The following is a 123,648-nucleotide window of genomic DNA, read 5'->3' on the forward strand; positions in this document are numbered from 1 at the left end:
TTTTTAATGGCATCTAGAATGTGGAATCCTTTCCCAAACGTTTCCAATTGACTTGCCCAGATCCATCTGAGGAATCACTATCAATGGCAACTATGGCCTTACGAAATGTATTTCCTCAATAAGAAGACTTGAAAGTCAAAACTACTCCTTGATCCATTGGCTGCAGAACAGATGCTGCATTAGCAGGAATAAAAACAGGACTAATTTTAATGTGGCACCTGTGTGACCCAGTTGGTTACACATGGGACTATTGATTTCAGATCAGGTCATGATCTCAGGGTCGTGAGATCAAGCCCCATGTAGACTCTATGCTGAGTGTGCTTCTCTCCTTCTCCCTCTTCCCCTCCCCCTGTTCAGGCATGTGTGGTCTCTCTCCCTCTCTAAAATAAATAAATAAATAAATCTTAAAAAAATACTCTCATTGTACATCTCTATCAGAGCTCTTGGGTGACTAGAGGCACTGTCAATGAACAGTAATATTTTGAAAGAAAATATTTTTTCTGAGCAATAGTGAACATAGCATATGATTTAATTATATGAACTTGGGAAAAAAATTAGATAAAGGGAATAGGAAGTACCCAGAGGGAAGAGGTTCCTATTTTAAAATGGGAAAACCATACTAATAAGATGACATTGTCCAGAGATCTGGAGAGATGAGTATGGAGTGAGCCATGTGGTTACCTGAGGGAAAAACAAAATCAAAGGTCTTGAGACAGAAATGTCATGGGCATGTTCAAGAACAGCAGGGAAGTGAGTGTAACATCCTTAAATTAAAAGAGATTACAAACCTAAAACAGTTAAAGTGGTGGGGTTTAGGACAAGGATATAATAATGAAATAAGACAAAGAGGCCAGAAAAGACGCTAATATGCAAAAAAGGAAACAGCAAGAATAACAAAATTATATCATGCAAAGGGGGGGAGGGAGGGAAGAACTCCAAAATGTTAATAATGGTTATTACTAAATAGTAGAATTATAGACAATTTTAGTTTTCTTCCTTATTAACTTTTCTGTATTTTCTAGTTGTTCTAAAATTGGCACATATTACTTTTTAAAATATTTTAAGAGGAATGGATTAATCAATAAATGTGGTAGGGAAGGTGATAAGCTATTTGAGAAAAAAATATTTTTAAAATATGACAAATTAACGAAAGTTAATGTAAAAAGTAAATCTAAACATCATAAAACAAAGAAAAAGGACTTTCCAAGCTTTCAAGCAAGAAAATATATTTTCCTACACAAAAAATCAAAATCATATATGTATAAAAGCCAAAATGAAAACAACTAGTATGGAAAGTATAACCCTCTGCATAACTTACCCAAATAGATTATAAAAGTATAACTTTTACCTACTGAAATTATCCAAATATATAAGAAGCCTGTTAAAATCATTAAGCATAAATAGATTTTTTTAAAAATAAGGAAATACAAATGGTTAATATACAGGAAAATATTCAATTCAACCACACTAATAACCAAATAAATAAATATTAGAATAAACTGTCTTTACCTATGAGATTAGCAAAGAGTTATCTTTAAAAATGCTAAAAACTGGCAAAAGTGGGATAATATATATTCAATCCATTCTAGGAGTACAAATTAATATAATCTAATTGTGAAGAAAAATCACAGTATTTACCAGAACCTTAGAAAATGTTTCTACACTTTGACAAGGTAATTCTACTTCTAGGAAACTATCCTAAAGAAATAATAAAAATTTACACTTATATAGCACATACTCTGTGCCAGGCACTACTCTATCTCATATATTAACATGTAATGACATTAGGAAGTTTGAGTAGTTTATATCTCATTTAATTCTTACAATTCTGGGGTAAGTATCTCTAGTTTAGGGGTGCAGCACCTGCTGCACAGGGAGGTTCAGTCATTGCCTAAGGTTTTATAACTAGTAAGTGAAGGAACCAAGATCCAAAACCAGGCAGTCTGATTTCAAATCCTATGTGCTTAACCACTCTGCTGTCTTGCCTCTCTATAGAAGAAGCATACATGCAAAGATATTTACCTCAGCAAAAATGGATTTTCTGCAAGCCAAATTTTACACAATAAAATTTGTACAATAAAAGGATTTTCTGCAAGCCAAATTTTATACAATAGGAGAAATGAGTAACCAAAAGTTAGCAAAGATAACATAGTATGCTTGTTTTTTAAAGATATGGTTTTTCTATTATAGGCTTTTCATTAATTTAGGTTATTATAGGTTCTAAGAAACTTTAGTCTACTAAGAAAATGAAAAAGATGTAAATACCATGGCATACTTTTAAAAACATTTATACTGTAATTCATGTAGTCTAAAACACTATTAATTGTAAGAGTAAGACACACCATTATTTTATGTATTATCAAGAGAGAAAAATAATCCCTATTTCAGAGGGAATTAAATGGGTCTTAGATTAGATGAAACATAGTATATTTGGTTCAGATGAGGAGGTAGTATTTCTTTTTGAAGATAATTATAGATCTGAGTTCCCAAATACAAAGTGATAGGATATGGCTTCTTCTCCTTTTCAGCCTGAATTTTCTCTTTTTTAAGATTTTATTTATTTCACAGAGATAGATCACAAGTAGGCAGAGAGGTAGGCAGAGAGAGAGAGAGGAAGAAGCAGGCTCCTTGCCAAGCAGAAAGTCCAATGTGGGACTCAATCCCAGAAGCCTGTAATCATGACCTGAGCCGAAGGCAGAGGCTTAACCCACTGAGCCACCCAGACGCCCTCAGCCCTTAGATGAATTTTCATTCATCTTCCTGTGGCAAACATACTGATGTGTCAGTCAGAAGATGAGTATACAGATCCTATGCATGCTTACCAAGGGGCTCTTGCTATTTATTTTTCATAGAAGAAGAGAAATTATTGCTAATAATTACACATGCCAGGCCAGCAGCCCATCATCACCCCTCATGTAAGGGAGCTATCTCCTAGAGGAACTTGGAAATGCTTAGAAGCCATAAAATGTTAATAAAAGAAACAGGTTTAACAGGCAACTTGAACATGGTTGAGTGAATATTACGCAGTAAGGAAAGCCACTTGGAATGTGACCGAATGTTTGGGGAGGGTAATAAAGAGAACGGAGAAACACAGAGAAATAGAAGGAGCATTGTGAAGGCAGAATGGGCAGACAGCCAAGGCCAGGAAGGAGATGTGGAGGGGAGGCCCAAGGAAGCTCACAATGGTAAGATCGTTATATGTATCATATAGCTGGCTATACCGGTATAGGAGCAAGAGAGCCCATTTTCCTAGCAAGCTGTAGAATCCTAATGATTTCGCTTTGGGCACAGACTAGAGGATCAGAGACCAAAACAGAGGAATGCTGGCATCAATGTCATCATGCTTGCATCTGGGCTCCCACAAGAATATTCTCCCCCAAGGAGCCCTTTTTTTTTTTTTTTTTTTTTAACAAGGGAAAATAAAGTTAGCTATGCTTACCATTTTATAACCATTCGTAAAATGATTGCAATGCTATAATTCATAAATAAATCACCAGTATGACCAGGAAACCGCCCTTGGCCTATTTAAAAATGAAATGTATCCTTTTATTATATGGCTTAAAGATGGGCATTTACACAGGTTCGCAACCCTTTCTCCTGAACTAGGACCAGATGTGTGCATACAGCGTACATTATGCAGTACCTCCAGGGCAATGAGTCAGATAAAGACAGACTATACATAACCTCACCATAGGTCAGGCTAGGTATTGTGGCCAGATACCTCAGGATAGGTCAGGATTGTGAATTGTGTTGAAGGCATTGTGGACCTTACGTTAAAGGCACTGTTTTAAGGCGGTGGCTTTTAACTCTAACCCATCTGTCTTATTACTTCATCTACAATTCCAAATTCCTGCATACATACCATTCAGAACCAACATTCTTAATACCATCCTTCAACCAATACTTAATGAAACCCCCATTACGTATTAGAAGTTATTCTATGTAGCGGGTGGCTAGCAGTAGACAAAGTCTCCACATTCAGGGAGCTGGAATTCATCAATGAGCTATAGGTGATTAAAGAATTCAGTTTGAGGGGCATCTGGGTGGCTCAGTGGGTTAAGCCTCTGCCTTGGGCTCAGGTCATGATCTCAGGGTCCTGGGATTGAGTTCTGCATCACCTTCCTGCTCAGCAGGGAGTCCGCTTCTCCCTCTCCTTCTGCCGCCCTTCCCCGCACCCCCACTCATGCTCTTTCTCTCAAATAAATAAAATGTTAAAAAAATATTAAATTTGATTCCTAAAGTCAAGGATTCCGAAAGGGGCCAGAGACCATATCCTATGTGGTCACATCTATTTATATTTTGTGATATTAATGTCAAATATAAGAAGTTCCTAACTAGGCTTGCTGTATGGCCCTTTTATGGTACACTTTTAGCAAATATTTGGACTATATAGCACATTTTTAGTCACACTCCTGTTCCTCTTTCTAAAACTGCTTACTTGTGCCTTAACTTTTTTGTCAATTTATAGCTATTATTTTTCAGAGATTTGGTTGTTTTTAGTGATCCTCTTATTGTTGTCTTATGTCATTTCTTTATGCTCTTCGCCTTATTCCCTTTAAAATCCTTCCTTATCGGTGCCTTATCTGCATTTAATTTTAGCTTCCTCATCAATATTTCTTAGTTGGATTCATTTTCCGTGTTTTTTGTTTTTATATAAAGGCATGTAAGGCTATCAATTTATTTTTGAGAACTGTCCTATCAGCCCCTTACAAGTTTTGCCACTGACAAATTTTATTGTAGCTTAGTTCTAAAAAAAAAATTTTTTTTATTAACATATAATGTATTATTAGCCCCAGGGGTACAGGTGTGTGAATCGTCAGGCTCACACACTTCACAGCACTCACCATAGCATATACCTTCCCTGAGGTCCATAATCTAACCACCCTCTCCCTAGTTCTAAAAATTTTTATATCTCCACTGCAACTTTCCAACCACAAGTTGTTTATTAATAAATTTTGAAAGTTCCTAGCAAGTGTACTGTTTTCAGGAAAAGTGATTTATGATATTCCTTAAAATTTGATCGGAGTTTTGCAAGTTCACATAAGGTCAATTTTTAAAATATATATTACATATACTTGAAAAATGTATACCATCATAAATAGGAGCTGAGATCTATCAGATTTACTACATCAAGACTATCCAGTATAGTAGCCTCAGACGAGTAGCCTGACTGAGTACTTGAAATGTGACTAGTGATGTACTAGAAGTTGAAATACAAGCTAGATTCTTTCCTTGAAAAAAAATAAATATAAAATGTCTCGTGAATCCTACTTATGTTGAAGTAGCATTCTGGATATACTGGGTTAAATAAAATACATTAAAAGTTTCCGTTTCTGTATTTTTTACTGTAGCTACTAGAAAATTTTAACTTACATACAAGGCTGACACTGTATTTCTATTTAACAGACTGGTCTGTATTTGTTGTCTGAGCCAAGTTTCTGCTCTAAGTAGATTAAAATCCTTCCACTACAGTTTTAGAGTTCTACATTTTTGTTCCTAATTCTGTTTTTGGTTTGTATATTCTGAAGTTATTATATATTACATGATTTTCTACATACTATTACTTAGGCTCCTACTTTATTCCTATTAATGCTTTTGCTTTAAATTCTACTTTGGTAGGGACGCCTGGGTGGCTCAGTTGGTTAAGCAGCTGCCTTCGGCTCAGGTCATGATCCCAGGGTCCTGGGATCGAGTCCCACTTCGGGCTCCTTGCTCGGCAGGGAGCCTGCTTCTCCCTCTGCCTCTGCCTGCCGCTTTGTCTGTGCTCGCTCGCTCTCTCTCCCTCTGTCTCTGACAAATAAATAAATAAATTTTTTAAAAAAAAATTCTACTTTGGTATATTAATTATATTAATTAATTACCTGTATCAGTGTTCCACCTTTTTGTTATGTTTTGGTAATATCCCTTAATAAGAGTAATAGTTGGGTTTCTCCCTAACTTAATGTCCTTTAATAATAAGTTTAATTTGTATTTACAGTTACTGCTGATATATTTAAATATAATCTTACCATATTCTTTTGTGAGTTTCTGGCCACATTTTCTCTTTTTATTCCTTTATTCCTTCCCAACAATGGATTAGTACATTTTCTCTATTTCTCCTCCTCCTACTTTCCCTCTCTCTTTTCTAGCTCCTAAATTTCTGAATTGCATTTTCTCTTTAAAATGCTGATGCTTTTATTTTTTATACTAATACTCCTAATATTACTCTTATAATTTTACCTGGAAATTTTCCAACAAACCCTAAGGTTTTTCAGTCTATTATTCTCCAGAACATGAAAGACCCCTGAAAGGCTTTATCTATTCATTCATCATGTTTATCTTGTATCTTGCTATTGTATCAGCTATCTATTATTACAATGCTGCATAACAAAGACACACACACACACAAAATCAGTCACACACTATAGACATTTACTTAGCTTCAGAGCCTGCAGAGTCTAGCTGATCTGGGCTACATTTGTGTATGCATCTGTGGTCAGCTGTCTGGTTGGCTGGGTGGCTCTGCTAATCTTGGTTGGGGGTTGGCCAGTGTTGGCTGTGTTGACTTGGTTTTGTCTCATCTGTCTCTCACATTTCTTAGCAGGTTAGCCTGGGCAGATTTCCATGGCAAAGGCAGATACAGAGCAGAAGTAAAACTGTACCAGTGCCTTTACAAGACTCTTTGAGCCATATCAACTAATATCCCACTAGCCAAATCAAGTCACACCGCCAAACTCAGAATCAAGGGAGCAAGAAGTTTAACTCTGCCTCTTCAATGAGAGGAACTGCAAAATCCCATGGCAAAGGGGCATGAATTCAGAGAGGGGTAAAGAATTGAGGTCACGAATGCAATCAACCTATCACATTTAACTTTACCTTTTCTTTGCACCCAAAGGAGAAGTGATCTGTTCCCCATAAATAACTATATTTGACAAATTTTATGTAATCTCCATTCTTTTTTGCATCCTATATCTTCTTCTGGGTTTTCTTTTTTGCTCAAGTACAACTTGGATGATGAATTCTTTCAGTCTTTGCGAGTCTAATTTATTTTGCCATCACAACAGAATTATAGTTTAGCTGGGTGTAACATTTAATCGGACTTTTTCTGTCAGTACTTGACTCCTGTATCTTTTTATTGCAGGGAGTTCTCCTGTCTAAATGGTGCCTTTTCTCTCTCCTAATAGATTGTTTTCTTTCTGAATACTGTCCATGATGTATCTGGATGTAGATTCATTTTTCTTTGTCCTGATTGGACTTAGGGTGGATTTACAATCTGAGTATTTATAGATTCAATAGTGGAAAACTATCAGCTTCTTTTTTTTTTTCTATGTATTGCTTTTCTACCAACCCTTCCATTTCCTTCTTCTGGAGCTACCTTGTTAAAACTCTGCAATCCCTTCCCTATCTCTTCAATATGAAACAATTTCTCACACTATCATCTAATTCACAAATTTCAACTGTGTCCAGCCTATAGTTTATGCCAATTGAGCTTATTCCAATGACTGTATTTTTTGCTTAGATTTCTCAGTAGTTTTTAAACATATCTGCTTAATTTTGTCCAAGTTTTTATAATCTCATATCTGTTTGAGGATCTAGTGTGAATGGATTATATCCTCAAGCATCTTCAACATTTATATATATATATATATTTTTTTAAAGATTTTTATTTATTTGTTAGAGAGAGAGATACAGAGCGCAAGCACAGGCAGACAGAGTGGCAGGCTAGAGGCAGAGGGAGAAGCAGGCTCCCTGCCAAGCAAGGAGCCCGATGTGGGACTCGATCCCAGAATGCTGGGATCATGACCTGAGCCGAAGGCAGCCGCTTAACCAACTGAGCCACCCAGGCGTCCCAACATTTATATTTTTAAATGTCAGACTCTCCTAATAAAATTAACTTCATGTGGTGGGAATACGTGTTCTGCCAAGAGGTTTGTTGACAAATTTGGGGATTTTAGTTTCATGGGCTTGTTTAAAGTAAGAGGTTTTACTTCTCTTTTAATTTTTTCCTGTCTGCCCCACCATTCCTCCATCCTTCTGTACTTGCATTTGTACTCCTAGGTCTCTCCTTTAAGTCCAGAATCAAACCTTTGAGAAATTTTTCCCTACAAAGATTATTTTAGGAATATTTTAGAATTACCAAACTTCAGAATATCTTAGTTCAGCTCCAGATCAAGAAACTAAGTATGTATTTTTCCACATCATTATGCTCAGCTTCCTCAAAACAAGGCCCTACGTGGTGGTCAGCAGCAGCAAGCTTTTCTTTAAACCTCGTTTTAGAAGCCAGAGCAACTGGGGGAGTCACATTCTAGCCTCTGAGGTGAAGCAGTAAACCTTGCTCCAGAATCTGATCTTACAATACTTTTTATCTCTATTTCTTCATAGGAGCCAATTTCTCAAATAACACTACCAGCTTCTAGACTCAGAACCCAGAAAGCCTATGGCTTTAGTCTTAGCAATTTACATTTTTGTTCCATTTTGTCCCACATTAAATCTTAGCTTGTTTAAGGCCTGGCCATCTCTGGTTTGGTTCACTTATTTTACCTAGTAGTAATAGTAATAGTAGTAATACTAGTAGTAGTATGTTTGGAGAGGGTACGTCAAAGCATGACATAATGTCTACTTGAACATAAATTTACACTGAATGTTTAAATTGACATATAAACTCATACTTGCGCCAAACCAAAAAAACTCCAAATGTACTATTTTCTGGCCTTAAGTGACTGAAATTTCCAAAGAAATTTTTTAGGTCAAAAAATGCATTTTTAGTGATACTAATCAACAAACAATAAACAAATTATCTCCCAACAGACTACTGCAAATTAGGGTTCAATGCCATTTAATCATTGGAACGTTTAGGTGGATTTTATTTCAAAGAACCAAAGAGTTTAAGTGCCACAGATTTGCAGCTTGGAATTCAATTCCTTCTTACAAAAATCCAGTTATAACTTATTAAAACTCAAAATGCTTTTGGGGGGGTATGGAGGATGAATGACTTTCAGAATAGCCTGAGAGTCGTGAATAAAGAAAAACATTGCTGTGTTTATTTAGAGAGTATTACCCCTTGGAGCCAGCGTTTGCGCTAATGCATTTTACATTAGCGTGCCGCATCAGGAAATCCTGACTTTTTGGTGCCAAGGGGGTAATTAATATCAGTTCACGTTTTCAAAATGGTTGTGTTTATGTGGGAATGAGGACTGAGCACTAACATGTTGAGCTTGAAGTATGAAAGCTTGCTGTGAAGTGAGATCTTGGGAAAGAATGGAATACTGAAATTAATGAACAGAAAATAGGATTTATATGGATACAAAAATATTAGTACTGAAAAGAAAGCCACAGCTACACTTCCTTGCTCTTAATTTACTAAGCATTAACAGAAATAATTCCCTGGTAGAATCATATTGGTAGAAGATAAAATCCTTGGAAGCTATAAACAGTATTTTGATCTACTAATATCAGGAGTCCTCAAAGTTAAAAAATTTGATGATCTGGATGAAATAGTACATGAAATCAATAATTATTCCAAAATATCCTTCCAGAGTTAATAGTTATACCTCCTATAGATAAAAAAAATTCTTCATATTTGATCTAAGTTGAATAATGAGAGCCACAATAGGTATAAAAACCAAATGCTTTTAGTACATCATTTTTTTTTCCCAAAAGAAAAGTTGGCAGGGAAACTAGAATCAAAGTACACACTTCATATAGCCAAAGTCAGAAGAATGGGGAAATTACAAAACAAAGGATTAGAGAAAAAGTGCAAAGACCAAACTAAAGCAGAAGCCAAAATAAAAGTTAAAAACTGAAGAGATTTTGTTAAGTCCTACCTGACACAATTCTTAAAATGAGGACTTAGAAAACATGCTATTTATAAAAGTCTACTAGATACATGCCAAAATGATAAATACAAAGTATATTTTTACCAATACTTTAAAATTAAATCTATTGTTACTAAATACAGCATTAAGTTCATTCAAATGATGGAAAGCAAAGGATGATCTTAGATGAAATAAATGTAAAGAGTGTGTCTTACTTCATGAGTGAAGAACGATTAGTCACTGAACGATTATCAAGTACACTACACACAAAACATTAGCTTGTCATTCCTAAAAACTGTGACTCCAAACAGAATATGGTATAGAGTAATGTCAACTGGCCTTCTGCTACAGGATCCTACATTAGACTATAGGCTTTGCCACCAAAACAAAGAGCTTAATAAGACAGAATTTTCTCATGTCAGAGTCCACACCAAGAGGCAATAGAATGGGCTTCATGAGGACATTCAGGGGATTTTTGATTCTATCTAGTTGGCACTGCCATTCTCTAGAATATTTTTCTAATCTAGAAGGTCAAAGCTCCCCACTAATGTATCATGTTCCAGCCCTTGGGAAATGGAAAAGAGAAAAAGGAGCACATTTTTAAGGATGTGATGATCTAGAAGCTGCACTCGTCATTCCAACTCACATCCCACTGCTCGAACTTAGTCATTGACCATACTTGATTGCAAACGACACTATTAAGTGTAGTCACTAGGTAGGCTGTTATGTGTCCACCCAAAACTTGGGGATTTTTTTTTTAAGAGACAAAGAATATTAGGAAATAATATTAGTATTTCTTAACACAAACCAAAAATGATGGAAGCTCTCAGAATATTCAGGATTTTTATTCATCTGTTTTAACATTAAATAATTATTTTTAATGCACTGTCCCATAAAAAAATTCTCTCAATATGTTACCACAGTTAAATATTATAGCCTAAACAAATGCATCACTTCCATACCTAAGTTCTTAAACTACGGATCTCCATCAGGAAATAGATAAAAATTTTTATATTTATCTCCATGTATGTACAAGTATATAAACCACATGCACATATATATTTATGCCTATGTACATATAAATACATATATGTATATAATATCCTCTTTTCATTACCAAAAGTTTCCCAGATTAAGCAATAAAATTTATGATCATCTCATGTGTAATCTTTATTGAATTAATGAAAATTATATTGCATTGTCATTTCTGAGACTTGGGAGTTTTAAAAATTAAAAAAAAAATTATCTTGATTTCTTACCTTTTTAGTAACCAAACTGAAATACTTTGGGACATCTATAGAGGTAATTAATTAGTAAGGTATAAAAAAAATTAAACAACTTGAAAACTACAAACAAGCAAAAACTCCAAGAGGTTCTGGTAATTCTATACAAAATCAAATCACATTTCAGTAATTCTCTTACTGTTATGAAGCCAGTCACTGTTTATACATTTATGGTTAATTCTTATTCCATAAAAAAACACCACACCTTATCTAAAACAAAACAAACAGGGGCACCTGGGTGGCTCAGTGGTTAAGCCTCTGCCTTCGGCTCAGGTCCTAATCTCAGGGTCCTGGGATCGAGTCCTGCATTGGGCTCCCTGCTGAGCAGGGAGCCTGCTTCCCCCCCTCTTTCTCTGCCTGCCTCTCTGCCTATTTGTGATCTCTGTGAAATAAATAAATAAAATCTTTAAAATAAAGCAAACAAAAAAAATCCAAAAAAACCCCACCCAAAAATAAAACAGAGAGGACCCACAACTTTATGCCAACAAAACTGCACTTAGGTGAGTCTAACTAGTCTTTGAAATGCCATTAAATCAAACATGTCTTAATTATAATTAGTGTTTTAAATAAACAGAATATGGTGACATCTCAAAGTAGTTGGTTTATTCAATAAGTAATATTGAAACAACCAGTTATCCACATAGGAAAAAAGTTATTGCTCTAAACCTTACCAGGTACAATCAAATTTTAGAAAAATGGAAGCAAAAAAGGAAATTTTTTAAAATAAATTCCCAAGTCAGGGAGGTTGCAAGAAGCTATGAAATTGAATATGTGAAATCTTAAAACTTAAATACAGTAAAAGACATCATAATCTAAGTTAATAAATAATGAACAGACTGAGGAGATGTGCAACATACAGAAAACACAAGATTAATATTTGCATAGAGAACTATATATAATTATATATATTAGTACATATGTATTTATATTATTTCCTCTCTTACACAGTAAACATCCCAAAAGAAAAATGAACAAAGGACATTAAAGAGGCATTTTGCATCTAAAACTAGTGAAGTGTCGTTAAGCATTTGAAAAGATGTTCACAATCACAAATAAATCAAATGTAATTAAAATTTAATCCTAAAATAGCACTTTTTAAAGCCTAATACAACTGTAAAAATTAACAAGGCTAATATTCTGGTGCTGGCCAGGATTTATTTTCTTAGGAGGATATTTTTTAAAATGTACATAGCTTTACACCTAATCAAATTTTACCAAATAGAAATATCTCAACAAGCATACCAAAAACAAAAACAAAAATTAAAAACAAAAAAAAACAAACCTCTGGCAGATCGCTTATGAAAGCTTTGTTTTCCCAATATAAAAAAAATTAAGAACAACACAGAATAGGGAGCATTCAAGATATTTCTAACATTAAAAAAAAAAGAAAAGGAAGTTACAAAATAGTATGGCTAGTATATAATTCCATTTTTGTTGAAATGGCTTATGTGTTTAAAATCAAGTTGGAAGGAATGTATCAAACCTTTTAACAACCATTAACTAAGAGATGAAATTATGGAGCATGTTCACTTTTCATGTAATCTGTTTTTGCTACTGTCTTAATTATTTAACACAAATTACTTTTTTAAGTAAAAGAAAGAGCAGTGGTTTATTCATACAAATTTTGAGATGGTTTCTAATCAGGAATACTGAAATTACAAAATTTCAAGAGCAGGAAGAGTCCTGGTACCAAAGTGTTTTTAAAATAGTATAGTTAACTCCCTTGAAAAACAAAGGAGTTAGGGGCACCAACTGGCTACCACAGTCGAAAATCCACGTATAACTTTTTATTCACCAAAAACATAGCTACTAATGGCCTCCTGCTGACCAGAAGCCTTACCAATAACATAAACAGTTGATCGTATTTTGTATATGTATTATATACTGTAGTTTACAATAAAGTAAGCTAGAGAAAAGAAACTGTTAAGAAAATCATAAAGAAGAAAAAATTCAATTTATAACTCAGTACTACATTTATCAAAAAAAATCCACATGTAAGGGGACCCATGCAGTTAAAACCCATATTATTCAAGGGTCAAATGTACTTAGAGGTACTCAGTGAAATAATTCAAGGATGTAGTGTTTGCTTCCATTTGTGGGTTGGTGTATAGATAACACAAGATTAGCCATGGAAAAAAAAAAAAAAAAGATTAGCCATGGCTTCTAAGTGAACTAGTTACCCAAGTTAGGTTAATTGTCCATGGGGCCCACTGTAATATCCTCGCTACTTTGGCTTCTGTTAGAGTATTCCACTAAAAAAATTAAAAACAAAAAACATGTGCCAAAAACAATGTGCCACCGCAGTTCTACAGAATAATGCTAATATATTCCTAAACAACTACACTAGTACAGTTAAGTATTTCAAAATGTTGATCAATAATTACCAGACTCATTTTTTAGTAACCTTTTGTTTCCAGAATTTTATAGGATGGCATGATATTTCTTCATTATAATACATTTTGATAAAATAATAACTTCAGTTTTGGGAAATACAGTCTATGCAGGGATGTCAAATTTGGTAGAAAGCTCCCGGTATAGTCAGTCTTCTTACTAGGTATCAAAGGAGTAAGGTAATTTTTGTCACCACCAATTAAAAACTTTTACGAAATAGGACTGTTATAAAACAATTAAACCTTGCAAATGCACTAGTCTCTAGGAAGAAAGTCCTGGAGGAAATTCTGCTTATTAAAATTGCAATTTTAGTTTCCATTAAAAGGAGAATAAGACAACAGAAGATGGGTTGGCAAGACAAATTATTTCTTAATGTCAGTTGAGCTTATTTCAAATGAGATAACATATCTACACCAGGTTGGGTTCAGTACAATTTTGTCTCCTCAACTCATTTATCTAATTCAGTCATCTTGATTATAGCCTCATGGACTTCATTTTCAGAGAAAGAATTCTATAACAAACAGCCCACACAACATGCTGATTACTGAACAGTTAATTCTAATTAACTTGGGCATGGCAAGAGAATTTTGATAAAGTCCTAGAATACAAATATAGTCTGCTTATACCAGACTAACTTATATAAAAAACCCACAGCTAAGTCTCCAGACAAAACAAGAGAGTCAAAGAGATCTAATTTAAAGAAACAAATGAGAAAATTAAAATCACAAATAATTTATTCTTCCGTTAGAGTTGATACAGTTTTAAATAGCAACAAAGTACACAGTGGTGGAAAATTGGCACAGAACCTATAAGCATTTTCAATCACAATAAGGCTGTCCATGCTTTATCTGTTCAAACTTGATGTCCATTTTCTACTGACCAAGTTCAAAAAAACTCTATTCAGACCTTAAAACACACACACACTCTCTCATACACACACAGAAACACATTAAAATTCCTCCTTTTGATTACAGTATGTTGAGAACAGTACATTTTACGTATTCAAATTTATGGCACCCCTTCTGTTTTGTTTCCAGTTAGAAGTGGGAAAAACCAATTCAATTATAAAGAATACATCTTATTCCCTGGGCATAGGCAACTGTGATGAAAATAGCAACTTACCTTTGGGCTAGATGTTTTCAGATTATGCTTAAATAATTGTGGTTATAAACTTTTCAATGCATGATTTCCTGCCCAATGCAATATCCCTGAATTTAGCTAAAATAATCAGGCACAGGACAGTCTCAAATATGATTAAATATGCCACGCTAATGAACAAAGTGATCTAGAATGCAACCTCTATGCTTTTAATATAGACCAGAATAAACCTCATCAATAAGCATTTTCCTAAACATCTCTTTGTGTTACGTTAACCAAAATAAAAAGGGCAAAATTTAAGAGTGTCCTTTTATAAATGTTATTATTTCCAGGGAAGGAAGTTGAAATAAAGGTTTGTAAAGTCTCCTGAACTATTCTATTATATAAACCAACTGCCCTTCTAATGTTAAAAAATAAAATTACTAGATCAATGTTGACTCCTCTCTGATATTATTTTAAAAATGCTTTGATATTACTTACTAAGTTCCCTGATTACTCAAAGTAAAATTAACACTTCCATTTTCAGTTATTGCTATTTTTGGAGAGAATTACCACTTCATTTACATGAAACTGCTACCAAGATTCTTCAGATCCCACATGAAATAATTCTTATTGCCTCACATTTTAAAACTGTATTATAAATGATCTTTATAAAAAGGTTTTAATCCACAAAACTGGAAAGCTTTTAAAAAAATGTCTTTTTACTCAAAACTATCACAGTGCCCTTGATTATCTAACAGATAAAAGGGATCTGAATTTCCTCTAAAGAACATAACAGTGGACATATGGTGTGCTTTGTCTTCTCCCTCACCTTTATCTTTTATAGTACACCATTTTGAGACCAACACAATCAAGCATCCACCATGCTCCAATCCACATTTTAACAGAGGATTTCGGATTCTGTCCAATGCGTAGTGTACCGCCTTGCATATTCACCACATGAAATAAACATAATATACAAAATATTGCTGCTGTAAAAAGTGTACATTTCCCTCTTCCCCTTACAAAAGAATCTGTGGAAAAGTATTAAATTCCCTTAACCTTCATAAACATACAAAGCTGTTCACACCTTTCAGTCTGTAACAGTCCATTTGAAACACAGTTCCCAAATCATTGCAAATTGGTTATGTCATTGTATTTTCTGTCCAATGTTGCCATCTAGAGTAGAAATGTGAAATCAAGAGTATTTTTTAGCTACTAAAGCCTTTACAACTAAGCCACAAAGGCTGCTTACTGAGGAAACAGCCACTTATCCACAAGGTTTTTCCAAAAACTAGATGGAATGGAAGAATCTCTTCATACAGAGGTGTCCACAGTGCTGAGGTGACAATATGGCTGCTAATAGATACTGGCTATTGGAATGTGAGTACTTTTTCACTGCTGGTAATTTCCATACTGTCCCTAAAAGATAAATTTAAAAATATAATTAGATAATGGTTTGAGCATAGTTTGACCATAATAGCTAGGCACAGAAAATTTTCTTAAATCTTAGCACTGGCATACCACAAAAGTGACTTCACTGACAACAAACAAAACTGTTACATATTTAAGTACATAGTAACTCTGTAACTTCTTCTGATATTACATTCAATGCAAATGGATTTCAGAATCTTTGAAACTAGAATAGTATCTTTCACAAAGTAGGAATTTAAGTGTTTGGTAAATTTTATTGAATGAATTGAGCAAGAATGAGTGAGTTCTGGTTCTAAATCCTGCTGTGGTATGTACTGTGTATTAATTAAGAGATAGTGTAACAACTTTGTGACTGTTTAGCTTATTATTAATTGCTATTACAAATTAACATCAATAGTATTTGAAATCAGTAGCAAGGATGGAAAGATGCCTGGAAGATAAAGGGAAAAGAACCTTCCATCCATACTAAAGGAGCTGGGCTTTTCCCTGAGGCCAACAAAGTGTCAGCAAAGGCATTCAGACAGGCAGCTGGTACATAAAATCAAGAGAAGTTTGTTTTGTTTTTGTTGCTTTTAATAAGATAGACTTGAAGGCCTGTGGGCCGGCAGGATGGAAAAGACAAAGAGAGTACAGATAAATGAAGTAGCAGAAATTCTACAAGGGAGGTAAATAATGTCTAGTATACAGCTGTTAGGGTTAGATTTTGGAGAAGAGAAGAAATAGCTCTTCCTCTGAAAAAGAAAAAGAATGGCAGAAGAAAAGCCTACTAGAAAATACATAGTTAAGAAAGATTTCTTAGATGTGTTTAAAAAAGATGTTCCTAAAAGCACCTATTTTCAAAAAACAGTATTCACAGGAAGCACATAATCAGCTAACTGTTTCTTTTGGATAAAATTTCCCCCTCCAAGTCATATTAATCATTTTATATCAAGAAAGTATTCTAGAATTGAACTACTTCTAAGCCTTAAGAAATAACACCCTAAAACTTTACATTTCCATCCAAATAAATATATATTTTTGAAAATCTATTAAACACCACTATATATCTAATTGAATAATAAATTATAAAGAGAATTAAGGCATTTAAAAAATATTAATGTACTTTCCATAGGTAAATTCAACAAAATTTAAAGTCAGTGCTCATCTTGAAATATTTATGGGTAGAGTATCAAATCTAGAATTTGCTTTAAAATTCTCTTAAAAAAGGTAGCTTGGGGTATATAAAACAGCATTAGCAAACTGTTGATAATTGTTGAAGTTGGTTGATAAGATACACGACGATCCATGATACTCCTCTTTTTTTTTTGTGTACAGACTGCTATAAAACAAAGTTTAAAATAAGAAATATAAGTCAATGCTTAGCATCAGGAACTTCTTACTCAATTGCTAAAACTCAGCTTCAGTATTTAGGTAATCTAAGTCCCAACTCAACTGTTATCTTTCCAACTGAGTCTAAAAAAGATCCTTGAGACTCATTTTTTTCACACTTAAAAGGTGTGACTCTGATGTCTCCATCTCTAGATCTCAATTTTCTTTCCATTCACGGCTACATTAATTCCTACCTCATCTGTTTGTTAGGACACTTAAATAAGAGAGGACATCAGGAAGGACTTTTAAAAATTTTTAAATATTATAAATAAGTAAGCCTCAATGCTGGAGGGAAATGCTCCCCTAGTAAATGTGTATAATGTGATATTAATGATGAAAGTGACTTGCACATATTATGAATGATGTGAAAACAGAAGAGAAGTTAAGAACTGCTGTGCTATATAAATATAAGCTATAATTTATCTACTATATTATGAATTACTTGAGGGTAGGGAAGGTAGGCACTAGGGCTTATCCATCCTGAGGCCCCAAGTACTGAAGAGTGCCCAGCACTCACACATAAGACTTCTTAGATAATGTCTGCCAAATACTATATTCAAGCAATTATAACCATTTACGGAGCAAATACATGCTCATCACTATAATAAATTTGAAAAACAGGGAAGGTCAAACTTAGAAATAAATAAAGTACAATTACAGCAGTTCTACAAGAGTTCAGAAATGAAAAGATAAACACAACTAAAATAATTAGAAAAATATTTGAGAGAGGGTGGAAACCTTAAGAAAACAGTAAAACTCTGAATAGCAGAAAAAAGAAAATGAGGCGCTTCAAATAAAGGAATAGCTAAAGTAAAGGCATGTTGGAAAAACAGGTATAGGACACTTAAGTGGACAATAAAAAGGAATATACAATAATATAGTATAGCAGATGCTATTACTTGGTAACACAGAGCCTGACGTAACAGAAAGAAAGTGTGGCTAATAATAATAGCAATCTCAATACATAGCAATATAGCAATCTCTGTATCTCAATAACTAAGACCTTACCATGTGTCAGACACTAATAAATGTTTTGTGCCCATCTACAACCTATATAGTAAATACCATCTCCATTTTATACAAGATGAGATTGAGATGAGAATTAAAAAAAGTTGACCCAGACTTGATCACAGTACTGCAACCCAATCAAATCTCAAGCCCAAAAAAGTGTACTGTATATCTGTAACCATTAGCAAATTCCAGAATTAAAAGTATGGGTTTGGGAGCCAGAAACCAACTTCTAGCATTAACTCTACCACTTAACAGCTTCTTATCCTTGAGAAAGTTACTTATCCTTCCTTTCTTGATTTTCTCATCTAACAAATAAGAGTAATTATAATCTCCGCCTCAAAAAGAAGAACACCTGAAAATGCTCTATAATACTCAAGTACTCACTGATATTACTGGAGGCAGCTTGAGAAAGTATGTTCTAGTCAGTCACTACAGGCTCTAGTTGCTCAGAATTTGCCAGCCAACTCCACTTCTTGGCTCTATCATCTTGGGCAAATCACTCCGACTCTCTAAAACCTCAGCTTCTCTATGTCTGTTGCTTCAATTTTTTTGTTTTTTTAAATTACAAAATTCCTCTGACTAGGGTGTAAAGAATGAATGAGAAAGGAAGCAAGACAGCGTAGAAGGATAGAAGGATCCTGCTGTGATGAACCTAGAAGATGTTGATGGTCTCAATAAAGGTAAGACAGTGATTTCAGAGAACTGGATGGATTTAAAAACATGTTAGGAAAAAGGGTTAACAGATTCTGTCGTGTGTTAAATGGAGGGAGAAAACCTAGAAATCTAAAGCGGCATTTGGCATTCTACTTGATGATAATACTTCTCTTGGACAGAGAAAACAGAAAGGAGGAGGAAGTTTGGGTAGAAAAATTGTGAATTTGTTTTGGTTATGCTGAACCAAGACATCTAACTGGAGATGTCCAGTAGGTATCTAATTTTGAGAAGCGAGAGTCAGACTTCATATAGAGATCTGGGAGTCAACATCACCATAAACTGAGACCATGTGAGTAAATGAGATTGTCGAAGGAGAGTGTACAGAATAAAGAGTCATCCCTAGCCTAGGAACCTGAGCAATACCAATCATCTTTCAATTTCTTTCTTTCATTTATCCAATCATACAAAAGTCTTAAAATTATTCTGTCACAATACTTTTTAGGGATTTCTTTCAGTATTCTTATGAGCACCATTCAAATTTTAGGAAGTAAAGGCCTTTATTTATTCACTTATTTATACTTTATTTTTTGATCAATATTTACTGCTAATTGCTATGTTCTACTAGGTGATGGAAACTCAACAGTGGTAAGAAAACAGAAGTGGTGATGTCTTTAAAGGACTGACATTCTAGGGGAAGAGAGTATGACAATAAATAATACATAATCTATTACATGGAGATAAATGCTACACTGAAATATTTAAGCATTTAACATAACTAATGAAACTTTTCCTCTAAAATGAGTAACAGGCAAGGATGTCCCCTTCTTACCACCCCTTTACAAACACTGTACTAGAATTCCTAGCTTATGCAGTAAGAAAAAGAAACATGCAGATGATAGGACTATCTAGGTAGAAAACCCCAAAGATTCAACAACAACAAAAAAATCTTTGAAACTGATAAGCAAAGTTACAGGATACAAGTTAACATACAAAAGTCAATCACCTACCTGTATGCCCGCAATGAACAACTGGAATTTGAAATTAAAAACACTACCATTTATACTAACACAAAAATGAAAATTGGGTATAAATCTAACAAAATATGTATAAAATGTACATGAGACAAACTAAAAAACTGATAAAAAATTTTTATAAACTAAATAAATGGAGAAATGTTACATGTTCATGGATAAGAAAATCAATATTGTTAAAATGTCAATTTTTCCTTATGTAATTTAAAGATTCAACACAATCCCAATCAAAATCTCAACAAGTTATTTGTGGTCACTGACAGATTGATTCTAACATTTACAGCAAGAGGTAGAAGACCCAGGATAGCCACACAATATTGAAGAAGAACAAAGCCAGAGGACTGATAGTTCTGACTTTAAGACTTACTATAAAGCTACAGCAATCAAGACAGCGTGGTTGGTACTGGTGAAAGAACAGAAAAACAGATCAATAGAACATTAAAGAGAGCCCAGAAATAAAGCCACATAACTGTAATAAACTGATCTTTGACAAAGAAGCAAAGGTAATGCAATGGAGCAAAGAGTCTTTTCAACAAATGGTGCTAGAACAACTGGATATCCACAGGCAAAAAAGTGAAAACAAGACAGAGATCCTCAACCCTTCACAGAATTAACTCAAACTGGACCACAGACCTAAATGGAAAATACACAAGAATAAAACTCGTAGACGATAACACAGAAGAAAACTAGGTAATTTGAATTTGGTAATGACTTTTTAGATACAATTCCCAAGGCATAATCCATGAAAGAAATAACTGATAAGATGGACTTCATTAAAAGTAAACTTTTGTACTCTGCAGAAGACGATGTCAAAGGAATGAGAAAACAAGCCATGAAGACAATACAATATTTACAAAAGGCACATCTGATAAGGACTGTTATACAAAATATACAAAAAACTCTAAAAATCCAACAATAAGAAAACAAACAACCCAATTAAAATATGGGCCAAGATCTGAACTGACATCTCACTAAAGATATAAAGATGTCAAGTAAGTGTATGAAAAGATGTCCACATCATGTTATTAGGGAAATGCAAATTAAAACAATTAGATACCACTACCAAGATTAGAATCGCCAAGATTCTGAACACTAACCACACCAAATGCTGGCAAGGATGTAGAATGAGATTGTTGCTGAGAATGCAAAATACGACAGCCAATATGGAAGACAGTTTGGCAGATTCTCACAAAACTAAATAGACTCTTACCATATAATCCAGCAAGCGTGCTCCTTGGTTTTTATCCAAATGAGTTGAAAATTTATGCCCACACAAAAACCTGCACATGGAAGTTTATAGCAGTTTTATTCATAATTGCCAAAATTTGGAAGCAACCAAGATATCTTTCAAAAAACGAATGGAAAAACAGACTTCAGTACATCCAGACAATGGAGTATTACTCAGCACTAAAAAGAAATATGCTATCAAGCCATGAGAAGGACTTAAATGCATATTACTAAGTGAAATGCCAGTGAAATGAAAAGGCTACGTACTACATGATTCCAAGTATACGACATTTCAGAAAAGGCAAAAATATGAAGACAGTAAAAAGATCATTGTTTGCCAGGGGTTAGGGGGGAGAGAGAGATAAATAGAGGAGCACAGAGGATTTTTAGGGCAATGAAACAATTCTATATGATACTATAATGGTCAATACATGTCATTATACATTTGTCAAAATGTACAACACCAAGAGTGAACCCTAATGGACGCTATAGACTTGGGGTGATAATGATCTCTTCAGTCTGAGTTCACTGATTATGACAAACGGACCACTCTGGGATGCTGATAGCAGGAGAGGCTATAAATATTTATGGGTAGGATTTATATGAAAACTCTCTGTACTTAGTGCTCTATTTTGTTCTGAACCTAAAACTGCTCAAAACAATAAAGCCTATTTAAAAAAAATTAAAACATGCTTTCCAGTCAAGATGGATTTGCCCCAAAACCACTCAAAACATATGAAATGTTCGCATTCAGGACACAAGGTAATGAAGAACAGCAATTTGAGAAATGAAACAAATGAAGTGAGCCCTCTGGTTATACATTTTACTGTACCAAGAAGTCTCTACACTGCAGTGTGTGGAGTGGAACTAAGCCTGCATCTGAATTAAAGACAAAAAGCTTAAAGTCTGGAGAGAAAACAGGGGCTAGAGTTCACAGGACAGAGTACTAGAAAGGAGAGAAATGCATAGAAAGAGAACTGTACAGCTCTGCAAAGGAACTCTCTTGAATACTCAGTGTAGTACTGATATGCAAATGCAAGTAGAAACAACCAAAAGAATTAGAAGAAGCAATACTTGGCACTCTTAAAGAAACAGAAATAGTGCACATTCCTACCAGTCAGAGTGAAAAATCTCACAATTCAAGGGCATTGGGTTGAGTACTCGAAGTTACTTAGCAGGAATACTTAGCAGAGGACTAAACACTGCTTTGGTCCTGCCTAAAAACCTTAAAAGCAATCCCCAGAAGATCAAGATATGTCTACATTACTTAACTGCATTCCAAAACAAAGCTCAAGAATATTTCTAAGAATACATATGTATCCACCACCCAACAAAGTAAAAGTGGCATTCATAATATCTGGCATATAATCAAACATCATGCATACAAAGAATGAGAAAAATGGCCCATAATGAAAAGAAAAAAAAATCAATCAAAACTGATCCAGATGTTAAGAATTATCAGAAAAGGATATTAAAATAGTTATCATACCTGCATTACACATATTCAAAAATTTAGGCAGAGACATGGAAGACCCAAATTGAAATTCTAGGAAAAAACCCCAAAATGAAATTCTAGAAATGAAAAATACCTGGGAATGGATCAAAAGCAGATAAAACAATGAACAAGAAAACATTAGTGAACTTTAAGACACAGCAGAAGAAACTACTCAAAATAAAACAACAACAAAAAAGGAAAATAAAAAACAAAGTATCAGTGAACTATGATGCAAGTTTAAGGAGTCAAATATAAATGTAATTAGAGTTAACTAATCATGTAACTGGAAAGAAAGGGATATAGGGATAAGAAAAGGAAAAATACTTTGTCAGAATTTTTCCAAATTTGATGAAAACCATAAAGCCAGAAATCCAAAAAGATATGTGAACCCTATGCAGAAAAAACAGCCAAACAATTTCACAAAGGGAAAAAATCTCAAAAAAAAACAGCCAAAAAAAGAAATACCAACTACCAGAAAAGAAAGAGAAGAGTAACAGCAGATGTCTCCTTGGAAACAATATAAGCAAGAAGACAGTGGAGCCACATTTTTTAAAGTGTTGAAAGTAAAAATGCAAAACAAAACAAAAACAAAACAAATAAACAAAAAGAGAATTCTATACCAAGAATAAATATTTTTTAATAATGGAAGAGAAATAAACACTATCTCAAACATACATGAACTGAAGGCCTGTGTTACAATAAATATTAGAAACAATTTCCTTTCCTTCACACAAAGGAAAATGATACCAGATGGAACTATGAATCTACCATAGGCATCAAGAGTACCAGAAATAGTAAATATATAAGATTTTTTCTTATTATTTAAGTATCTTTAAAGGATAACTGCTTTTTTAAAAAACAAAATAAATTCCATATGCAATAGTTTATAACATGTACAAACAAAATTACAATAATAGCACAAAAGTTGAGACAAAATGGAAGTAAACTATTGAAAGGCTTTACACATAGGTGGTATATTATTACCTAAAATATGCTACAAAATGGGTGAACCTTGAAAACATCACACTGAGTGAAAGAAGCCAATCACAAAATACCACCTATGGCACAACTCCATGTATCTCAAATATCCAGAGTAAGAAAATCTATACAGACTGAAAGTAAACTACTTGTTTCCTAGGGCTGGATGTTTAGAGAAAAATGAACAAACTTAAAAAAAAAAAAAATCCCAATGAATGGTATACTCTAAAATGGCTGAGTTAATTGAATGGCATGTGAATTTTATCAGTAAATGTAGTTTTTTTTAAGGAGGAGAAAAGTTCAAAATAAGACAGAAAAAGAAAATAACGTACAAAAAAGGGGTAAAAATCAAGATGATAGATTCAGTCAAATCCACAATCACATAAAAAAACACAATGTTCAAAGCCCCTCCATTAAAAGGCAGATTGTCATACTGGATAAAAAAGCAAGACTTCACAAATGCTGCCTTCATGAAATACAATTTAAACATAAGAAAACACCAATATGTTAAAAATAAAGGGATAAGGGGTACCTGCCTGGCTCAGTTGGTAATCAAGTTGAAACTCTTGATTTTGGGGTTGTACATATGAGCCCCACGTTGGATGCAGATTACTTAAAACTAAAATCTTAAAAAAACTAGTAATAAAAGGGTAAAAAAAGATATGTAGTTCTATCAATAATCCAAAGAAAGTTGGTGTGGCTATATTAACACCAAAAGGATCGCAGAGCAAAGAATATTATCATGGAAAAGGAAGTTATTTCATAATAGTAAAGGAATAAATTAAGACATAAAATTCCTAAAAATGTAAAAACCTTAAAAAGGTAGCACTAAGATTCACGAAGCAAAAATGGACAGAACTGCAAGGAAAAATAGACAAACACACAATTATAGCCAGAGATCTAATGTGTTTTTTTAAATAACTAATAGAGCAGAAAGAAAATCAGCTAAGATATAGGAGACTTGAACACTATCAACCAACTTGATCTAACGTTTACAGAACATCCTCACAGACCATATTGTGGGCCATAAAGTAATAAGTCTCAATAAACGTATGTTGATAGAATTATGATGATGGAATTAAATGAGAAATCAGTGAGAGCAAAATATCTGGAAAATCTCCTAATATTTAAAAACTAAATCATATACTTCTAAATAACACTTGGATCAAAGAAGAAATCAAAAGCAAAATCAGAAAATATTTTCAACTGACTGTTAATAAAAATACAACATAAAAAAATCTGTGCACTAAACAGTTAAAAGAAGTACATAGAGGGGAACTTACAGCAATCAACACCTAAATTACGAAGGAGGGTGGTTCTTTTATGAATGGGAATTCAGCTATTACCCTTAGGAAATCGGAAAAGAAGAACAAATGAAACCCAAAGCAAGCAGGAGAAAAGAAATAATAATGAAGAGGGCAGAAATCAAGGAAAAAAAGAAAAACAAACAGAGGTGGGGCAGGGGGAGGGGGGAAATCTATAAAAAAAAAAAAAAAGCTGGCTCTCTGAGAAGACCAATGGAAGTACATAAAACAGGCAGCCAAATTACTTGGGAGGAAAAAAAAAAGAGAGAGTGGATACACATTACCAATATCAGAAATGGAAGAGAGATCACTATTGATACTAGAGATACTAAAAAGGATAAAAAGGGAATCATTCAACACAACAAATGAAATGGATAAATCCCTTAATAAATACAAATATCTCAGGCACCTCAGTGGCTCAGTTGGTTAAGCAACTGCCTTCAGCTCAGGTCATGATCCCAGAGTCCCTGAATCAAGTACCACATTGGGCTCCCTGCTCAGCAGGGAGTCTGCTTCTTCCTCTGACCTTCTACCTCTCATGCTCTTTCTATTTCTCTCTTTCTCTCAAATAAATAAATAAATAAAATCTTAAAAAAAAAAAAAAATACAGGGGCACCTGGTGGCTCAGTCGATTAAGCAGCTGCCTTCAGCTCAGGTCATGATCCCAGGGTCCTGGGATTGAGCCCCACATCAGCCTCCCTGCTCATTGGGGAGCCTGCTTCTCCCTCTCCCTGCCACTCTGCCTTTTGTGCTCTCTCTCATTCAAAGAAATAAATAAATAAATAAATAAATCTTTAAAAAAAATACAAATATCTCCTCAAGAAAAAACAGATAACCTGAATATGCCTATGTCTAATAAAGAAAATAAATTTGTAATTAAAAATCTTCCTACAGATTCACAGACCTGTACCCCTGGGGATAAAAATATATGTTTATAAAAAATAAAAAATATAATATTTTATAAAAAATTATTTATTTTATAAAAAATAAAAAATATATTATATGTTTATAAAAAATAAAAATAAAAAAATAAAAATTAAAAAAAAAAAAAAACAAGACCTTCCTGCAAAGAAAATCCAGGCTCAAATAGCTTCACTGATAAATAGTACCAAACATTTTAAAAGGAATAATAACAACTTTACACAAATCCTTCAAGAAAACTGAAGAAGGCTCCTTCAAAAAGGATGCCTAGGTGGCTCAGTGAGTTAAGTGTCTGCCTTAGGCTCCGGTCATGATCCCAGGGTCCTGGGATCGAGTCCCAGATCAGGTTCCCTGCTCAGCAGGAGGTCTGCTTCTCCCTCTGAACTTCCCCCTCTCATGCTCACTCTCTCTCATTCTCTCTCAAATAAATAAAATCTTTTAAAAAATAAAAATAAGTACACTTTTATATATAGCAATTAACAACTATAAATTGAAATTAATTTACAGTAGTGGGGCACCTGGGTGGCCCAGTGGGTTAAAGCCTCTGCCTTTGGCTAAGGTCATAATCCCAGGATCCTGGGATCAAGCCCCGCATCGGGGTCTCTGCTCAGCAGGGAACCTGCTCCTCCTCTCTCTCTCTCTGCCTACCCCTCTGCCTACTTGTGTTCTCTGTTCAAATAACAACAAAAAAAATCTTAAAAAAAAAATATGCCTAAACAACTCTGAAAAAGAACAAAGTTGGAAAACTAACAACACCTAATTTCACAACTTACTATAAAACTATAGTAATAAAGAGGTATTGACATAAAGACTAATAAATAGATCAATCCAGAAACGGACATATTTATGATTTTCAGCAAAGGTTCAAAGGCAATTCAGTAGAGAAAGGACAGTCTTTTCAACAAATGGTGCTCAGAAAATCAGCTATCCATTTGAAAACAAAAATACAAACTCCAATTTATGCTTCCTACAAAAATTAACTTAAAATGATTATAGATTTAAATGTAAAGTTAAAAATATAATGCTTCTAAAATAAAGAATGAGGAGAAAATCTTTGTGACTCTGAATTAGGTAAAGATTTCCTACATATAATATCAAAAGCATGATCTACAAAAGAAAAAGTTGATAAATAGGACTTCATAAAAATTTTAAAGTTCCTCTCTTCAAAAGAAAATGCTGAAAGAATGAAAAGAGAAGCTATATATTGGATAAAAATATTTGCACACTATATACCTGATAAAGGACCTGTATGTACAATACAGAAAGACCTCTCAATACTCAACAGCAAGAAAATAAGGAACTGAATTTTAAAATAAGCAAAAGATTTGATCAGACATTTCAGAAAAGATATACAGATGGAAAAGAAGTACATGATAAGTCACTATCACCTGTCCTTTGGGATGTAAAAATGAAAAGCATAATGACCTATCATTATACATCGTTGTTAGAAATAGGTAAAACTGAAAAGACTGACCCATCAAAAAATATCAAATAGTACACTTTTAATATGTGCATTTTCTGGCACATCAATAACACTTCAATAAAGTTGTCTAAATACAGAAGGGTGGCAAAATACAATAGTCCCCTCCTTATCCATGGTTTTGCTTTTGCTTTCTGTAGTTTCATTTACCAGTGGTCAGCTGTGGTCCAATAGTAGAAGATCTTCCTGACACATCTTCAGAAGGTCAAGAGCAGCCGAACACTACAACATAATGTCTATGTCACTCCCCTCACTTCACCTTAGCACATAGGCATTTTATCAGCCCACATCATCATAAGAAAGGTGAATACAATACAGTAAAAAATATTTTGAGAAAGACCACATTTGTATAACTTTTATTATAGTATATTGTTATAATTGTTTTTATTATTCTTTATTGCTGCTAATTTCTTACTATACCTAATTCATAAATCAAATTTTATCATAAATATATATACATAAGAAAAACATGGTATATACAGAGTAGTTTTGGGTATTTACTGAGGGAACTGTAGTTTTGGGTATTTACTGAGGGAACTAGAATGTATCCTTTGTGGGTAAGGGGGGGCCTACTGCAAAGCAAGGCAATGGAGGATGTTACTATTTTTAAATATTTATTTATTTATTTTAGAGAGAGGGCACCAGCTAGGTGCTCGACGTGGGGCTTGATCTCACAACCCTGAGATCATAACCTGAGCTGAAATCAAGAATCGGACGTTCAACCGACTGAGCCACCAAGGGGTCCAAGGATGTTACTATTTTAAATAGGTAGACTGTGAAGGACTTCTTGATATGACATGGTGAGACATCAGAGCAGAAACTGGAAGTAAGTGAGGAACCCACACATTGCAAGTTATTGGGGAAGAGTTTGGGCAATAAAGGGTGCAGTGAACAGGGAGAAATATAATTGATCTGTATGGGAACAGCAAACAAGCCACGGTGACTGAAGCAAACTAAATGAGGGCAGCTATAAACAGAGATGAGGTGGTGGGACAGGTGAGGGGGGCACAAGGCATGTAGGGCTCTGTAGGTCATTATAAGATCTAGCTTTCACGGGACGCCTGGGTGGCTCAGTTGGTTGGACGACTGCCTTCGGCTCTGGTCATGATCCCGGAGTCCCGGGATGGAGTCCCGCATCGGGCTCCCAGCTCCATGGGGAGTCTGCTTCTCCCTCTGACCTTCTCCTCGCTCATGCTCTCTCTCTCACTGTCTCTCTCCTCTCAAATAAATAAATAAAATCTTAAAAAAAAAAAAAAAAAAGATCTAGCTTTCACTATAAGACTGAAGTCACCACAGGGCTTTGAGCTGTGGCTTTAAAAGGGGCACCTGGGTGGCTCAGTGGGTTAAAGCCTCTGCCTTCGGCTCAGTCATGATTCCCAGGGTCCTGGGATCGAGCCCCGCATCAGGCTCTCTGCTCCACAGGGAGCCTGCTTCCCCCCCTCTCTCTCTGCCTGCCTCTCTGCCTACTTGTGATCTCTGTCAAATAAATAAGTAAAATCTTTAAAAAAAAAAAAAAAAAAAGCAACTAATGTTTTTGGGATGCCTGGGTGGCTCAATTAGTTAAGCAATTGCCTTCAACTCAGGTCATGATCCCAGGCTCCTGGGATTGAGTCCTACATTGGGCTCCCTGTTCCGGGGGGGTGGGGGAAGCCTGCTTCTCCCTCTACTGCTGCCACTCTCCCTGCTTATGGCCCTTTGCTCTCTCTCTCCATCAAATAAATAAATTTTTTTAAAAGCATCTTTTTTTAAAAAAGATCATTTTTAAAATTTTAAATATTTTAAAATGTTTTTAAAAGATCATTCTGGGTCCTATGTGGAGCATATTCTATAGCGGAGCTACAATGAAAGCAGGAAGAACAAGAAGGAAGATAATTGCAATAGTCCAAGTGAGTGACAGTTATAACTTTGACTTGGGTAAGAGCAAGAGGTTGTAAAAAACAGCTAGATACTGGATAAATTCTGAAGGAAAAGGTGATGAGAATTGCTGGTTGACAAGATACTTGATTTACAAAAAAGAGGGGAGCCAGGATGACTCGAGCTTTTTAGACTATGGAACTGAAAGAATCAAGCAGCTATTTCTGAGATAGAAAAAAATAATAGAGAAGCAACAGCCTCTAGCAATGATTTCTCTCTCAATTTTTCCCCTCTTTTAGTTCATCATGCACACTGCTCTAAGAATCATCTGCCTAAACCACCACGATAATTATATTACTATTGGATTTAAGAATCTGTATCAGTTTTCTAATCCTTCACTATCTTGAAGATACTATCTAATATCTAATGCTTCTATCTATCTAATAAGTCTATCTGTCTAATACTAACACTATCTAATACCTCCCCTAAAATGAAGAGACCAACAAGTGTTTGGGTTGGGGGATATAGATAAGGTAAAAACCCTTGATAAATGTGGACAGACTAACACTAGAGTAGCTAAGTTGGTCCCTCCTCATAGACTTTTTTTTTTTTAAGATTTTATTCATTTATTTGACAGAGAGATCACAAGTAGGCAGAGAGGCAGACAGGGAGAGAGAGGAGGGGAAGCAGGCTCCCTGCTGAGCAGAAAGCCTGATGCAGGGCTTGATCCCAGGACCCTGGGATCATGCCCTGAGCTGAAGGCAGAGGCTTTAACCCACTGAGCCATCCAGGTGCCCCCTCATAGCCTTTTCTAGTGGGAAAGGAAATGTGGCTGGCATCTACCTAAACACCATGGGTCTTTATCTACAGTACCATCCCAAATTCCCAAGTAGTTCAGGGGGTGGACTAATTATAATAAAAATGGTAGTATATCATATGTCTATCATATATACTACATACCACACATAATATCATATATGTGTACCAAGTACCACACATAGCTAATATTTTATACACATCATTTAAAACCTTTTATAGGCTCCAAATGATGTCAGGATAAAGTCCAAGTCCCCTAATATGGCTTGTAAGAGTCTTTCTAATCTAATCCTTAACTTTTCTCTCCAATCTTGCCTCTCCCTCCCCATGCTTCTGTTTTATTCTACCACACATCTCAATGCTAGTCCTTTAGGAATGCACTTCATTCTGACTAGAATATCCTTCCCTCCTCTATGTCTACTTATCTAATACCTATTCATCCCTGGGCCCTCACACTAATACAATACTTCCCAAAGAACATTTTTTCTATCATCTACATTAGGAGCTCACTTCCACAAAAATCTTGCCTTTCTTCACCCAAGTACCTCTCATACTATATTATAACATTTGTTTATTTGTCTAGACTTAAGTTCACAAAGACAGAACTTATGTTTATCTTATTTCCCAATGTACCCCAATTTTAGGTATTTGGCATACAAATATTTCTCAAGAAACATTTACTTAATGACTAACAAGCTTCAGGGATTTAGAAACACATCATTTAGAGAGAATATGGCTAGTTTAGTCCATGACATGCTCAAGTTGAGGGAAATAGCAAGACATCCAAAGAGAGATGTTCCATACACAGCTGAAAAAAATGGAGCTGAAGGGTAGTCTGAGGGTACTGAAAATATAAGATGGGATGAATAGAGAGACCAAGAAAAACACCAAGCCAAGGATTGATATTTGGATAAAAGATGAGAAACAAATGAAAAAAATAAAGAAGGAATTACTGGAAGTGTTAAATTTTAAAAAGCACAGTAGTTAGAAGTTAAACAAAACCATTCAAGAATGAAAATAGGAACACACGTCAAATATATCAAAAGTAAAGTCAAGAAAGACCAAGATACTTCACTGGTACAGAAGGGTGCCTGGGTGGCTCAGTCAGTCAAGCACCTGACACCTGATTTCAGCTCAGATCATGATGTCGGACTTGTGGGCTTGAGCCCTGCATCAGACTCCACGCTCAGCAGAGTCTACTGGACAGTCTCTCTCTCTCCCCCTCTGCCCCTCCCTTCACTCCAAATAAATAAATAAATAAAATCTTTTTTAAAAAGATTGCTCCACCAGCCATAAGAACCATGTCTGTTTTACTCCTTCAGGACCTAATATAGTGTCCAGCACACAAAAAATTAATAAATATTTGCTGATTGAGGGTACAAAAGATCAGAAGCTCACTTTTTAAAAAGTTAACTTGTCTAAAAAGAGCCTAAATCTTGTCCTCAGGAATTTTGCCCTGAGTCATTAGCCACGACTTATTTCATTTTTATTTATTTATCTATTAAGATTTTATTTATTTATTTGAGAGAGAGCAAGCATGAGAAGGAGGAGGGTCAGAGGGAGAAGCAGACTCCTTGCCAAGCAGGGAGCCCGATGTAAGACTCAATCCCGGGACTCCAGGATCATGACCTGAGCCAAAGGCAGCTGCCTAACCAACTGAGCCACCCAGGCGCCCCCTTATTTCACTTTTAAAATGTAAGTAAAATTTCAATCTAATTCTTTGGCTTCATATTAGGGATTTTTTAAAAATATTACTCTTTTGTCCTTACCCTTTTAGTTTAAGTCTCTTCTATCTCTTTTACCTTTACCTCTGAAATAGGAAATGTCAGGACAAGGGGCAGTAGGCTTCAGAGAGCATGGAGAGAAGAACTGCTCACGTCTCAAGTTCTAATTAGTATGGTACTGAATTGTTCCTCAAATCAGATCGTCTACACTGGTCTTAGAAGCCTAACTTACCAAAAAAAAAAAAAAAAAAAAAAAAAAATAACCTATTTTAAAGAACTTAAGTAGTGAGCAGACAAGATTATCCTCACTAGAAAGTCATTAGACAATACTGAAATCAATCTAAAGAAACTGATAACTTCATAAACCATTTTCATTATAATTTAGAGTACCTATAACAAGATTCACTGCTGCACAGATTAAGTCTGAAAAGTTTACTGACAAAAAGAAGGAACTTAAGTAAATCCTAGGTTCAAGAGAACAGTCATCTTAGAATGAGATACATCTCTACATATATGAAAATAGAAGGAAAGAGAATAGGAGATAAAGATTATTAGTACTTGAGATAATGGACAGGTATATGAAAGGAGGCATCAGAGACAGGAGGTAAATAGGAATTGAGAGAGGAAGGACAACAGGGATGTGGATGAAGTGCAGTGGGGAAGCTGAAGTCAAGATGAGAGCTACAAAGAGCACTGACACAGATGGACTCCACATCTCCACAGGGCAGTAAACATGAGGGAGATCAGAGAAAACAGGGGCCTTAGGTTAGAGAATGGTGTTTGTAATACCTCCAGGAAGTCTGCCTGGGGAAAGACCAGAGGGAGAGAGAGACTATGAATGAGTATGAATGAATGCTGGTACCCAGAGATTAGGCATGTTTTACATGTTACTGTAAGTGACTACGATCAACTGTGCGAGCATTCTCTGAAAAAGACTTATAAGTAAATTTCTTTTTTGTTAACTCATATGCTATAAACAAGAGGAGGGAAAAAATGAGCCTTCAAGTCAAAAACACCCTAATGAAGAGTGAACAAACAATGGGGCAATCACACAGTTGGCCAAATAACTTACCTGGTCATATCCATAAGGCCTCTGCTGTGGCGGCTGTGGTGGTCCAGGCTGTGTTGGTCTATAACCCCCATATTGCTGACCTTGTCCTTGAGGGTAGTTAGGATACTGAGGACCTGGACCACCCTGTGAAGGACCTGCAAAATAATTAACACAAACAAAAACCCAGATAAAAACAGAACTCTCAAAAGGGTTTAGAACTAGATGTTATTACGTTTTTATATCTAAACAAAAAAGGATAGTTTGGTATCCTGATCTTCTCAAATACATTTTAAAATAAATTCCACAGGTTGTAAGAGTGAAAATATTATAATACTGTAATACTGCCACCACATACAAGATGTTTTGATTCGGTATAGCTAATAAGCTATGTGTTAGCCATCAAAAAAATTTTTTTTTAATGAGTAAAAGAGATTCAGGAGTTTTCAATGAGTAAAAGAGACTCAGGTTAATTCTATGACATTAAGAAAATTCATCTGTAGCTCCACTAGAAAGTAACCAGTATAAGAAACAGATAAAAGAAGAAGCAGATTCAAATTAAAATACTGAAATAATTTTTGAATAAAGTTTGAGAATCAATGATATTTATAGCAGTATGACTCTGGAGTCACACTTGCAATCACCAAAGAATCACAAAGAATAATTTTCCATGTAAATTCTAGATTAATATTTGCAATCACCAAAAGAATGCTTTATGCTCTGCATTGGTAAACTTACTATCACAATATTTTCAAACCAAAACTAAAGAAGAGTTGAAAAGCCACAGGTTGCATGTGAAAAAACCTGATTCAAAAGTTATGTTCTGTGTACCAATCACCTTTAATACCTAACCCATAAAAATGAATGATTTCCAATTCCAGAGACGGCAAGGGACTAATCTGGCTTGCCAAACAAATATGTCTGTTTCATAAATTCCACTACTGCCTATTGTAAAGGATGCTTTTTAAAGCATAAGCTGAAAAGCTTTGACACTTTCATGTTTTCTATCATTGCCATTCAAAACCTGCCATTTAAAAAAAAAAAAACCACACTGATGGTGGAAGAAAGTGTCAAAAGAGAATATATTTCCAAGCTTAAATAAATCCCATCACTCTATTATTTACTTAATTATTATACACCCAACTATTAAAACTCTAAATTTTCTATCGGAAGAAAGTACAATAGAAGCCTATGAATAAGCAAAATGGGAACTTCATTGGGATTCTCAATTTCTATCAAAACGGCATTTAACTACTTAAACTGAAAATATTCAGTTTCATTTACTCTTTCTTCCCATTTAAAATATTTGTATCAATGAATTCACTTGATGTAACCACACCATAATTTTTTTCCTATAACCACAATAAAATCAGAATACTCTACTTATTCAAAATACAGACATTCAATGGTCACGAAAGGAAAACTGCCATTTGAGAGCAGCAAGAAAGTCCCCTTGTAAAAACAAGAAATCCAAGGAATATTTCTAAAGTCATATCTCAAGGAACCAGAACTTATCAGTTGGGGGAAATGCCTGGCTCCCAACACCTGACTTAATTTCAATGCTTATGTTGAAGGCACAAGAGAATTTCAGCCTGATCCTGTTCTTAGATGTGCAATGATGGGTAGAGAGATGTGCCCATAGTAATCGCAGAGCTTAAACTAATGGATGAAAAGAGTAAGATATTACTGATATAAAAAAGAGACCACTGTTAGCAAGAGAAGATATCAGATTAATAAGCAGTTACTTCTCTAACATTAGAACCATATTTTCCTGTATATAAAGTAGTAACAGTAGCTTAAAATTTAAGAATAAGATCAGGTCTTTATCATTCCCCACTCCCTATCTAATGAAGTTACTGAAAGCGAGATACCCAGCTACTAGCTCTCACAGTGAGTATATAATAAGAAAATATGGCCACAGTTCCCCCAAACTCTGTAATATACATAACAGCAATAAATACACCTCTATGGATGAGTATATTGCTACTGAACCAAAGAATGACAAAAGCATTTTCTTCATGCATTCCAAATACATCTCATTTGTACTAGAAAAATCAATGTTATTTTTCATAGTAACAGTCATTAGTTTTAGAAATAAATTTGCTAAGCAGATTATATAGATGTGGTTAATAATCACCCAATTCATCAGTTTTCTAAGCACATACAAAGCTGCTGGGTGGTCATGAATGCCAAAGAGGTTTAAGAATTCATTTAAGAACCCATTTTAAATCGATTACATACCTTACCTTTGGTCAATGAACCATCTCTAGTTTATGTTTCTTTTTAAATGGATTACTAGTTTATCTGAGGAAAACATTTTAAAGAAATACTCCAGTAACAGACTGAGGTAAAGAATTCTAGGAAAAATAAACATTAAATATTCACTTGAATATTTCAAAACAGCAACCATCATATTTTTTGTGACAAAAATAAACTGCACCAAGCTATTACCATAGGCCTGCTGCTGCCCTGGGTAGCCTTGCTGCCCCGGGTACTGCTGCTGCTGGGGCGGGTACCCCTGTTGGGGAGGGGGTCCCTGGTAGGCATCTTGCTGTTGGCCATACTGTGAATTTCCTACAGGATAATTGGAGAAGAGAAAGAAGAAACTGAGAAGTTCGCTTAATTAACTTTTTTACTCTAAGATGCATAGCCAACAACACAAGAACAAAATGAAATGCCATATTGATTTTTGAAAGTTAACAAAACAAAGAAAAAACTCAAACCAAACAGAAGGATTTCGGCCAAACAAACTGCAGTTAAAGCCAATTTTGCAAGGTTGAACTGCAGCATTTTCAGCGTCTCTGCCATACGAGCATTACATTTACTGGAACATCACAGTCATAAGATCATGACTATGCTAAATAAAATAAAAAAGACAAAATTAAAGACAGCTACAAGAGCACACACTAGCTACACAAGATCAGCAAGCTGTTTCCTAAAGGCACTATACTTATATGTAAAATTATACATATGTAAACACACACAAGAAAAAAAAAAATTGAATCGATGGATTTATGTTCAAATAGAAAATTTCCACTGAGGAAAAAATTATTTGTAAATGTTTTAGTCTTTTTATTGTTGTTAGAAATGGCAAGTCACGGTTATACATTTTTAAATATTTGTAAGGAAATTATTTTGATTGTTCTGGGCTCCCTGTAACTTTCAAGACAGCCAGCAACTAATATTCTACAAGAGCTTTGCATGGGTAGAAGATGTCTTATGCAAGAATTTGCATTCCTGTAGAAGGGGATATATATGTGTATGTGTGTGAAGGTATATAGATACCTCCTTCGTAGTAATGTTGTGAGGAATCCTCATAAGGCCTATCGTAGCCTTGTTCAGGATACGACGGTTGCTGATAACCGTAATCATTATGACCTACATCAATTCGACAAGAGACAGGAAGAAACGTTAATGGCCACTGAGTGAAAACCCTAAATATATTTAAACTTTCAGATAAAATTGAAAAAAAGAAAAAGAAATGGAAATACATAAAAAATAATTTCAATTGCATTAGCCAAATATTTACCAATGTGATTGTTTTCATATTGAGATAACGTGCAAATTTCTTAAAAGCAAAAAACAGTAGTTTTAGAAACATTACACTTAGTCTTAACTGATAATCCTCACCAAGAGGGAAAAAACTTTATCTTCAATTTTTTTAAAAGAAGAGAGATGAAAGCATTTAGGCCTTTTACATGTAAATAACTTGAATTAAATTAGAATGAACAAAGGAAACAATTATCATATTTTGTCAAACACCTGTTCTGCTGGTCGCCAATTCCACAGCATATGCTAAAACATGCAAAATATAAAAAATGTAAAAAAGCTCCATAAGTTTTTTTCCCCTGAAAGAAACTGAAATAAATTTTTCACATTCTATTTACTTGCATAAAGTATACATATCTTATAAAGCATTTTCAGATGCAATAATATTATTGCTTAATGCTGCCATTCCTAGAAGCCTTTAGAAATTATTTCTTGAGTATCAAAAACATACACTTCAAAAACTTATACTGAGTCAAGTGCTAGGGTACACCTTTAGTTTTAAGGTTCAATAAATTTTATGACTGGACTTTAATGAAAATCAATAGTTTAGTTCTTTGAATTAAGTTGCACTGAGAACACAGGAAATAACGCTTCAGATTAGCTAAAATCTAAACTAAATTTTAAAAGAATACCTAATTAAGAAGAGGAATACAGTTATGAATAAATGTTATATTCAGTGTTCTAGGATTCTAACGTACCCAAACCACCTCATAAATATCCACATTAAGGGCTGGCAAACTATGGCCTGCAATATAAATATGGCCAGCGGCCTGTTTTTTGTAAATAAAGTTTTACTGGAACACAGGCATTCCCACTCACATTTTCTCTACCTGTTTTCATGCTATGACAAGGGTTCAGTAATTGAGACCAAGACCATATGGCCTGCAAAGACTAAAATATTTACTCTCTGGCTCTTTACTGAAAAAAGTTTGCCTACTCCTAACCTACATATTTACTGGCATAAATATCTGAATGATAAGAAAATATCCAATGCCATTTAGGAAAATTGTTGTTATAAATGGAATACTCTAGGTAAATTAATATACACCAATGCAAAAATGACACCAGTTAGATTTTTAAATCCCCTGATGTAATAAATGATTTACGTAACCTTAAAGATCTGATATACACAAAAATAACATATCTATCTGCTTGAGTAGAAAGGTCATATTTGCAACAATATACATTTCACATTTCAGGAAATACTCAGGACCAAAATAACAATGTCAAATTCATTTCAATTATATAAAATCCATTTTAAAAATAAAACAAAACAATTGTTCACTTTCAGCATTTACTTTCAAACTTCCTAATACATAAAATCTGACAAACTAGATTTCACTTCTTTAAAATATCCACAGTCTACAAACATACTGAAGTTTCTCATTAAAAAAAAAATCTTAATATAATGTCTACAATGAAAGAAAAACAACAACAAAAAACTCCAACATGTTGAATAATTCAGGGCAAGAAAACGTGAGATTTAAAAAAAGCCATCACTTTCCAACAAGAAATACCCATACGTATCACTATTACTAACGAATAATCATTATATGTGAAATTCTACAGATGAGTGAGTGCTCTGCCCATATTGGCAGGGCCTCTTCAGTAAAAAACCAAAGTCCTCATACCGATACAACTTTTATGCTTTATCCATTAACCAAAAAATGGCAAGCTAAATGATTTTTTAAATACAACAAATTGTATCTTCTTACTAGTCCACACTAGCTTTGAGTCGACAGTCCCAACACTTCAGCTTTTAATTTTTAGTTTGTCCAAGTTTCTCTGCCAAAGAGTTTACCTTAAATATACCAAGGGAGCTTACTAGATAAATGAAGATTTTGACAAATCCTTTCATAACAAGACAAATCGTATTGTAATCTGAACAGCTACCTCTAATTTATCACAATTTTATATGTTTAGATTATTTTTTCCTCAACAGTGTATCAAAAAATTTTCAAACATACAGAAAACCTGAAAGTTCTGTACAGTGGAAGCCCACTTTGGTTGCGTCATTACCAAGTGCAGTACACCTTTAGTGAACGCTTTTTCACAAACCACCTTCCCACTAAAAAAAAAAAAATCATTAAACTAAATAATTAAAATCTGTTTCCAAATGCTTTTCCTACCCTATCAACTCTATACACAGCTACATCATGGATATAATTTAGCTTCCAAAATTTTTCGGATGCAAATGCTAACGTATATAAAACACAGTTCTTTGAGAAATACTTAACATTGACTAAAATGATAAAACCTGGAAAAATACTCAAGAACCAGATGTTCTATGTATTTATACCATGAATAAAAGTAAACCAATGGGTGAATCTTATAGTATGTGAATTATCTCAATAAAGTGGTTATTAAAAAAGTAAGTAACACTTGCTTTGGTTCAAATGAACAATTCCAAACATAAAAGGATCCTTTTATAGAAGAAGGGATTCCAGTGACAGAATGTGATTCATGATGGTACTAACATGAACTATCTAAACAAAACATACTTTGAAATGGATTATAAAACTAAAGCATTGACTGGTGCTTTTGATTATTAAAGTGTTTCCTTTTAGAAGAAACGTATTGTTAGTTTCTTCACCCTCATTAAAATATTTTGAACAGCTATCTACATTAATCTTGGGCAGGGACAGAAAATGGGAAGATTAACATTAGGAGAGATTACCATCAGGGTAATATTGCTGGTTCATGCCTTCTGGAGGACCTTGTCCACCATGACTGTATTGGTCCCCATAATAGTCTTCCTGGCCTGAGTACTGCTGTGGTGGGCCTGAAAAACCACAACCAGTCAAGAGGTAAATAATTTGTTCTCTAGGTCATCAAAGGCTTTCTTTCTAATCTGATATCATAAGAGATCACTTCTCACCTGTAGATTCCCCTCCCATGCTCTGGCATTTGAGATACATTTAACTATTCTTATACACACACACAGATACACAAACACAGAGCAACACCACACATCACATTTCACAAAAATTGTTACGACCATACAAGCACTGTCTAACAAAACCATCTTAAAAAAAAAAAAAAATACTAACTTCTTAAAAAGAAGTTCAAACTAATACAAAATTAATTTTCTTTTTGATATTAGAGCAGTTTGGAATAAACTAGGGTTTGTTTCTGACCATATAAGTAACTTCTCAAAATTAAAATAGTATCTTCTGCTATATAGTATATTCTGCTATATATTAGTGAGCTTTTGATATAAAATTTAATGATATAACCTTTTCCCAGAAAAGAACAGATAAAAGAAAGCTGTGTAACAGGAAGTTCCTAACCACTTCATGACCCTTTGTACCTACTATATATACTACCTTTTAGAAAAGAATATATAATCATAAAAATCAAGAAACAAAAAGCCCTGATTTTGCCTACCTGCAAAGTTTATTAAAATAAAGACTTTCAACTACTGTTATTTATATTAAGCAGGAAATCTCCCAAATGTCATCTTACCCTGCTGAGGTGGTCTATAAGGAGGAATCTGTCTCTGACCCATCATATGATTGCCTTGGTTAACTTGACCCATCATTCCCATAGGGGGCTGCTGGCCTTGATAATGCTGCCCACCTCCCTGTGGCATATTGTATTGTTGAGAAGGAGGCTGCTGATGCATCATTGGACCTGAAAACAGACAAAACATCATGCACACAATTTTTCTGCAAATAATTTTAACACCTTAAGAGAAATGCAAAAACTTTTTGTAATATAATCCCCCAAATATATAATGTATTGTAATGAAAACTGACTTCAAGTAATAAAAACAAATCTTTCATTTGAAGTTCACATGCCAAAAACAATCTGCAAACAAGGGAAAACAACTAACCCACTGTAGTGGATTTAAAAATCTCCTGGAAGAGTATTCTAGTAATTTTCCAAAAAGTGAAGTGAATACAATATATGAACATCCTGAATGTATGTATATTTTTATTATATACTACATAATATCTAGCTACACAATCCTTCTGGGAGACATAGAATTCTTAAGCTATATAAGAAAATAAACTAAAACAAAGTAAACTTCACAAAAATCACACAGCAAATCAGTGGTCAAACCAAGGGAAAGAAATCTAATTTCTGGATACCCATTTTTCCTACCTTTTTCAATGCCCACTCATTTCATTATATAATGGTTGACAGGGAAATTACACACTTATAAATACAATTACACAGGTAGAATTTCACAAACATTAATTTTAGGACAAAACTTTAAAGGGTCTTCTTTCCCTTTTCCAACTGTAAGATTTATAAGTGAAAAAAAAAACCTTCCTGAAATCAAAGGGCTGTAGTGCTTCTTAGTAAGTTCTAACACACACATCATCAAAAATAACCAGGCAGTTGGGGCGCCTGGGTGGCTCAGTGGGTTAAGCCTCTACCTTCGGCTCAGGTCATGATCCCAGGGGCCTGGGTTCGAGTCCCGCATAGGGCTCTCTGCTCAGCAGGGAGCCTGCTTCTCCTCATCTCTCTCTCTCTCTGTCTGTCTCTCTGCCTATTTGTGATCTCTCTCTCTCTGTCAAATAAATAAATAAAATCTTTAAAAAAAATAAAATAAAAAATAACCAGGCAGAAAAAATGTAATAAGGCAGACTCGGATATCAGAACCACAGCTTCCAAAGCAAGCAATGCTGAAGTTGCCAAACTACCACAGCTATAGTATCACGATGGCAATGGTAAAATATACTGCATGAAATAATCGACAATGGCCATAAAGTTCTGTGTTGCCATCTAACAATGTAAAGAGCTCCTCGGAGGTTCACTGGGTCAAGTTATGGTATAGCAAACTCATCATTCTACCATTAAAACCATTACTGTCTCAGAAGTATGTATAAGTCATCCCCTAGTTTACTGCTTAAATAGCTACATATTCCTTTATAGACTTATGGACAATTTAAGCACAAAAGGAATGATTAGAGGACCAAGAAAACTTTTACAGGCAAAATTACACAGATGAGCCAATAGCTCATTGTTTATTTAAATAAAAGTTAAAACAAAACATGCTCACTTTTTAAAAAAAGATTTATCTATTTAGATGAGACAATGTATGTGCATGAGCAGGAGTTGAGGGGGGTGAGGGAAAGGGGTGGAGGGAGAAGGAGAGGGAGAAGCAAACTACCTGCTGAGCAGGAAGCCAGACAAGGGGCTGGATCCCAGGACCCCGAGATCATGACCTGAGCTGAAAGCAGGGGCTTAACTGACTGAGCCACCCAGGCGTCCTTCCCTTTGCTCCTCTCTTTAAACATACTAGCAGCCTACAAAAGCAGCAACATAGCAGGAAGAATTTAATTCTTCTAATTTGAAGAACTGTGTTATCTAAAGTATTTTATCAGAGCTCTTTGTCTATTTGTCTTTTCACTCTTCTACTTCATTTTTCCTTCTAATTTTACCCTAAATACAAACCTTTTAAAGGCTACTCTAGGACTTTTCTTTCAACAAGGAAAAAAACTCTTAATAGTAGGAATAAGATGGCTCAGTGGAGAATGGAAGGGAAGAGAACCTAACACTGCCAGATACACTTTCACATTTATTTCATGTAAACCTCAACTACCAGAGATATGGATCCTAATTTTCAAGTTTTTAGCTAAGGAATGCAAAGATCAAGATAATCAATTGGGAACCAGACAAAACATAGGTTTGAAACTAGTTTAACTGAAGTTTTAAAACCAGTTGAAGGGGTGTCAGAGTGGCTCAGTCATGCACTGGACCTTTTTTTTTTTTTCTTCTTCTTTTTCAGAGAAAGAGAGCACGGGAGCATAAGCAGGGGGAGCAGGAGGCAGGGGGAGAAGTAGGCTCTCCCCTGGGCATGGAGCTCCACTGGGACTTGATCCCAGGAAGCTGGGATCATGAACCGAGCCAAAGGTGGACACTTAACTGACTGAGCCACCCAGGCATCCCTAAGTGTTGGACTCCTGATCTTAGCTCAGGTCTTGATCTCAGGAATGGAAGATGGAGCACCTGGTTGCACCAGCACTGAGTGTGGAGGCTAGTTAAGACTCTCTCTCTCGGGGCGCCTGGGTGACTCAGTGGTTTAAGCCTCTGCCTTCAGCTCAGGTCATGATCTCAGGATCCTGGGATCGAGCCCCGCGTCGGGCTCTCCGCTCAGCGCTGAGCGGAGAGCCTGCTTCCCCCCGCCCCCTCTCTGTCTGCCTCTCTGCCTACTTGTGATCTCTTGTCTATCAACTAGATAAATAAAAAATCTTTAAAAAAAAAATGTTAAAAATGTTAAAAAAGACTCTCTCTCTCCCCGGCCCTACCATCCCAAATCATACACATACATGCACAAGTGCACTCTCTCCAAATAAATTAATTTAAAAAACCAGTTTAATTGAACTTACAAGTTTTAAGGTATATTTTGTATATAATAAAGTACTGAATGCATAATTTAGGTTTTGCCTTGATTCTCTTCTCCAACACTGATTAAAGACCTCCTGTTTTACACAAGGTTAACTATAAAACTAATGCATATAATATGCATTGGAACCAAAATTTAAAATAAAGGAGGAAGAAAGCAATAACGTAATAGTGGGGGAAAATCCGAAAGGATACAATAACAAAAAAATTCTAAGCTTTGCTCTAAAGAAGAAAAGCAATTCTAGCTTAAGCCCTAGATAGAAAAGACCATGCCACTTGTGCTTTATCTTCTGGGACTGTCAGCAGTTTCAATCCCAAAGAGCTCAATTACCACCCTTCTTTTATTCTCTGTCACTTCCCTCCCTCTGAGGATCCTCAACATCAGTCAGGATCAAACCTAAAACCACAGAGAATGGAGAAGGATAGCATTGCTAACACATGATGCTTTTCATCTTTTTCCTTGAAGTCTTACACCTTAAAAAAAAAAAAAAAAATTACGACTCAACTCTGATTGTTTAAGAATATTATTATTTTCCTTATGACAATGAAATATGCTATACTGGCAAATGTCTACTATCCCTTGAGACACTAACAGGAATGAGAGCCGAATCTCAAAATAAGTTCTAAATCCCAAATAAGCTAAATCCCAAACTAAATTCTAAAAGTATATACTACGGACGGATGGAAGACTACAAAATGAGTCCATTATAACCATTTTCATAAGCAAGAACATTAAGACATTACTGTACAGCTTAAAAGTTATTCTTCATCTTTTACATAAATCATTTTGATGCTAAGATGCACCACAAAGTGTGATGATATATACACTAAGATCCTAATGCCTTAATTGTCAACATTTTATGGAAGTGTTTTAAGAGGACATGTAACAAATGTTCATCACATTATTTCTTTCCGTTTTGAGTTTTATACCTAACAGATATTCTATGGAAATAATGTCTTATATCTTAAACATATGTAAAATATTCCCCAAATCACCATGTTTTTTATTATTGGAATTCTTTGCTCCAGTGAGATGGTTAATACTTAATTGTATCTTAAGTTACTGGTCACAAAAAGAGTATTTTGAGACTCAACTAAAAAGATAACATTAAGTTTAAATTAATCTGTGAAAAATTTAGGGTTATAGTCTTTTTTTAAAATTCTGTATACATAAATACACACATACATATTCACATCTTCAAATGCAAACCAATACACTAAAGCTCTATAAATCGTATCATTAATCTACAAATTATTTTAAATAAAGGTTAAAAATGACAGCTAACAGTTAATGAGAACTTAGTATAGGCCAGGTACTAACTAAGAGCTTTCTATCTACTATTTATTCTCCCAAATCCTATGAAACAGGTAATACTAAAACTTTACAGGTAAGAAAATTTAATTTAAGGTTTATAAACATCAAGAATCTTACCTAGAGTTGCACAGCTAGTAAATGATGACAACTTTACAGTCATAATCTTAACCACTATGTGTATCTCCTCTCTGAAGTCAAATCCTACCTCTCCCATGTAATATCTTCCAGGATAACAGTTCTATGTAACATTACCTACAATATACTATCAATAATATATACATATATGTGTGTGTATATATACACACACTATTATAGTGATAACAATGCTACTATACAAAAATATAGTATATAATACATACTAACATAATATAAAAATCCTAAAATGCAAGAAATTTCATCATCCCATCTTTATCTATAAGAATTAGACTACGAAACTGCCTAATACCCTCCAAGCCTAATTTCCAATTCATATTTCACCACCTAGTCTCATTTTACTACTGTTCCTTAAAATTTTAATCTCAAACTAAAGCATCAGGCTCCCTGGTTGGTGGGAAGTCTGCTTCTCCTTTCCCCACTTCCCCTGCTTGTATTCCCTCTCTTGCTGTCTCCCTCTCTGTCAAATAAATAAATAAAATCTTTTTTTAAAAATTCATTTAAGGGCGCCTGGGTGGCTCAGTGGGTTAAGCCGCTGCCTTCGGCTCAGGTCATGATCTCAGGGTCCTGGGATCGAGTCCCGCATCGGGCTCTCTGCTCAGCAGGGAGCCCGCTTCCCTCTCTCTCTCTCTGCCTGTCTCTCCATCTACTTGTGATTTCTCTCTGTCAAATAAATAAATAAAATCTTTAAAAAAAAAAAAAATTCATTTAAGTATTAAGAAGTAATAGAACATACTAATACCAATAGCTTTTGTTGTTGTTTCTTTAGTAACACAAACTATATTTATATATAGTTTCTTACACTAACCATTTCTTAAAGCTGTGATTTTCAGCCTTGCGTGATTCTGTTCCCAGGAGACATTTTAGTCAAGTCTAGAGACATTTTTGGTGGTCACAACTGGTATGAGTGGTGATGCTACTGCCACCTAGTGGGTTCCAGGCAGATACACTGTTAAATACCGCACAAGGCTCAGGCCAGGCCCCCACAATAAATTATGCAGTTCAAAATGTCAACAGTGTTGAGTCAAGAAATCCTGGAGTCTCAAGAGCATAATTTTAAATCATAGGCATCTCTACAAACTAGTCTGAGAATGAGATTATATATTTAGTTTTCTGGTGACTGAAAATTAGAAAAGGGATATACTGTTGCTTAATAAATTCTGAAAAATAAAAGATTGAGCACTTCCTTAGAGTGAGGCTTCTTACATAGTTTCAACTATAATGAGTAGTAAAATTAACTTAAAAACAAAGTCACTGCTAAATATCTATTGTAGCTGACCAAAAGGAACTCCAAAAGCCCAAGTAGAAAGCCATGGAGATGGGATACATTAGAACACATGGCTTAGTGTCACTATGCAAGAAAGCTGGAAGAGATTGTCCTGCCCATAATAATCCTGAGGGAATGGAAATTATATAAGCATGACTTAGAATATCTGTTAAAATTTAATTTCTAAAATTTTCCTGTAGAGATTCTGGTTTAGCAGGTATGGGATGGGGTACACAAACCTTTTTTAACAACTACCCCCAAATTATTCTGATCCACACAGTATCAGGACTACACACTGAAATAGAGTTCTAAGAGAAAGAAAAACCAATCATCCACTTTTATCATAAAAGAAGGTACATTATGGTTCATATAAAATGTTTACGTTGGAATAGGTCTACATCCCATAGGGTACTTAAGATGTTAGCTATAAAATAAATCCTAAGGGTTTGTGTTATAAATGTATCGAAACTCATCAAATGATATATTTAAGATCTACTCACTTCATTGTATGTAAATGTTACCTAAAGAAAAAAAATTTTTATTTTTTTAAAGATTTTATTGATTTATTTGATAGAGATCACAAGTAGGCAGAGAGGCAGGCAGAGAGAGAGGGGGAAAGCAGGCTCCCTGCTGAGCAGAAGCCCGATGTGGGGCTCCATCCCAGAACCCCAGGATCACAACCTGAGCTGAAGGCAGAGGCTTTAACCTACTGAGCCACCCAGGTGCCCCCCCCAAAATATTTTAAAAAATAAAATTTTAAAATGTTAAGCCCTAATGACAGGCAGACTAAGGTGCTAATGGGTAAAGTATACTAATATCTACAAATTACTCTGAGATGCATTTTGAAAAATATGATGCATTGATGGATTAGTAAATGGAAAGATTTTATTTTAATTTTTTAAAAGACTTTATTTACTTATTTGATAGAGAGAGCAAGCACACACAAGCAGGGAAAGTGGCAGGCAGAGGGAGAAAAGCAGGATCCCCTGAGCAAGAAGCCCAACGGGGGGCTCAATCACAGGACCCTGTTATCATGACCTGAGCTGAGGGCAAACTTTTAACGGACTGAACCACTCTGGTGTCCCCCAGACAGAAAATAGACAAATCCAGTAAAACACTAACTGTAGAACAAAGGTGGCAACCATACAGGTACAATTCTTCAAGTTTCCTGCATGTTTGAATTTTACATAATAAAGTATTGGGAGAAAATTTAAAAATTAATCCTAGAAGTATAAAGAATTCTCAAAACTCAACAGTAAAAAAACCAAACAATCCAACTAGAAAATGGAAAGACAAGAAGAGACATTTCACTGAAGAGGATATACAGATGGCAAATAAGCACACAAAAAGATGTTCAGCATCAGTAGCCATTAGGGAAATGCAAATTAAGACCACAGTGATTTATCACTATACATTTAGAACAGCTAAGATTAAACAAAGTATATTGACAATACCAAATGTTGACAAGGATCTGAAGAAAGCAGATCTCTCATACATTGCTGGTGAGAACATAAAATGGTACAGAAACTTTAGTAATCTGTTTGGCCCCTCCAAACAATAAATCTTTAAAAAAAAAAAAGCATCATAATGAAATTGAGTTTATGATCTATTGAAGAAATTCATCTGAATTTTGTCCCCTAAGCCCAAAAGGTTTTTGTAAAACTGATGATCATCTGTTTTATCTGACAGTAACTGACAGTTTTCTTTGGCTCATTCCTGGAATGACAGTTGACAGATGACAAAGCATAGAGAAGAATGCTAGTTTTCTAATTTGTTATGGCATGAGGAAATCTAGCTAATGTATCAGTCAACAAATAGGACAGATACAGTAGGGAACAAGACACAGTTCCTGACTTCATAGAACTTAGAGTCTAGGGAAAAATAATTAAATGGGTATTATAAATAATTATGTAATTACAAGTACTCAAACCTCTGCTACAAAGACCCTAAGTATTGCCTACTTACTATACTTAAGGACTGCAGTTTGTCTGCAGAGTAACTTAAAACTTACAGAGTAAGATTGGAAGTGATTTTTATTTTAGGCTTTATTCTTTTCAGTATTTTCCAGGTATTTCATATTAATTATTAGTTATTTTTATAACCAGAAAACTGGCATCATTGGGGAAGGTAAACCTTGAAAAATTCATCTAATATGGCAATGATCAAATTATAATCAAAATATCTAACCTGAACTGTAACATAATGACTGTGTAAACCTAAATCTGTAACTAAAAGAAACCTGTAATATTAGCAATATTACATAGATTTGGCAACTTTAACAGTGAAGAGAAAGGAGTATACACACAATTCTCAGATATTCAAATCCACTAGAAACCAAGCATGATATTTCCATGGAATATAATATTTGAAATAATTTCTTCATTTGTAAATTTTCTGCGCTATATTTGAAAGGCGAAAAATAGTATTATAGTGTTTTTTTCATATTGAAGTTTTACTGTATTGATTAAATTAGAACTCCTGAACCTGAGTGGGGGCTTTGGATCATGTCCAGAAGGACTACACATTAGAGACTAAGATTAGTAACTTGGACAATCAATCAGATCTCCATAATGGAGTGCCAATGTAAAGGCTGAATACTGAGGCTCAAGTGAACTTCCCTGGCTGATCATCACACGCTGGGACCAGGAGAGCATCCTGACTCCCATGAAGAGACAAACCACTTCTGGTACCTCTTCTGGACTTTTCTCTGTGCACTTCTTCCCTTAGTTGATGTATCCTTTCACTGTAATAAATCGTAACTGTGAGTATAACAGTTTTCCGTGAGTTCTGTGAGCCTTTCCAATAAATTACTGATCCTGAGGGCGCTTTTGGGAACCTTAGAACTTGCAATTGGTGTCAGAAGTGAGGCCAATCTTAGGAACCATTCCCTGCAACTTTGCAGTTGGCTGAATTCTAGGAGCTAGCATTTTTTTTCGACAGCTTGGCCAACTATCATTTTCCTTTCTAAATATGGATCAGATTCCAGCATTTTATCCTTTGTACTTTCAATGTTATGAAATGTCTCCAAGAATTTCCATATGAAGTATTTTGCTGGTCTTTCTCTGGGACATCTTCATTCTTTTCATCACAACCAGTTTTCTCATGATATGTCAGTGAGTTCACCTTCATAAGCACCTGCAGAGCACATCTAGGGTCTCTCAAACGGCAGCAGTGTCAACATCCCCCTGTCAGCAATTTCTTCTCTAACTCTATTTACGAAGGATTTGGATTTTATTTCCAGCAGTATTACTTCTCATTTCCCTGCTACACTTTTATCTTTTGTAAAGTATCACATAGGTTTATAAGTGGGAGCCAAGGAAGCAACACAATTACGTACTCTGCCCTGTGTGCATAAATGATAGATACACAGTGGCCAATCACTGACAATATCTAAAAGTGACATGAATAGTCACTGATGGCGACAATCATCTGTTATTCATGCAGTGACTCGTAAACTGAAGAGAGAGAAGCTAAGTTTGTACTTCACGTAAGGACTCACAGTTCATATACCATAACCAAATTTCATAAAATTTGTACCATGTCCTTAGGGAAACGGTGTCATTTAGATAAACTGTGGTAACTGAAATTCATGCATACCAAGACTATACAAATGAGGCCTGCCTATATTACCATGGGATGTGTCTTCTTACCCATGGAATGAAGATAATAAGAGTACTCCTACTCAAAGATGTTGTGAGGATTAAACGAAAGACAACACATACTTTATCACAGTACCTGGCACTCACTAAATATTAATTCATATTTCTGATATGCACCCTCAACAACAACAAGTATTGCTACTTGTGTTATACTTGTAATATGATTGTGTTAACCAAAATCAAGTCAGTTCCTTTACTGTAAGACTTTTTAGGTATTTTAATACACCAGTAAGCATGCTGAGTCCTCCGAAGTATTTTATCAATAATTATTATGTTAAGTCTATCTGGACCATAATTTAACAAATGTTGAATGAAAGGCCTGACATAATTAATAACGAACTATCCTCTTCCACGGAAGTAACGTTACCATTTCAGAATTCTACAAGTAGGAATGAGCTATTCTAAAAAGTTAAATTCCTATTCTCCTAAAACTTAAAAATGTTTTCACATATATGAAATAAAAGACAGCCTTAATCCAAAAGAACTCCTTCAAATTTATAATAAACAAACCACAGAAAACAGAACACAAGCAAGCAATTCACAGGAAAAAATGCAAATGACTAATGCTATGGTCTGAATATCTGTGTCTCTCAGACATTTTAAGTATTTATATATTTTACTAGCAATTTCATTTCCAAAATTTATTCTACAAGATTCTTGTGTAAGTACTCCAATATATATACAAAAATGTTTGTCCCACAGCTATATACAAAAGAATTAAACTTGATCATTCTCTTATAACACACACAAAGACAAACTCAAAATGGATCAAAGACCTCAATGTGAGACAGGAATCCATCAGAATCCTAGAAGAGAATATAGGCAATAACCTCTTCGACATCAGCCATAGCAACTTCTTTCAAGACATGTCTCCAAGGCAAGGGAAACAAAAGCAAAAACGAACTTTGGGACTTCACAAAGATAAAAAGCTTCTGCACAGCAAAGGAAACAGTCAACAAAACCAAGAGACAACCCTCAGAATGGGAGAAGATATTTGCAAATGACACCACAGATAAAGGGCTGGTATTCAAGATCGAAAAAGAACTTCTCAAACTCAATACCCCAAAAACAAATAATCAAGTCAAAAAATGGGAAGAACTTGTGAACACTTTTCAAAAGAGACATACAAATGGCTAAAAGACACATAGAAAACTGTTCACTATCATTAGCCATCAGGGAAATGCAAATCAAAACCACACTGAGATACCACCTTACACCAGTTAGAACGTCAAAAATTGACAAGGCAAGAAATAAGAAGGGTTGAAGAGGTTGTGGAGAAAGGGGAACCCTCCTACACCTTTGGGAATGGAAGTTGGTGCAGCCACTTTGGAAAACAGTGTGGAGGTTCCTCCAAAAAATTAAAAACAGAGCTACCGTATGACCCAGCAATTGCTCCTACTGGGTATTTTCCACAGATGTAGTGGAAAAAATATGTATTTCCACTACAGATGTAGTGAAAAGAAAGGGCCACATGCACTCCAATTTTCATAGCAGCAATGTCCACAATAGCCAAACTATATAAAAAGCCAAGGTGCCTTTCAACAGACGAATGAGTAAGGAAGATGTGGTCCATATACACAATGGAATACTAGTCAGCCATCTGAAATGATGAATACCCAATTTTCCCATCAACAAGGATGGGACTGGAGGAGATTATGCTGAGTGAAATAAGTCAAGCAGAAAAAGTCAATTATCATATGGGTTCACTTATTTGTGGAACATAAGGAATAACTTCGAAAACATTAGGAGAAGGAAGGGAAAAATGAAAGGGATGGTTATGGAACACTGGGTGGTATACACAAACAATGAATCATGGAGCACTACATCAAAAACTAAAGATCAGGGGAGGAGTCAAGATGGCAGAGAAGTAGCAGGCTGAAACTACTTTAGCTAGCAGGAGATCAGCTAGATAGCTTATCTAAAGATTGCAAACACTTGCATATCCATCGACAGATTGAAGAGAAGAACAGCAATTCTAGAAACAGAAAAACAGCCACTTTCTGAAAGGTAGGACTGGCGGAGAAGTGAATCCAAAGCGACGGGAATATAGACCCCAGGGGGAGGGGCCAGCTCCCGGCAAGGGGCGGAGCAACGGAGCACAAAATCAGGACTTTTAAAAGTCTGTTCCGCTGAGGGACATCACTGCAGAGCCTAAACCGGGGCGAAGCCCACGCGGGGTCAGTGTGGCCTCAGGTCCTGCAGGGTCACAGAAGGATCGGGGGTGTCTGAGTGTCGCAGAGCTTGCGGGTATTGGAACGGGAAAACCGGCTACAGAGACAGAGCCGACAGTGAGATCACAGCTCGGAGTTACTTTGAACGGGTCGCAGGCTCGGTGAGCTCGGAGCGCGGCCAGAGGTCAGGCATACAGGAGTAACTGGGCGCTGTTCTCTGAGGGCGCAATGAGGAGTGGGGCCCCGGGCTCTCGGCCGGCTGGAGACCAGGAGGCCGCCATTTGTATTCCCATCCTCCGGAACTCTACAGAAAGCGCTCAGGGAACAAAAGCTCCTGAAAGCAAACCCGAGCAGATTACTCAGCCCCTGTTAAGGGCGGTGCAATTCCGCCTGGGGCAAAGACACTTGAGAATCACTACGCCAGGCTCCTCCCCCAGAAGAACAATAAGAAATCCAGCCAAGACCAAGTTCACCTACCAAAAAGTGCGGTTTCAATACCAAGGAGAGCAGCAGAATTCCAGAGGAGGAGAAAGCAAAGCACGGAACTCATGGCTTTCTCCCTGTGATTTTTTAGTCTTGCAGTTAATTTAATTTTTTTCTTTTTCATTTTTTTTTCTATTCTTCTGCTAATTTTTTTTAACTTTTACCCTATTCTTTTTTAACGTTTTTTTAACTAGTTTATCTAATATAAATATTTTTTCATTTTTATACTTTTATTTGTTTTCTTTTTCTAATTCTTTTTTTTTTCTTTCTTTCTATTTGAACCTCTTTTTATCCCCTTTCTCCCCACTCATGATTTGGGATCTCTTCTGATTTGGTTAAAGCATATTTTCCTGGGGTTGTTGCCGCCCTTTTAGTATTTTACTTGCGCCTTCATATACTCTTATCTGGACAAAATGACAAGGTGGAAAAATTTACCACCAAAAAAAGAACAAGAGGCAGTACTGAAGGCTAGGGACCTAATCAATACAGACATTGGTAATATGTCAGATCTAGAGTTCAGAATGACAATTCTCAAGGTTCTAGCCGGGCTCGAAAAAGGCATGGAAGATATTAGAGAAACCCTCTCAGGAGATATAAAAGCCCTTTCTGGAGAAATAAAAGAACTAAAATCTAACCAAGTTGAAATCAAAAAAGCTATTAATGAGGTACAATCAAAAATGGAGGCTCTCACTGCTAGGATAAATGAGGCAAAAGAAAGAATTAGCGATATAGAAGACCAAATGACAGAGAATAAAGAAGCTGAGCAAAAAGGGGACAAACAGCTACTGGACCACGAGGGGAGAATTCGAGAGATAAGTGACACCATAAGACGAAACAACATGAGAATAATTGGGATTCCAGAAGAAGAAGAGAGAGGGGAGCAGAAGATATACTGGAGAGAATTATTGGGGAGAATTTCCCCAATATGGCAAAGGGAATGAGCATAAAAATTCAGGAGGTTCAGAGAACGCCCCTCAAAATCAATAAGAATAGGCCCTCACCCCGCCACCTAATAGTAAAATTTACAAGTCTTAGTGACAAAGAGAAAATCCTGAAAGCAGCCCGGGAAAAGAAGTCTGTAACATACAATGGTAAAAATATTAGATTGGCAGCTGACTTATCCACAGAGACCTGGCAGGCCAGAAAGAGCTGGCATGATATTTTCAGAGCACGAAATGAGAAAAACTTGCAGCCAAGAATTCTATATCCAGCTAGGCTATCATTGAAAATAGGAGAGATTAAAAGCTTCCAGGACAAACAAAAACTGAAAGAATTTGCAAACACCAAACCAGCTCTACAGGAAATATTGAAAGGGGTCCTCTAAGCAAAAAGAGAGCCTACAAGTGGTAGATCAGAAAGGAACAGAGACAATATACAGTAACTGTCACCTTACAGGCAATCAATGGCACTAAATTCATATCTCTCAATAGTTACCCTGAATGTTAATGGGCTAAATGCCCCAATCAAAAGACACAGGGTATCAGAATGGATAAAGAAACAAAACCCATCTATATGTTGCCTCCAAGAAACTCATTTTAAGCCCAAAGACACCTCCAGATTTAAAGTGAGGGGATGGAAAAGAATTTACCATGCTAATGGACATCAGAAGACAGCAGGAGTGGCAATCCTTTTATCAGATCAATTAGATTTTAAGCCAAAGACTATAATAAGAGATGAAGAAGGACACTATATCATACTCAAAGGATGTGTCAAACAAGAAGATCTAACAATTTTAAATATCTATGCCCGCAATGTGGGAGCAGCTAACTATATAAACCAATTAATAACAAAATCAAAGAAACACATCAACAATAATACAATAATAGTAGGGGACTTTAACACTACCCTCACTGAAATGGACAGATCATTCAAGCAAAAGATCAACAAGGAAATAAAGGCCTTAAATGACACACTGGACCAGATGGACATCACAGATATATTCAGAACATTTTATCCCAAAGCAACAGAATACACATTCTTCTCTAGTGCACATGGAACATTCTCCAGAATAGATCACATCCTCGGTCCTAAATCAGGACTCAACCTGTATCAAAAGACTGGGATCATTCCCTGCATATTTTCAGACCACAATGCTCTGAAGCTAGAACTCAATCACAAGAGGAAGTTTGGAAAGAACCCAAATACATCCTTCTAAAGAATGAATGGGTCAACCGGGAAATTAAAGAAGAATTGAAAAAAATCATGGAAACAAATGATAATGAAAATACAACGGTTCAAAATCCGTGGGACACAACAAAGGCAGTCCTGACAGGAAAATATATAGCGGTACAAGCCTTTCTCAAGAAACAAGAAAGGTCTCAGGTACACAACCTAACCCTACACCTAAAGGAGCTGGAGAAAGAACAAGAAAGAAACCCTAAGCCCAGCAGGAGAAGAGAAATCATAAAGATCAGAGCAGAAATCAATGAAATAGAAACCAAAAAAACAATAGAACAAATCAACGAAACTAGGAGTTGGTTCTTTGAAAGAATTAATAAAATTGATAAACCCCTGGCCAGACTTACCAAAAAGAAAAGAGAAAGGACCCAAATAAATAAAATCATGAATGAAAGAGGAGAGATCACAACTAACACCAAAGAAATACAAACTATTATAAGAACATACTATGAGCAACTCTACGCGAACAAATTTAACAATCTGGAAGAAATGGATGCATTCCTAGAAACATATAAACTACCACAACTGAACCAGGAAGAAATAGAAAGCCTGAACAGACCCATAACCGGTAAGGAGATTGAAACAGTCATTAAAAATCTCCAAACAAACAAAAGCGCAGGGCCAGACGGCTTCCCAGGGGAATTCTACCAAACATTTAAAGAAGAACTAAACCTAACCCTAACCCGAATGTTTATAGCAGCAATGTCCACAATAGCCAAACTATGGAAAGAATCTAGATGTCCATCAACAGATAAATGGATCAAGAAGATGTGGTATATATACACAATGGAATACTATGCAGCCATCAAAAGAAATGAAATCTTGCCATTTGCGACAACATGGATGGAACTAGAGCGTATCATGCTTAGTGAAATAAGTCAAGCAGAGAAAGACAACTATCATATGATCTCCCTGATATGAGGAAGTGGTGATGCAACATGGGGGCTTAAGTGGATAGGAGAAGAATCAATGAAACAAGATGGGATTGGGAGGGAGACAAACCATAAGTGACTCTTAATCTCACAAAACAAACTGAGGTTGCTGGGGGGAGGGGGGTTGGGAGAAGGGGGGTGGGGATATGGACATTGGGGAGGGTATGTGTTATGGTGAGTGCTGTGAAGTGTGTAAACCTGGTGATTCACAGACCTGTACCCCTGGGGATAAAAATATATGTTTATAAAAAATAAAAAATAAAAATAAATAAATTAATTTATTAAAAAAAAAAAAACAACTAAAGATCACTGTATGGGAAAAAACATAACATAAAAAAAAGTCTGTCCCAGAAGTAGTTGTATTAATAAAAGACTAGAAGCATTATCAAAAGGGGATATATATATAGTTTTGTTAAATAAATTATGCTAGATCCATATAATGAAGGCTATTTTTAAAATGAGGTAGATCCATTAATATTGAAAACAAAGGCACAAGGAAATACACTACTACAACATACATACACAAGTAAGTGGTAGGCTTTTCTCAAGCACATCTACTTGGTACAGCTACTACCAGACAATAATCCAATCTGCCCTTGGCTCAGGTCATGATCCCAGGGTCCTAGAATCCAGCCCCGCATTGGGCTCTCTGCTCCGCAGGGAGCCTGCTTCCCCGCCGCCCCCCCCAATACCCGCCTGCCTCTCTGCTTACTTGTGATCTCTCTCACTCTCTCTGTCAAATAAATAAATGAAATCTTAAAAAAAAAAATTCACTGTATAATAAGATGATAAATGTAAAACTCCTGGCTATGATGATATATACTTGTTGCCCTTCGTATTTTTTTGCCCTCCTTATTTACATAATAAATGTACTGAAAGAAAAAGTTCCCTTATCAAGCCTCCAGATCAGACCATTATCGTTTGCAACGTATTACCTAAATGAATCAGGACTTTCTTAATACTACTCAAATAAAACTAAAACCAGAAACAAAGTTGATGTGCTTAAAAGAGAACAAATGACAAACTATCTCAAACTTTGTTATTTAAAAAAGTGTTTTTTATTCTGACCAAATAATTTCATATGAATTATGCAAACAATTACTGAATTAGGGTTTTAAGCTGCATCGTTTCACTTAACCTTACTTAATGATTAAGTAATTTACTCAAAGGTCTCACATACAATAATCTACAGGGCCAAGATCTGGAACCAAGTCTGAAGAATTATACACATTGAACTTGTGAAATACATGTTTTAACACAAATACAGTAATTTGTGAAAACTCCTTATGTTTGAATATGTAATTAGTAAAATGTTATTAAATGAGAAAAGCTATAATCTTTAATGCCTAGGAATAAAAAATAGGCTTATTCTATCAAATGTGAATATTGGTCATTTTCAGAAAGCTTTGCTATTTTAATTTGACTTTTAATACTCTAATGAATATTCTGTTGCTTATTAAAGAAATATATTAAGTTACGAACTCTGTCTTTCCAGATTACTACATGATATTTTAGTTTAATTCCTATTCACTGAAGAAACATATTTTTGTATGCTTACCATCAGACATTGTTTTAGGCACTAGAACAAAAGTGTGAACAGTAAACTTCCTCCTTTCTTGGGGGGGGGTAATTCTAATGAATTCAAGTATTTGAATTCTAGTGAAGTTTATACTGTACATAGGAGTAAGCAGATCCAATTATGTAAGACAATGGTGATTCATTTTTAATAGCCCTGAAGTTTTACCTAAATAACAGGAAAGCGTATGTTGGATTGACCATTTACAAGATTTTGCCAGCAGTATAAGAAATAAGTTAAAAACTTCCTAAACTGGGGTGCCTGGGTGGCTCAGTGGGTTAAGCCGCTGCCTTTGGCTCAGGTCATGATCTCAGAGTCCTGGGATCGAGTCCCGCATCGGGCTCTCTGCTCAGCGGAGAGCCTGCTTCCCTCTCTCTCTCTCTGCCTGCCTCTCCATCTACTTGTGATTTCTCTCTGTCAAATAAATAAATAAAATCTTTAAAAAAAATAATAATAAAATAAATAAATAAATAAATAATATTTCTATCTTCTCAAGTCATAGATACATATAAACCAACAAATCAACTAGAAGTGGGCACCAATTACAATACCATTGTCATATATGCATTTTTTAAGCTCAAAAAAAAGTAACTGTTGAAATTTTTTTAAATGATCATGAACACAGTAATATATAATTAACAAATTTAAGGGGTCAACTTTTTGTGCAGCTTTTGAAAAGATATATTTTGTGTGGTAGGTCTGCAAGTTTTTGTTATAATAGTCTTTACACCGATTTGGTTTAATTTTTCAGTAAAACTCAAAAGCTAAAAACAACTTTTAAAGAACTATAAAGCTAAAAAGAGTCCACAATTTCATTCCTAGAAATGATACTTGTATTTTTTTTTTAAGATTTTTTATAATTTATTTATTTGACAGACAGAGATCACAAGCAGGCAGAGAGGCAGGCAGAGAGAGAGGAAGGGAAGCAGGCTCTCTGCTCAGCAGAGAGCCTGATGCGGGGGTCAGTCCCAGGACCCAGGGATCATGACCTGAGCCGAAGGCAGAGGCTTTAACCCACTGAGCCACCCAGACGCCCCCATACTTGTATTTTAATACTAGTATACAATGTGCCTTATTATATTAGAGCTAACAGCATAAATTAACAAACTATTTCTTTTTGCTCTCTGAAACAATCAAAATGATAAATTATAAATGTATATCTATCCTTTGGATTAATTTCAATCAGACTCCTAAATTACAATGACAAGATTTTTCAATTATAATTTTATAAAATTAAATTTACAAAATTACAATTTTCCATTTCAAATTACGACAAATTACTCTTTCCCCCTTAATTTCATTTGCAAAGCTGAGAGAGAAAAAAGGGAACAGGGAGAGGGTAAAAAGAAAGCCACTTTAAAACTTTCTTTCATATTGTAGAATAAGTGCAGTGTTTTGTTTAAAAAACTACTACCACATCATCAGTTAAAGCTCCGAAATACGTTATATAGTTAGTAACTATTAATATAATAATTAAATAATTGCCTTTTAATCATTCCTTTTTAAAACAAAATTAAAATTCTCTGGATTACTTTTTTTCTATTTTTCCTGTCACTTGACAGAAGTTTAGTGTAAGAAATCTCACAAATATTTCTTTTCCTTGACTAATTAACCCCTTTATTAAAAAATCGTAAGTAGCTTTAATTTAACAATTTTTCTAGTATCTCTTGATATAGAGATATGTACTTAGAAATATAGCCAAAATATTTCAATAGCCAAATATTTCAATACTTTGATTTTAACTCAAAGAATAGCTAGTAATATCTCAACAAACATTAAGAAAAACTTTCGAAAGTCAAAATGTTTCTGTTCATAGAATTTTAGTGTTTCCTAAGCATTTCTCAAGGAGGACTATTTAAAGCGTAGTCTCCTCTGGTTTACTTCCACCTATCTATCAAAACAGAAGATTCTGTTTATTTTATTTTGGGGGAGAGGGGCAGAGAGAGAGAGAGAGAGATAGAGAGAGGATCTTAAGGAGACTCCCTTCTGAGCACAGAGCCTAAGAACAGAAAACTTTTAATGTAAAACATGACCTTATTTTTAAAGCTATCTAAGAAAATATTTTTCTAAGATTTATTTTATTTATCTGAGAGCGAGAAAGCACGCATAAAGGTTTGAAGCAGAGAGAAATGCGAGCAGACTCTGTGCTGAGGGCCGAGTCCAGTAGGGGAAGAGGGGGGAATGCCTCGATCTTACAACCCTGATATCAGACCTGAGCTGAAACCAAGAGTCAGAGGCTTTTTAAAAAGCTCAACAAACTGGGCTATTCAGGTGCCCCCAAGAGAATGTTTTACATGAAGTGACTATTAAAACTTTAAATAAAACTCATATTAAAAAAATTTTTTTTTCATCCAATAGATATCATATAATTAACCTATCTTTACAAGGAACTCATAGGATTAAACAGTAAGTACTGCTACAACCTCATAAAACTTTCTTTTTTGGCAACTAATTTTCTTTGGTGTTCTTTATATATGAAATTCCGAAATTTAACTGCAAAGTTTATTTGTCCTGAAGAGATTTTTTAAATACTGAAAAGTTCCCCACTGATTTCCATCCTCTTCTTTCTTGACAATAACTTGTTTCTTTAAATCAGAACCCTATACAGAAAATAGTTTATATGGAAAATGACTATTAAAAAATTCAGATTATGTAAACAAAGCAGAAAGTGCTATATTATAGTAAAAGGAAAAATTGTACATTACAAATAAAAAATGTGATATTTTTTAAAACAGTAAGTTTAGAATAAAATATTCCTATAAACAACCTCAGTTCCTTTCTCCAAAAAATTACTATTTTCTACATACACATTACCATAGGCATAATTTTTGGTTCTTCAAATCTTATGATGTCATATGGACCCATTCTACAGCAACATGCATTCCTGTGCACACCCTACTGTCCATGATAGTTTTGAACTAGTGTACCCTCATTACTGTAGTTGCTGTGAGAATTATTACCAATTTTCTTGCTATCTCTCCTTTTAACCAAACTCTATAAAGAAATATCTGGACTCTCTTCTGACCTGGCACTGACTGGATCTTGCTGTTATTTTGAAACTTTAATTGCCCTAATTAAAAAAAAAAATCTATCATGGGTACTAAACAACTCTGAGGGAAAAAAATGGAGCAAGCACCAGTTTTGTGAATCTACATTGACAATTTTCTACTGTCTCTTTGTTTTCGGTGCATTTCATCAAAATTACAAAAAACTCTGTATTACTCTTTTTTAAGCATTAGAAAATATGATTTTATCAAAAATAATTATCAACAGATTAACCTTAACTACCTTTATCTGGGTGCACTTTAGTTGTTTTTCAAAATCAAAATCTAGAAAATTTTGTTGCATTATCCTCACATTTTGTAATGAAATAGCTTTAGGCTGGCAATATGCCAACTGTTTTAAAGGACAATTAGCAGAACAGAGCGCCACTTACTGGTTTTTAGTTATTATTCACAAGAATACTTAAAGAAGAAACATGACAATAATTTCATTCTCTGAGATTGGTAATAAACTTTAATAGACTTCACCCCATTCTAAGAATAGAAGAATACAGCAGCATCTCCACTGAACACTCTAAAAAACAAATTATGTTAAAATAACCTCTTAATGCTGAAATATAACATCAGAAAATTCATAAAAATCAAGGGAAATTCATAAAAATTAATATATCCTTTATAAGTAAAATAAACCATAGAGTAAAGGTTTTTTAAGGAGTTGAACTTGCAAAGATGAAATTATTATTTTCTCAACTTCCTTGCTCTAAACCAAATGTTTGGTTATTCATTTATTAGCTTAAAAAATTTTTCTTAAAAAACACCCAAGAATCTTAAACTGTCCAAAAGACATAAAGATAAATAAGCTTTAAGAGCTTAATTAAGCAAACTTCTAAATGTAAAAATAAAAAATTATTTTAAGCTAGTTTCAAACTCAATGTTCCTTTTTTATGGATATGATTATGGCTCGCTCAAACTTCTATTTTCATGAATCAGCTACCAACTTGGAAAAAAAAATTTTCTTTTCAAAGACTAACACAGCATTCCAGTCAAAAATGACATCAGGGGTTGGAGCACCTGGGTGGCTCAGTTGGTTCAATGTCTGCCTTTGGCTCAGGTCAGGATCTCAGGGTCCTGAGATGAGGCAGAGTCTGGCTCCTGCTGAGCTGGAAGTCTGCCTGCTCTTCCCTCCTTATCGTGCTCTCCCAAATAAATAAAATATTCTTTAAAAAAAATGAATGACATCAGGGGCACCTAAGTGGCTCAGTCATTTAAGGGTCTAACTTCAGCTGCGGTCATGATCTCAGGGTCCTGGGATCAAGCCCTGCCTGAAGCCCCACTTGGAACCCCGTGTGTGCGGCTCTCTGCCCAACAGGGAGTCTGCTTGTCCCTCTGCTCATGCTCACTCTCAATCTCTCAAATAAATAAAATCTTTAATGAAAAAAAGAAAAAAAAACCTTTAAAAAAAAGAATGACATCAAGCTTATTTACCTTGGTTTGGCTGCATATTCATATTTGGTCTGGGGCCATAGCTTCCTATTGGTTGCCCTTGACTCATCGTCATCTGATTCTGTACTGGCATGCTCTGTGATGATGGCACAGAATGGTTGTAACCTCCCATGGATCCATGGCTACTTGAAGGCATGTTCATGGAACTGTTTGTCATATTGAGTTGATTGGGTCCAGGTCCCTGAATAGGCATATGGTTAGGCCCTTTGAAGAAAAGTGGTCAAAATCAAATACGAAAGTTAATGGTCTATTAAACTTTGTTCTATTAAAAAAGTACTTTAAAAGCTTTTAATCTTTTTGCATACCATAATAATAATACTAAACAATAACTTGAGTATTTAATCAATAGCAAACGAAGTAAATGCTTTCTATGAACGATAGCAAATATAGTGAAGTAGACGCTATTCCCATTTTATAGATTTAAGGAACTGATGCTTTTAGAAGCCAGCAACATTCTGGGGGGGAAAAACAGGAATGATAAAGGAATAGCTTTATAAGAGAGCAAAATGTATAAAAGAGAAGTAATTAAAAGTATACAGTATTGTGCTCGCTTTGGCAGCACATATACTAAAATTGGAACGATACAGAGATGATTAGCATGGCCCCTGCGCAAGGATGACACGCAAATTCATGAAGCGTTCCATATTAAAAAAAAAAAAAAAGAAGTATACAGTATTAGCACATAAATGAATTAACAGATTAATGGGCCCAGAGTAGAGTCTAAAAACACACTAAAATTTCTAATTTTGTAGAAATTAAGTGGTGAAATTAAGTATTAGTAGGCAAAAGAAAGACAATTCAGTATGTAGTGTGACCACTGAGTAGCCATCTGGAAAACAGTCTACCACATTCCTTCTACCTAAAATAGTTCCAGATGAATAAAAAATTAAATACTACAAAAGAAAAAAGAAAAAGGAAAAAAAATCTTAAAGGGGAATTTCAAAAAGGAGAACTTTTTAAAATGATCTTGAAGCAGAAGGGTCTTCTTACATGCCAGAAAACCCAGAGCCCTGAAAGACTGCTAAACTAGACTACATAAAAATAAAAAATTAAATATGACCACGCCAGACCAAATGAAAACAATATAGTAATAGTAAAAAGTGGGAAAAAATTATTAACAAGACCTATCACAGACTGAACTAATTATTTAACATAAAAAATAAGTAAAAGACCACCAGCAATAAAAGAAATGGCAAGGGACATGAATAATCGGTTCATACAAAACTACCAGAGGGACATATATGAGAGGACTGCTTGCTTCACTTATAATAAAAAGGCCAATTAAAACCATGAGACCCTTTTTTCATCTTTCAGATTCCAAAAACCCAAAGTTTTGATCTATGAAGAAAAGTAATTTCAGACACTGTTGAGGTATATAAGTATACAAATAAGTACTATTTTTATGTAGAGCAATTTGGCAATAACTACCACATTTTAAAATGCATGTACCTTTAACACAACAACTGCAGTTCTATAAATATAAGGCCTTTATGTGTACACATGCATGAATGCAAAACTGTGTATGTGTGTTTATTTACTTACTAATATACTTTTATTTTACAAGCATATTCACAAAGCATAATTTTTAATATCAGAAGACTAGAAATAACCTGTATTTCCATCATAAGGAAGTGTTCAAATAAATTAGGAGCATCCATGAGAAAGAATGAAATACAGTCACCCAAAGCATGAGGGAGCTCTTCATGTATTGAGTGGTCTCTCCAAAATGGTCTCTAAGATCTATCTTTAAGAAGGAAAAAATACCATATATAATACTACATGATGTATGTTACCACTTGTGATTTTTTTTTTAAAAGAATAAGACAAAAGAAAAAAGAGTGTTATGCATATGTTCTGGATACAGAGAATATCTCTTGAAGGATAACTAGAACCGATGACTCTCTGGAATGAAGTATCTGGAGGCAGGGGCTATATACCCTTTGGTACCTTTTGACTTTGGTACCACAGGTTTATTATTGTCTAATTTTTTTTTAATCTGTTAAATGTCTTAAAAAAGGAACATGAGATTGTGGTTATTTGACCAAGATCAAGGAGCACATAAGTACCTCTATAACTTAGATTAGAAAATATTAAAACAAAACTTAAATAGGTTATTAAAAGCCTAGATACAAATTCATGTGCATACAAAAGATGGCAAAACTCTATGAAGGAGTATATTAAATAAAGGAAACAAAGTAACTGGACTTCAATTTCTCCTACAACTACGTAGAACTCTTTTATTAGAGAATTGTTTTGGAAGCTCTACAGTGTTCTAGACAACGCAGGTCATCACTAGTTGAAAATCTCTGGTTTATAAAGAATGTAACTACTCCAGATGGCTGTATACAAAAACCCAAATGTCATGTTAACAATAATTACATTGCCATTCAAGTGCTTCTTTGGCCTTAAGCTTTAATTTTACACAGAGAAGTTAAGTCAAAATTCTAATTAACAGTACCACCATAAAAAGTCACAAAACTCTTAACTTGCTAACATGCACTAGCACTACCTTTCTGGTTCAAAAAAACAACAGGTCCTGATGAGTTAAATGTGAATTCAGCAAGAAGCATCCTCCTGACTACAACCTAACAAGTAGTTACATCTTTATTCCCAGCCCCACACAGGGTGTGGGTTGGGGGGAGGGTGGCCATGGATTATGGCAAGCCTCAGAAGGAAACAAGATAGCCACCAAAACAGTGCCAACCTCCTACATGAATCACACATCAGTCTTCTATGAACGAGACTACCTGGCTTCTTTTGCTCCGAGCTCTCGTACTTTACCTCATTTCCTGTACCCATTGTCTCTGAACACCAATGTTACCATCCAACACAATCAGCTATCCTACGGATGCTAATTACTAATTTTAAAAAATGAACTGCGTTGTTATTCTAATTTATTTTCATTATTCCTATTTGTATAATACTTCCTTGGAGTTAATGAAAATAGCCTTTGTTTTTAGAAAGTACAAATATTCTCATAGTAAATGCAGAAAACATCCCACCAAAAATTATGGGTATGGGTTGTAGCTATTGTTACAAAAACAAAATAGTTTAAAGATACTTTTCAGATTAAAAATTCAAACCAGCAAAAGGTAACTAATTAAGCATCCAATGACCTAGAAGAGATTCTAAGTGACTCCAAACTTAAAATGGATAAGTAGTAAAGAGAATATCTCATTATATAAAACATCTGACATTATTTTTCTTCTTTTAAGTCTGCTTTAATATCAATTTGCATATATATTATGCTATAAGCATATGTATTCATAAAAATCTATACGCAGCTTCAATAGTATCAATGAGGAAATACTAAATATATTAGCATTTTACAGATTTTTTTTCTTTTCCCCACGTGTTTTTTTCAGCAATACTGTTTCTGGGACCAATACATTTTTAAGTAAATACAAAACCCAAGGAAATGTTATAGTATCTTTATAATCCATAAAGAAATTTTAATTCTTAAGTCATGGCACAATGTCTTTTTCCAAAAAGCTTCTAAAGCCAGCTGTATTGCATAGTTTCAGACAGACTAAATTTAGCCAGTTCTGTTCATCAGAGGAATGCTGTGTGTCAGCTACATCAAAGCCCAAGGGCAGCCTGATAAACACTGAATACAGGTCACGTAGCTCTGTAGCTAACAAACTCTAAGAGAGCTTGTACTCCGGGGCATTCAAAGCAGTTTTGTCATCAACAATCTAGTATCCCTTGAGCCCCCATGTCGTTTCAGTTGCTAAGCAACTCTGGTGTTAATGTCTTAGAGGAGAAAAACTTACCAGGCATCTGGCCGTTCATCTGGTTCTGCATGTGTGGTGCAGGAGGACCCCCACCTACCATTCCATCTGAAGGCATGTTGTGAGAGCGTGGAGGTGGGGGAGGGCCACTCTGATTCATCCCTCCAGGACCCATAGGCATATTCTGTGTGGGTGGCTGAAAGAAGACAGTTTAGTAAAACAAGAGAAACAGACTAATATATTAAAGATGCATATAACAGTTGCATATATTATTAAACTGAATAGAAACAAAAACAAAAATGCATTTCAACTTATTCTAATGCATTTTAATCATGGACTAATTATTTACATCAAATTTAGTATACCCCAAAACTTATCTTAGTATGAAGATATCATCTGACTGCCTCAAACCAAAAGAACACCACCAATTAAACTATATTTTACTTTAAAAATTCTCAATAGTAAAAATAAATTCTTTAAATTCTTATAGATAAATTCACATTTATCTATATATAAGGATTTTTAATGTGTCCACTGTAGTTAAATTATGTTTTGAAACTTAAGTCTCCTTTCATAATTAATATATTTAGATATATTTACTTTAATATTGGATTTTACCTAGAAAGATGCAATAACAAAAAACTATAAAAAGGACCAGAAGCCCCAAAACGTAATATACTTTGTAATACTGTTCGAGGGGGAAATAAAGTAATTTTGGCAAGGGAATGTTTTAAACCACGAAGACTCAGTTCAGTCCAACATTTTTGTGCCGACGACTCCTATAGATCAGAAACATTACTGATGGCCTCCAAGGGTACAGAGACAGCTGCCTCAAAAGGATGCCTTTGGCAAATTTCCTAATGAAAGTGTGAAGAAAATCACTGACTAACCTTGAGAGTTCACAAAAGGGCGAAAGGAAAAACACAGATACAGGGTGGTCTGCAACACCTGGCTCCCTTCTTAGGGGTATTTTGGTGAAGAAAGCAAATGGTTAGTTGCTTTCCAAATCCCCATTTTTAAGTCTTAGAGGAGAAGGAGCTATATTCTTTACACCTCTATTTCTGCCTTCTTTCTCTATTTCTCCATGTTCTGAAAACATAACATCTACTCCTATAACTTTAGTCATTCTCTTCCTCCCACATTTTTACATGCCTAGTTAGCTAGCATTTCTGTACCATCCAGATTTTGTGAACACAATCCTCTCTGGCACCCTTAACAGATAAACACTATCTTTTAACCATCACATGTGAATACTCAAATCCCAACCATTTAATAATCACTAACATTTATACAAATAACCAAGTTCTATTCTAATAGCAACCACTTAAAATTCATACTCTTAGAGCACCTGAGTGGCTTAGTTGGTTAAATGTCTGCCTTTGGCTCAGGTCATGAACCCAGGGTCCCAGGATTGAGCCCCATGCTGCGTTCCCTGCTCAGCAAGGAGTCTGCTTCTCCCTCTCTCTCTGCTTCTCCCCACAGCTCATGTTCACTCTCTTTAATACATAAACAATAAAATCTTAAAAATAAATAAATAAAACTCAGCGTCTTGGTTTCTTCACTACTAAATCCAGGAAATAATTGCTCTTTTATTAAATATTTCCTCTTTAATTCTCATTTTAAATTTTTTATCCACTTTGGATTCTATAAACAATTAATGACTATTCAGTTTTTTAAAATAAATTACCAAACATCAACTTCCTGTCACATATCTTACTATGAAATGATACTTTACTATCCTTGAAACACAGTGGACTGTGACCCTCTCATTTGAAAATAAAAATCCTTCTAAATTCTTGTCCAAATTTTCTGCTGAAAATTTATGTTCTCACTCTCAAAAGATATCAGTTTCTTCATTTTCTTGTGATGTACTTAATGAAACATCAGTATTCACGACTCCCATGATAATAGAGTAGCTTATATCAAACTAACCATGATAAAAGTTGTAACATCTGGACAAATGTAAAAACTATTTGAAGACACTGAAGAGCAATATAGGCAAGAGAAGCAGGAGAGGCTACAACTCTTAAGAGAAGGGAAGCACCAAAGATCAGCTCCACAATCTCCTTTGCTTCGTCCTTGACTTTGCTGTATTAGAGGAAAAGAGAGCCCAAGCAGAAGTGGCAGCACTACTGGACTGAGAAGAAGACAGAGTTCTGGGCTATCAGAAAGATAGAAACAAAAGAACAAAGTCCCAGAGTGGAAGAATCACAAAAAAGACAAAAATTCAAGAAAACTAGCATAAAACAGCAGTTAAGAGAGTAAAGCGCTGAGTGGAGTATTTCAGCTTCTGCCCAATGCTGGAGAAACAAAGACTGGATGGAGTGTAGTCTCTACCAAGCCAGAAAGGCCTTCAAAAATAACTCTAGCCCTCTGCTGAGACTTCAGAAGGACTCTCCTTAGATTAAGGTCAAAATGGAAATATCAGCCCTAACAAATCTTAGAGTCAACATTCAACACTCAAGGTAATCTAGTGCTTCACCTTCCAAAGGAAAACTTAACTCTCTTTGGAGGAAAATAACACCATGTAGAGCCTCTACAATTGTTCATTCATAAGTCCAGCACTTGATGAAAAATTATAAAGCATTCTAAAAAATAAGAATGAACAGCCAACACTCATTAGGATGGCTATAATAATTTAAGAAAGAAAAAAAACTACAAAAAAGTAACAAGGGCTGGCAAGAATGTGGGGAAAATGGAACTCTTATACATGCTGGCAAGACTGTAAGGCGTGCAGCCACTTTGGAAAACAATTTGGCAGTTCCTCAAAAAGTTAAACATAGAATTACCATATGACAGAGCAATTCCACTTCTAGTATAGACCCAAGAGAACTGAAGATAAGCATTCACACAAAACTTACACAAAAATGTTCACAGCAGTATTAACCATCATAGCCAAAAAACAGAAAAAATTCAGAATGTCCATCAACTGATGAATAAACAAAAATATCCTATAACTGAATATTATTCAGTCATCAAATGAAATGAAGTACTGATACATAATCCAACACAGATTAATCTTTTCTTTTTAAAAATTTTATTTATTTGTGGGGCGCCTGGGTAGCTCAGTGGGTTAAAGCCTCTGCCTTGGGCTCAGGTCATGATCCCAGGGTCCTGGGATGGAGCCCCGCATCGGGCTCTCTGCTCAGCAGGGAGCCTGCTTTCCTTCCTCTCTCTCTGACTTCCTCTCTGCCTACTTGTGATCTGTCTGCTAAATAAATAAATAAAATCTTTTTTTAAAAAATTTTATTTAGGGGCGCCTGGGTGGCTCAGTGGGTTAAGCCGCTGCCTTCGGCTCAGGTCATGATCTCAGGGTCCTGGGATAGAATCCCGCATCGGGCTCTCTGCTCAGCAGGGATCCTGCTTCCTCCTCTCTCTCTCTCTCTCTGCCTGCCTCTCTGCCTACTTGTAATCTCTGTCTGTCAAATAAAATAAATAAAATCTTTTAAAAAAAAAAATTTTATTTATTTGTGAGAGAGAGAGTAAACACGCACAAGCAAGGGGATGGGGCAGAGGGAGAGGGAGAAGCAGGCTCCCCACTGAGCAGGGAGCCCAACATGGGGCTTAATCCCAGGACCCTGAGATCATGACCCAAGCAAAAGGCAGATACTTAACCAACTGAGCCACCCAGGTGCCCCAACAGTTCCCAATTCTATTACGAGGTCTCCAAATTCTGATACCAAAACCTAACGAGCACATTATTAGAAAATCTACAAGCCAAACTTTCTCAAGAACATAGACACAAGGGCGCCTGGGTGGCTCAGTGGGTTAAGCCGCTGCCTTTGGCTCAGGTCATGATCTCAGGGTCCTGGGATCGAGTCCCGCATCGGGCTCTCTGCTCAGCAGGGAGCCTGCTTCCTCCCCTCTCTCTCTCTGCTTGCCTCTCTGCCTGCCTACTTGTGATCGCTCTCTGTAAAATAAATAAATAAAAATCTTAAAAAAAAAAAAAAGAACATAGACACAAAAACACAAACAAAATTTTAGCAAACTGAATCCAGACTATATTAAAAAGATGATGCATTGTATAACCATACAACCAAAGATGTTAATTCTAAGAATGAGAACTGGTATGACTTTTGGAAAGCAATCACTGTAATTCACCAAACTACCAAAATAAAATCCACATAATATCTCAATATACAAAGGAAAAGTATTTGACAAAATTTAACACCTACTCATAATACAAACGTTTAAAAATTTAGAGATAAATCCTTAATCTAATAAATCTAATTTATAAAAAAACTTACAGCTAATAACATCTTACTGATAAAATATTGGACTCTTTTTCCTTGCTTTCAGAAATAAGACAAGAATATCCATTAACACCATATCTATTTATCATAATAAATAAACCCATAGACAAATCAATAGTATTAAGAATGGAAATAAAACACAAAAGTAAAAAAAAAAAAAAGAAGATTGGAAAAGATACATAACTGTCATTATTCACGTATGACATGATTGAATGCACAGAATACCAAGAGAATCTATAAAAAATTATTTGAATAAGGTAACTGGATAGAAGATTAATATATAAAAATCAACTGTATTTCTATATATTTTCAAAAAATAACTAAAAAGTGAACTTTTAAAAATAAGAGTATATATAATCGCATAAAAAATGAATAACTAGAAATAAATCTAATAAGATGTGCAATACTTCTACATTGCAACGCCGTTGAAAGAAATGAGAATTTACTAAATGGAGGGATATACCATTTTTATTGACTGAAGATACCAGTTTCCCTAATGCTGACCTAAAAATTCCATGAAATCACAGTCAAAATCCCAGCAGGCTTTTTGAAGAAAATTCACAAGGTGATTCTAAAATTCATACAGAAATGCAGAAGAATTAGAATAGCCAGGACATTCTTGAAGAAAAAAACAAAAAACAACAACAAAAAAACCACCATTGCTCCATAATTGACATGTTGCTGGTGCAAAGATAGAGACCAACAGAACAGAAGTAAGAAACAGATCCACACATAGAGTCACCTTCCTTAAAACAACCTGTATTCAATGGGTAAAAATAGTATTTCCAACAAATGGTACTGTATCAATTGAATATTACGTGAACAAAAATGAACCTTGACTGCTAGACTCAGATCATTCACAAATTTAATTTGCAATGGATAATGGATAAAAACTTTTAGAAGAAAATACAAGCATATTTTCATGAACTTGATATAACAAACTATTTTTGAAACAACATACAGAAAGAAAAACATGATCATGGACTTCATTTCAATTAGAAACTGTTCATATAAAGATGTTCAGATAAATATATAAAGAGAATAAAAACAATTTTCAAAACTAGAGAAAACAGTACAGTGAAGAAAACAATTAACAAAACTAAAAAGCAACTTACGGAATGGGAGAAGATATTTGCAAATGACATATCTGGTAAAGAATTACTGTCCAAAATACGTAAAGAACTTATAAATAAAACTGAACACCCAAGAACAAATAATCTAATTAAAAAATGGGCAGAAGACATGAACAGACATTTCTCCAAAGGAGATATACGGATGGTAAACAGACACATGAAAAGATGTTCAACATCACTCATCATCAGGGAAATACAAATCAAAACCATAATCTCACACCTGTCAGAATGGCTAAAATCAACAACACAAGAAACAATAGGAGTTGGAAAGGATGTGGGAAAAAAGATACCCTCTTGTACTACTGGTGGGAATGCAAACTAATACAGCCATTGTGGAAAACAGTATGGAAGTTGCTCAAAAAGTTATAATACAACTACCCTAACGATCCAGCAATCACACTACTGGGTATTTACCCAAAGAATACAAAAACACGAAATCAAATGCTGCTATACACATACATCCTGATGTTTATAGCAGCACTATTTGCAACAGTCAAGATCTGGAAGCAGCCCAAGTGTCCACTGATGAATGGCTGAAGATTCGTGTGTGTGTGTGTGTGTGTGTGTGTGTGTGTGATGGAATATTACAGAGATGGATGTATAATAATGGAATATTACAGAGATGTAATATAATATACTAGAGAGCATTAATGCTAAGGAAGATAAGTCAGAGAGAAAAATACCATATGATTTCACTCGTATGTGGAATTTAAGAAACAAAACAAATGAGCAAGGGAGAAAAAGAGAGCGAGAGAGAAAGACGAACCAAGAAATAGACTCTTAAATAAAGGGAACACACTGATGGCTACCAGAGGCGAGATAGGTAGGGGAATGGGTTAAATAGGTGACAGGGATTAAGGAGAGAACTTGTAATGAGGACTGGGTATTATACGGAACTGTGGAATCACACTGTACACCTGAAACTAATGTAATACTGGATGTTAAATGGGATTAAAATAAAAGCTTAAAAATGGTAGAAAATATTACATAGGCAACAAGAGATTTATATCTAGAATGTATAAAGAACTCCTACAAATCAATAAAAAAAAGACAACCCAATGTAAAAATGGACAGAAACAGGGTGCCAGAAATCTTTTGATCTGTATCTATATCTTAACTGTAGTGGTGCTTACACAGATTTGTCAAAATTCATCTGTCTATACAATTAAAATAAGTGAATCTTATTTTATGCGAATTATACCTCAAATGACACTCCTTCAAGAAAGCCTTCCAGGACTATCAGAATCATGGGCACCATTATCTCCTGTGTCCTAGGTGCCCTTTCTTCATAGCACCTGCCACAACTGTCATTTAAAATGTTTGTGTAAAGGGGGTGCCAGGGTGTTTTGGTCTGTTAAGCATCTGCCTTCCATTTGCCTTTGGCTCAGGTCATGATTCCAGGGTCCTGGGATGGAGCCCTCCATCAGGCTCCCTGCTCAGCAGGGAGTCCGCTCCGTCCTCTGCCCCTCCCCTGACTAGTTCTGTCCATCTCTTTCTCTCTTGCTAGCTCTCTCAAATAAATAAATAAAATCTTTAAAAGAAATAGAGGTACTCAACCAACAGTCACTAAATGAAAAAATTATTTTGAAATATAAGCAGCACTTCAAATTCAATTAGGGACCGATATTTTTGTGACAGCTTTTGTGTTCTTTATTGTCAAAACTGCTTATACTCTATACTCCACATCCCCATTTAGAAGTCTATCGGACATCTCAAACTTGAAATCTAAAAACACTGAATCCGGGACATCTCCACCACCACCCCCTACCCAAATCCCTTTACCCGGCAGTCAGTTGATGGCAATTCCATCATTCTAGTTGCTCTCTGAAAATCACAGCATCATCCCTTCCATGTTTCTTATTCTTATCCTCTGCCTCCAACATTCAATTTTCAGCATATCCTTTAGACTCTACCTTTAAAATATACCTATAATTTGACCACTTTTTCCACCTCCTCCTCCTTCCATGCTGATACAAACCACCATCATGCCTCTCATGTTGATTACCTGCAATAGCCTCCTAACTGGATTCCCTGCTTCTATCCATGCTCCTCTATAATATATTTTCCACATGGTTATCAGAACAAGCTTACTGTCAGTTCACTCTTCTGTTCAGAATCCTCCAAGAGCTTCCAATTTCAAGGTAAAACTAAAGTCCCTAAAATAGCTTGCAAGATAGGATTTGTCCACACAACTCCCTTGCCTTATTCAGTTCTAGCCACAAACTTCATGTTGTTCCTTGAACAAGTTAGGAACAGACCTTTCCACTGCTTGTTTCCTCTGCCTAAAACATTCTTCTTCAAGTCTTTGCTCAATTGTCACCTTCTCAATGAAGTCCTCCAAACCACTCTACTTCATACTGCAAACTCCGTCCCCAACATGCAGCACTAATACATCTCTCCCTGCTGTTTTCCTTTTCCACAGTTCTTATCATATTTTAATAAGCTATACGATTTAATCATTTATTATACCTGCCTTGTTTGCTAGAATGTAAAACCCAAGAGAGCAGGAATATTCATCTGCTTTGGTAACTGATGTTCCAAAAAGTACCTATTGCCTGACATAGAGCTGGCACTTAATATTTAATAAATAAATGAACTCTCAAACTTAAATGATTTAGTATAAAAATAAAAATAATTCTGACTATAAAATTATCTTCAATGTTCCTTTAAAATATAAAAATATCACTGTAAAATATAATTTTTAGTTTAATAATAACCCTTCCTGTGTAATATCATTTGTGTAACTGTCATTAATACAGTTCCCCACAAGGAGGCACTAAAATGACACATAGGAGATGTAAAAACTTTTATGCAAAACAAAATATATATATATATATGTATGTATATACATACATACATATATATATATATGAATGGCACTCCCAAAAGCTGACAGATGACCAATACATACACAAATGAAAGAGTCAACCAAGAATGGATCCAAAAGCATCATCATTACATTTGCCTTACTTCTTAGACCTATTGTCTTGCCAAAAATGAGTTCCATACACATCTGAAACAGTTCAGAAAGATCTTGATTCCTCACTAATTCCACCAGAAATGTTAGGATGCCATCATGGGTAGCCTTGAACTGATGAACTTACCAAATGATTTTGTCAATTTAATAATCTTAAAAAATAATAATCTCATCAGCTGTGTCATCTTCTCCCTAAGCTAATATATAATTTAGTCCTACTATATAAAACCTGACCAGTTGAATTTCTATAACTAGTAACATTTATACCTATTTTCACAGCATGATAATTCTCCAAATTTCCTAAGGAGTTAGGCTCCCAAATAATTCACTTACCAACAATAGTCCCCCCAGTTAGTAATTGGTTCACCGGAAATTCAACCTTTATTTTTTAAATAGCAAACACTCCCACCATAACAAATCCAACATCAGATTATCTCCACTATGAAAAACTAAGTCTCTGTAACCCTAATGATGTGAATTACTAAGTAGTTGCTCCAGATCCATATAATGTTAGATAATGAAATAAATGCCTTCTTCCCAGACTAGGAGAATTCTCTGGAATATACTTCCAAAAACACAACTAATCCACTCCTAAAACATGGAGAGACAGGAATCCAAGCCTTTCTTATATTTGTAATAATACCATTAATTAAGAAACAGGAAATATGTAACTGTTTAATCTTGAATTTATTATTTTTACATCTATACCAATCTGGCTAAATTACAGAGTAATGTGTAATTATTACAAAAACAGAAACAATGCAACTAGGAATCATTGCTAAAAACTTTACATACATACCTCCAGCAACTTTTTAAAAATGTACACGCACACACACATACAGTTTTCAAAAGGAGGATCACACTACTACTGTGTGATTTCTTTTATTCTATAGTACAAATTATTCTTTATCGGCATATAATTCAATCTCATTTAAGAGTGTAAAAATTCAACTATATAAGCTATAAAAAAATTTTTTTTGAAGATTTTATTTATTTGGGGCTCCTGGGTAGCTCAGTTGAAAAGTGTCTGCCTTCGCCTCAGGTCATGACCCCAGGGGTCCTGGGTTCGAGCCCCACATCAGGCTCCCTGCTCAGTGGGAAGCCTGCTTCTCCCACTCCCCCTGCTTGTGTTCCCTTTCTCGCTGTGTCTCTGTCAAAATAAATAAAATCATTTTAAAAAAAAGATTTTAATTAGTTGACAGAAGACAAATAATGAAAGCAGGAACACAAGCAGGGCGAGCCAGAGAGAGGGAGAAGCAGGCAAAGGATCATGACCTGAGGTGAAGGCAGATGGCTTAAGAACTGAGCCACCCAACGGCCCCTAAGCTTTAAAACCTTTTAACCCACCTCAATACTAAGACTAGTTTCCTAGTTTGGTTTTGTTTTGCTAATATCAACAATGCTTAAATTAACAGTCCCATACAAATCCTTTTCTGTACTCATTCTGTGCAAATTAAGAGTGAATTACATAAATTTCCAACATTTAGGTTCTTTTCTTGCCACCCCCCCCTTTTTAACATGAAAAGGTACTCATCTGACACCTGACATCAAATGTCAGGGAAATGCAAATCAAAACTACAATGAAATATCTATAATGAGGAACCTACAATGAAGTATCTCACACTTGTGAGAATGGCTATTACCAAAAAGAAGTAAGTGTTGGTGAAAATACAAAGAAAAGGGAACCCTTACACATGCTTAGCGGGATTGTGCAACCACTATGGAAAACAGCACGGAATTTGGAAAACAGCACGGAATTTCCTGAAAAATTTTAAAAGAGAACTACTGTACGACCCAGCAATTCCACTTATGGGTATTTATCTGAAGGAAATAAAGATACTCACTTGAAAAGATGCCTGCACCCCCATGTTTACTGCAGCATCATAAGTGGGGCACCTGGGTGGCTCAGTCTGTTAAGCCTCTAACTCGGTTTTGACTCAGGTCAGGATCTCAGGGTTGTAGGATAAAGAGCCACCTGGGACTCTGTGCTCAGCATAGAGTCTGCTTGTCCCTTTCCCTCTGCTCCCACCCCCACCCAGTTAGGGTGCACAGCAACTAGAACTCTCATAACTTGCTGGTAAGAATACAAAACGGTACAGTCATCCTAGGAAAAAGTTCAGTAGCTTCATGTGGAATCCAAAATAGTCAAACACATAGAAGCAATGAGCAGAATGGTGGTTGCCAGTGATGAGGGAGCAGGAGGCTGGCTGAGGACAAAGCAAGAGCTGGCGCCTTGCACCCCCCCCTTCCATCCGCTCCCCTCCATAGGTGTAGCATTCCTCAGGCACCCCTGACTGCCATAAAATGATAAATAGTTAACTTGCTGAGATCACAATCCTACAAGACAGGAGTCTCCCTTGGTTTGCAAATGTCCTTGAGATTTACAAACAAAGAAGTTACCTTATCAATAGCCCAAATTCCAAAGACACAGAACTCAGTTTCTCAAGCCTAATGTCACCCTCCCCTCCATAAAAACCGAAGGAGGCGGAGGTAGAAGGAAAAGCAAATAAAGTTAAATTTCTTTAAACCTAAATCTCATTAACAAGGATATTTGAATGTAACATTCCACCAGGAGACTCTCAATTGTCTTTACTTAATAGTAACTAAGCCTTCAATATCCTGATAGTATTCTTTGCCCCAATAACCCTTTGTCCTCACCTACCCAACTCCTGCGTATATAACCAACCACCCCTCACAACCCGGGGCAGCCGCATCTCTGCCTGCCCACGGGCCCTGTCCCCATGCTCTAATAAATCACCTTTTGCACCAATGACGTCTTAAGAATTCTTTCTTCCTCACCCCACCGAACCTGACTTAGGTTCTGGGACTTCATCACCAGGGGCCAAAAAGATCTAAGACTATGCAAGCATATTGTCACTCAGAGAAATTGGGACTTATCCCCTATTTATCAGGGTCACTGTCTGATAACAATGCACTGAGGGATTCTTCAAAATACTTGCTGCAGATGTCATAAAACCTCTGGTGGCTCAGTCAGCTAAGCGTCTGCCTTCGGCTCAGGCCACAATCCCAGAGGATGGGGACCCGCTCCTTGCTCAATGGGGAGTCCACTTCTCTCTCTGCCCCCACCCCTCCTGCTTGCTCTCCCTCTCTCAAAGAAATAAAATCTTGCTCTGGAGGCCACAGAGCTGTCCAAGCAGGCGCAAAGCTGGGTCTCCTGGTTTCTTTCCATCAAACAGCCAAGAAGACCACTAGTTGCCCCCCACCCCAGAACCCACCTCAGAGCTGCAGGTGGGGGCAGCCGAGCACGTGGGCCTCTAGGGGCTCTGGCAGCGGCTGCATAAGCCAGGGTAGCCCCAGGGCGGAATGGGCAGGATGGGTTGAAAAGAGTGCCTGGGAAGCCTTCCAGCAGTGGTCCCCAGGCCCCAGGTTCATGCAGAGCAGGCTGGAAGCCTCCTGGCTCTGGCCACCACCCCTCCCCTCCAGGCCTCTCCTGGCACGTGTGGCCCTGCACCTGAGGGGTCATGGCACTCCCCCTTCAATATTTAGTTTCTTTTCTTTCTTAAGCCAAAGAAATGCCTCTTCTTAGATAAGTGAGCTAGATACATTATTTTCAATTATGACAAAGACAATCCTTAGGTTCCTTACTTAGTACACGTAGAAGCTACTGTCACAGATTTAATAATACAGTTCTGCCAAAAAAATGTATATACATACATGTACATAAATATTTATATTCCTTAAAATAAGATATAGCTAATCTCTTTACATATCTGGACTGAATTAGTACTTGAATTTCATCTATACTGTCCAGCAAACAGTTAACATGATTTTTTTCTAGGATTCTGAAAAGACATGATAGGCAGTAATATTGGTAAATGTTCCCTGTAATAACTAATCTAGAGAAATGTACCCCCAAAAATCGATTCTCTACAAAATACAGAGTTACCTCCACTGTGAAACTTTTCCTAATACTCAACAGCAGAACTAATCACTTTTTCTACTATGTAAAATGTACTTTAAGCGTCCAGTACTTTTAAAATAACATGTATCACACTGTATTCTTACCATATGTTGTCTTTAATTTAAAGAACTTTAGGCATATAGAAAGTTTTATTTTATATTTCTAATAGAATAAAATCATTATCTTCCTTATAGTTTTCTCCTCTGTTTTCATTCTCAATTAAGTCTTCCATACCTCAAAATCGGATAAATAATTGATGCTTTAATCTATCTTAAATCTCATACCAACATAGACTTTAAGACATTTCATCACTTGTGGTCTTGCTTTTGTTTTTATTTTTTATTTTTTTTTTTTTAAGATTTTATTTATTTATTTGACAGAGAGAGATTACAAGTAGGCAAAGAGGCAGGCAGAGAGAGAGAGAGAGGAGGAAGCAGGTTCCCTGCTGAGCAGAGAGCCCGATGCGGGACTCGATCCCAGGACCCTGAGATCATGACCTGAGCCGAAGGCAGTGGCTTAACCCACTGAGCCACCCAGGCGCCCTTGCTTTTGTTTTTAATACCAAAAATGTTTTAATTAGACACCTCTCATTGTGCAGCACCACACTATGTACAAGAGGAAGACTTCAAAAGTAACTGAATAAATCACAGATGACTACTACATTTCTGACTTAGAAAACTCAGGGTTTATACAACTCACTGGAGATAGGAAATATAAAATTCAGCCTTGTGGGCTGTTTTTCTTCTAACAGCAAAGAAAAAACAGAAGGAGAGCTGAGGGAATGGTGTCCTGCCCACATTGTGCTGAGAGACCTGTGGAATATCCAAACGGATTATGTCTACTGGAAGCTGGATTCATGTTTCACACTCAGCCAAGAAGATGCACATTTGGGAGTCACTGAGTAGAGGTGGAATCTGAAGTCAGGAATATAAGAAACCAGGAGTATGGATGAAATTTCCCAGAAAGAATGTATATGGTAAAAGGATGTTCAAGAACAGAACATGAGCAATTGATGGGCACGTTAAAGATAAGAAGCGGAACAGCTAGAAAGGTAAAAAGAAAACTACCAGAGAAGTAAAACAACAAAGTTTTAAAGGAGGAAAAAAATTAACATCATACTGATTAAAAATATATATTATCAGGTGCCTGGGTGGCTCAGTGGGTTAAGCCTCTGCCTTCGGTTCAGGTCATGATCTTGGAGTCCTGGGATTGAGGCCTGCATCAGGCTCTCTGCTCAGCAGGGAGCCTACTTCCTCTTCTCTCTCTCTGTCTGCCTCTCTGCCTACTTGTGATCTCTGTCAAATAAATAAAATCTTAAAAAAAAAACATATTATCATGTTTATCAAACACTCAGAACTTAGAAATTCTTAAAATGATGGCAATATTTAGGAAAGTTCTTTCCATACTTCTAAGAATGTAAACACTTTCATTTTTATAAAAAATGTAATTTAAAAAACACAACAATGGATGGCAAGGTTCCACCTGCACAGAAAATGGGAAAGTATGTATTTATAGTGGGTCTTATTACATAATCCAAAACAGAGATGGAAGTGGGGTTCCCGATGACCTTTTGTAGTTTTTGATGTTCTAACCATATCAAAGTACTACCTATGCGGAATGTGAAGGTAAAATTTATAAATGAAATCTACTCTGCTAATCTGTAAGATGTTCCACAGCTCTAAGCATGTTTTCTTTCACTTCAGGGGGATCAAATCTATAAGCAGTGAATCCTGTAATACCAAATTTTAGTCAATAATTTACCTTAACAGATGCTTTATCAGCACTGCATCTAAAGACTACGCATATACATTAAAAAATATATATGTAAAAAAAAAAAAGGCCACATGTTATTACTGTTACTAAATTTTGTGTAATGAAAGGCTAATCAAGTGCTGCAAAGGATTGCTGAGAACACAGAGTGTGTATCACCAAAAAAATGCAACTTAGGAAATATAAAACATAAGACTACTGTACTTCCTCTAAATCAATTTTTATTAATAGCCCAGACTTTTATTCTTTATAAAGAACACCTAATAAGCAAAAATTATCTTCAATAAGCTCAAAATTCAAGAAGTATTATCTAATTAAACTGGGGAATTTTTCAACTTTTTTTCTTAGGAATTCAAAAAAAATTTAATACTCAATGAATTAAGTGAAAAGCAGGATAAGCAATTCCTATTAGCCTTCAACCTTCCTTTGAAATTGAGAGACAATCTCAGGAAATGTCACTGTCAGTCAAGTCTCCAAACTCTCTCCCTTACCCTTCATGTGTATTTAGTAATTGAGTCCTGCTAGTCTTACTTCAAATACTCCTGAATAGGACTTCTTGCTTTCTTTATACTTACTAATTATGTACTGCCTTCATCTTCATTACCATCAGTGTTTCCTATGTACATCCTCCATGCTGGATACCATGAATTGTTTTATTTAATCCTCATAATGACATTATAGAATAAGTATTATCTTTCCCATATTATAAAAATGATTCATGGTACAAAACATCAAATGACATTGCTAGTATCAAAACAGCAATATTTCTTTAATTTACATATCCTCAGAATGTCACTGAATACTTCATTTAAAAAGCATGGAAATATAAGGTCCTCAATTCCTAGACGCACATTAGAATCACCTGAGAAGCTTTTAAAATATCCAGCCAAGGTAGAGAAACACTAGACTGGTTTTTTTAGGTTTTTTCCAAGTTTTTTCCAGCTCTAAAATTTTGAATTGTTTACTATTTCCAGATTGTATGTCTTCAAATGAACTACAATAGAAAGACTCTTTACTCCCCCAAGTTTTTCCCAAATAACAATTAAATTAGTAAAAACTTTTCTTGGGGGGGCACCTCAGTGGCTCAGTTAGTTAAGCATCATGATCTCAGTGTCCTGGTATCAAGTCCCCAGTATCTTAGTATCAAATCCCCAGTCTGAATCCCTGTTCATTGGGGAGTATGCTTTCCCTCTGCCCCTTCCCCCTGCTAGTGCACTCTGTCTATCAAATAAATAAATAATCTTTTAAAAAAAAAAAAAAACTTTTCTTGGGGCACCTGGTTGGTGCAATTGGTTGAGTGTCCAACTCTTGGTTTTGGCTCAGGTCAAGGTCTCAATGTCCTGTGTTCAGCATGGAGTCTGCTAGAGACTCTCTCTCTAGTCCTGTGATCAAGTCCTGTGTTCAGCATGAGATCAAGTCCTGTGTTCAGCATGGAGTCTGCTAGAGACTCTCTCTCTCCCTCTCCCTCTGCCCCTCCCACTCATGCACATGTGTGCTCACTTGCTCTTTCCCTCTAAAATTAATAAATAAATCTTTCTAAAATAAATAAATAAATAACTTTTTAAATTTGAACTGTTCTCTTATAATTCTTTCCTAAACCAATGGGATCACTTTGTATACACACTAATACTGCCAGATGACAAAAATAAATAAATAAACAAATAAATATTTGGCTAAAACTTAAAAATGTAATTTCTTCAATGTATGTTTGAGAAGGAAAGACTTACATATAACATAGTCATATTTTCTAATGGCAAAATGTTCCTAGTTTCTATATGAAAATAAGTGTGTCAATGGTTCATGCTATTTCAGAAAGTAAAAGCAATGCTGAAAACTACTATTCAAATGATCTTCCAAGGTTTACCAAGAAAAACAGGGCCCCATGTGCATATACCAAGGGAGCTAAAGTAGTGTACATTTTCTTTTCTTTTCTTTTTTTAATTTATGTGACAGAGACAGTGAGAGAGGGAACACAAGCAGAGGCAGTGGGAGAGGGAGAAGCAGGCTTCCCACTGAGCAGGGAGCCCAAGGTGGGACCCACTGACCCCAGGGAGCCCAATGTGGGACCCAAGGACCCCAGGACCTGAGCTGAAGGCAGATGCTTAATGTTTGAGACACCCTTGAGCCCCTGGTGCACATTTCCAATTACATCAGCTTTTTATAACTATTTGGTCTCTTTCCACACCACCTTTGCTGGTTATACTTCTTGTATATATGCCTGCCTATAGACCATACTTCCCCATTTCTGATTTACTGTGTCCTAGCTACAGGCTTAAAATTAAAGAAACAAACTTGCTAAAATATGTATAAGGTTAAAAATATAATGAACTTATAATGCTTTTGAATTAAGAATACATAGGGACCCAAACAAAAAAAAATAATAAAATGCCTAAGTGTTAATGCACTGGCTTTGTAAGTTATTTTTTTTTCCTTATAGATTGTTTTCCATCTATTCCTGGTTTTTGAATTCTTGACTTTGTTTCAAACAGGAGAAGCTTACTAAATGTAGCCTAGTTCCAGATACATGAAATAGTACTTTAAATACCTAATTCCACTTTGGCGGGGGGAAATGAAACAAACTGAAAGTTAAACCTACATATAATCCTATTTCCAATTCTCACAACTAGTTAAATGAAGTGAAAAACTCCATTCTGGAAAACTTTTTTTAACCCAAAACACACAGTTCATTCTCAGGATCAAAATTCCTCAAACTGTACTTACTAACTAGCATGCTGTCCCTTCTGGCAGACTGGCTGTATTTATTATGTACTAATACTCTAGTTTTCCCAAATCTCCAATCCAACTGCTTTCCTTCTAGCTGATTCTTTTCCCCCTCTAAATCCCCACTTTTCTTTACCGGTTCAATTCTCTCTTATTCCTCCTACTGTGAGGATATATTTATTCCAATTTTTTCAAAAACTCCTCCTCCTTTAATTCAACGTCTCAAGCAACTTGACTTCCAAAAGGCTCATATTTTTAAATGAAAATATGGCCATGTATTCCAAATTAAACCTTGACCAACATTAGGAGGCAAAAATTTTATTTCAAAATATACAAGTGGCAGCTTTTATATTCATTAGTAAAATGTGATATAAAATGGTGACCTCATATTAAAACAGTGAAATAATGGTAAATGGGTAGTAATGAAATTTATCTCTTTCCTTTATGATGGTTCTTTTTTTTTTTTTTTTTAAAGATTTTATTTATGTATTTGACAGAGAGAAATCACAAGTAGATGGAGAGGCAGGCAGAGAGAGAGAGGGAAGCAGGCTCCCTGCAGAGCAGAGAGCCCGATGCGGGACTCGATCCCAGGACCCTGAGATCATGACCTGAGCCGAAGGCAGCAGCTTAACCCACTGAGCCACCCAGGCGCCCTCCTTTATGATGGTTCTTAACCATGATGGAAGTAATACCTTCCCTGAATAAGTGGTAACAATTTTTACTATCCTACTTAATCTACAGGGAAAAATGTAAATTCTATAGAAAACAAATGCAAAAAAACTCAGAAGTTTGTAACATAAACTTCAGAATGAGAACAGGGTGAGAACAGAATAGTAAATTCTAGGAGGTTTTGTTGTACCAAAATGAATTTCTATGATAAGCTCAATTTTATCACATTGGCATCTCAAGAATTACTACCTTCCTGAAGATGGGCAAGAGAAATGAGCAACTAAATCTCAAGACACATGATCTGACCAAACATTTTTTGTACTCTACATAAAAGCTAGAGAGAATATGAGACATATTTGAGAGGCTATAATGTTTGAGGCTTTAAGATATTTCTACATTTTATGGAGACAATATTTCAAATCAAGACAAACTGAAAAAAAATCCAGTTTGCACTGTATCATAAGTTACACAAAGAATTTCAATTGGTTAGCTAGAAGGGATACATAATCAGCAGAGGACATTTTGCAAAGTACCACTTCCCAACTACCCACATGATTCTAAATAAGACGACCTAAAGGGAAATGTTCCCCTTTCCACCCTCAACGCCCTGAGACTTGAACCCCTGCCATAGTTAGTTGTTACTGATGAGAACATGGTGGGAATCTGTCATATCTTCAGATGTGCTAGAACAGAGAAACTAGGATAAGACTCAATTATCTATTTGACAGAGAGAGAGAGAGAGATCACAAGCAGGTGTAGAAGCAGGCAGAGAGAAAGGGGGAGGCAGGCTCCCTGCTAAGCAGAGAGCATGATGCAGGGCTCCATCTCTGGACCCTGAGATCATGACCTGAGCAGAAGGCAGAGGCTTTTACCCACTGAGCCACCCAGGTGCCCTGATAAGCTAAATTCTTAACCTACCACTCTAACTTATACTTTAGTCCCCAAACTATAAGCAGATCCAGTCATATAACGTTTTTTAAAAATTAACACCTAAGTACAAGAATAATGCTAGACCAAGAAAACAACCAAAAATGATTAAGGCATTCATTTCCATAACAACATAAGAGAACAATCAAGACACTGTAGGTTTTAAAATTCAGATTCAAACTCTATGAAGACCTAGCTAACTTCTACCTGGATACACCAACTTAAGAGCAAATTGATCAGGATTTTATATTCTTTCCATTCTAGTAGTAACAAGACATGATAGCATAATGCACAAACTACTTTCAGTAAGGCAAGTGTTCAAATTCCATGCCTACCATTTACCAACTATGAGTCCCTGAGCATGTTAATTAACCTATCTGAGACTCTATTTCCTCAACTATAGAATGAGCTAGTATCTTAAAGGCTTCTGAGGATGAAATACTGAAAGGAGTCAATGCACAGTAGTCATTCTGCAAGTGTCTGTTCTCTCACCAAAGAAAGAGTTTTATGTGAGAATCCAAAGTAACTAATATTCTCTTAGTTATTCCACGGACAGCAAAACAGAATACAATTCTAACATTTGAAAGAATCATCTAAGGTAATGGCAAACTAGGACATTCAAACAACTTTTCACTGAGGACAACCAAAAAAGTACAACGAATATTTTAAAAATATGTTTAAAGAGGGGCACCTGGGTGGCTCAGTGGGTTAAAGCCTCTGCTTTTGGCTCAGGTCATGATCCCAGGGTCCTGGGATCAAGCCCCACATTGGGTTCTCTGTTCAGCGGGGAACCTGCTTCCTCCCCTCTCTCTCTGCCTGCCTCTCTGCCTACTTGTGATCTCCCTCTCCCTCTGTTAAATAAATAAATAAAATCTTAAAAAAAAAAAAAAAAGAAAAAGAAAAAAGAAAATCCAGAGAGGTGGGCCCAAACTTGGGGGGTGGGGAGGCATAATATTTGCTATGGACATGTTAGCCAGTCTATAAAGCCAGCAGATAATTTCTCAAAACTGATAAAAGACATCAATTCACAGATTTCAGCAATCTCAACACACACCAAGAAGGATAAATCAAAGAACTCCACACACATACGGCGGATACAGCAAGATTTCAAGAAAAAGACTTCAGAAAGCAAAAAACAGATTACCATCAAAATAGTAATCAACAACTATATATTCTAACAGATACAAGCTAGAAATCTGTCCCGGCAAAAATATTCTGTAACGACAATGGTGAAATTGAGGCATTTTCAGATCACCAAAAAATGAACAAACCTGTCCTAAAGAAAATACTAAAATATGTTCTTAAGGGAGTGAAAAGAAAATGATCTGAGAAAAAAGACTGTAAATGAAGAGAGAAATTAAAAGCATCAGAAATGATAACAACGATAAGTCTAACAAATATTAAGAAAAAATCATTTGTGGGTGGCCTGGGTAGCTCAGTCAGTTAAGCATCTGCCTTCAGCTCAGCTCAAGATCCTGGGATGGAGCCCCACATCTCCCTCGCCCACTTGCCCTGCTTGTGTTCCCTCTCTTGCTGCATCTCTCTCTTGTGTCAAATAAATCTTAAAATCATTTGTGAGTAAACATGTAAAGATTTAAAATGCATGACAATAAATCAATCATTGAGAAATGAATAGAAATAAAAGTATCCACGGGTCCATGAATTGTCTGAGATGCATATTACAAACAGTATAGTACCACTGAAAGAATATTAATTTTATAAGTACATAATTTCCAAACTAGAAGAGAAAAAAAGGAATAAAAAAATTAAGAGAAGGGAAAAAAGAACAGAAGAAAGGAATATACAACAGATGAGACAAACAGAAAGTACACTGTATGATGGTAACTTTACAGTGATTACATTCAATATTCCAATTAAAAGACTACTACACTAGATTTTTTTTAAAAATCTACATGCCGTTCATATCTCTAACATAAGGGAATGGAAAGGTGACTATAGCATGCAAACACTAAAGACCAACTGAGTTACTCTAGTATCAGGTAATTAAACATTACGACCAAATAAATGCATTATTACACACAGAGAGGAGAATACTTTATAAATGACAATGTTACAAAAAACCAGAGCTGTAATATTCTAAAATATGTATGTACTTACTAACAATGCCTCAAAATGTGATATTAAGCAAAAACTTGGAAAAGTTACAAGGAAAAAGAGACAATCCCTATATTTTAAATATACATCTCTCAGTAACTGATAGAACAAAGCGGTTAATAAACACCAGTAAAGCTATAGGGGATTCAAGCAAGATCATCACACTTGATCCAGTAAACATCTACAGGCATTCAGGTGCTAAAAAATACATATTCTTTGTAAGTATACGTAGAACATCAGTAAAAAGTGACCATATGTTGTAACATAAAACAAATCTCCAAGAATTCCAGAGAACTAAATCATATAAAATGTTATGTAACCACATGCAATAAAGGCAGAAAACATTAATTAAAAAATAACAAAATTCCCATATGTTTGGAAACTAAAAAGTGTGCTTATCAACCCATGTATAAAGAAAATTTAACACTGGAAATTAGAAAATATTTGGAACTGAATAAATATGAATATACTACATATCAGAATTGTGACTAGGAAGAAATTTATTCCCTTAAATGCATATATTAGCATTAAAAAATGAAAACTTTGATAAAGTAGGCATTCATCTCAAAACTCAGAAAAAGAGGGACGCCTGGGTGGCTCAGTGAGTTAAAGCCTGGGCCTTCGGCTCAGGTCATGGTCCCAGGGTTCTGGGATGGAGCCCCGCACTGGGCTCTCCACTCAGCGGGGAGCCTGCTTCCTCCTCTCTCTCTCTCTCTCTGCCTGCCTCTCTGCCTGCTTGTGATCTCTGTCTGTCAAATAAATAAATAAATAAAATCTTCAAAAAAAACCTCAGAAAAAGAACAGCAAAACATAACAAAAGAAAGTAAAAGGAAATAATAAAAACAAGATCAGAAGCTAATCACACTCAAAAACATGCAAAAGAGCATTAGTTCACAAAATGTGGTCCTCCAGACTCTTTTAGAGTCCAAAAGGTCAAACTACTTCCATAACAATACTTTTATGCCATGTTGGAATTTAAAACAATGGTGCAAAAGAAAGAAAGTGGGTGTAATTGCAAAAGCCTTGGCATGAATCCAGGCACCAAACTCTACAGTAAATCATTGTATTATTGATTGCCAGACAAGTAGTTTAAAAAAAATTTTTTTTCACTTAAGAATGTCCTTGATGAAACAGTAAAAACTACTCAGTTAAATATTCTGGGACAAAATGAGAAAATAATAAATATATCTGTTGCATATCAAAGTATGATAAAAGTACTCTGTGACTGAGTTTTCTTGGAACACCACTTTTAACTGAAAGAACAATTGATAGACAAACTATACTTATCCAGACTTGGGTATCTGGCAGACAGTGGCTCAAAAATGAACACAGTAAGCCTGGAAAAAAACTAACAGCATTTGCTGCCTATGATTAAACTTGACTTTTCAGGCAAGAACTGGGAATTTGGCAAACTTATATCTACTGTCTTGAGTTTGACAGCATCCTAATACTTAACTTCTAATGAGACTAGTGGCAATTTCAACAAATGTGGTTTTTGGTATCATACAATGAAATATGTCAATATTTAGGGATGTACATAACTCAATGCACTTAATACTTTCCAAATGACCAAAGCATGTTACAAAATTATGCATGATTAGAAGATCCATCCAAAAATGCAGGACAGACCAATGAACTCTAATGTACCAAAATAAGAAAAATCTATTAATATTGTATCAGATTCCATACTGCAAATAACCTTTAGAAAAAACACTTTTTGAGATCCCCCATACTATCAAAGATTACTGTACAACAATCTGAAAAGGCTATTAAAATATAGTCTTCACTTTCCCAATTCCATATCTGAGCAAAACTGGATTTTGTTCTATTTCACCCAAAACATACTACACTAGATTGAATTCAGAAGTAGATATGAGAATACATCTGTTTTCTATTAAATCAGACATTTAAAAGAAATCTGCAAAACTACTAAACAGTACTATTCCTTCCTCACTAAATCTGTTCTAAAAGAAATAGTTATTTTTTTCTTTAAAGAATGTTATTTACATTAACATGCAATGGGTTTATTACTGTTCATTCTAAATGAACTGATAAATACTTTAAAAATTTTCTCAGTCTTAATTTAAAAACTTGGGAAAACTTACAAATTTATCAATATATATAACCCATATAAAGTTCTTCAGAATCCTCAATAATTTTTTTTTTTAAGATTTTATTTATTTGACAGAGAGAGAGCCAGCACAAGCATGGGGAGCAGCAGGCAGAAGGAGAAGCAGTGGGGAGCCTGATGCAGGACTCAATCCCAGGATCATGACCTGAGCTAAAGGCAGACGCCTAACCAACTGAACCACCCAGGTACCCCTGAGTCCTCAATAATTTTTATTTTTCCTCAATAATTTTTAAGTTTAATGTGGTTCTGAGAACAAAAAGCTTTGGAAATGTTATCACTGTGAAAATCAAAGCCAAAAACTGATTCTTTGAAAAGACACACACACACACACACACACACACACGGAAAAAAGAGAGAAGCCATAAAAATAAACTATGTGAAAAATAAAAAAGAAAATATCACCAGATTCTGAGGACATAAGAAAGATATTTCATGAACTTTATGCCAATAAATCTGAAAATTTAGTAAATGCTAAAAAGCACAATTTACCAAAATAGGAAACTCACAAAATGTTATAAATTGTGCTACAACCAATTAAGAAACTGAATTAGTAACAAGCCTTCTCACAAAGAAAACTCCAGACCCAGAGAGCTTTTCTAAAGAAGTACACCAATCATTTAAGAAACAGTAACTCTGTGGTACAAACTACTCCAGGTAAGAAAAACTAGAATTCTCCAGCTCATTTTATAAAACCAACATAACCTCAAAATAAAACTCAGACGAAAGCATTCTAAGAAGGGAAAAATTAAAGGTCAATTACACCCAAGAACAAGGACATAAAAATCTTGATCAAAATTTTAACAAACTGAATACAGCAATTTTTTAAGAGACCACGACCAAACCAAACCAAAGATCCTGACCAAGTGGGTCATGAAAAAATAGGTTAATTACAAGAATGCAAGATAGATTGCACATTAAAAAGTAAACCAATGTAATTCACATTAACGATTAAAAAAGAAAAAATTTGTGATCATCTCATTAGATGCAATAAAAGCATTTAATAAAATTTAACATCCATTCAAGATATAAACTCTTATTTAGCAAAACAGAAACAGAAGGGAACTTCCTCAATCTGATAAAAGGCATCTACAAAAAACTACAGCAAACATCATACTTATTAATGGTCAAACAGTGAAAGCTTTCCCTTTGTGATCAGGAACTTATCAAGATAAAGATGTCCTCTATCACCACTTCTATTCAGGAATGTAGTGGAGGTCCTAGCCAGAGAAGTAAGGCAAGAGAAAGAAATAAAGGGTGTAAGGATCGGCAAGAAAGAAACAAAACTCATTATTCACAAATATGTTCGTGAATATAGAAAACAGAAGGTATCTACAGGAAAATTGTTAGAAGTAAGAGTTGAAGAAGATTGTGAAATTCAGTATCAACTAAATTTCCATGTAAATAGCAAATGCAGTTAGAAAATAAAACTTTATTTAAAAAGCAGACTCTTGAAATAGCCTCAAAAAATATGAAGTGCCTAGCAATAAATCCAATGAGAGATGTACACATCCTCTGCAGGAAAAATCATAAAACTCCCCTGAAAGGTATTTACAGGATTAAATAAGTGAAAATACATGCAATGATCATGATTTGACAGACTCAATATTGTGAAGATATAAATTCTCCCCAAATTAATTTACAGTCAAGACAATCTCAACAAAAATCAAAACAGGGGCGCCTGGGTGGCTCAGTGGGTTAAAGCCTCTGTCTTTGACTCGGGTCACGATCCCAGGGTCCTGGGATCGAGCCCCACATCAGGCTCTCTGCTCTATAGGAAGTCTGCTTCCTCCTCTCTCTCTCTGCCTGCCTCTCTGCCTATTTGTGATCTCTCTGTCAAATAAATAAATAAAATCTTAAAAACAAAAATCAAAACAAATTATGTTGGACATGCTGATTTTTAAGACACATGGCAACGCAAAGGACCAATAGCCAAGATATTTTTGAAAAACATAAGAAGAACTTCACTTACATCAAGATTTAGAAGACAATGACAAGTGTGAAAAGACAGTGGAATTTATAACAACATACCAATGAGAGAGAACAGAGATCAAACAACCACATATATATGCACATTTGATATATATAGATAGAGGTGACAAGAGAAGTTATTGTTTTTCTTTTTTTTTTTAAAGATTTTATTTATTTATTTGACAGAGAGAAATCACAAGTAGATGGAGAGGCAGGCAGAGAGAGAGAGAGAGGGAAGCAGGCTCTCTGCTGAGCAGGGAGCCTGATGTGGGACTCGATCCCAGGACTCTGAGATCATGACCTGAGCCGAAGGCAGCGGCTTAGCCCACTGAGCCACCCAGGCGCCCAGTTATTGTTTTTCCAATAGATAATGCTGGAACAGAAAACTATCCATATGGAAACAATGAAACTGAACCCATTCCTCACATCATTCACAAAAATAAATTCCACCTAGCTGGTAATCAAGTTCAAAGCAATAACCACATGAAGTATTTCACAGTCAAAAAGAAATGTATGATTATATATTCCTAGTGGGATACATCTTAAAGACAAACATCTTATTGTTTGGCAATCTTGATTGTTATACTGAAATTACTTTTATATAGGTAGTAGCATGAAGCAAATAAACAACCATAATAATGTCATTAAGGTACCAAGAGTTTTAGAATAAGACAGAAGAGATTATACATGAAATGAAAGCTAAGGAAAAAAACCTTTCCTGAAGGGAAATAGCACTAATTCAACACTTGATTTCTTTTTCTAAAAAATGTGTTTACTAGTTCTGTTCACCAAAAATACCTAGAAACAATGAAAACCCAGTAATAATGAATGCCCCAAACATCCAAAATGTGGTCTCTAAATATCAATTCCCATTGAAAAAGTGCTGCCTGAAAAGAAGAGCTGAGGCAGAATAGTTCTGAGGCAGAAAATATAGTCAGCCTGACAGGTCTCTCAAATCCTGAAAGAAAAGAAGCTATACAAGAATACTTGAATCATGTCAGATGGACACAGCAGCCAAATGAACAGGCTCTCACTGATCAAAGTAGAGATAACCTGAAGTATCAAAAAAAAAAAAAAATATTCCAATGGACACATTAAAAATACAAAACATGTATGTTTAGATGACATAATAATAAAAAAATCACTGGTCACCTTCACAGATTGCTAGGGGCCAACTTGTTATTCTGAAAACTGTTAAGAGGCTAGAAACTAGCCTTTAATCACCATTCTCATATAGGGACTCTCTATCTCAGGATAACCAAATACTTGATGAAAGGATTTTTTCTTTTTTAAAAGAAGTACAACTAATAAATACAGGAGGAACTGTAAAATTAGAGATTCATCATTCTGTGATCCAAATATGAAATAACATATCTGGCCAACAAGCATCAATGACTGCTAAGATCATTAAATGAAAGGTTGATGGGGAAATTTATAATAGAGTCATCAGGATGGTATCAACTGGGCCCATCAATCAATCTTCTTTTTTCTTTAGGTAGATTTCACGCCCAACTTAGGGCTTGAACTCATAATCAAGAGCTGCATGCTCTACTGAATGATCCAACCAGACACCTGTCCCGTTCATCAATCTTTTTTAGAAATCTAAATTTCCAGAGAGAACTGCCCTTTTTTTTTTTTTTTTAAAGATTTTATTTATTTATGGGGCGCCTGGGTAGCTCAGTGAGTTAAGCGTCTGCCTTCGGCTCAGGTCATGATCCCGGTGTCCTGGGATGGAGCCACGCATCAGGCTCCATTTATTTATTTGACAGAGAGGAAGATCACAAGTAGGCAGGCAGAGAGAAAGGGAGAAGCAGGCTCCCTGCTGAGCAGAAAGCCCGATGGGGCTCGATCCCAAGACCCTGAGATCATAACCTGAGCGAAAGGCAGAGGCTTAACCCACTGAGCCACCCAGGCACCCCACCATTCATCAATCTTAACATTACTAAAAATGGAACAACCAAAATGTTCCCCCCCAATGTGATACATATAATAGGCAACACAGCACCACCAATGAAATATTCTTTTCTTTTTTAAGTGGAGCTCAACACAGCCGTTAAACTCATAACTCTGAGATCATGATCTGAGCTGAGATCAAGAGTCAGACACTCAACCAACTGTGCCACCTAGGCGCCCCTCAATTAAATATTCTTTTTTTTTTTTTTCAGATTTATTTATTTATTTGACTGACAGAGATCACAAGTAGGCAGGGAGGCAGGCAGAGAGGAAGAAGCAGGCTCCCCGCTGAGCGGACAGCCCGATGTGGGGCTCAATCCCAGGACCCTGGGATCATGACCTGAGCTGAAGGCAGAGCTTTAAACCACTGAGCCACCCAGGCACCCCTCAATTAAATATTCTTAACACAAAACTGAATCTAACTCTAATCAAGCTTCTCTACCTAATTATCAGTTTATAGGAAATAAGAGATAAAATGGAAGAATACATTAAAGGACCATGAGGATACATTTAGCCAAATCCAGATATAAGATACCCAAGTTCTTCAACAAATAAATGGACAATAAAAAAGATTAACTGATAGATTCAAAAAAACTTAAAACACATATCAACCAATGCAACATGTGGACCTTGTCTGGATTCTGCACCAAAAAATCATTTTAACATTTGGGTTTAAGACATTTGATTTAAGATAATCAGTGAAAACTGAAGATAGCCTGGGTATAATAAAAAATTAAGAAACTCTGGTTACTCTTGTTGGGTGGAATACTGCTACTTCTCTGCTAGAGATGCATACTGAAGTATTTACCAGGGAAAGTATATGATGCCTGGGATTTGCTTTGAAATACTACATGCTTATTCATAAATTATATGTGCAATTACAAATTAAAATAAATAAATAAGTAGGCAGGTGGGTAAATATGTGGGTGAATGGATGAATGGATATAACTTCTTCAGGAAGGGAAACAATTCTAGGTGAATCGACTCAAATTAAATATGAAAACAAAACAATGAAGCTTTTATATCATATAGAAGAATACCCTGATGTTCTCAGAAGGCAGAATTTACTAAACAAAACTTCAACATCACTGAACAAAAATGTGTTATCCTGTACATAACTCTATGTAAGATTTTGTCTACTTCACACTATTTTAAAGGTACTTACTGCTGGTAAAAGAGACTGCATATTTTGATTAGAATCTGCTATTGTAGCAAGGTAGACCAAGTTCGTATGCAACATCTGCTGATACCTATTAAAACAAAACAAATACCAATATTAAAAATAATTTTCTTCCTACTGCTTAAATACAAATAGCATTCTAATTATTTCTCAAGTTTAATAAAAGATTTCTGTTACCTGAACATCAATAGCCCATCAATTTTTTCCTAGTTCCTCTGCAAAATAATTCCAAATAATAAATACACTCCAAGATAATAACACACAGATCTTACCATGTGCTAGATATTGCTACAGTTGTTTTATATACTCCTATATTTCAGTCAATCCTCAAACCCAAGCTATGAGGTAAAAGTAGTTATTTTCTCCATTTTACCAGATGAGGCAACTGAGATTTAGAAAGGTTAGTAACATACACAATATTTGCACAGCTCAGGAAATGGAATTACTGAGATATGTATTAGCTCTATACATAGCACATGTGTTTTCTTTTTTTTTTTTTAAAGATTTTATTTATTTATCTGACAGAGAGAGAGATCACAAGTAGGCAGAGCAGCAGGCAGAGAAAGAGGGGGACGCAGGCTCCCTGCTGAGCAGAGAGCCCGATGCAGGGCTTGATCCCAGAACCCTGGGATCATGACCTGAGCCGGAGGCAGAGGCTTAAGCCACTGAGCCACCCAGGTGCCCCACACATGTGTTTTCTAAAAACAGAGCTAGAAGGTGGAAATCAACAAAATTGATATGCTTAATCCCTCCACCCTGCCATTTTCATATTGCCAAAAACCCCAAACCCAAGTTAAGGCAACAGGCTCTGCTGAAAATGTCAGGAAGGAGGCAGGAATCACACAACTTTTCTTTCTCCAGCAGCAGTAAGCAACAACTGATACCTGCTGCAGATGTACCGAACATGTGTTAGGGCTCAGCATGTAAAGGAAACAATGAATAGGTGTTTTCACTTATACACACACACACACACACACACACAAGTTTATATTATACTGTAATATATTATATACACATACATACATCTACATGAGACAGAATATGATAGGGGACTATATCATTAAGAATTAGCTTAAAAAAAGAGGGGCACAAAAAAAAGGGGGCGCCTGGGTGGCTCAGTGGGTTAAAACCTCTCTCCGCCTTCAGCTCAGGTCATGATTCCAGGTTCCTGGGATGGAGCCCCACATCGGGCTCTCTTTTCAACAGGGAGCCTGCTTCCTCCTCTCTCTCTCTCTGCCTGCCTCTCCGCCTACTTGTGATCTCTCTGTCAAATAAATAAAATCTTTAAAAAAAAAAAAAAGAATTAACTTTAAAAAACAAAGCAAAGTCTCACTAGTGCAATGAAGTGGTTAAATATGTTCATGGTGATCTTATGAATTAGTTTTACTAAGTCTCTGCAAATTGGTAGTGATCCAGTTAACTAGTGTTTGTAAACCTTCCAAATACAAACTTAAAAATCCTACACCAAATTGTTAGGCTGTTTCAGATTTTTGTTTACCTAGAAACATTAAATACAAATCAAAATAATGAAAGTAAGATAAAAGAACTTTATTCAGTTAAACAGTCTTCTAACACAGATCCCAAATGAAGTTGTTCTCTATACACCATAGGAGGAATCCTAGAAAATCTTTTGCTGCATTATTTTATTTCTATTAGAATTGGCCTTACTACTTTTTTCTTATTAGAGAAAAAAAACTTACTTCTCATTGGCCTTCAATTTTCCTAACAAGTTCATGTTCTCTTGTTTTTTACAGATTTCTTAGAGGCATAACCAATATACAGAGATCCACACCATTTAATTTGTATAATTTGATAAGTTTGGACATATGCAAACACCTGTGACACCATCACCACAATCAAGGTAACAGACATAACCAACACTTCCCTAAGTTTCTTGGTTTCCTTTTGTGTTTTTTTGCTGTTGTTTAAGAAGTTTAGACTCTTAATGTTCCTCCTCACATATTACACTATGTGGCTCAATCAGACATGATACAATGTTTGTTTTACAGTGATTCTTAGACAAGAGGACCAGGAATTATTACATTGTACTGCATTTTTCATAATGCTTAATTACATTGTCAAAACGTTTAAAACAACACTAAAGGAAACACTAGCTGGAACTATTTCACTACTCTGTAAAGACCTTGAATGGAATTTAAAATACAGGGTTCCAAAATCTTGCCATTTTTTAAAACCAACCAGGCATTTTTAATTAGAACATATAACCCAGGGGACACCTGGATGGTTCAGTGGGATAAGCGCCTGCTTTTGGCTCAGGTGAGGATCCCTGGGATAGAGGCCTCACGTCCCCCAAACCCATCACGGATGATCCCTGCTCAGCGGGGTGCCTGTTTTTCTCCTTCAGCCTGTAGCTCCTCCAGCTTATGCTCTCTTTCTCCCTGACAAATAAATAAATAAATAAATACTTTAAAAAATATATATAACCCATTTCAAAGTTTACACCTCTAAGTTTTTCCTTTCTTCTCTGAGTATTAATATGGCTTTAATATTCAGTATGAGGGGGAGGGGGCGCCTGGGTGGCTCAGTGGGTTAAGCCGCTGCCTTCGGCTCAGGTCATGATCTCAGGGTCCTGGGATTGAGTCCCGAATCGGGCTCTCTGCTCAGCAGGGAGCCTGCTTCCCTCTCTCTCTCTCTCTCTGCCTGCCTCTCCATCTACTTGTGATTTCTCTCTGTCAAATAAATAAATAAAATTAAAAAAATATATATATTCAGTATGAGGTTTGCTGACCACCCTGCAAAAATAAAATAACAAAACTTACTAAGAAACTAGGCTTCCTCATGACCCTTCAAGAAAAAATTTTAGTCCTACTGATTAGTACTTACCAAGTCCATATTAGAATACTGTTAAATCTAATCTGCCACACTCTTAAGGCCTCATTTGTAAAAATAAATGGAGTTAAAGTAGATCTCCAAAGTCCCTTAGAGTTCTAAGTATCTATAAATACAGCCCCCTTTTATGGAGTACTTTAAGACATTTCCCAACCTAAATCTTTTTAACTTTTAATTTTTGAAATAATTTTAAACTTAGAGTTTTCAGAATAGTATGAAGAATTCCCAAATATCGTTCTCCCCACACTCCCCAATCTTTGGCATTTCACATTTGTCTTACTCCATCTCTAAACACACACACCAGTATGTACACACATACAGGCACACACACACTTTCTTCAAAATCTTTTGACTCAGTTACAGACATAATATCCCACTACTCCCAACACTTCATTTTCTAAAAACAAGGAAACTCCCATATACAAACACAGCAGAATATTACTACAGTAATACCATGTAATCATCCACAAACCCATTCAATTACTCCAATTTTCCCAACAGCCCCAAATCTTCTACTTAAATTATCTTCTCTAACTTCATTAGGGTTTCTTTTTTGTAATCTGCATTATTTTTATAGCATTCATCAAATAAGTTTTCCTAAGATCCATTCAAGACTTAAAGATAAATATTAATGAAAAGGTAGTATATATTCATATTCAAGTCTGTGTATTCATCACCTAAAAAGCAATAAGCAAACATTCCAGAAGAATCTGGTTTCAGCTGACTCTTCTGAAATGATTTAAAAAAAAAGTAGATTCTTCTACAAATCTTACAGAAATATTTTCCTGAGAAACTTTATTCTGTATATACTTTTACTTTTTTAATGTACATGTTTATTATTTCTAAAATGGTCTATATTAACAAAAAAAAACCTGAGTATATATGATAAGGACAGATACAAACATTTTACTTTTGATGATGGTAACTTCCTAATAAATACTGCAGATATTCCAAAATACCCATAATTATTAACCTATTAAATGAGAGGCAGTTCCACTTCTACTTCCCAAAGATTCCACTAAGAACCACTACATCAATTATCTGGAGTAGGGTCAAATAACCACTCTTAAATTTATTGATATAATTAAAAAATGGACCGGTTTCTATCTCTGGCACACAGCCCTGTTTGGAGTCTCCAAACCCAGCCAATTCCTGCATCGTGATACTATGCCATTTCTCCCAGGGGAGGAAGGTCCAGTGTCATGAGCTCCAGAGTGGATTCCTTTCCATGGGAAAATGATGAGCAGAGGGACTGAGAGCTGAGTGTGCTCCATAGAGTGACCCATGAAATGACTCTGTAAGGACCTTCAAGATTCATGCTGGAGTATAAATGAGGAAGAGGCCAGATTCTGGAGGACAAACAGGCAAATAAGTTGTTGTTTTTCAGTAGATACATCTAGAAATTATTAGTTCAAGAGACAGAATAAAAAAAGAAGTGATCCAAAAATGATAAGACAAAAAGTCACCACAGGGACGCCTGGGTGGCTCAGTTGGTTAAGCAGCTGCCTTCGGCTCAGGTCATGATCCCAGCGTCCTGGGATCGAGTCCCGCATGGGGCTCCTTGCTCCGCAGGGAGCCTGCTTCTCCCTCTGACTCTGCCTTTCACTCTGTCTGCCTGTGCTCGCTCTCGCTCTCTCTCTGACAAATAAATAAATAAAATCTTTAACAACAACAAAAAAAATGTCACCACAAAAAAAAAGAACAAGAGGCAGTACCAATGACTAGGGACCTTATCAATGCGGACATTGGAAATATGTCAGATCTAGAGTTCAGAATGACAATTCTCAAGGTGCTAGCTGGGCTCAAAAAAGGCATGGAAGATATTAGAGAAACCCTCTCTGAAGAAATAAAATCCCTTTCTGGAGAAAATAAAAGAACTAAAATCTAACCAAGATGAAATCAAAAAAGGAATTAATGAGGTGCAATCAAGAATGGAGGCTCTCACTGCTAGAATAAATCAGGCAAAAAAGAGAGAATTAGCGATACAAAAGACCAAATGACGGGGAATAAAAAAACTGAACTGAGAAAAAGAGACAAACAACTACAGGACGATAAGGGGAGAATTCGAGAGATAAGTGAGTGATACCATAAGATGAAACAGTATTAGAATAACTGGGATTCCAAAAGAAGAAAGGGGGGGGCAGAAGTATACTGTAGCAAATTATAACAGAGAATTTCCCTAATATGGCAAAGGGAACAAGAATCAAAATCCAAGAGGCACAGAGAATCCCCTCAAAATCAATTAAAATAGGTCCACACCCCATCATCTAATGGTAAAATTTACTAGTCTTAGTGACAAAGAAAAAATCCTGAAAGTAGCTTGGGACAAGAAGTCTGTCACATACAATGGCAGAAATATTAGATTGGCAGCAGACTTATCAACAGAGACTTGGCAGGCCAGAAAGAACTGGCATGACATATTCAGAGCACTAAATGAGAAAAATATGCAGCCAAGAATACTATATCCAGATAAGCTATCACTGGAAATAGAAGGAAAGAGAAAAAGCTTCCAAGGACAACCAAAAATTAAAAGAAACTGCAAGCACCAAAACAGCCCTAATAGAAATTATGAAAGGTGTCCTCTAAGCAAAGAGAGAACCTCAAAGTAGTAGATCAGAAAGGAAGAGAGACAATATACAGTAACAGCCACCTACAGGCAATACAATGGCACTAAATTCATATCTTTCAATAGTTATCCTGAATGTAAATGGGCTAAATTCCCCAATCAAAAGACACAGGATATCACAATGGATTAAAAAAACAAAACCGAGGGCACCTGGGTGGCTCAGTGGGTTAAGCCGCTGCCTTCGGCTCAGGTCATGATCTCAGGGTCCTGGGATTGAGTCCCGCATCAGGCTCTCTGCTCAGCAAGGAGCCTGCTTCCTCCTCTCTCTCTCTCTCTCTGTCTGCCTCTCTGCCTACTTATGATCTCTGTCTGTCAAATAAATAAATAAAATCTTTAAAAAAAAAAAAACGATCAATATGTTGTCTGCAAGAAATTCATTTTAGACCCAAAGACACCTCCAGATTTAAAGTGAGGGGGTGGAAAACAATTTACCCCACTAATGGACATCAAAAGAAAGCCGGTGGCAATACTTATACCAGATAAATTAGATTTTAAGCCAAAGACTATAATAAGAGAAGGACACTATATCATATTCAAAGGGTCTGTCCAACAAGAAGATCTAACAATTTTAAATATCGATGCCCCTAACATGGGAGTAGCCAACTATATAAACCAAGTAACAACAAAATTAAAGAAACACATTGACAATAATAAAATAATAGTTGGGGACTTTAACACCCCCCATACTGAAATAGACAGATCCATCCAAGCAAAAGATCAACAAAGAAATAAAGGGCTTCAATGACACACTGGACCAGATGGACATCACAGATATATTCAGAACATTCCATTCCAAAGCAACAGAATACACATTCTTCTCTAGTACATATGGAATATTCTCCAGAATAGATCACACCCTAGGTCACAAATCGGGTCTCAACTGGTATCAAAAGATTAGGATCATTCCCTGAATATTTTCAGACCACAATGCTCTGAAACTAGAACTCAATCACAAGAGGAAAGTTGGAAAGAACCCAAATATGTGGAGGCTAAAGAGCATCCTACTAAACAATGAATGGGTCAACCAGGAAATTAAAGAAGAATTGAAAAAATTCTTGGAAACAAATGAAAATGAAAACACAACTACTCACAATCTTTGGGCCACAGCAAAGGCTGAAAAGGACCCAAATAAATAACATCATGAATGACAGAGAAGAGATCACAACCAACACCAAAGAAATACAAACAATTACAAGAACATATTATGAGCAACTATATGCCAGCAAATTTGACAATCTGGAAGAAATGGATGCATTCCTAGAGACATATAAACTACCAAAACGGAACCAGGAATAAATAGAAAACCTGAACAGGCCCATAACCAGTAAGGAGATTGAAGCAGTCATCAAAAATCTCCCAACAAACAAGAGACCAGGGCCAGACAGCTTCCCAGGGGAATTCTAACAAACATTTAAAGAATAATTAATACCTATTCTTCTGAAACTGTTCCAAAAAAACAGAAACAGAAGGAAAATTTCAAAACTCATTTATGAGGCCAGCATTACCTTGATCCCAAAACCAGACAAAGACCCTATCAAAAAAGAGAATTACAGACCAATATCCTTGATGAACACAGATGCAAAAATTCTCACCAAAATACTAGTCAATAGGATCCAACAGTACATTAAAAGGATTATTCACCATGACCAAGTGGGATTTACTCCTGGGCTGCAAGGTTGGTTCAACATCCGCAAATCAATGGGATACAATACATTGATAAAGAAAGAACAAGAACCATATGATACTCTCAATAGATGCTGAAAAAGCATTTGACAAAGTATAGCATCTTTCTTGATCAAAATTCATCAAAGTGTAGGGATAGAGAGTATATTCCTCAATATCATCAAAGCCATCTATGAAAAACCCACAGCGAGTATCATTCTCAATGGGGAAAAACTGAGAGCTTTTCCGCTAAGATCAGGAACACAGCAGGGATGCCCACTATCAACACTGCTATTCAACATAGTAATAGAAGTCCTAGCCTCAGCAATCAGACTAACAAAAAGAAATTAAAGGCATTCTGAATCGGCAAAGAAGTAGTCAAACTCTCACTCTTTGCCGATGATATGATACTTTATGTGGAAAACCCAAAAGACTCCAGTCCAAAACTGCTAGAACTCATACAGAATATTAAATCAACGCACAGAAATCAGCTGCATTTCTATACACCAACAAGACAGAACAAAGAGAAATTACTTTATGTGGAAAACCCAAAAGACTCCTCTCCAAAACTGCTAGAACTCATACAGAATATTAAATCAACGCACAGAAATCAGCTGCATTTCTATACACCAACAAGACAGAACAAAGAGAAATTAAGGAGTCGATCCCATTTACAACTGCACTCAAAACCATAAGATAACCAGGAATTAACCTAACCAAAGAGTCAAAGAATCTGTACTCAGGAAACTATAAAGTACTCATGAAAGAAATTGAGGAAGACACAAAGAAATGGAAAAATGTTCCATGCTCATGGATTGGAAGAACAAATATTATGAAAATGTCTATGCTACCTAAAGCAATCTACACATTTGATGCAATCCCTATCAAACTATCATCATTTTTTTTTCAAGGAAATGGAACAAATAATCCTAAAATGTATATGGAATGAGAAAAGACACCGAACAGCCAGAGGAATGTTGAAAAAGAAAGCCAAAGTTGGTGAAATCACAATTCCAGATTTCAAGCTCTATTACAAAGCTGCCATCATCAAGACAGTATGGTACTGACACAAAAACAGACACATAGATCAATGGAACAGAATAGAGCCCAGAAATAGACCCTCAACTCTATGGTCAACTAATCTTCAACAAAGCAGGAGAGAATATCCAATGGAAAAAAGACAGCCTCTTCAATAAATGTTGTAGGGAAAATTGGACAGCCACATGCAGAAGAATGAAACTGGACCATTTCCTTACACCACACACAAAAATAGACTCACAATGGATGAAAGACCTCAATGTGAGACAGGAATCCATCAAAATCCTTGAGGAGAATACAGGCAGGAACCTCTTCGACCTCAGCCACAGCAACTTCTTCCTAGAAACATCACCAAAGGAAAGGGAAGCAAGGCAAAAATGAACTATTGGGACGTCATCAAGATCAAAAGCTTCTGCACAGCAAAGGAAACAGTCAACAAAACCAAAAGACAACTGACAGAACAGGAGAAGATATCTGTAAATGACATATCAGAAAAAGGGCTAGTATCCAAAATCTATAAAGAGCATATCAAACTCACCATCCAAAGAACAAATAATCCAATCAAGAAATGGGCAGAGGACATGAACAGACATTTCTGCAAAGACAACATCCAGATGGCCAACAGACACATGAAAAAATGCTCCAATCACTCGGCATCAGGGAAATACTAATCAAAACCACAATGAGATACCACCTCTTACCAGTCAGAATGGCTAAAATTAACAAGTTGGGAAATGACAGATGCTGGTGAGGATGCGGAAAAAGGGGAACCCTCCTATACTGTTGGTGGGAATGCAAGCTGGTGCAGCCACTCTGGAAAACAGAATGGAGGTTCCTCAAAAGTTGAAAATAGAACTACCCTACAACCCAGCAATCACACTACTGGGTATTTAACCTGAAGATACAATTGCAGTGATCCAAAAGGGCATGTGCACCTGAATGTTTATAGCAGCAATGTCCATAATAGCGAAACTCTGGAAAGAACCTAGATGTCCATCAACAGATGAATGGATAAAGAAGATGTGGTATATATATATATATATACAATGGAATACCATGCAGCCATCAAAAGAAATGAAATCTTGCCATTTGCAATGATGTGGATGGAACTAGTGGGTATTATGCTGAGAGAAATAAGTCAATCAGAGAAAGACAATTATCATATGATCTCCCTGATATGAGGAATTTATGAGGCAAAGTGGGGGGCATTGCAGGGTAGGGAAGAAAAAAATGAAACAACATGGGATCGGGAGGAAGACAAACTATAAGAGACTCTTAATCTCAGAGAACAAACTGAGGGTAGCTGGGGGGAGGGGGGTGTGGAGAGGGTGGTTCGGTTATGGACATTGGAAAGGGTATGTAATATTGTGAGTGCTATGAAGTGTGTAAGCCTGACAATTCAGAGATCTGTACCCCTGGGGCAAATAATACATTGTATGTTAATAAAAATAATAATTAAATTTTTAAAAAATGAACCAAAAGTCACTCTCATTTTTAACAATAAACCTTTACCAAGAAACTATGAAGATTATATGTATAAGACAACAGAAATACGATTTACAGAATAAAAGTTATATTCATAATCAGAGATTTTAAACTACATTCTTTTATATAATGATTAGTAGAAATTTTTTTGCATGAAAACCACTTACAGTACACTCTGAAGTAGTTACATTCATGATGAAATACAGAAAACAAGGGCTGATTTAAGTAAATATTTAAGTTGATTAACAAAATACTCAAATCAAACACTACAACAGAACAACAATACATTCTCACACGTTATCACAATCTAAAGGGAAGAGAATCTGTGCATATGAGCTCTACAAGTGATCTGTTAATTTTTATTGAGCATAACAGGAACGTGTATACATAGATGTAGATAAAGATAGGTACAGCAATATACACAGAGATCTTACCAGTGAAAAATCTTTATGTGATGAGAATATAGTGGCTGTCATCTCATTTTTACGTTATCTGTGTTTTTAAATTTTCTACAATTCATATACTACTTTCATAAAAAGTTATTTTATATTAAAAATATACTGTTTTAGGCAAAGTTATCACATCTTAATGAATTGTTTAATTAAAATCGAATAGCCCAGATGGCTATCATTTAATTGATGCTCTTCTTCATTTTCCTGTTCCTTCTCCTAATGCAGGAAACAAGAACATTTAAGGTTGAGAGGAAGAATTTTTTCTTTACTCATAAACCAACACCAAAAACTTAAAAAAGAAATAATAAAGAGCTTTAAGAATAAAAGAAATTTAAGAATCCATCAGAAAGAGCAAAATGTAAAACTCCATCTAAATCAATTTAAACCCCATCTGCACCAAATATGTGAGAAAATGAGGTCTATTCTAATATGCAGAGAAGGGGGAAATGATTATATATACACACACAAAAACTAAGAATATAGAGAATAAAATAGTATATTCTTTTGTTGACTCAAGTTGGAAAGGCTGATTCTATATCTAAATATGTCTTATCCATGCTATGTACTGCTGGGTCCTCTAAGAAACTGAACCCGTACTATGTCAAAATCCTTGGCTCTATCTGGCAGTTTAAAAAACCATAGGTGAAAGTAAGTATTCTAATCAGAGACTGTCAACTTTTATTATCCCATGGCTGATCTGAGGCAGTGATCTCCCTACCACTGATCATTATCCATAGTTAAACTAAGGAAATAGATCAGCTAATTAATTTTTTAAAGAATATTTTGAAATATAAACAGACATGACTCCTTGAAGAAACAATATACATAAAAGTAATGGAAATGATCATACAAAATACAAAATGTACAAATGACTAGAAAAGAAAATATCCTGGTACTCAGACCTAAGTTTCTAAATACCATTCTCTAAAAAAAGAACCCGGGCTTGAAGAAATGGGTAATTCCAAACTGGGGCAGGAAAAAGAACAAGATGAGATTTTCTTGTGGTGCAAGAAAATAAGAAAATGCTCAAAAAAATCATGGATACATATCAAAAAGCTAGCTTGAGGGGCTCCAGTGGTCAACACTGAGGACAACTTCAGAAAGAAAACAGATGAATGCCTGGGTATCTCAGTTGTTAAGGGTCTGCCTTTGACTCATGAGTCCTGGGATGGATCCTTGGAAAGAGCCCTGCAAGGGGCTCCCTGCTCAGTAGAAAGCCGGCTTCTCCCTCTCCCACCCCCCCTGCTTATGTTTCCTCTCTCGCTGTCTCTCTGTCAAAAAAATAAATAAAATCTTAAAGAAAGAAAGAAAAAAAGGAAGGAAGGAAGGAGGAGGGAAAAAAGGAGGGAGGGAAGTAAAGTAGCATTATAACCTAATAAACATAGTAAGAAAGTAACATTATAACCTAATGAACATAGTAAGAACATAGTAAGTAACATAAATCCATTCACATATAAATAAATGAATGAGTGAATGGGGGCAGGGAATGAGAAATGGTTTCCTTATAGTAGGATTTCAAATAAATATAAAAGGAATGATTGATTTAGTCACCATTTGGCAACCACCACAGTAATAATTGTTTCAATCAAGAAACACTGGATGATGGATACTAAAATAAATGCTAAAACAAAAAACAAACAAACAAAAAAAAACAAGAAGGAACAACTTATGTGTGTCTCAAGGATAAGATACATATGAATTAAAAGGAGAAAAATAGTAACTTCACAGCGGAGAAATTGGCAGCCCTCATCTTAACTAAGTGATTAAGATTCTCACAAATACTGGGACAAATCACTATCATACAGCTACTTGAGAATGCATTGAGAAGGACACACCATGACATTTGTGATGCTCCTACGGAAAGGACGTAACATGAATCTAATCAAGGGAAACAACAGTCAAACCCAAAATGAGGGATATCCCACAAAATAACTGCTATGTATTCTTCAACAATTGAGGTAACAGACTGAAGAATGATTTCAGATCAAAGGTATACTCAAGGCATGTGACAATTAAATGTAACATCTGATCCTGCACTGGATCCTAAACCAGAAGAAATACATTAATGGGACAATTAGCAAAATTTTAAACAGGTCTTAAGATTATAGCATTGCATTCTTAATTTTAACAATTATACTCTGATTATTTAAGAATTTGTGCCTATTTTTATAAATTACACCCTAAGGTAATTAAAGATAAGAGAGAATCATGTCTGCAACTTATTCTCAAATGCTTCAGAGAAACAATATGGAAAAGAAATGAATGATATGGAGAAAAATGAAACTAAAGTGCATATAGGAATTTCAGGAATTTCTTATACTGTCTTTAAAACATTTTTCTAAGAATGAAATTATTTCAAAATAAAAAGTTCTAGAAAAAGATACCACTCACTTTTCACCAACCAGATGTGGAAAAAATTCAAAAGAAGACTAATATTCAATGTTGGCAGAGGATGTTAGAAACCAAGGCTCTAAAATCTGGCTGAGAGATACAATCTTCTTGCAGGGTAATTTGGCAATTTAGCATGGTCTTTGACCCAGCCATTCCATTTATAAAATTCTAACCTATTAAAAAACAAAATATTTATCTAAATGTGCTTATGTAGATATAAATGCCATGTGTGTAAACACACAGAGAAATGTTCAGAAGGACAGGTACTAAACTATTAAAAGTAGTTACCCCTGAGGAAAGGAGAAAAGCGTTAAGAGTGGAAAGTGAAATGTGACTTACTTTTCTATCTACCAAATTTTATACTTTTTCTTTTTACAATGACCCTACACGACTTTTTCATTTCAAAAATGCTGTTAAACGAAGAGGGAAAAGACAAAGCAACCAATAGAGTCTCAAAATTAGATACAGGGTAAATCAAGTGATAGCAAAAGTCCAGTACAACAGGAAAGCGCATGCAGAGGCAAGACCCAGGGTTGCTTAAAAAATCTACTTGAGGACAGACTAGTGAGATCACTAGAAGAGACAAATGTGTCTCAAAACAACGGTCACAATAAAATATTTTAGAGTTGCACTATCCAAAAAAGTAGCCACTAAGTAGAATGAAATATGGCTAACTCAAATGATGTGTTATTGTGTAAGACTCACAAGGGATTTCAAAGACTAAGTATGAAACAAAAGAATATAAACTATCTCAATATATTTATACTAGTTATGTATTAAAGTGATATTATTTTGGAAATAATGGCTTAAATAAAATATATTATTAATATTAATTTCTCCTGTTCCTGTTTAATGTGTTTATCAACAAATGTAAAATTATGTATGTGGCTTGCAATATATTTCTACTGGACAGTGCTACAGACTTTTTTTTTTTTTTAATTTGACACCCAGAGAGCAAGAGAGGGAGAAAGACAGAGAGCACAAGCAAGGGGAGGGGGAAAGGGAGAAGCAGACTCCCTGCTGAGCAGAGAGACCAATTCGAGGCCCGATCCCAGGACCCTGGGATCATGACCCAAGCCAAAGGCAATCCCTTAACCAATTGAGCCATCAGGTGCCCTATCCTAGAGACTTCTGATAAAATATTGAACTTGTTCTACTACACCTAATTCTATTAAGGATAGCATTTACTTCAGACATATCACTTTAAAATCACAAATTTGGTTCTTATGAATGATAACCAACACTCTGTTAGATACAAGCTTTGCTTTCTCAACCACATATATGGATGTAATTAAATATCCTACATATGTGACGATCTAACTCTTCCACAAATCAGACTACACAGAAATTTGAAGTCATTATTTTACAATGCAGGATAAGTATCAAAGAAAGAAAAAAAAAGACATCCACTGCAGCCCATAGAACATTTTTTTACAAAAATCAGGAAAAGTCACACAAAAAATTATACACTACTCTTCACAGAAGTATTCATAACAGTCAAGAAATGAAAACCCAAATGTCCATTACTGATGGATAAATAGAACATGGTATAAATAAAACACTGAAAAATTATTTGGCAATAGAGAGGAAGTACTGATATATGCTTCATATTGATGAACCTCGGAAAATATTATGCTAAGGAAAAGAACTCAGTCAAAAAAGACCACAGATTATATGAAGTCATTTACATGAATTGTCCACAACAGGCCAATCTACACAGACAGAAAGCAAATTAGAGGTTGTTAGGGAGTGAGGAATTAGGAGGTGGGAATGGAAAGTTATTGCTAATGGGTACAGGATTCTTTTAGAGATGATGAAAATGTTCTAAAATGGACTGAAGTGATGATAACACAACTCTATGAATATACCAAAAGCTTTGAATTGTACACTTTAAAAAGGGTGAATTGCACAGTATGTGAATTATATCTCATTAAAGCTGTTTTTAAAAAGAAAAGAAAAAATTAACACAGAAAAATGAATACAAAAAATTTTTTCATATCATTCTTACTGAGAACACTCTGAGGTCTTTCCTTTATTCTGATAGTCCATTATACACTGAATAAGATGGTTATTTTCATCCAACATCTGAAATAAAATTAGAAAAAGTTTATTATAAATCTAGTGCATCACATAAAATTTTTAAAAATCCTTCAGATTTCTAGAAATGTTTATTCATATAGATATTGAATCTATTCTGGTCTTTTAAGTCTTAGATCTACACCTCTGGAATGGTATCAACAATTTTCAAGTAACTCTATTGCAGTTATTCTCCCTCTGAATATTATTATTCCTGCAGCCCAGGAGGGGTTTCTTTTGTATTCAAACATTTTATTACTTCTACTATCTGTAATAGAAGCTTTAGTCTGTTAAAACTAAGAGGTAAGGGTCCGAGCTGACTGCATCATTCTTATGCTTTGCGGTAGTAAAGAAAAATTTTGTCTTTACCCACAATGAACACATGAAAATGTAGGCCCATGAAGCTTGAGGAGATGGATGGCTAGTTTCCAAGTGTTACACAGCATGGTTCTGTGATTCTTCAAATACAGTATAATCAAACATAATAATTTCTAATCATGTATTATTTGTTGCAGACTTTATGAACTTACCTTATAATTAAATTGTTCCAAAGTTTAAAAACAAAAAGCTTATCAGTTTATCACTCTATCATCTTAAACAATTCAGAGCAATACTGGCTTAAGGGTTAAATAACTCATTTAAGCAAGGCAGTATTGAGTAAAGAGTACTGATGTAGCAATGAAAAGGTCAGTTAGTTTGAGTGCCAGCTTCCCAATCCTGCGCAAATCACTTGGGATTTCAGGGGCTCAGATTTATCTTAAGGTTAAAGGACAGAAGTAGATGTTCCTCCTGAATGTGCCTCACCCTTCCAAGAGTTAATAAAGTATAATACAATAATCAGTCTAATCAGTCTATTAAGTATAATACAATAATAATTTAGTTAATGTTGCTCTTTTAAAAACAAAATCCATTTAACCTAAATTGTGACTTTCTTCCTACCTAATGAATCACAGTCTTCACTTGCTAGGAAAAAATATATATACTGACATCCTTTTCCAAAAAGTACAGTTATTTCCTAAATAGAATCATAAGATGCAAAAAAAAAAAAAAAGTCTTTAAAAATCCATTAGTCCAATCTAATGATTTCACAACGTATCTCCGTAGGAAAAACTTTTTGGAAACCAACCAACCAACCACAGAACTCTTCTACAGTCCAAAAATAAAAATAAAAAGTGAATCCCTCCAGAAACGCGTCTTCCGTGTATGTACTTGGAGCTGTTTGCCAGGCTGCAGACTAAGCTCAATGTACTACGTGAACGCAGTGCATTTCGAGGCACTGACAAGCGGGTTTATGCAAAAAATAAAGCAACAGTTGGGCAAATGTCAAATGCCACACTAGAAAGAACCTGACAGTAAACAGAAACCCATTAACATAATCCGCTGGACATACAATAGTGTCCTGAGTGGTACGGAAAAGTTGGCTTTTCTTCAGTTTTTATCCTCATCCCAGTGTATACAACATGACCGAAATACTTAAGGTAAACTGCTCAATTTAGCAAGTAACTTTTCAAAGTCTGGCTGACTAAAATTCAGACGACTGCCTTGCTCAAAGGCAACAAGGGATAGCGGACAATAAAGAAGCTCTGTGTCCCCAACTGGCAGTAACACAGCAGCGACAGAGGCAACACTACCCTCTAAAAGGGACGCACCTCCCCGTGTATTTATCACGACTTCTGTAATAGGTCACGATTATCAGATTGTCTCCGCCCCGAGACTCCAAGTTCCATGAAGGCAGGGACCATGGCTCACCACTGAGCCTCAGCACCCAGAGCAGGCGCTGGATGAGTACTCGCAGCAGATGTACACGGAGAGGGGGTGAATCCGGAAGGGAGAAGGAACTCCGAGGGTAGCCCCTAAGTCCACACGGCCCTCCTCCGCCCGCCCTTCGGGCTCTTGCAACGTCCCCCCAAGTTCTCCCGGGAGCTCCCCAAGTCGGCCGAAGTGCGCAGCGCGGCGGAGGGTGGCGACCCGCGCTTCGACTTCCCCTCGGCCTCCCGCGACCCGAGGTCGGGTGTGCACGAAGCAGCCGCGGCGCGCTGGGCGGGGCGACGCCAAAGTAACTCCGGAGAGACGCGCGGGGCCGCGGGGGGCGCCGGCTCCGACAAACAGCCCTTCCCCGCGCGGCCGCTACGGCCGGGCGCACGCGCCCCGCCGCCCGAGCGCCGCCCCATCCCTACAGAAATCCGGCGGCGGTTACTTGGGCTTTTGTGCCTGTAGGAAAGAGCCCAAACGCGCGCAGGACTCGGTGGGAGAACCGGTTCGCCGCCTTCCACCACCCACTCAGGCTGAGCCCGCGGCTCGGGTTCCCACACACGACCGCCTCCCTGCAGGCCCGCCTCCGCCCCCGGCCCAGCCGACTCCCGGGCTGGCCCCCCGTGCGCTCCCAAGGGCAGGATGCGCCTGGCATCCCCGACCCCGCGAGGCTTCACCTTCTGAATCGCAGCGGGAGTGATCTCCCCCTTGCCTCGCTGCCTCGGGGCTGCGAACGCCACAGACATGTTGCCGCCGTCACCACTACGGGCAAGTCCCGAGCGCTCCGGGTGAACGGCAAACTGGGGGAGAGACGCCGGCCTCTCGGGCCGAACCACCTCGGGAATGCGGGGAGGGGGGATGCTCCGGCGCCCGACGACGAGCCGGCCGGCCTGGCCTCCAGGAGTTCCTCTGGCCCACAGAAGTCTTCTTTGGGCGCGTTACCGGGAACCACAGCCCTGGCAGCATTGCCCTGTTCTTGGCACACCTCTCGTCCTTCCTCCTTTCCTGCCTCGGCCCCCCTCCCGTTTGAGCTAGTGGTAGAGCCGCGCCCCAGTCCTCCCTCCGCTTCAGCGATTCAGGAAATGGTCCCGCCGCCGAGGGAGAAGGAGAGGCTGGGGCAGACCCTGTCACAGGAAATGCGAGCGGCCCGAGCCGGCCCGCCCCTTGCGCGCGGGTGCAACTTGCCTCCTTCTCCTGCGCGCTGAAGACTCCCTCCAAGTGCGTTTTGGCGCTCGGCTGTAGCCCTGGTTCAGTTTTTCCAACTTCATCCTCACCCCCCGCCCCCGGGAAGAAGTGGCCGCCCTGGGTTGTCCCGGCACCGCGGAGAGGGAAGGAGGGTCAGGACCCGCGAGTTCGTGCAAACCCGTGGAGCATCTGCCGAGATAAGCGGAGGTGGAAGGTGTAGATGAACGCGGATTCGCTGGTTTAAACTGCTCGGCTACGCCCCAAAGGCGCACCTCATGGTTCACAAGTCTCGCACGCACACACAGGCGTGCTTTAACAGTTGGAAAGTAAGCCTGACCCCCAAATCGAGAAAGGAAGGCTGTGTCCAGTACTCAGGGCAGTCCGCCAACTTGGCTAGAGAGACTTTGGAGAGTCGTTCTACGCTTGGGACAAACCCTTGGCAGAAATGCGCGTCGATTTCGTCCGACGTGGATCTTTCGGGTTAAGTTTTGAGATCGTGCACTTTCACACTTAAACAATTATACATTTAATGCCTTGCAAATTAGGTCAGAGCTGCCAGGCTTCAAATCAGTGTGAGGAAATTAAAAAAAAAGAAAAAATCCAAAGCTCTCGAATTATGCCAGAAACACCGGCAAATGTGGGTAATGTGTGTGGGGGTGGGGGAGGTTGTCAGGGTTGTAATAATTATTATTCTCTAAATTCGGACATCCATGTAACACAAAGGAAACGTTTATGTAAAATATGACCCAACAGTAATGAGACTCAAAAATCAGTCACTTCGTTTATATATAAAACTGGAAAAAATAAGATAAAAATGCACATTGAAAAATTTTTGTTTCAAATACATGCTCTTTGCAAGAGGTCATAAGTTTCATTTATTAAGCAAATGTGGCTGCATTTTGTGTGCTAGTCTGCTTGTCTTTATGCAAGACACCTAGGATACAACTGTGAATAAGGTGAGCATGGAACCAGCTCTCATGGAGTTTATATTCTGATAGGGCTGACAGATTAGAAACAAACAAATATGTAAATACGTAAACGTCTAAAACGATTAGATGCCAATAAGGAATGAGAAAATGATGGGCAATCACATGAGTAAGAGTGGGAAGCCTTCTCTGTTAACTGACATCTAAAGGATAGAAAGACTTAAGCTATCCTAAGAATAAAGAAAGAGAATTCATACTCCTACTAATAATAGTTTTTCTTAGAATTCTTGTGTTTCACTACCCTAAGCCTTGGGGGATGGGGGGGGCCTACCAAGTCTTGTTCACCATTAACACACTATGTCCAACACCTGACTGTCACCATCATGTTTTGATGTTTACACAAAAGCACCTTGGGGCACCTGGCTGTCTCAATGGGTAGATCATGTGACTCAATCTCAGGGGTTGTGAGTTCCAGCCCACATTGGGAGCAGAGGTAACTTAAAACAAAAATCTTTTTTTAAAAATGGTACCTTAACTGTTAAGAGGAATATTTCAGTTGGAAAAATGAAGCATGATCCTACCCAATTGTGTCTGCTTGGAGGATAGCACTGAAATCTTAACAACATGAACCAGTGGGAATAGTTGTCTGAGTTTCTATATTCCAATTTAAAAAAAAAAAAAAAAAGTGCAAAGCAGACTTCTATTCCAAGTAGGTACCAAAAGATAAGTACCTTCTTTGTTTAAATTATAGCTTCCCAACAATAGGAAAAGAAATTAACTGAAGATAAGTAACAGGTCAGCCCAAGGTGTTCTTTCCTTCAGAGTAGAAGATTGGGGCCTAGGGTACTAGGCATGAATAACCTCAGCCTTTTCTGTGATGGCATGTGTGCCATAAAAATACCGTTATTTTCTGTGTCCATCACATGACATCAATAGGAGGGCATTAAAGATCAAGCCAGAAATCAAATGATCTCTGTAAGAAAAGAAACTTTAAAGGAACCCTATGTTACTCTCAAGTTTCCTTTCTGTCTTGTTTGACCATTAGTTTTGGGGGGAGAGGAATCCCAAAGTATAGACTGAGTGGTAGCAGATTTGGGAGAAAAAGAATGAAGAGTACCCAGTATTTAGTTAAGGAGAAAACGGAATAAAAATGGAGACATGTAAAGAAGGAATTGAGGTCATATAATAACAAGGCAAAAGGTTTTTTAGAATAATCCTAATAGAACATATACAGTGGTTTATTTTTATTTTTTTAAGATTTTACTTATTTATTTGATAGAGACAGCAAGAGAGGAAACACAAGCAGGGGGAGAGGGAGAAGGAGAAGCAAGCTTCCCGCTAAGTAAGGAGTCAGATGCAAGGCTCAATCCCAGGACCCCAGGATTTTGACCTAAGCTGAAGGCAGCTGGTTAATGGGCTAAGCCACCTAGGCCCCCCTATACAGTGGTTTACAATAAGTAAAATAATCTGCATGAACAATTCATTCTTGATTATTCAAACTAATGAATGAATGCAGACACATTTAACAAAAGTAAGAAAATCGTCCATTTTTTATTTTTCAAGTGTTTTAGTTTATTTGTATTACATGAATTTGTGTTTCTTAAATGTATTTCACCAAACTAATAAAGTGAAGTGCTCCAGGAATATGCTCAATATGTAGTAAAACTATAATTACGGCATTAAAAATTATCTTAATTCACAAAATTATATCATATATGTACAGATAATTGAGATTACGTTCATATAAGCATTTCTCTAATACATACTGTTTTGTAATTAATTGAATACCCATTTTATCAAATTTGCTGATATTTAAAGTCTCTGTGCTGCCATAAACTCTTTGAATACATGGGGAGGCATAGACCAAGCCTGTCTGCTCATAATTGGGCTCAGAGCCCTTCATGGGAGGCTGAGCAGGAAGCCTGCTTCTCCCTCTCCCTCTGCTGCTCCCCCTGCTTGTATTCTCTCTCTCTCTCTGTCAAATAAATAAATCTTTTTTAAAAAAGTTTTTTCAGCCTAAAACAGAAATCAAATGGGATTTTTCCCTACCTAGGATGTTCTCTGACTTCTATATGATGTGGTTACTATGTTGTAGTAAAAGAATAACTGCTCTTGAACGACTTCACAGTTTTAGAGAGGATTATAATATCCCTTGAAGAATGTGGCTTTGAACTGCATAAGTCCACATATATGCAGACTTTTTGGACATAATACAGTACTCTAAATGTATTTTCTCCAAACATTATATGTTATTATATATGTATTGTATTTTCTCCAACATCATATGTTAACTTAAAAAAAAGAAGAAAATGTATTTTTTTTCTTAAGGATTTTCTTAACATTTTCTTCTCTAGCCTATAGAATACACTATATAATACATATAACATGTTTTAATCAGCTTTTTATGCTATTAGTAAGACACTTCTGGTCAAAAGTAGGCTATTAGTTAAATTTCTGGGAAGTTAAAAGTTACACATTGACTTTCAACTGCATGTGGGGTCAGCATTCCTAATCCTTGCATTGTTCAAGGGTCAACTATACTACTTTCCCTATGAATTGTTAACTTTCTTATGAATGGGTGTGATAGGCAGAATAATTTCATCCTCACAGAGATGACCACCTCCCAATCCTCAGAACCTGTAAATATGATAGGTTAAATAACTAAATGGAATTAAGTGTCAAAATTCAAGTGATTAACTAGCTGAACTTAAAGAAATTATCCTGGCTTATCTGAGTCAGCCCACTGTAATTTATAAATATCCTTACCTAGGGAACAGTGAAATTACAGAGTTAAAAAATCAGTAAGATGGTGTCTTGAGAAAAACTTGACTGGCCGTCAAGTTTTATCTTTGAAGATAAAAGGGGGTCATGAGCCAAGGAATGTGGGCAGCCTGTGGAAGATGGATAAAGTAAGCAGATTCTCCCCTAGAGCCTCCAGAAGGAACCCAGCAGGCTAACACTTAAATTATAGCCCAGAAGGGGTCCATTTTAGATGTCTGACCTCTAACTCTTGAAGATAATAAATTTGTTGTTTTAAGCCATTATTGGTCATAATTTATTAGAACAGCAATAGAAAACTAATACAATGTTTTTTCCCATCTAACATTTATGGTTGAATCTTGGGCAATATGCATTGAAATACTGGTAAGGTCTTCCGTACCTTACAAACTGTTGTTCTTATATTAAAGTAACCTAGCAATCATATTTATTATATATTTTCTTTAAAAGAAAAATAATAGCATAATATTATGGTGCAGTCTGCAGACATCATGATTTTAGCCTTCTGGCCTCCAGAATTGTGAGCTAATAAATTTCTGTTATTTTAAGCCACCACATTAGTGGTAATTATGGCTGCCCTAGGAAACTAAAACAGATGCCACGATACTTCAGTGGGAGAATGAATTGTTTTGGAACAGCTAGATATCCATGTTTTTAAAAGTTATCTTTGACCTTTTCCTCACGTATATACAATAGGTAATTTGAAATAGATTACAGACCTAAATTTTAAAAGCAAAACTATAAAACTTCTGCAAAAAAACACAAAGAGTAGAGACTCTTCATGACCCTGAGTGAAGCATATATTTCTTAGCTATGACACAAAAGGCAAGAAGCATAAAAGAAAAACCTGATAAATTTTCATTAAAAATAAAAATTCTGCTGTTCAAAGATATCATAAGAAAATGAAAAGAGAAGCCATAATCTGGGAGAAAAGACATGAATTTATGAACATTAAAACAAAGAATTTTTGTCTAGAATATATAAAGAACGCTTACTATTCAATAAGAAAACACTACTAACAAAATGGACAAAAGACTTAGAGACATTTTTAGAATGATGACATACAAGTGGCCAATAAATACATGATAAGTTGCTCTCCATCATTAATCATCACGGAAATGTAAAGTAAAGCCACATTGAGAAACCATCAAATACCCACTAAAAAAGCCAGAATTAAAAAGGATGACATCTTCACATTTTGGAAAGTTAAGTGCAACAACTAGGAACATTCATATACTGCTAGCAGGAGTACAAATGATACAACCACTCTGAAAAGCAGCTAGTGATTATTATAAAGTTAAACATGCACTTATCATATCAACCAGCAATTGCACACTTGGGTATTTATTACTTACCCAAAAGAAATGAAAACGTATTACCCACACAAAGACTCATATACTAGTATTCATAGCACCTTTGATAAAAATAGGGTTAAGTTAGGGATGTCCGGGTAACTCAGTCAGTTGAGCATCCAACTCTCAATTTCAGCTCAGGGCATGATTTCAGGGTTATGGGATCCCGCCCCGAATGAGGCTCTGTGCTCAGCACAGAGTCTGCTTGAGATTCTCTCTCTCTCTCTTTCCCCCTGCCTCCCCACTTGCTCATGCTCCCTCGCTCTCTCTCTCTCTACTCTAAGTAAATAAATAAAAATCTTTAAAAAATAGCGTTAAGTTAGAAACAACCCAAATAGTCCACAGAAGTGAATGGATAAATTTATGATACATTTATACAACAGAATACTACTCAAGAATAAAAAGGACTGAACTATTAATATATGAAACAAAATGGACGAATCTCAAAAACATTAGGTTGCACAGAAAAAGTCACACAAGAAAGTACTGTTGGTTCCATATATTTAAAAATCTAAATAAGGAAAAATCAATGTATAGTGAAAAATTAGGTCAACAGTTGACTAGGGATGAGGATGAAGGATATGATTACTACAAAGAAGCACAAAGTAATGTTCTGTAATGATGAAAATATTCCATATTTTTATTGTGGTCATAACTACATAGGTGTATACATTGGTAAAAATTCATCCTACTATACAAAATTTAAATATTAATTAAAGTACTTCCTAAGGAAAAAAAATGTTAGCATTCTTATTGATATTGCAGTGAATATCTAGATCAATTTGAGTTTGCCAAATCAGGAATATGATACATACCTCCCCTTACTTAGATCTTCTTTAGGTTCTTCCAATAATATTTTAGGTTTTTCTGTATAGAAGTCTATATGTATTTCCTATACTACATACACGATATCTTTTTTATTTCATTTCTAATTATCTGTTTTTGGTTTACAGAAGTACAGCTGATTTTATATCAAATGTCTGTCGACCTCCTTAAATTCACTTACTAATACCAGCAATTTATCATTTATTTTGGACTCTTTATTATATACACAATTAGGTCATCTAAAAATAATGTGATCTTCATTTCTTCCTTTCCAGTAAGGTTTCTTCTTTCTTCCCATATGCTACTTACAAAGAACTCCAATACAAAGTTAAATAGAAATGAAGAAAGCAGGTACTCTCAGGTATGTGCTGATCTCAAAATGAAAAAAAGTTCCAATATTTAACCATCGAGTATGATGTTTTCTGGAGGTTTCTTGTAGAGCCCCTTAGCAGATTAAGGAAATTCCTTTCAATCCCTAGATTATGGGTCAATAAGATTGCATGAGACAGTGGATTTTATTAAATGCTTTTCTGCATTTACTGAAATAGGTTTTTTTCCCCTCTATTTCATGAGTCAACAAACTTTTTCTATAAAGGACCAGACAGTATTTCAGGTTTTGCAGGCCATCTGGGTTCCCTCACAATTACACAACTCTGTAATTTTAATGAGAAGGCAATAATATAAAAAGATAGGCATAGCTGTTTTCTAGTAAAACTAAAAAAAGCAGGTCATATTTGGTTCCTGAGCAATAGTTTGATAACTCCTGCTTTATTCTGTTAATGTGGTAAATTACACTGATTGCTTCCTAGAATAACTCAACCCTGTTGTGATATACATATAATGTGTATTTTTTATATACTGCTAGTTTCTATTTATTAGTATTTTACTCAGGATCTTTGTATACATGTTCATGAGTGAAAACAGCCTACAATTTCACTTTCTTATAGTATCCTCAGGTTTTGCTCTTAAGATTATGCTGCTTCATGGGGTATCTGGCTGGCTATCAGCAGAGCATGAGACTCTTGATCTCCAGGTCATGAGTTTGAGCCCCACATTGGGCATTAAAAAAAAAAGTTACCCTCTTTCATAATACAAGTATGGAAGCAGTCTCTTTTCTATTTCTGTGACAACTTTGTGTAAGATTGGTGTTATTTCCTTCTTAAATGTTCCATAGGATTCACCAGCGATACCCCTGGGCCAAGGGTCTTCCTTGAGACAATGTTTTGTTTATGGATTTAATTTACTAACAGATTTGGGACCATTGAGATATTTCTTTTTTCTTTCATTAGTTTTACAATGTTTTATAATAATCTGCCCTTTTATTCTAAATTTTCCAACTTACTGGCATGAAGTTACTCATAACTTTTTAATGTCATTACAATCTTTAATAAGGTCCTCTTTCTTTTTTCTTAATTACTTCTGCCAACCATTTGTCAACTTTTAGCCTTATCAATGGTCTTTCAGCTTTCTTTACATTCCCTACTATATATTTTATATTTTATTGATTTCTATTCTTATCTTTATATTTCCTTCCTTCTACTTGCCCTGGGTTTAATAAGCTGTTTTTTAAAGTAACATCTTAACTTTGATGCCTAGGTAATGATTCTTAGTCTTTCTCCTCTTATAATGTATATATTAATGCTATAATTTCCCCCCTAGGCACTGCTTTTGCAGCATCACGTTATATTTATTATATTTTAATATATTTAAATTTATGTATTTATATTTTATATATTTTATTTATATTTATTTATAACATTTATTTAAAATGCATGTATTTTCATATTTTATATTTCATATTAATAATCATATTAATATGATTCCATTGAAAACATTTTATAATTTCCATTGTAGATTCTTCTTTGACACATGTTATTTTGAAAATTTAGAAAATTTTCAAATACATGGGTGTTTTCTAATAATGTTGCTGTTACTGATTTCTGGCTTAATTCTCAGGGGCCTTTGAAATTTATAAAACTGGCTTGACAAATATATAGTTGGCATTAGGTACAAATTTAGGTACAAATTTAGTTTTTTGTTTTTTGGTTTTTTCTTAAAGATTTTATTTATTTATTTGACAGAGAGAGAGATCACAAGTAGGCAGAGAGGCAGGCAGAGAGAGAGGGGGAGAAGCAGGCTCCCCGCTGAGCAGAGAGCCCAATGTGGGGCTCGATCCCAGGACCCTGGGATCATGACCTGAGCCGAAGGCAGAGGCTTTAACCCACGGAGTCACCCAGGCGCTCCATAAGTGTTATTTTTATAAGTGTTCAGTGTTTGCTCAAAATGTATGTGCAGTCTATAGTTGCTAGACATAGTATTGATATGTGTGTATATATATATTAGACAAAGATTATGTTTCTTGAATATTTTCTATTATTTTCAATTTTTTTTATCTGCTTTATTTTATCAATTACCAAAATATTGTGTTACAATCTCTGACTATAATTGTGGGTTTCTCTATTTCTTCTTCTTTCTACTATAAGTTTTTACTTTATCCTAAATATATGGTTGGCATTAGGTACAAATTTAGAATTAAGTATTCCTAGTAAATTACACCTTTTATCATTACAAAATATCCCTCAATATCTCTTCCTATGTATCTTGACTTGAACTATACTTTGTTACACTATATAATAGCTCTTTTTGTTTAGTGTTTACATGATATCTTTTTCATTCTTTTACTTTCAGTTTAATGTTTGTCTCATGTAAGCAGCATATAGGTGCATTTCCTTTTATTCAGCCATATTTGTCTTATAATTGAAATATTTATTTCATTATAGAGAATGTTAAGTATTAATATAGTTATCTTGAAACCTTCTAAAATACAATTTGCTTCCTGTTTTCCATCCTGTTACATATTCCTTTTTCTTCCTTTTGGGTGTTCTTTTTGTTATTTATTATCATTTCATTATAATAAAGTATTATAAAGCACGTGGTTATATATTTTTATATGGTTCTCCTAGTGCTTACCTCGGAGATTATATATGCATTTTGGATCAATTAGTGTAATATAAATTAGAAATTTTTTATTGAAATTTTACTATTTTCTGAAACAATAAAGGGAAGTTAGAACACTTTAAGTTCATTTGTTTTTCTATCCAAATTATATGTTATTTTCTTAATATTTTAATATTATATATATTTATAATCTCATAGGGATTGTTTTGTTCAGTTAATATTTATTTGAGCTTATGCATATGTTTACCCTTGATGGTCTTTTTTTCCCTCCATCTCCAAATTTCCACCTGTGATAATGTGCTTCTATCTGAAGAACAATTTTTAATATTTCCTTCCATGAGTGTTTGCTGGTAACTAATCTTTTATGGTTTTGTGTGAAAAACACTTTAATTTTGCCTTCAAATTTAAAAGCTATTTTCACTAGAAACAGATTATCATACCAGATTTGCATATATTTTAGCATGTTGAAGGTAGAATTCCATATTACTACTAAAGTCAGATGACAGCCTTATTATCTTTCTTTTGATAATATACCTATCTTTTCTCTTTAGAGAGTTTTAAGACTTTTCTCAATGTCTTTGGTTTACATTGGATTTACTGTAATTTTACTAAGTGGGAATTTCTTTTATTTAATCCTTTTTGCTATTAATAGTTTTTCTTAAATCTGCTCTTTGATTCTTTTGCCAGTTTGAAAATTTCTAAACAAAGTGTCTTTATATGTTGTTTCTGCCCTATTTTTTTTTAACCTCTTATTATCTGGTACTCTAACTATACCTACATTTGGTTTTTCAACACACCTACTATGTTTTAGATTCTTTTTCAGTGTTTTCTATCCTCTTATCTCTCTCTGCTTTGATGTGGAAATTTTATATATATATTTTTTAATTATCCTCTAATACCCCACTCCTCTCTTTAACTATGACTGATTTTAAGTCCAATTATTGACTTAAGTCCAATTTTAAGTCAACTAAATCTGATTTTAAGTCCAATTACTGATATTAAGTCCAATTTTAAGTCCTCAATCTCAGTTAATATAGTATTCATTTCTATAGTTTCCACACATGTTTCATTAACAGCTGTAGTCTCTGCTAAAAATCTTGATCTTGTTTTTAATCACCTGCATATAAGCAACATTTGTTTTAAAAATCTATATTTGATAACTTCTTATCTGGATCTTATTAACAGACATCTTATCTGGATGTCTGTTTCTATTGCCCATTGTTACTCTTCTTCTTTGGTCACACCATTTTTTTGTGTGTGCAGGGTTACTTTTAATAGAGCACAGGATAGTGCATATGAGAAACTGCAACACTTTGAGGTTCTGCATGATGTTATCTTCCTCTCTTCCAGAGAATTTACTTTTGCTTCTGGCAGGCAACTAATCCTCTAGGAGTACAAGCAATGCTTTATTCTAGTGCTTCCTAACTTCTAGCCTTAGAAATACCCTCTTAAAAATTATTAAAGAAAAAAAATTATTGAGGACCCTGAAGAGCTTTCATTTTTGTGGGCTATACCTATCAATATTTACCATATTAGAAATTAAAAGTTTATTATTAATTCATTAAAAGTTAAACCCATTTATATTTACACATTTCATATGTTTCTATTAAAACACCTATATTTTCTGGGATGCCTGGGTGGCTCAGTCAGTTAAGCACTGGACTCTTGGTTTAGGCTCAGGTCGTGATCTCAGGGTTGTGGCATCAAGCCCTGCATCAGGCTCTGCGCACAGTGGAGAGTTTGCTTAAGATTCTCTCTCCCTTTCCCTGTGTCCTTCACCTACCCCTTGCTCTCTCTCTCTCTCAAGTAAATAAATCTTTTCAGTAAATAAATAAATGAATGAAAAATCTGTATTTTCCAAAATTTAAAACATTAGTGAGAAGAATGAAATTATAAATCTTTTTTAATATCCAGCTTAATAGAATACAGCTGGATTCTTAGCTCTGCTTCTACATTCCAACTGTTGCAATATGTTATTTAGGTTGAAATATAGGAGGAAAACAACCTCACAAAGGTTTATATTGGAAAATAAAGTATTTTTATAGCCTTTTTAGATCGCTTAGATAAATTACAGTGATTTCAATCACTGGATCTTTGTTACTAGACTAACATTCAAAAGGTGGTAGTTTCTTAGTTAAAAATTGTCATCTAAAAGCACATCAACTGGGTGGCTCAGTGGGTTAAGCCGCTGCCTTCGGCTCAGGTCATGATCTCAGGGTCCTGGGATCGAGTCCCACATGGGGCTCTCTGCTCAGCAGAGAGCCTGCTTCCTCCTCTCTCTCTCTCTGCTTGCCTCTCTGCCTACTTGTGATCTCTCTCTGTCAAATAAATAAATAAATAAATAAATCACATCAATGAACTTTTAGTACTCTTCTACATTAAAATCTGCTAGTCTGTGTAGGAATTTAAATGTATTTCTTATTTATGCATGATTGTGCATGATTTATGTTTTGGTCACTAGAAAACCCTGGCTCACTAAGTTATTCATATTTTCCAAACGTAGTACTATATTAAAAAATCACATTTTAATATGGGCACCAATCTCATCAGTAAAGTCAATTATTACAGAAACATTTGTCAAGTTCATGGTGATGGATACAAGTTTTTCAAAATTCTAATTTTTGCTTTAAAAGCTTGAATTTTGGGCACCTGTGGCTCAGTGGGTTAAGCGTCTGCCTTAGGCTCAGGTCATGATCTCAGGGTCCTAGGATCGAGCCCTGCATTGGGCTCTCTGCTTGACGGGGAGCCTGTTTCCCCCTCTTTCTCTGCCTGCCTCTCTGCCTACTTGTAATCTATCTCTATCTCTCTCTCTCTGTCAAATAAATGAATGGAATATTTTTTTAAAAATTAAAAAATAAAAGCTTGAATTTTATTTAAAGATTTATTTATTTATTTATTTATTTGAAATTGGGAGAGAGAGAACACAAGTGAGGAGAGGCAGAGGGAAAGGGAGAAGCAGGAGCCCAACTCGGGGTCCAATCCTAGGATCCTATGACTTGAGGCAAGCACTTAACTGACTGAGCCACCCAGGCCCCACAAAAGCTTGAATTTTATCTTTGGAAATATATACTGTCTCTTGTTTTTCTTGAAGTGACAGTTCATTTTCAGAAATGTCTGTCCAAATATCTAACCCTAAATGACCACAATATGTCAGTCACTCTTTTAGATATAAATGATATTCCATGAGAATGAGGACTGGGGTGCATGGGTGGCTCAGTGAGTTAAAGCCTCTGCCTTTGGCTCAGGTCATGATCTCAGGGTCCTGGGATCAAGCCCCACATCGGTCTCTCTGCTCAACAGGGTGCCTGCTTCGCCCCCACCACCCCACCCCTGCCTGCCTGTCTACTTGTGATCTCTCTCTGTCAAATAAATAAATAAAATCTTAAAAAAAAAAAAAGAATGGGGGCTGGTTCAGCTAGCAACTCAAAGATTTACAAAAGTGCTTTTTCTCAAGCTAACCACTTTACTTTGAAGGCAGCAGAAGTGCCTTATGTATACTTTCCATTCTAGATTTAAAAACATAAGTATTCATGAGTCAAGATTTGATAAATTAATAATTTACTGCTTACTCAAGGACATTCTTCAATGAAGTTGGCATTTTTTAAATGAGTGTTTAGTGGTAAAGAATACAGTGTATATTAGTACAGATTGGTGCTACTGCCTTGATTCATACTAAAGCTCCAGCAATTTTACCCATTTCTTTTGCACTACAAATGTAAATATTCATACAATGAAAGAACAAATACCATTTTAATATTATCACTATAGTTTTGATGTTGTGAATCCCTTGAAAGGTTTTGGATAATTCCAAAGATCTGTGGACCACAGTTTGAGAAACACTACTGATGTGCAGCTGCCAATTGAATGGTCAAGAAAGAATTCTTGAGGCATTTTTGATGCAAAGGGTGCTTTTATTATAGCATGGGGACTGGACCCATGGGCAGAAGGAGCTGCACTGGGATTGTGAGGAGTGACTGATTATATACTCTTTAGTTAGTGGGGGTTATGGGTAACCTAAGTCTCTAAGGATTATGTGCATGTTGAAAGCAAGGTCTCCAGGACCTGGGAGGGCTAGCTATTGTTAAGATAAGGTCACTTTCAGTCTCTAATAAAACAACAACATTAAAGCAGCCATGAGTTCCCTGAGGAATGTCGTGCTCTGCATGTCTTAGAGCATGAGACATTCCAGTCTGCAGTGGGCTGCAAGTTGTAAGGAGATTTAATTTTAGCTACCTTTCTCTTTCCTTTGTTCTTGTCATCAACCACTTTATTCCAGTCTTTAACACAGATGAAGCAAAACTTGGTTAGTCCTTGTAAGAAGAGGTGTGTGTTTGGTTTACTCTTCCTTCTGGGTTATGGTCCTTTGGGTCCCAAATCAAAGCCTAGGTCACCTTTACCATGACCCACTATGCCGCTTTGAAATCCAGTTTTTGTCTATCAAAAGTCTGCTTCACGGGGCACCTGGGTGGCTCAGTGGGTTAGGCCTCTGCCCTTGGCTCAGGTCATGATCTTAGGGCCCTGGGATCAAGCCCCACATTGGGCTCTCTGCTCGGCAGGGAGCCTGTTTCCTCCTCTCTCTCTCTCTGCCTGCCTCTCTGCCTACTTGTGATCTCTGTCAAATAAATAAAATCTAAAAAAAAAAAAGGTCTGTTTCACTACTCACCTAGGCATTACAATACCTCAAGGGTATTTGCAATCTTTGGCTTACCTCTGAGTGTGTTCTCTCTCTTCCGAATCTTGACACCACAACTCCTCATTCCCTGTTAGCTATTTGGAGTCAGAATATATATTTTTTAAAAAAATTTTT

General features: G+C 35.8%; 1 protein-coding gene and 1 non-coding gene across 5 annotated transcripts; one reads left to right on the forward strand and one right to left on the reverse strand.

Annotated features, from left to right (window-relative positions):
* Positions 1–14,184: 14,184 nt before the first annotated feature.
* Positions 14,185–110,384, reverse strand: SS18 (SS18 subunit of BAF chromatin remodeling complex). Of its 4 annotated transcripts, XR_009405983.1 has the most exons (12): positions 109,495–109,655; positions 106,998–107,074; positions 92,471–92,555; positions 64,809–64,962; positions 61,018–61,239; positions 39,905–40,072; positions 39,117–39,221; positions 36,176–36,268; positions 35,342–35,464; positions 32,915–33,048; positions 21,254–21,323; positions 14,185–15,967 (listed from the first exon to the last, which is right to left on the reverse strand). XR_009405983.1 is itself a non-coding variant. In XM_059409387.1 (11 exons), the coding sequence occupies exons 2-11, from the start codon at positions 107,072–107,074 to the stop codon at positions 15,941–15,943; spliced, it is 1,188 nt and encodes a 395-aa protein (XP_059265370.1). In that variant the 5' UTR covers positions 110,003–110,384; the 3' UTR covers positions 14,185–15,940. The 4 variants fall into 4 exon arrangements, 3 of the variants coding, with proteins under 3 accessions (XP_059265370.1, XP_059265371.1, XP_059265372.1); XM_059409387.1 differs by lacking the exons at positions 21,254–21,323; positions 109,495–109,655 and adding an exon at positions 110,003–110,384; XM_059409388.1 differs by lacking the exon at positions 21,254–21,323 and having other exon boundaries at positions 109,495–109,727.
* On the forward strand, positions 61,579–61,685 carry LOC132024013 (U6 spliceosomal RNA). The gene has a single exon (XR_009406134.1). It is a non-coding gene; the product is annotated as a U6 spliceosomal RNA (small nuclear RNA).
* Positions 110,385–123,648: the final 13,264 nt, after the last annotated feature.

This window comes from Mustela nigripes, chromosome 8, assembly GCF_022355385.1.
Source record: "Mustela nigripes isolate SB6536 chromosome 8, MUSNIG.SB6536, whole genome shotgun sequence".
NCBI lineage: Eukaryota > Metazoa > Chordata > Mammalia > Carnivora > Mustelidae > Mustela > Mustela nigripes.

Bases quoted from the DNA above. Each gene is read 5' to 3' on its own strand.
- SS18 (XM_059409388.1), bottom strand. From the start codon at position 109,563: ATGTCTGTGGCGTTCGCAGCCCCGAGGCAGCGAGGCAAGGGGGAGATC. The intron at 40,073-61,017 runs GTAAATAAGCTT...GTCTGTTTTCAG, and splicing joins GAATATGCAGCCAAACCAAG to GTCCAATGATGCATCAGCAG. The intron at 35,465-36,175 runs GTATCTATATAC...ATTATCCTGTAG, and splicing joins ACAACATTACTACGAAGGAG to GAAATTCACAGTATGGCCAA.